At 41.9% G+C, this 106,346-nt stretch overlaps 2 protein-coding genes and 2 pseudogenes across 2 annotated transcripts; 3 read left to right on the forward strand and 1 right to left on the reverse strand.

Moving 5' to 3' along the window:
• Positions 1-11,179: 11,179 nt before the first annotated feature.
• LOC103049621 (putative neutral ceramidase C) lies at positions 11,180-37,260 on the forward strand. Its single transcript, XM_088128962.1, has 20 exons — positions 11,180-11,231; positions 12,940-13,025; positions 13,950-14,102; positions 14,919-15,095; positions 16,707-16,834; positions 19,725-19,802; positions 21,173-21,293; positions 22,203-22,328; positions 24,839-24,925; positions 26,303-26,407; positions 26,502-26,583; positions 28,869-28,981; positions 30,572-30,666; positions 31,158-31,197; positions 32,799-32,894; positions 33,031-33,126; positions 33,385-33,531; positions 35,497-35,556; positions 35,902-35,990; positions 37,064-37,260. Exons 1-20 carry the CDS (start codon positions 11,180-11,182, stop codon positions 37,236-37,238), a joined length of 2,106 nt encoding a protein of 701 aa, XP_087985088.1. The 3' UTR covers positions 37,239-37,260.
• Positions 37,261-38,203: 943 nt separating this feature from the next.
• On the reverse strand, positions 38,204-100,083 carry LOC103050614 (monocarboxylate transporter 12-like). The gene is made up of 5 exons (XM_088128963.1): positions 100,079-100,083; positions 99,344-99,447; positions 98,312-98,455; positions 40,058-40,649; positions 38,204-38,564 (listed from the first exon to the last, which is right to left on the reverse strand). The coding sequence occupies exons 1-5, from the start codon at positions 100,081-100,083 to the stop codon at positions 38,204-38,206; spliced, it is 1,206 nt and encodes a 401-aa protein (XP_087985089.1).
• On the forward strand, positions 44,628-48,193 carry LOC103050367 (interferon-induced protein with tetratricopeptide repeats 5 pseudogene; annotated as a pseudogene).
• On the forward strand, positions 57,904-83,473 carry LOC148214008 (putative neutral ceramidase C; annotated as a pseudogene).
• Positions 100,084-106,346: the final 6,263 nt, after the last annotated feature.

The raw sequence follows: 106,346 nt of genomic DNA on the forward strand, positions 1-106,346 counted from the left end.
ATTATATTCATTAGCTATTTTCTTACAAAATGCAGTGTTAGCTACCCAGAAGTCTAGTTTTAAAGAAAATAAAAAGATGCACATTTAATAGCCAGACAAATTCTTGGTTGAAAGGGATTGTGAATTCCTGGGAAGGGCTGACCCACCTTTAGCCCCTGTTCTGGTAGGGTAAAGGGTGTGGCTGCAGGTTGAATCCTGGCAATAAAACATAATTTGCAAGAGAGAGGCAGAATTAGCTTTGCAGATGCTTTCACAGCTGCTTAGTGTTGAATGACTTAAAATGAATTGCTTGATTGCAAACTCTTTACCTCAGGAATCATGCTTTCATTTCTACCCAAGCAAAATCTTGTGGTTACCAACAGTACGCAATGAGAGGAGCGGTCAAAATCAGCAAGATGAAAGTTGGAATGTCACAGTGCCAGCCCCACTGATTTTGTGTGTGCATTGATGCCCCTGCTGACTCCTGGGACTGTCCCAAGGACAAATATAGCCCCCCCTCTCACACAAAGAGTCGCTTTGTGTGAGATGGGCAGCTATATAGATGTAATATATCAGTAAAGGAATAAAATAAAAATCACAGGATGCTCCTAGTAGAAAAACCAACCAGAGAAGATTAAGCTAAAAGCTGTTAAATTCTTATTTATTAGATTTATATCCCACCTTTCATTCAGCTCAAGGCGATGCACACAGTGCTGCCTTTCTGTCAGCCTTATCAGGTAGACTACATAGAAAACATGACCAAATAAACTAATTCTGCTTTATTGTAAAGTCACATTACGAGATTCTTGCAAGCCTGAAAGTAGAATTCTCCCACCGTCTCTTTTACAGCCTGAGAAACTAGGGAGGGCCCCTTCTGAGCCTTTTGCCCCACTGCCCTCCAGCCGAGGGCTGTGCTATGTCTTATCTGACCATTCCCCAGGAAGCATCTCTTTGTCCCGTCTCCCAAGGTCTTTCCCACATACCATTACACTTTCCCATTTCCTCGCACAACAGCGGCCCTGTAAGAAGGTTGGACCAGTTTCTTGAGTGGAGGGATTTGAGTTTTCTGACTTCCGCTCCTCCTCTGTAATGCTTGTAGTGCAAGTTTGCCATCTTGGTTAATGCTAGACGTTCCTCATTTGGAATGTTGTACTGGGATCTGATGCAATCTGATGGGAGGGTCAGAGTCTTTCACCTAGCTACTTATAACAGCAGGCAGATCAGTCTTTAAAATGAGAAGAAAAGAGGCGGCTCGGTGTGAACACCTGTCTGTGGGAAGATCCAATAAGTGAGTAAACTGCATTCAAATGCTTTTTTTAAAAAAAGAGAACAAAATGGAGGTGTTGCTGAGAAACATCAGCTGCTGGAAGAGAAGAAGGAGAAAGTGGGGCAAGGCCTAAATATTAGGAATTAACATTTTACATATTGATTTTGGAGTGAGCAGAGTGAGTGCTGTGCTGGGAAAGGTGTCAAACTAAAGGGAGAAAACTCAAGCTGATACATAATTTTCTTTTAGGTTTCACAGTAAGATTTGTAAGATGTATTGATTACACCATCCTGTGAGCAAATGAGGTTGTCAGGGTGGCTTTCTTTGAAAGCCCGATAGACTGAAACAAATATTTGATTTAAATCAAGGACCTTACTGTTATTTTAACTGCTATAAAACCAGCCATATGGATCATGTTTATTTACAACTAGATTACTGTTTATATGCTGTTTCAATCTTCCAATCAGGTATTTTATCTGCAACACACACCATCGCAGCTGTTATTTTGACTTTTTTTAACCGTAGTCTGTGGACACCCCTGCAGGTAGCCATGATCTCATCCTGCTGGATGGACTAGAGCAGGCACTCTCAGCAGGACGAAATGAAATGCTTTCATCTGGTAGGCAGAGTGTAAATGTTCCTATTTGCAAAGCAAGCTAATTTGGACTTCAATAGCAAAGTATCTTGTAGAAGGAACGGAATCAGTTTTGAGAGGAACTCTAGGACTAACTGACCTGTGTACATGTATATTTAGATGGTTCAACATAAGCTAAGAGTGGATTCCTACACACACTCAACAAGAAGGTACCTAATGTCAGTGGCTGCAGAGGCTTGGGATGGAGCTCCAGAGACTCGTGGGGAGGTTGTGCACCCACGTTGATGAAAAGCTACTCTTGGCTTTTCCCTGGTTCAGTGGCAGGTGGCCCAATCCCCAAAACGGTGGGATGACAAGAGCCAACTTTGCTGCTACTGGAGCTAAAGTAATTCCAGGACTCTGGGTGTTCCGGCTTGGGGACCATCTGCAATGCCAGCCTGGCATCAAGAATGCCAGTGAGTTGGCGGAAGACTGCGAATGCCAAGGTTCCCTAGAGCTTTCAGCCAGGTGAAAGTACTGAAGCCTCTACTGAGCCGTTGTGAGAACATGGGACTTGTGATCTGGTGGGGGATTCCGCTTCCTCCTGGCCCAAGGTATTAGCATTTGAAAAGAGAAACATATTTGTTTTAAAAAATAAACTCTGCCACCAGAATAGCTTGGCTGCTCCTTTCAAGATCTTACTGTTTAAATACTGTCAGGGATAGCTACCACCAAGGCAATGATCAGAGTGGGCTTAGCCAAGTTCTTAACCAAAGAAACTAATTTGAGAAAACATCTCAGACTGACCCCTCCCTAGTTCACATGAAGATAAAGTGTGTGGAGGGGGGGGAGAGCACATTCACACTTTCAATATTCTGTCACTACAGGTAGTCCTCATTTAGCAACTGCCTCAGATAGCAACCAGTCACAATTACTGTGGTGATGAAAAAGTAACTTTTCAATCAATGCCTGCATTTACAAGAACAGCCTTCAGTGTGGAACCAATTAAGTCTGATCAGTTTCAGGCAGCAGCTGGGAGCTGGCCAGAGGGTTCTAATCCACTAATCAAGGTCCCTGCATGAGCAAGGAGGACTAAGGAATCACCTAGGTCACAGAAGTTTAGGAAAGAAAATGGCAGGATGTGAGCGGCAGAGTTCTCATCTTCCTTTAGCAGATTATATCATAGCTTGGTGTGCAGGATTGCACAGGAGAGGCTGAGATCTTAGGGGTTCCTGTCTGATTTCCAACAGCTGCTAGGCAACCTAGTGTGGTACCTAGAGATGCCAATACATATGAAGATATTTGATTTGGTGTCTGTCAATTTCCCATTCCCAGCTGACTTTTCAAAATGTTAAGATCTCCCCCTCCCCTCCCCTCCCATTCCTCCTCCTCCTCCATCAATAAGCAAATATAGCTAAAGAACCCAAATGGGCCCACCTGTTGGATTTTGTCACTGAACTTCTGTGGCGGGGAGTGGGATGTTGCAGTAATGCCTTGCACCACTCTATATCCTGCTCAGTCTTGGTATCATCAGGTGAATTGCAGTGATCTGGAGAGATGGAGAGCTGACATGGTGATAAGCAGCCTTATAAAGCTATAGAGACTGTCACAGATTTTAACATTCAGTTTATTACTGAGGAGCAGAGTGAGCTGAAAGCTGTACATGAGACTGCTTGCATTCCTGTAGGCAGAGTCCTTGATCCACGGCCCCACCGAAACAGCATTTCAAATAGTCTCCACGTGGTGGTCATACTATTTGTCACTTCACGTTAGTTTTCAACCACACCAGCAAGATGGGACTTGTTTATTCAGAATGTTAATTAACCCAAGCTTTGGTCAACTAATCAGAGGGACATTTTTACTTATATGATCAAGGAACAAATGGATATTTGAATGAAATTGAAAAGGACATCCCAAAGGAGCAACCATTCCGGAGCTAATCTCTCCTTCCACCTATGCACAGTAATTAAAATTTGTACAGGTTGAGGGAGGCAGAACCTGTTGAAATGCAGTGACGTGTAGCCCCACATGGGGGCAAAGAGAGGGAACATCTCTTTTAACATGATTTCATGGGTTGTTTCAACATTATTTCATGCTCATGGAAAACAGAATGAAAAAAAAAATAGCTAAAGATGGGCTTTCTAACCATTGGAAGTTGGTTAAATTTCCTTTCCTTTTTTTAAATAGCATGTTCAAGCAAAATACTGTAGCTAGGCTGGGCTTTCAGAAACGAGGGAAATGTGCTGAAATGGAACTGATTCAACAGCTAAAACCACAATGATTAATCCAATGTAAATTCCTCTGTGGGATGTTGAGCACCATGAATGCCAGCGATGGGACAGTCTGGGAGATAATTGGGTCACCCACAGTCTTTTGCCATTCTCCATGTGGGCAGGGGCTGATGGGAGTTGAAGTCTGGAGTTATCTACTTTGGACTGGCTTGTGTGACAGAGCGTAGAAAAACAGCTGAACATTCCCATCTCCATTTCTTATCAAGACAGACGTAGAGATCTGAATTCTGAATGCATTTTTAGTAACATTTCTACCCCATGTTTTCAGCATTAAAAACAATCCCGGAGTGATATACGTGCAAGAGAAAAAGACAGACCTACAGGACCTTCTACTTTTCTCTAATCACAGCACAAATTCAGATCATCTCTTTTTTCCGCTGTGTCACCATGGCATTGCCATGATTTAAACCAAGTGAGGCAGGTTGAAATCACTCGTAGCTGTTTCTGGTTTGAAAGCTGTGATTTCCCCTTCAGGATGGCAGCTTAAGGCACCATGATAGATCTCGCACTCAGTAAATCAGGGCACCATCCACTTGTCAGCAAGCCAGAATAGAGGCAGGATAAGGATTGGCAGTGGGGACTCTGCATTTTATACCAGTGTAATCTGATTTGAAGATGGGTGGAGAGCACTTTAATTCAGCAGTGAGGAAAGGGTGAGAGAAAAGGCATCTTCATGCCTCTTAAGAAAAATTCTCACTTGTATGACTCTGGGAGACTTACAACATACATCAGTACATCCGTTAAAAAATCACCCCAATGTGAAAACAATATCTGTTGATGTACTCAACTAAAATCTTTTCTCACTGAATGCCTTTCAATGGCTATTCTAACACCGATACCAGATCATCTGCAAAGGCTCTTAGTTTGTATGTCTCTTTTTTACTTTTTACACCCATTACCCCTCTTTTTCCCTTATGTCTCTGTTCAGAACTTCAAAAACCAATAACAAAGTCTAATAATTCACAATGCTGTTTTGCTCAAGGAAGATCTTATCTTTGCAATCACCGATCCTTGGCCTTCAACACAAGAGTTGCTGGCTACAACAGGCAACTGTTTCCATTTGTTGTTCTATTACTTAAGCAGGATGTCAGTTGTGTAACTTAAGCAGGATGTCAGTTGTGTAACCCCTTCATGGATCACTGCCTTGTCGTGGCGAAGGGGCTTGCGTAACTCAGTGAAGCCATGAGCTATACCGTGCAGGGCCACCCAAGACGGACAGGTCATGACAGAGAGTTCTGACAAAATGTGGTCCACTGGAGAAGGAAATGGCAACCCACTCCAGTATCCTTGCCAAGAAAACCCCATGGACAATGTTAAAAGGCTAAAAGATATGACGCCGGAAGATGAGCCCCTCAGGTCGGAAGGTGTCCAATATGCTACTGGGGAAGAGCGGAGGGCAATTCCAAGTAGCTCCAGAAAGAGTGAAGTGGCTGGGCCAAAGCCGAAAGGACGTTCAGCTGTGGATGTATCTGGAAGCGAAAAGAAAGTCCGATGCTGTAAAGAACAATATTGTATAGGTACCTGGAATGTAAGATCTATGAACCAAGGCAAGCTGGATGTGGTCAGACATGAGATGACAAGATTGATCATCGACATCTTGGGAATCAGTGAACTGAAATGGACGGGAATGGGTGAATTTAATTCGGGTGACCATTATATCTACTACTGTGGGCAAGAAACCCTTAGAAGAAATGGAGTTGCACTCATAGTCAATAAGAGAGTGGGAAAGGCAGTAATGGGGTACAACCTCAAAAACGACAGAATGATTTCAGTGCGTATCCAAGGCAAACCATTCAATATCACAGTCATCCAAGTCTATGCCCCAACCACTGATGCTGAAGAAGCTGAAGTTGACCGCTTCTATGAAGACCTACAACACCTTCTAGAACTAGCACCAAAAAAAGATGTCCTTTTCATCATAGGGGATTGGAATGCTAAAGTAGGAAGTCAAGGAGTAATCGGAATAACAGGCAAGTTTGGCCTTGGAGTACAAAATGAAGCAGGGCAAAGGCTAATAGAGTTCTGTCAAGAGAACAAGCTAGTCATAGCAAACACTCTTTTCCAACAACACAAGAGACGACTCTACACATGGACATCACCAGATGGTCAATACCGAAACCAGATTGATTATATACTTTGCAGCCAAAGATGGAGAAGCTCTATACAGACAGCAAAAACAAGACCAGGAGCTGACTGTGGCTCAGATCATGAGCTGCTTACTGCAAAATTTAGGCTTAAATTGAAGAATGTAGGGAAAACCACTAGACCACTCAGGTATGACTTAGATCATATTCCTTGTGAGTACACAGTGAAGGTGATGAATAGATTTAGAGGATTAGATTTGGTAGACAGAGTGCCTGAAGAACTATGGACGGAGGTCCGTAACATTGTACAGGAGGCAGCAACTAAAACCATCCCAAAGAAAAAGAAATGCAAGAAAGCAAAATGGCTGTCTGATGAGGCTTTACAAATAGCTGTGGAAAGAAGGAATGCGAAAAGCAAGGGTGAAAGGGAAAGATATAAGCAGCTGAATGCAGATTTCCAGAGAATAGCCAGGAGAGATAAGAAGGCCTTCTTAAATGAACAATGCAAAGAAATTGAGGAAAACAATAGAATGGGGAAGACTAGAGATCTCTTCAAGAAAATTGGAGATATGAAAGGAACGTTTAGTGCAAAGATGGGCATGATAAAGGACAAAAAAGGCAGGGACCTAACAGAAGCAGAAGAGATTAAGAAGAGGTGGCAAGAATACACAGAAGAACTATACAAGAAAGATCTTAATGTCCCTGATGTCCACGCTGGTGTGATCACTGACCTTGAGCCAGACATCCTAGAGAGTGAAGTCAAGTGGGCCTTAGGAAGCATTGCTAACAACAAAGCTAGTGGAGATGACAGGATTCCAGCTGAGTTATTTAAAATACTAAAAGATGATGGTGTTAAAGTGCTGCACTCAATATGCCAGCAAGTTTGGAAAACGCAACAGTGGCCACGGGATTGGAAAAGGTCAGTTTACGTTCCAATTCCAAAGAAGGGCAACGCCAAAGAATGCTCAAACTATCGCACAATTGCACTCATTTCACATGCTAGCAAGGTTATGCTCAAAATCCTACAAGCTAGGCTTCAGCAATATATGAACCGAGAACTACCGGATGTACAAGCTGGGTTTCGAAGAGGCAGAGGAACTAGAGATCAAATCGCCAACATTCGCTGGATCATGGAGAAAGCACGAGAGTTCCAGAAAAATATCTACTTCTGCTTCATTGACTATGCAAAAGCCTTTGATTGTGTGGATCACAACAAACTGTGGCAAATTCTTAAAGAGATGGGAATACCAGACCACCTTACCTGTCTCCTGAGAAATCTGTATGCGGGCCAAGAAGCAACAGTTAGAACCGGTCACGGAACAACCGATTGGTTCAAAATAGGGAAAGGTGTACGACAAGGCTGTATACTGTCACCCTGCTTATTTAACCTATATGCAGAGTACATCATGAGAAATGCCAGGCTGGAAGAATCACAAGCCGGAATTAAGATTGCAGGGAGAATCATCAACAACCTCAGATATGTGGACGATACCACCCTAATGGCAGAAAGTGAAGAAGAACTAAAGAGCCTCTTGATGAGGGTGAAAGAGGAGAGTGCAAAAGCTGGCTTGAAACTCAACATTAAAAAAACTAAGATCATGGCATCTGGACCCATCAATTCCTGGCAAATAGAAGGGGTAGAAATGGAAGCAGTAACAGACTTCATTTATTTGGGCTCCAAGATCACCGCAGACGGAGACTGCAGCCATGAAATTAAAAGACGCTTGCTCCTTGGGAGGAAAGCTATGGCAAGCCTAGATAGCATATTAAAAAGCAGAGACGTCACCTTGCCGACAAAGATCCGCATAGTCAAAGCTATGGTTTTTCCAGTAGTAATGTATGGCTGTGAGAGCTGGACCATAAAAAAGGCCGAGCGCCGAAGAATTGATGCCTTTGAACTGTGGTGCTGGAGAAGACTCTTAAGAGTTCCCTGGACTGCTAGGAGGTCAAACCAGTCAATCTTAAAGGAAATCAACCCTGATTGCTCATTGGAAGGATCGATAATGAAGCTCAAGCTCAGATATTTTGGCCACCTAATGCGAAGAGAGATCTCTTTGGAGAAGACCCTGATGCTGGGAAAGATTGAAGGCAAAAGGAGAAGAGGACGGCAGAGGATGAGATGGTTAGATAGCATCACTGAAGCAATGAGCATGAAACTGAGCAAACTCAGGGAGGCAGTGAAGGACAGGAAGGCCTGGCGCAATATGGTTCATGGGGTCACGAAGAGTCGGACACGACTTAACGACTAAACAACAACAACAACAACAGTTGTGTAAGAGTATTCTTTTTCATCAGGAAAATAGAGGTCAATTTCTTTCACAAGATTACATATGCAATATGTCCACTGGAAAGCTGAAAAAACATCTTGGGGAAGAAGGTAATGGCAAACCACTTTGATATTGTTGCCAATAAAATTGCATCTATGTGTCCATGAAGTCACCAAGAATCAGGTTTGACTTTAGAAGCTTTTACATTTAACATAACCTTTCCATCCATTCCACACATCCCAACCACCCATGGTTACTTCTCTCCCCTCCCCTACTTTCCTCTCCTCTCCTCTTCTCTCCTCTTACCAACAGAAGTAATTTCAGCACATACAACCCCTAGCTCACAGCCAATGTAGAGAGCTACGCTACATTCAAAGTGCCCAACAATAACTAATGCTCCATTTATTACAAACAAGGTTTAAGTAGGTGATGATTCAATCGCGAGAGTTAGGAAAGGGGAAACCTACTGTACTATTTCCCATCAGACTTATTGTTTTAAATAAAATTAACCTTCCTTCCAATACTGCAAGTTTTATAAAATAATTCCATTGGCACCAATGAATTTTTTAAAAATCCATATTGTCCTAGAGAAGGTGAACGAATTTAAAACCATGGGGTTGGAGCAAAGACAGATTTTCTTCTTTTTGTGTGTGGTGGTTGGCCCCATATTTGCTCCTCCTTGCTTATAATTAAGGTAATAAAATCAGGAATGGGGCAAGATGATGCATAATTTGCACATTATATAGGATTTTGGTATAATATCTTGTCCTTTGACATTGTAAGACTCTGAATGCCCAACTACCAGGTGGACCCACATTTTATTGTTTCCAGAAGATTGCTAGAGCTTCATTGATTGAAAGAAAAATGCCAAGAAATCTTTGGCCAAATTCTAGCATAGTTAACAGAGATTGTGGGTGATATCATTCATGATCTAGAAATGATATGTTCAATGATTATCGACTTTTCCTTCTCATTTGTATGCCACCAGAATCCAAAGACTCCTGGCAGTTTACAACTGTAAATATATCTATATCAATATCAATATATAATTTATCATTTGAATTTCTATGGCTGCCCACTTGAACATGATTTTGTGAAACTAACGAAGGTTAAAAACAATGTAACAATTAAGAGGAACAAAACAAGCATACCAAGGATAGAAAACTATAGCATTTACACAACTCAACCTCAACAGTGGATACACATTGGATCTTATTGGAAGGGCAAACACAAAGGAGACAATCAGTCTTGCAAATGTCCAGGCCAAATGCCATCTAAGCTTTATAGATAACAACCAGCATCTTGAATTGCATCCAGAAGCCTACCTGTAAGCAATGCAGCTTGTGTAGTAGAGGCTTTATATGGATGTACCCATAGTTTCATCACACTCTGGATCAGCTTCTGAGTGACCTTCAAGAGCAGCCCTAGGTAGAACACTTTACAGTAATCCACACATAAAGTGATTAAATCTTGAGTGACTGTAAGTGGGACCTTCTTCACTAGGTAGGGTTGCAACTGATACATCAGCCAAAGCTTAACAAAGCCACTGCCCTAGCCATGGCCTCAGCTGGTCCATCAAGTAGTCAGCATAGGTCCAGGAGGACACCCAGATCACAGACCTGCTTCTTCAGGAGGAGAGATGCCCTATTCAAGTAACGACTGGAAGAGAGAACCAGTGATCTCTGGACAAACAAACAACTCTGTCTTGTTTGTGTTCAACCTTACTTGTTTCATCCTGTCTTGACCCACCTAGTTTCCAGGCACCAACTCCATACCTGAACAAATCTTTCTTTCATATATTTGTTTTGCGATTGCATCCTCAGTCATTCTCTGCATATGATCCAACCACCTCAACATGCTCCTTCCATGCAGGTCACTCACTCTTGTACCTAATCCACATTAATTCAGCACCCATCCATACTTGCTATCTACATGCATTTCCCAAGTAACCCGAGGCATTCAGCAATGAGATCGAAACCAGTGTCGTGGCAGGTTCATTTCCTAAAGAAAGAAAGAGAATAAGACACTGTGTAATAATTCATATCTATATCTGTATCTGAACTTTCAACCTAAATGCTGTAAATTCCAGGATGTTAGGAGTTCAGGGATGAGGTGTTACGTGATCTTGCTTAATATAAATAAGCTATGGAAGACTGTAATGAAGCATGGCTTCAATGTTTTGATATATTTATGTCTGTAAATACATATCTCGTATGTTTTTGTTTCTTTTTCCCAGTTCCCACTCCCTTTTTTTATAATTTTGTGTATTTTTTTCTTTCTTTTTGATATTTAGTTGGTTAAAAAAAGAAAGAACACAAGACAATAGGTAACTTTTCAGGCTCAGTGCATGCTACGTATGTGAAAATAAAATCAAGTCCGGCTCTACTGTTGGATATGTGAGGCAGTTGCCCAAGGATCAGCAGTAGTATTAAGTAGTTGGAGGCAAGAGTTATGGTTCTCTGTTGTCCGTCTTGCAGCCCTAACCTCATTTGTCATCGATGTTGACTTCTGTCTGTGGAACTGTGTGTGGTGCCCTGTCTCCTTCTTCACAAGAACAAAATATCTGAGGTTATCCAAATATGTATAAGACATCTACCTAGGTTTCCCCTACTTCTATTTGACCTATTTCTTCTGCTTTTCTTTTTGTAGTTGTTGTTCCATAGATGAACAAATCCTAATCAGCTGTTGCTCTACATGTTGCTACCGTTGCCTTTGTGATGATAGTGCTAGCAGTGGTTGCATCCCTCTTAGTCCTCCATTTTCTCCCAAGTGAGGGCAGCAATGGTGGTAAGTCCCTGGTCATCTTATATCAATATTGCAATATCAGGGGGATAGTGATGCTCATGAAGTTATTCTCAATTGCACTTGAGGGATTTCTTACAAGGATGGGATTGAAATGATTTTGGTCCATTCATTTTCCCTCACAGGACTTTTCTCAGGGTGTTCATATCCCCATATGCTCATTAAAAAAAGGGTGGGATTACAATGAAGAAAAATACTGGGACAGGAGATTTGGAAGAAAGGGTGGTCCTGGGGGAAAAGTAGAAGAGGATTAAATGGCTGGCACTAATTCTCAAATTGCAGTTCTTTCCTGGCTACTTCTGGTGATGATGGTCACATTGCCAACTGCCATATAAAGGAGACCAATGGAAGAGAATGTCAGTTCTTGATGCTCTCTGAGCTTGGTTGTTTGCTTGCAGGCGTTTCATTACCCGACTAGGGCACTGAGGCATTGAACACTGATGATGTCACCTAGTCATGTAATGAAATGTCTGCAACAAACAGCCAAGCTCGGAGTGCACCAAGGACTCCACAGAAAAAGGAGATATTTAAATGCTGTGGTTGAACATGGAGGGCAGGTTCAGGGTCTTGTAGTCTGTCAATAGGTATGGATACTACAAGGCAAGGGACATGTAATGGGGGAAAAGAGGAGAAAAAGAAGGAGAAACTAAGCTAGATTAAAAAAAGAAGCAAGGCATGGTAGGGTGCCCTGAAACACTGTGCCTGAGGGGCTCAAAACTAATGATATCATGGATTTCACAGCTTTTTCTTCTAAACATGGCACTACTTGTACTTCTCCCTTGACTCCTTGGAGTTCTCCCAAAGGAGAGCAAGAACTGAGACAGTGTCTCGGACAGTTCCTTCCTTGCTGACCTCTCTAGGATCTATTAACTATGGTGAGAGCCAGAAGTCATTATAGTCTTCCATTCCATCACTGATTCTGCTTCTTGTTGAACTTTGTCTCAGAAACAGGAAATAAAATTTGCAGAAAACAACGGTACCCTCTTTTTGGGTACTGTAATGGAAGGCATGTGCAAGGAGGATATTGGAATGGAGGATCAAGGTTATCAGGAGGGAGGGGGAGCATCCCTGAGCAAGCGCTTCCTCAGTCTGCAGCAGGACCGTGAGAAGGTGAAGAGGCTGAGACTGGCCCCACCCTAGAGTCTTATGGGGTATAGCCACCAGTTGCTTTAGCATGCATTTAGTCTGGCAAGATTCTGTCTGTTACATGCAAGCTAATAAAGGAACTATATTGGACTGGACTGCCTCGGGAGGGGCCAGTCTCAGCTTCTTCACCTTCTCATGGTCCTGCTGTGAACTAAAGAAGCGCTTGCTCAGGAATGCTCCCCCTCCCTCCTGATAACCTTGATCCTCCATTCCAGTATCCTCCTCGCACATGTCTTCCATTACAGGTACCAAACCTTGCATGCCTTTACAATCTAAATATTGCCCCTCACAAGGTGGGTCACCACCACTTAAATCTTCCATCATGAGTGAACACACTTCTCATCCTGAAGGTGCTGTGCTCTCAAGGCAGTTTCATTTCATTAGACTCATTTTGGACTCCTCAAACAGCATTCTTTCAACCATGTAAAGCTAGGTTTAAGAACTTAGATATGGTTTTCAGTTCCAGATTCTGCACTACCCTGCTTCTGTGTTGGAAGGAGTGCCCAATTCTTCTATATATGTTTTTCAGGTGTTAATCCTGCATATTCTAAAGAGGGTTACTTAATCGGTGTTGGTCGGGCAGATTGTACTGGTCCTGTAGCTGAAGTACCTTTCGTGAGTATTTGCCTGGACTCGACAGCTCACAGCCTACTTACACCAACCATTTAATGTCCTACCCAAACTCCTGCCTATCCTGTTCAGAGTCCCACCCTTGACCCCTTTCTATCAAGCTCTCATCCAAGCATGGAGCCATGGGCCTCATGCCTTCTGCTCTCTTACAATGGGAGAGGAGGCTTCTCCTTCAGTCCCTGTCTACCCCATGAAACCCTTTCCCCTCCAGTCCTATAATATTCCCACTCTGGTCCTCTGAACTGCCTTCTTTCCAATCCTCTATATCACAGCAAGTTAAAGCTCCCAGCCAGGACCACTTCCTTCTCCTCTGGCTTCTACCTTTTCCTATTCTTCTTCTTCCATTGTTAGCCCTTCAAGCTAGCACAAACATGAAGAATGACAATGAACACTAGCTCCCCTCTTCTGCCGGTAACTCTGCCAAGGTCATTCCCACATACTATTATGTTCATTCCAACTTTCTTCTACAACAACTGTAGATTCCTTCTCAAGATTCTCTTAGGAAAAATATACCGATATGTCAGTAATAATGAAATGCACCACTCTGCCTATTTTGGGGCCCCTACTCTGAAGGAGTGTTACCATCAGGGATCACAAAGTCTTCTGCGTTGCTTCCCCAGTTTTTGGAACAGCATTTCTCCCAAGCTTAAACTGGCAACAACCCTGTGGGGGGTTTAGAAAGCTTGGCTGTTCCAAAAGGCCTTTGGGGGTTTGGAGATGAGTAGATGGCATCATGGGAGAGAGTAAGTATAGTTCCCATATTTATGGAACAATATGTGTACGGAATGTAAGTAATTCTATTCCTATATTTTAATTTTTTTAACTTAGCAAATTAGAGTCAGTCACTGCTGAAGCAGTTTCTAATGTTAAGTAAATGAATAAATAATAAAATCTTGTGTTCCACTGTAGATAAACTATGCCAGTCCAGATCAGACTGGTACAGGCATAATCTCACGACAATATTGCAGAAGTTTCATCCTTGCTGAGCGAAAGAATAACACCAAACGAGTAGTCTTTGCTGTTGCTGAGATAGGAATGATGTCTCAAAGAGTGAGGCTAGAGGTAAGTAGGGAATGACCTGACTGGATATTTTATTTCCTTTTTGCTTTGTATGAGCTGAAGTATACCAACATGCCTTAACCACAGTGATGCTGTGATACTTACTTAAAGATTTAGGACATTGTGTGGCTAACGGTTATATACTTTCAGATGATGTAAGTATCCTTGGGATTTGAGGAATGGAGCTGGATTTCACCAATAGGCACTGTATATAAAATGATTTTTCATCGACCATATAATGTCCAAAATCAAGAAAGAAAATAGAAAGTGGGAAAAGAGCAACAGTAACCCTTAGGAAAAAACCCAAACAGATATACTTGAATGCCACACTAGTAGAAACTTAGGAATTAAAAGATAGATCCTTAATTTTAGTTAACTTCTACATGTAGACCATCAGATATCAATTCATAGAGGGAGCTGGCTTCCGTTTTCTGGCCATGCTTTCTGTGTTATGGATTATTTCATGTATTTAATTCATCACTGCAGATAATCCTCAGGTCAAATCCTGCTCCCAAAACCCAGCATTGTAATTAAGACAGCCTTTCTTCAGCTGGCTTAGAAGGGGTGGACCATAATCCCAACATCCCCAGGCATGGTTTAGAATTTTCCCTACAGAAACCTTGATAAATGCACACAGGTGCATGTCTTTAAAGTGCCTTAGCACACTTTCTCTGGGTATGTGTGTACACTCACACATTTCTAATTCTCATCACTGAATGCCTTCAGAAATACCTTTCTCCTTGTTCTATAGGAAAGATTTTATACAAAAGTAAAATCTAACAACGTAAGAGAATATATTTCTTGCAAACTTTTTTTAAGGTAATGAAACAGTTAAAAGATAAATATGGAGATCTCTACAAACACGACAATGTTATATTGAGTGGAACTCATACTCATTCTACACCTGGAGGGTATTTCCAAGGAACCCTCCTTCTGATAGCAAGTAGAGGACTTATAAAGCCATCACTAACTGCCATTATCAATGGGATCCTAAAGGTAAGACCACATCCAATCTAGCATTTTAACTGCATGTACATATAGTCCTTGACTTATGAACACAATTGGGACCAGAACATCTGTTGTTAAGCGGTGCCGTCATTAAGTGAGTCATGCCTGATTTTATGAACGTTTTTGCTGCAGTTGTTAAGTGAATCACGCAGTTGTTAAGCAAATCCAGATTCCCTCATTGACTTTGCTTGTCGGAAGTTCCCTGGGAAGGTCACAGATGGTGATTATGTGACTCCAGGACACTGCAACCATTGTAAATACATGCCAATTGCCAAATGTTGAAATTTTGATCACGTGACCCTGGGGACACTGCGACAGTTTAAGTGTGAGGACCAGTTTTCTGTGACTTTTTTCAGTGCTGTCATATTCGACATTCATTAAACGAATGGCCGTAAGTGAAGGACCACCTGTAATGGTACCTTTTGAGGCTAAAAGAGATTCTCATTCTCCTGTAGACGTTGCTCCAAGAGAACAGCATCTTCCTCCACAGCCTTGAGACACTGAGAAAGTATCCATTGTAGCAACCTGGAAGATAAATTGGATTCTAATGGGAAAACAATCCAGTTACTAAGATTTCTACAACCTTATCTTATCCAGGAACTCTAGAAGGATCTTGCTTTCTGTGGAAGGAGGGCAGCTAAAACCTTGACCCTGCCCTATCAAGGGCAGGATGCGGTAGGGGGATCCAGAAGGTAGCAACATAGACAAGGTTAAAAATGAAGAGTTAGATGTGCTGTTCCTTTACTGTCTATATAGAGTTCAGGGATTAACCTCTAACTGTCCTTGGGTAATCTCCAAGAAAGCTAAGGAGGATTGCATCTGGTTAGTAGTGGGATGGGAGATCACTGGGAAATTCCAGAAAGGGTGAAAAAACCTCAAAAGGAGAAGGCAATGGTCAACAACATTTGTAGTGTTGTGAGGAAAGCTACATGGAAGTTCCCCTGTTGTCACCAGGAGCTGAGCTCAACTTGAAGGAGTCTTTACCTTTTTCAACAGATGCATTTGTTTCTTTTGATTCATTTAGCACAATTACTACATAGATAAATAAGGTTCCCAATGTGTTCAATTCAGTGAGAGTTTCCCCCCCCCATTAAACACATATAAGATTGTGATGTTAATATTCCATTGCAGGCTGACACCTGATTGTTCTACCTGGTTCTCATCTGAGAGATGTCTAGTGGCATAAATAGGATTTGTTTAGATTTACCTCTGTGGTTGGATGCAGCCTGTCTGTATCATTACTTTGAACTATGATTTTCTTCCTTTCTTGTATTATCAAATGTTCAGTTCATGCTTCCCATTCTATGTTGCAAAACAGGAGTGCCCAGGCAACCATCCTTTGGCTTGGGAGGGCTGCTGGCACGTGTGGCTTCATCCGAGGGTGGGGTTCTCCCCTGCATTTTCACAGCCTCTTCTCTTTGCCCATGAGAAAATCTGCCATAAGAAGATCTGTGAGATTTTCAGGGGCCACAGACTCTTTGTTGTGATGCTTTTTTGTTATGTAACTAGTCTTGTGCTAACCTTTCATTAGCAAAAGAGCCGGACGCAAATCAAAGTGTCTCAATCCCCATCTTTTTATCCCTATTTTCTAATTTTCAGAGTATTGAGATGGCCCATGAAAATATGGTGAAAGGACACATTTTTATCAATACAGGTTTGGCAGAGAACTGCCAGATCAACAGAAGCCCGTTTTCTTACCTTCAGAATCCAGACTCTGAAAGACGAAGGTAAAGGGGGGAAAGTCTGGAGCCATTTTCATTAATTGTAATGGAAGCATTGTGGGTCTTATAATTCAGCTAAGATACAGTATTTACATCCTCACAACCATGGTTTAAGAGTCCCTTGCTCTAAGCCAGTGTTTCTCAACTTTAGCAAATGTGTGCTGTATGGACTTCAGCTCCCAGAATTCCCTCCAGCATATTGAAATCCGCACAGCTTAAACTTGCCAAGGTTGAGAAACATTGCTCTAAGCAATTATTTCTAGGTTTGGTCAAAAAAAAAAAAAAGGAATCCTATAAGTATTTTATAGGATCCATACCTGGAATACTATGACTTATTGTTTTGTTAATTTTTCACCTTATTCATGTTTTGTGTCCTACACTTGCTTTGGACCAACTCCTAATAGTTGCATCTCTTATGACCAATAACATAGGGCTGTGAGACTCATAGTCCAAAGCATCTCAAGGTACAAGTTGTTAGGCAGTCAGGCTGTTGGAAGGGCACTAGCTAGGTGGCCTTTATTTTCAGCACAGAAATTGTAGACACCATTTGATCAGTCAGAGCTGAAAATAGGGAAACATTTAAGGAGAGATGGCACATCAACGCATTGTCTTCTCAGGAAAATCCAGAACTGGATTTAGATCTCCCCCTATTAGAGATATAATGAACATATCTGATTTTTATTTAAGGGGAGGCTTGCTAAAGTTGTATATAAACATAGCTCCAAGACAGAGAGAGAGAGAGAGAGAGAGAGAGAGAGAGAGAGAGAGAGAGAGAGAGAGAGAAAACAATGACTAGTTTATGAGACATGATGGGCATTTTGCAAATCTGATGAGCCCTATCTGTATAAACAATAAGCAATACAGGTAGTCTTCGTTTAACGTCCACTCATTCAGTGGCTCTTCAAAGTTAATGATGGCAATGAAGGAGGGAGACTTATAACAGGTCCTTGTAGTGCAGCTGTTGCAGTGCCCCACAGTCATGTGATCACAATTCAGGCACTCGGCAACTGGCTTGAAATTACAATGTTGCGGCATTCTATCACATGATTGCCATTTGAAACTTTCCCTGCTGGCTTCCAACAAGCAAAATCAACGGGGAAGCCGACAGCAGTTTGCAAATGGTGATCACATGACCACGGGACACCGCAACCACACTGATTTGCCTACAGATGGCAACTGGGACTGCTGGAACTGCCATTGCAAGTCAGTGTGGTCACGTGATGTTCCTTACAACTGGATTGCTTAGCTACGGAGTTCCCCATCCCAATTACTGTCAGTAAGTGAGGTCTACCTGTACTAACCAACTCTATTTTTAGTTAATAGAATGCATCCATTCCTTATATAAAAGTGAACAACAGCAAGATATTAAAACTTTGGCCAGAAGAGCAATGATAATAAATAACCCACCTTATCTGTGAGAACCAGTTGTTCAGCCCTTTGGGACAAGGAACAATGTGCATACACAGAGACTGATATCCTACTGCTAACCAATCTTCAGATGTTAATCTTGTAGAAAAAGAAAACTAAAAACAACTGGGGGAAAATAATTTTTCCCCCATTTGAAAGTTTCATATTTCCTGACTCAGTTTCACATGACTGAATTTTCACACAAATAACAAGGAAGTTCACTCTCATCAGTAATTAATATAGTATTAATGTTATACAGTATATTGAATGTTCCCAGAAGAGCCACTTTAAATGGACATACAACGTGCATGACTGCACACAAGCAGTCAGCTCTGCATTCCTGCATATCACAATTAAAACTTTGGGACTTCCCTATGTATTAACTGCCTGTTATTAGCCTTATCCTCCCTATGCATGGCCAGTGTCAGGATGCAAATATCGAAGGCCTGAAGTTGCGTCATGATTTCCTGATGCCTGTTGCGTCTTTTGCCAACATTGCAGTTTGTGTCAGAGAGCTCTGCCTCTGCTCTATCAATGGAAACAGAAAGGCCATTTGGCAGTCCTTGGGCAACCAACACTAGTTCTAGAGTGGGAGGAGGCAAGTGTTTGAGGGCTGGTGGGCACTTTTGGAATTGGGTTGCTGTTCTTAAAATATGACACAGCTTGTGACCCTCTCCAGAATTATTCAAGTGGTGTTTCACTGAGGTTTCGTGCCGTGAGCAAGCTGAGCTTTCTCTTCTGCCTGCTCAGTTAGGGCTGAGAGAACCTCACAGGTGCAGCAGAAACACCATTTCTAGTCTTTGGGGCTTGTAGACAGAATGAAAACAAAAAATCGTGACAGACAGTACACACGGAGGCATCGGAAAGCCGCCCTGTTCTGGCTTCCCTTCTGGTTGCCTTTAACAAGAACGACACAATGAAGTTGGCTTCGGGTTTTGGTAGGGTTTTAGCACCAGTTTCTCCATAGATCCTTTTCCTCCTTTCATGGTTAGTTTTCCCCAATCGCTTTCCAAAATGCATTCATGCCCAGAAGGAGAGGACAAGATATTTAGAAGGCACTGTCTCTTTTCTCCTTCCACTCCCTTTCGGGCTCTTTCTGGGCCATTCATTTATTTATTCTTTTTAAACCACTTGAAACTTATGCCATTCAGCAGTTTACAGAAAACAAAACATCCATGGTATAATAGTGGTATAATAGATATAAATATCGCTGTAAAGCATTATTAGTTGAAAAACCAGAGCAATATAAAAATGGGATTTGCCACATATCCGACAAGGCCTTTTTACAGCAGAACAATATTCTTGTATAACCTCCATGACATTAGAAGTATATATATGGATGGATGTACAAGAGACCTTTCCAAGGAACTGTGTCCTATGTAGTCTATCTGTTAAATGTTTGCTTCTGACTCCACAATTAAATAGTACAGTTGCTGTGAAAGTTTCTCTTTTCTCCCTCCCTTCCCCACCCCCACCCCCGGTTGTCCAGGTATTCATCAAACACAGACAAAGAAATGTTGGTGCTGAAAATGGTTGCAGATAATGGCCAAGAGATTGGAATGTTTAGGTGAGAACTCCTTTGAAAACAGGAAGGGAGCCCTCCCAGGCAGGCTGTATCCATTGTATTCCCAGCAGGGCAATTACATGATTTCTTTAGTTATAGCCGACATATATAGGAGCTCAAGAAGACTGGTATATTGAGGTAGGTTGGGATGAGGGAGAGAGTGACTGGCCCAAAGTCAACCTGTGAGCTTGAATGGTCAAAGGTAGCCTTGAACCTTGGTCTTCCTGCTTCAAGTCCAACACTTTTCTACTACTTATTTGGTCTGATGTGTTGGTGAAGATGAAGTTAGTGGTGGGTAAACTGGTGGGTGAAGGAAAGAAAGTATGGCAGAGTTGAGAGATGCTGATTTGTGGAGTGAAGAACAAAGGAAGGAAAATAAGACCATACCCAAGGGATTTCCAGATTGGCATCCTCCACCGGTATTGAAACTGCAACTCCAGTTTTATTTGGTTCTTTAAATGATAACTAAGCTGAATCTGATGCTGTAAATGTATTTAACATCATGATTCTAAGATGAATGTGCTGACATTAATGGCTGGAGAAATCATTACATTGTCTTGAGAAGTTTGTGCATTTCCATTATATCTGGTGTGCAGCCATTCTTGGATCATTAGATCTTGCTCATGGCCACTCATATCCTGGTCACCTCCCAGTTGGATTACTATAAAGCACTATAAATGAGGCTGCCTTTGAAGAACATCTGGAAGCTACAGCTGGTGCAAAATGTTGGCGCAGGCAGTGATGGATGTGCCCAAATATATTTGGGTGATCTGTCTGCAGGAGCTCCATTGTTTGCAAGTGGTCTTCTGGGTGAGATCCAGGATGTTAGTGGTGACCTTTAAAGTCCTATATGGCTCTTATCCAGGGTACCTCAGAAACCATATCCTCTGGCATTCATCTATCCATCCAACCAGATCTCAACGATCAATGATCTCCAGGCCCCAACCGTGCAGGATTGTTATCTGAGAGGGCCTCCGAAGCAGGCTTTTTCCATCAGTGCCCATTCTCTGGAACTCCCTCCCAATGAAATTTCTGCCACTTCATCCCTCCTGTCCTTCAGGAAACATATAAAAATGTTCTCTTCTGGCCTGCACAGGAGAAGGAGGCTTTGCAATATGCAGGTGGGGTCTGAAGGATGCATGGCTGATTTATATGACATAGATAGATAGATAGATAGATAGATAGATAGATAGATAGATAGATAGATAGAGTTTGGGGGTGGAGTGTTAAATCATAAATGGTTAGCTGCATAGAATCTCTGGGAATGGGTGGCATACTAGTAACTAACTAATTAACTAACTAACTAACTAAATGCTTTTCCAACAGGTTTCCCTCTTTTAATTTAAATTAATATAATTTTAATTACTTACTAGCTGGTTTGCCATTCACCCCGTCAGTATGAACAAGACCAACCGTTTAGTAAGTAGTGACAACATTGGCTATGCAGCTTATCTCTTTGAACAAGAGAAAAATGAAGGATACCTTCCAGGAAAGGTAAGACAACTCATGGGCATCATTGCATGCAACACAGTAAGCTGTGTCACCCTTCTCCTGAATGCAGCTAGTCCAATGTGGTTGGCAGTGACGGACAGCTGCCCAGAGTTTCAGACAGCAAATCTTCCATTGCTATGTGAAATGGTTGGGATTTGAACCTGGGACCTTTCCCAAGCAATGCATGGAATCGTAACCCCAAACTATCACTCCCAATTAAGATTTTAACAATATTTAAAATTTTGTTAGTACTTTAGCTTTTACCGGTATTATGAACTTCAGCGGTGCTACTCTCCAGAAGCATTGCAACTTCAATTCCTAGAATTCCATGTTCTACTGGCCAAGAAATATGGGGACTGTAGTCCCAATACAGTTGGGAGCCTAAGGTGAGGGGCCTAAATTGGAGAAGGCCGAGCAATGAAATGTGTTCCTTTCTGCAGTTGGCAGGAGAAATGTGGGACAGGAGCCCACTCTCCTGGGGTTCCAGAAAGCCATAAAACCTGGTTCTGTCCCCGGGCCAGAGGTTGATGTGTTTATGGGTGTGGTTTGATTTGTAACTTTGGTTGTTTTGGTCCAGGCTGCCTGTGGGGTTGTATGTTTTAACTGTTTTTATTGTTTTTGTGTCTTTGAAGCCGCCCAGAGTTTATTGGAGTGGGTAGCTATAAGAAGTTTAAATAAATAAATAATAATAACAAAGCAATGCATAGAAATGAAATGAAATAAATACAAGAAAGCAAACTTTCATTTCCACTTCTCATTCCTTTGAATGAGAAATCATCTTTAAATATGAAATATAAACATGTACTTTATTTAAATATAAAATACCCCCAACCCCACAAAACGCCAATGAACCTGCACGATTAATGCTGTGGTATCAATGGGAGTCACTGACGTGATTTTCTTCCTCTTCAGGGTCCGTATGTAGCAGCTTTTGCAGCCTCCAACCTGGGTGATGTGTCTCCAAATACAAAAGGCCCACATTGCATCAACACAGGAGAGCCATGTGAAAACATGGGCAGTTACTGCCCTGTAGGCGGGGTAAGTGTTAGACCTGGATCCAAGGTTTGAGTGTTTTGTGGTTGAAATCACATGGGGTTTTTAAGGACAACAAGTCAAAGCAGGATAGTTGGGAGTCTCTTTCGCACACTTTCTACTGTCCCAGGACTGAACAACGGTCTTGCCTCTCCCACTACCTTCTCAAGGCCAGAGTGACATTGAGCACAGCTAGGTTCTTTAGTTAAATCGAAATGTCAAAATAGGGAAGGATTACATTGTTATATGCCAGCAACAGATGCACGGAAAGGGCAGTATAAGAAAATCCCAGACGAAGATGGCTCTGTCCACTGACATGAATTTTATAGCAACCACATCCCATTTTCTTTTATGCCGTATTCTCTATCAGGCATCCGTACATCATCTCTATCAGGCATCTGTACATATATAATTCCAGGAGCAGTGGGTGTTCTATCTTTGGTGCCTTTTAGCAGATCAAAATGACTTAATTTCTCCAAATGTCTCTACATTCCGCTATATGGTCTGTAGAATACAGACACAACTGACTGTATGGATTAATATTAATGTTATATTGCTGTCAGTTTTAGTAATGTTATTAATTTTCTGATTTATATAGTTTTGGGCTTTGACCATAATACTTTACAGAACTAGTACTATAATGCTAGTTTTTATGTATAGGGTTTGCTTTATAGCTTGACTTTTCAATTGATTAACTAATTTTAATTAATTAATATGGCATTTATTTTTAATTGTTTGTGGGTTTTGTTTTAATTGTGAGCCACCCAGACTCACCCATTGGGGGAGAAGGGCAGCATTCAAATTTAATAAATAAATAAATAAATAAATGTTACTGTTAAACTAGACAGCATTCCATGTGCCGTCACAAACTCATCATTCATCAATCGTTCTCACAGAATGATTGTGATGATGGGCTAATCAACCTTACTTGGCCTTTCTCATCCCATTGTTCTGAGGAGGCTACGTGAGAATGAAACCTTTGCAAGCACATTCTAGCTCCCCATTCCTCTTTGATACCTGCCCTAGTTCTAGCTACAGAATGACATGGCTGACTAGACCATCCATGATCTGTAGGATCATCATTTCAGAGATATTTCTTTACCTAAACAGAGAAACAGAATGACTAACGGCAAAAAGCAGCGGGAGTGTGAGCGACGTGACTGCTACTGGCTTCCCCATTGACTTTTCTTGTGGGAAGCTGGCAGAGAGCGTCAGAAATTTTTCCCTCCCTCCCTCCCTCCCACATATAATATAGGCTTGTGCCATTTGGCTCCCGCTCACAAGCCTCAGGAGAGCCCCAGTGAAGCCTTCTCTTCCTCCTTCTCACCTGACCTGCAGAAAGGCCTGCCACTTTGCTGGGGAGAAGTGAAACAAAGGGAGCTGTGGACCATGAGGAAAACTGCACCCCTGCTCCCCTTTGTGGTGTGATCCCAAGGGCCCCCTCCCTCGAGGGAGGAAGAGTCTCACCCATTGATCACCGACACCTCCCAGCCAGCCGTACCTTGCCAGCAGGCTTCCGAGTTGCTCCCTTCTTCTTCCTCCAATGCCCACAGACGTTAAGAGATTTCAAATTTCTGCCTTGTTTCCAAAGCAGCCAATTGTCGCTCACCTGTCGGGCCTTGCCACCATCCAACTGGGCACAGGGGACAGATGGAGGCAGGAAAGAGGTTGGGGATACGCCCATAGCGATCACATGAGCTCAGCTGATCATGCCAGCGCAGCAGCACAGTAGTGCTGATGCAGCCACAAATTTCCCAAATTTCAATCCCGCAGGATTAATGGGCCCTGGATTTTGGGTGTGTTCTGTAAGTTAGCCCACTTGAGGAACCCTGGTTCAAAAATTGCTGCTGTATGACACACCGTTTCATCTAGGTGAAGGTTACAAACATGAGAGTTTTAGTAGTATATAGATAGGACCTTGGTGGTCAATTCCTTTCTTCTCCTCTTCAGTAGAGAAAGTGCTCTGTAGGACCCAATGGAGCATTCCTGAGAAAAAGCCTCTCCCTCATCTCCTTCAGTCAAGTCAAGTCTGCCATATCACAAGGCTGGTCATTTACATTTCACTATTTTTTTAAAAAATCAACCCAGAGATAGTAGAAATTTTCCTTCAGGCAGTGTCCACCAATTATGACTTCTATCAGATGAAGTTTTCTGGACTGCACTTATTTCATTTACCTGCTGCAAATCCATACCACCATGTTTCTCAAGAACTCACTGAATGCAGGAGTTGATCGACTGTTGCTGCATACAATACTTTGGCATGAATGGTGTTGTGCTGCTCGGTATGGCGTGTTTAATCAAAAACAAAAAAATTAAAAAACCACCCAAGTATTAGAGCTATATAAAATACGCTGCCTGACTAGCAGCAAGTGAAAGGGAAATTGAAATGGGTTTATAATCAGGACTCAGAATAGAGGGAATAAAGATAAAATGGAAGGAAGGGGATGCAGAGATGAAGGCTGGTCAAGCATATGAGACTTTTCCCTTCTACTCTGTTGTTCTGAAACTCAATTTAGGCCAAGATGTGCATTGCTACAGGTCCTGGAGAAGACATGTTTCAGAGCACACAAATAATTGGGAGACAAATCTACTTGAAAGCAAAGGTAGGTCTAGAAATGTAAAATTCTTGGAAAAGATGAATGCTAGAGTTTGTCACTTTTCTTGATAACATGCCACCTTTCATTTCCTTTTAATTAGAATATTTTTTCTGTTTTTTAAAAAAACTTTATTTAAGAACGGTACAGCATATACAGATATGTCAAATACAGTGGTACCTCGGGTCACAAACGCTTCTGTTCATGACCAATTCGGGTCACCTTCCGCAAAATTTTGCTTCCATTCGGGAACTCCGCATCAGGTGACGAACAGGATCCGCGGCCATTTTCCCTGCTGTGACACATGGTCGTGGCTTCCTGTAGGGAGGGGGACTCTCCCTCCAAGCAATAACCACCTCCCCACCCGCCTTCCTGTCCTCCACGCCTCAAGCAAGGTTAGCGTTCTCTCTCTTCACAGTGTACTGTACTGTACTTTGTGTCATATTTTTGTGGTTTAAAAAAAAAATACCTATGGTTCAGAACGGATTAACCATATTTACATTGAACCTTATGGGAAAATTTGATTCAGGTCACGACCAAAATCGATTGGCGACCAAATTCGTAGGAGTCAGAACGGATTAACCGTATTTACATTGAACCTTATGGGAAAATTTGATTCGGGTCACGACCAATTCAGGTCGCGACCAGATTCGCGGAACGAATTAAGTTCGTGACCCGAGGTACCACTGTATATATAATTAGAGATTTAATTGGAATAATTTTTAACGTAAAAATCAGTTGGTATAAGGTGCCTGACAGACACTGAGAAAGTTGTCTACAGGCATCTGCATGAGGTTTAGATCCTTTTCCTATGAGGGCTTGGACCTAAAATTAGCTCAAACAGACTGTACGATTCGGGAAAGATATAAGCTAGTCTTCTGTTACTTGATTGTTCTTTAAATATGTTGAACTACAACTCCCATCACCTCTAACTAACATGCCCATTGGGGATAGGGCATGATATGGCACATATCATAGCTTTTTTTCTAACAGTATCTTATCTGGTTAGAGTTCTCACTTCCTAGCTAGTAGGATACTGTGAGTGTATGAGCTACACTGAGGGAGGAGAAAAGACCTTCCCCTGTGATGATCACTCTTACCCCTCTGTCAGGGTAAGATCATGGCTGGGGCTCTTTGTGCTGTATTTCATGTCTCCCCAACCTGCTAGCCTTGCTGAGCCATTGTTGAACTGCAAATCATAGTAGCTTCCACCCGCATGTCTAATGATGAGGGTCACTGGGAGTTGCAGTTCAGGAGGGCCAGAACCTCCCTATCACATATTCACACACAGACCCACACTTGAAATACACACATACACACACACACACATACAGTACACGTGTATCAGCAGATTAGAGTGATGGTTGGTTCCCATCTGTATTTCAGGAAATATATATGAAGGCCTCCAAAGAGATTGATGGTCCCATCAGTTCAGCTCACCAATGGGTGGACATGAGTAACATCACTGTTCAGCTCAACTCTACTCATACGGTAGTATACCTCCATTGCCACATTCTAGGCAGACAATAACAATGTAGGAGCATTTATAATGCAGACCTTAACTGTTTGCAATGCTTTTCCAAAGGGTAAAACATGTAAAGCAGCCTTGGGATACAGCTTTGCTGCAGGTACCATAGATGGATCAGGAATGTTCAATTTCACCCAAGGCAAGTGGAAAGAAATATCTTCAGATTCTCTTTATTACTGTTACTCTTTCTATTACACAGCATTCCCCAAGCTACTACTCTGCTCTACTCTAGATGTGTTGGGACTGCAGTTTAAAAATAGATTTGTATCCTGCCTTGGCCCTGCAGTACACAGCAGCTGATTCTGACAAATTGGGGATCTTGTCTTCCAATCTTTGAATATTTTTTCTTATTCAAATTCCTGCATCTTGGCCACTTATCCTTGTAATGGTATGTGGGACAGACCTTGGGAGATGGGTGAAGAGATGCTATGTTGGGAATGGTCAGATAGAAGAGGGTATAGCCTGGAGTTGGACAGTGGGTGGAGCAAGAGGCTCAGAAGGGACGCTCCCTACCTTCTAGGGCTCAAAGGAGAGAGCGGGAGATTTGTACTTTCAGACTTGCAAAATTCTTGTACTGTAACTAACCATATAGTAAAGTAGAATTAGCTCATTTGTTTCCTGTCTGGTCTACCTGAGAAGGCTGACCATCCCTGGGACACTTCCTTTTGCACCCCAGCCCCTTTCCTAAACCCTGCTTCTCTTAGTCTGTCAGATTTTAGCTAAGCGATTCCTCAGCATCAATAAGACCTAATCATCCAGTAGCCTTTCCTAGCCTTAACTTCTTTCTTGTCAGGGGAAATAATAAGAGAGTTTCAATCAGGGTTTTCCCTTCCTTTACTTCCCCGCCAAGAAGAGACGTTGACTTCTGAATGAGTCAAAAGATAAGCAAAGGAGAGAGATCCATCCAGCTCTGCCCACCCAACTGTGTCTTTCCAGCTTTATTTGTACCAGCGTCAGAAACAGTTATGGTGTGGTAGGTGAGACACTGATTAGTGTGAAAGCAATCCATCTGATAACACAGGAACATTGTTTACAACTTCTGTTGTAAAATGTAGAAATACTATTAACAGTTGGATATCACTCCTATGGGCTGACTCTCCAGCCAAATGTGGCTCTCCAGGAGAAGCTCAGTTGTGTCTCCAACAACTATGAAGGTTGGGGCGATGCGTAGTAAGACAAGGCCTTTTCAGTAGCATCACCCAATTTACTTCCAGGTAGAACAAGGCTGGCTGCCTTCTTTCCCTGGTTTCAGCAGGCAGTAAAGCATTGCTCAACGGGGTGTCTTTCAAAACTTTATATCACCTCTGTGAAAAGGGCACAATGTAGGAATATCATCAACAAAACAAAACAAAACGAAATGAAATGAAATATATTAGCCCTGAATACAGCTAATATTAAAGATGGCTAGTTCTTATAAAATGGCATGGTAACCCATGTTTTGGCATATCAGCAAAGTTAATGAAGACAAATCATATTCCAGTTATTGGAAGTTATTCCCTTTTACAGTTTTTTCTTCACTGAATTTCAGTTAATTACTTAAGTATTTGATTAATTAATCATTAGGCCAAGCCCCACTGAGCTCGAGGACATCAAGACAGCAAAACCTCCGCAGATTACAATCAGGCATATTTAATGGTAATCTGTGCATAAATACAGAATCTTGGAAATTGTAAGAGGAATTTCCAGTCCTATTCATAAGGAGTTCATTAAGTCATTTTGAATGATCTGTAGCACTTCTTCCTGGATTTCTTGCCAGCTGGGCTAAGTTGCCTTTTATGAGATAAACCCCCAAATATCGTGTCCACTATCTCTTGGTTGTAGGTGTACTCCCTCTTTCATTCCTCTCCCAGGCTCCCACAACCTCTCTCACATCTGCACCTTATAAAATAATAGATGGCTGTAAGTAACAGGCATCCTTAACTTTACCGCTCAGTCCTCACCAGCAATCAGAACAAATGTTTTCCGGTTGTAAACATGTTTAGATGAGTCTCTTGCTTCTTTGTTTAAAGGCAATGGTGCTGAATCTAGAAATCTGTCAAATGCCCTTTGACAATGATAGATTCTATAAATTATACTGCCTTTAAAAAAAGTAAAAGGAACCAGAATGTGTGCCTTTAAGTTAGTCTTGTCTCCTGGCAACTCCTGCAGTTTTCTTGCCAACATTTTCAGAAATGGTTTGCCATCATCTTCTTCCTGGGGTTGAGAGAGAGGGCCTGGCCCAAACACCTCCTATGGCAGGGCCGCGACTCACAGTCTCCCAGCTTCCTGTCCCCCATCTTTGACTACTACACCAAACTGGTACTTCTTGAAAAAATGGCATTTGCTGTAACTACAGTGAGATCTTCTTAAACTTTTCATATTAGTTCAATAATATATTTTAAAATGGTGGGAAACATTCTATCGTCACGTACCTTTTTGTGACAGGCACTGTTGAAGGCCACCCATTCTGGGACGCGTTACGTGATGCATTGCATCGGCCGTCGGATGAATCGGTAGAATGCCAGAAACCTAAGCCTATTCTAATTCCTACAGGAGAGGTATGAGCCACCAGGTCCCACCGGGAGCAGGAAACTCATTGGTTAAACTGGTTATTGCATCAGAGTTCATTGCACTTAGCGGCCGCAAGAAGTTCAGCCCTTACTCAGATGTATTGTTTTGGAAAATATCATAGGAAGGTTAGAAAATTTTCTATAATTTAATAGGCTTCACTGTGATGATATGCCTCATGCCACAAAGGGAACAACTGTTGCCTTTTTTGAGGGGTGCATCGTGGGCTTTAGGGGACTCGGGGTGCAAAGGGAACTAGGGAACTTGGGGCAGGTTCTATGGCTCATTGAACAGGAATTGCTGTGCATGAATATACGTACAAGCAAGCAAGCAAAGAAATAGAAGAAAGAGGCGATGCCATTTCCTTTGATGCGTTTCATACCTTACAGTCTTTTATTATCTTCCTGTGCAGAATCCTCCTCTGAGAAGGTTGCAGAAGAGTGCAAAGCCAAGCATAAATTCTTTTGTCTCACAACACGCGGGTTTTGCATTTTACATTCTACTTAGTAACAGGTGCAAAATATTGGGAAGCGAAACATTATATTAAAGCCAAAAGCATGGTTGCTGAAAATAACGAGAAGACTGGCAAAATACTCCTACTTTCCTGTTCCTGTTCTCTCATTTTTTGGCCAAAGGCTGGCATCATCGGCATTGTTATTGACATCATTATCATCATCTGGGGAATGGAAGCCATGAAAAACAGAGTAGAAGCATCATGACATCATGGAAATAATGGGCAATTTTTTAGTTTATTTTTTGGGTTTTCAGGGATTTCGGGTTCCAGGTTTGTGGTGTTTTGGATGAGCTGAACCTATCAAAGGATTTGTGCATCGTATTTCTGATGTTTTCTACTGGAAAACAGAATGGCATCCATCGTAGGGCTTGGTTTGAGAGTTCCCTGGTCTCAGATTGCCCTCCCCAGTTCTGAGCTAGCATAAGTCTCTTGAATGACATCAGAGACAATGTGGTTTTATTGTTGATATGATTCGACATTTGTTTGTGGAGTCAAAACGCAGGACACAAATGCAAAATAATCAGGGCTTCACTGCAATGTTTATTAGGCAGTACGAATCGGTGGGAGACACTCCCCTGTAGGCAAAATGAATGTCCTGCTATTTCTACAAGAAGGGGAAGGGAAAAGAATGCATATGCATACATATTCATATAATGATGCAGGCATACCTAAATGAGCAATGCTTCTCAAGTTACTCTCCGTCCCTGTTCTTGTATGCTATCTATAAGGAAAGCCACAGTGTCAGAGAGGAAGAAACAAATTGGTTCAGGGTGCCAAATGCCAGGAAGAAGGCTTCCTCCCTTACGTTGCTAGGAGGAGGTTTGGGATAAGGGGTTTACAATCAGCCTAGTTCACACCAGCTTCAAGGATCCTGAGCATTCCTTTATGTTTCAATTGTATTAAGGCGATCCCATTCATCTGAGGCCTCTAAAAACTTGCCTCTTTCACCCAAAGATTCACCCAAAGATATATTTTCCTCATAGTTAATGTATATTGTTGATATTGTTGACATTATTTAATATAATGGCTGTCCTGAGATTCCCTTTTCTTTCTTGAATTACCTAAGCTTACCAAGCCTTACCCATGGAATCCAAAAATAATTGATGTTCAGATGGTTACCATTGGATCTGCAGCTATCGTGGCTCTTCCGGGAGAGTTTACGTATGAATTTATATACTGTATTTATAATATAATATCATTCACGTACATAGTTGGTATTTTATGGTTAACTGAAAAAAAAAGACAATACTCTACTTGTGTTCTATAAAATGAACAAGGGAAAATCAAAGTCAGTGATTGACATTTCAATATTCCTGACCTAATTTAAGTGGATTAAGATGCAGTCCACCACTTTCTTTGGTGAAAGTCCCACCCATTAAATTCAGTGGGTCTTGAGTAACATGTTCAACCCCTATTTAAAAAAATGTGACAAATTAATAATGACTCAACCATTTGGTTAGTTTCCATGGTTTTCTGTGGCATCAGAGCTGATAGGAAACTGTTTTTGTATTCTCTTGCTCAGAAGTATTAATCATTATCCTTCCAGTTTTCTTAAAATGAATTATCTAACAACCTCCTATGAGAATCTGTCAGCAACTCTGTAGAAGGATATGGAAACTGATACTACTTGTGTGTGTGTGTGTGTCTTCCAGGACAATGGCTGGACGAAGAGTCCGCGAAGCTGTGAAAAAAGTAAGTGGGCAGCTTTAGAATAAGAAAGGAAGGAGTGAGTGTTGGTAGAGAAATCTCCTTGCAATGTTTAAAGCCGGGACTCACTCAATTTGACAAAAGAGGCTTTTTCTTTGGAAGAGGTTGAGAAATTCTTACCAGTGGAGTGTGACATTCCTGCACATATTGGTGAGATGGCCAAGGAACATATATGAATGTCTTGTTCTTCATTACATAGTTAGCTCACTAACAAATTGCAGTCGCCATGATTTTTTTTCCGTAGGAGCATTACTGTCACTGCAAAGAAAAAAAAACTTGCTGGAGAATTTCTCCTTCCCATGGAAAAAAAAAGGAGAAATCCTCTATCCAGCTTCTCTAGCCATGTTTACTGAGGAATTTCAAAAGGCTGCTGTGTGCAATTTAATTTTTGTATTATGATAACAATTTGTTCTTAATTTGGTTTATGATCGTTCACCACCCAGAATCACTTGTTGAGATGCATGGCCGTACAAACTAGATTGAATGAATGAATAAATAACTTAATGTGTACTCAACTTCTAGAATGAATGGATGAGCTTAGATGAACTTTCTTTTTTCTGGTTTCTCTATTTCTCCTTGACTTCATAACTGGGTTTGGGGTCCCTGATTCTTTTCAATCCTACTCCCTTACATCTTGGGACCTTTGCTTGGTATCTACGCTGTTTTCATTTAAACAGAAAGCCAAATATTGATGTCTTCCAAGCTCTTTATTAAATACATGGCTGTTTTACTCTCTGGCAGCTTTCTTTGGGGAGCGGGGTACTTTGTAGACGTTAATTTAATAGCATTTTGTAATTATTTTAGGACGGGCTATTACATTTCAATGTGTTTCTGTTTGCAATTCTGGTCAGTGATTGTTATCAAAATATTCTATTCTAGTCTAATGATTTTAGGGCTGCATCTTTGACTTTGTCAGGGACAAAACCTCATTAAATACAGGAGACAGACACACCATAAAACAAGTCACCTCTAAGTTCTAAGTTCTTCTAAGAGCTTTATTGAAAGTTAGTTCAGCAAGAAAGTAAAATGCAGTCAACAACATGCAAGGTACTTACTTAGATACACATTGCAATGCGGACCGACAGGAGCAGGCCGTCACTGGGACAGCCTAACCCGTGTGGGTGAAGACCCCCAAATTGCAATCCTTTTTATCCTTTAAAACCACAAACCACAATCATGACTCTTGGATTGTCATAACGTCCCCAGAGCTAATTTCACCACACTTTCCCGTTCCCTTTGTCCCTGTCACGTCTGTTCCCATCAACAAGTCTGCTTATTTAACAGGTTGCTCTGGTTTTGAAAGTATTATTTCCCATCAGTGCCCCACAGGTCATTTCTAAGCTAGCCCTTGCTTTTATGATTAAATGTAATTAAGCAACATATATCTATATCAAAATAAATTTTAGGCTACTCGCATTTTTCCTCTCACAACTGCATATTTTGCTTTTTTTCTAAATTGCTAGTCATGGTAGAAATCTTGAAGACATGAATAAATGCTCTGTTTGTGCTCTGAATTCAGATTCATTTTTGGGGGGGTTTGTTTCTTTTTTTATTTTTGTTTTAAACACTGTTCTTCTGTTTCATAGGAATTTGAAATTCAAGGGAAAGCAGGAATGGATATTATTCTTTCAGGATTGTGCAACGTTTACACCCATTATATAGCTACTTATGAAGAATATCAGGTAATTAACTGGTAACATTCTTAATACAAAATATGTAGCATGTATGGGTTGTGGCTATGGTCTGTATAAAATTCAGTCTTCTGTTAGGATCTTGAAACTATCATGAATTCATAGATCTTCATGTCTCACTTTGCAGGTTCAACGGTATGAAGGAGCATCCACCATTTTTGGACCACACACGCTTTCTGCTTATATACATTTATTTCAAGGTCTGGCCAAAGCTATTGCTACGGTAAGAACAAATTGCAAACATGCATTGTTAAAAAACTGATATCTGTGACACTTTATATTTGTGGAAATAGAAGTGCAAAATGGAAACGAAAAATAGAAGTGAGGATTCAGAAGAGGATACAGAAATCCTGAACAGGATCTCTCAGCTCTGCATAGTAGAACTTCTTTATTATATAATCCCTCTCCCTTTTTCCTTTGCTCTATTTCTTGGTTAAGGTTAACACACCTTTCCTTCCAAACTGAATTACATTTGTTTCAGGGTACCACTCAGGATTTACCAAGTCTTCCAGAGCCACCCTGCTTAAATATAACACACCTGAATCTTTTGCCCCTTATTTTTGACGCAAAGCCACTTGGTCGGAAGTACGGTGATGTGCTACAAGATGTTCAGCTAACATACAAAGTGGTAGGTATACTTCTTTTTCACAGAATGGTGCAGCACTGAGGGCATTAGATTAGGATTAGGATTAAGAAACCTTAAGTGCCTTTGGAACAGACCTATCTCTCAACCTAGCCTCTTTTTTTATATGAAATTTATACCGCCTTTTCAGATGATAAAAGCAGTCATGGCATTTACAAGAATAAAATAAAGTGCAAAATATAAATATGACAATAAAATGAAAATAAGGATCACATCTTTTCTGCTGTGGCACCCACCCTAAGGAATATTCTGCCTGTAGAAATTAGGATGGCCCCGGTCCTGCTGGCCTTTCATAAGGCCTTAAAGACCAGGTTCTGGGCCTAGCTGCTGTGTTGGGCAACAGTGGGATTGCCAAATACTTTTCAAGAATATTCCACAAAGGATATGTTTCAATAGTAAATCAGCCTATAACCAAGGCATAAATAACTTGTTGCCGAGTCCAACCAGCTCAGGAAGGCACACCACCCATAGTTGTGCAACTGCTATGTGCAAATCTATCCTAGGGGATAGTCAAGATGTAGATTGCTCTTTTGGGGTGAGTTCATCCTCATCTAAAACAAGTCTCCTCTCAGTCCCTAAATTCACTTTTCCTTTTATCAGTAGCACCTCAACTTTGCCTCATTCTTTTCAGCCTATTCTCTCTCTTCCGACCCTTTATTGATATTAGGCACGGTTCAAGAGTACTGACTGCTTCCTTGGACTTAGAAGAGTATGGAGCATAGCACAGCATAGGGGCAAGCATTCTGATGGCCCTCCATTCCAAAACTGTGAAGGGTCCCTCTCCCCAGTGATTTCATGCAGTTCTTAAATAACATAGGAGACAGGACGTCATCGGTCAGCGTTCTAGGCATTGAACAGTAGTCTCCCTGCACCACCTTCTAAACATATCCCAACAAGAAGGATCCAACCCACTGCAAATCAGCATCTCCAACCACATCAGAGGGACCAGAAAGTTATTGTGACTGAGGGTATCAAATGCTGCTGAGATATTCAGGACAATTAGTAGGATTGAACTCCTTCTCCACTGAATATAATTTCCAGTGTAGGTCATTCAAAGACACAACCAAAGCAGTCTCAGTACCATGATCTAGATGAAAGCCCAACTGAAATGGCTCCAGAAAATCAGCTTCATCCAAATGCATCTGGAACTGTGAGGCCATAACTTCCTCAATCACCTAACCAAGACAGGAATATTTGAGAGTAATTGATAATTACAGAAGTAAGGAGGGTTCTCCAATAGAAGTCCTCCTCCTTTAATCGGGTAGGAACCTATCCCTCACTCAAGGATCATTTCTATGCTGCTGATCCCTAATGGTACGTCTCAAGCCCAGGCTGCATAGGTGAAGCTGTCAGTGTATTGACCTAGTGTCTGGAGGCTGCTCAGCCTGGTGGGGAAGAATACTCCATCGTGATGATGGAGTGGCTGTGGCTGTTTGGGCCTCCTAGGTTTGCGATGTTTTTACCTTTGGCCTTGGATAGGGCTGCACTTCTCCATTCAAGACTAATGCGTAATTTGGGGTTCCTCCTGGACTCACTCCTGCTGTTCCAGGAGTACTCCTTAACAGCCTCCAGCGAATAAGTCAATACATTGTACTCTTTCAATTTCATTGACAGTTAAGGAGGGGTGTTTTTCTTCCATGTTGAAGCTCTGAACACTGATGTACATATTTGCAGTGGTACTAGAAAGTTTCTAGCACTAAAGATGTTCCTACTCTTTAAAGAAATGCCTAGTAGAATATGTGCCTGCACACATGTACACACATCGCCTTACCCATTTGTATTTTACGAGTTGAACAGCCACAGCACAACACCCAGGGAAGCTGCTTATTTTGAACACAAGGTAATCTCTGAAGGTCAAGAGCCTTGTGCCATAACAGTATGGATTAGCTTCTGCCATGTATATGACTTAAGGCTCATTTTCTCAAAACTCATTCTGACTCTTTCACCTAGGGGGAGGCTGCTGACGTGCATTTTATAGGTGCAAATCCAAGGAATTCTGCAAAGTATATGGTAAGATAAGAACCAGGAAAGACTATTCAGAAGAATTGAGTCGGACTTTAGATTCCCTACATTTAACTATGTAATTCATGGATGTAATATCTATTATCTGTCTGTCTGTCTGTCTGTCTGTCTGTCTGTCTATCTGTCTCATTTATAATCATAACTGCAAAAAAGGAGAAGGAAGATGGGGAAGAGGAAACAAATGAACAGAAGATACATAACCATGAAAGAGGTTTAAACAATAAAGCATTAGGTGACCCAGAGAGATCCTCTGATCATATCTGACATATATCCGTAATTGATAGTCCCTGGGAAGCTTGTTTCATGTCTCTATCGCTGTATTATTCTTTCCAGACCACTTTTACTTTCCTGACAGTAGAGAAATATGACAACATTTCTAAAAGTTGGCAAGTGCTGCAGGACGATGCCTCATGGGATACCCGGTAAGGAATCCTCTCCAGACTTTATGTATTTCAGCAGATATTCACACTGGGCTACATTTTCCAAACACAGATGCACGCTATCGTCTGACGTTGCTTAGGTCTTTTTGAAAGATTGCAACAGTGCAGGGAGGTCAAAATCAGGACCAGGAACTGCACAGAAAGAGGTGTAAACCTTGCTTTTATTGCGTGGCATCTCTGAGATGTTCCTTCTCTGGTCAAATAATATTGCAGGTAGACAATTGTGGCAGGACTAGTGTTTGGGAAGAATGACTTAAAATTTTCTATGTGCACTTTGAACCAGTATAATCATAGGGTCTGCCAAAAGATATCTATTGATAGACTCTATCGATGTGCTCTAGTGTTAATTGCTAGAGGAGGGAAGAAACAAACTGTGCCCAGACAAACATTGCGTAGGTAAGACCTGATGTTGATTCTTTAAGCTGGAGGCTGTTCCAGTTCATCAGTGAGCTTTGAGGATGATACGGTGAGATGTTGAGTTATGTAAATATTATAATTCAGCCACTTAGGTCATTGACGTCTGACTTAATCTTTCATTTGCACATATTATGACATTAAAGGCCTTGGTCACAATGAAAGATCACTTGCCAGGTTTTCTTTTCTTTTTTCTTTTTACTCTTCCTGAAGGGATTGGCTTTGGAAAGCCAAGGCAGGTAGTGTTCCTCCCTTCCCCACAATGAACGAATTCCTACTGGTGGGCTATAATCCAGCATGTCCTTACCCATAATGCTAGATTATAATGTGGTTTCTTTGCTTTTGTTCTTGACTTTCATCACCACCGTATCACTGTGTTCTAGCAGTGAAGGTGTTCATGAGAACTGGACAGAACCACATCGAAGTCCACCTTCAGCTATAGAACTTTTATGAGAAATCCTCCTTTTCTGTCCCACAGAACTTGCTGAATCTTCTTTCATTCTACGGTCATCTGAATTTGAAAAGGGACGAATTTCTAGAACAATTTCTAGACAATGCCTGTTTCCTCTCCAGTATTCCACTATGGAAAGCGGGGCTGTTCTATAGCCCACTTTCATTCATGAAACTCCTTTTCCCATCAGGTTCATCTGGAGGAAAGGCATGTGGGGCCAAAGTACATCTATCATAGAATGGCGCATCCCAAAGACCACCGAACCAGGAAAGTACAGAATGCGGTATTTTGGACACAGCAAAGAATTCCTTAATTCAGTCCAGGCCTTTAATGGGACATCTTCAACATTTGAAGTTTCTAATTGACAATTTCCTATTGGAAAGCATCAAGTTGCCACTTTCAGCCTGAGGAAAGGATGATTCCATAGCCCCTCTCTTGTCCGTTAAGACTTTGCAAGTTGCTGTAGCAGAATGGAAATTTTACTACCAATGGGGGCTGCCTGCAGTTCCCAGTATGATCCAATTTTGGAAACTGATTTTGTTTGCATACTACTAAGAATTTGTTTCCAATCTTCCTTAGTTTTTCCCCAGAAACCTATCAGAAATGAAAAAGGCTCCCACATTTATGCCTTGTTCTTTCCAAAGTAGTCACGGCATCACCACCATGCTCCCTGATGCCCTCTAAGGCTTTCTTGAAATGTAAAACCTTGCAGAAACATTCTTCATTCCTCCTTTTGGGAGCTCCTGCAATTGAAGATTTGATGTGAATCCTTGTGCTACAATTAACACTTCTCTCAAGTCTCAGAATCTCCTCTGCGTAGAGCAGCTGCAATTTCTGAGATGTAATATATATGAAGGAGGTAGGTTTGTAAAGTGTAAATGGAAGAGAGAGGATCAACAACTGGATTCAGACCAACTGCCAATCCATCTGATTAATTTAAATTCCTAGCTAAAATAAGCAGTACACCGTATCAGAAGAAGCACATTATTTAATTTTTAAAGACCTTCACTTTTCTACTGAGCATATTGCCAAACCAAAAAATCGAAGGTCATGCCTGGTAGGGAAAATGTAAATACTCATCTTGGAGAAACGATCCCATTAGTTTTTGATTTACACAGAAAACCCTCTCTGAAATTGACACACAGAAGGCATTGGAATGCATGTGTTTATATTCAGATGACTGAATATTAATCAACCATTCTTTGAGAGAAATAAGTCATTCCTATACTTAATAAATGCAATCTTATATAAAATAAAAACATGAATGTGGATCTGATTTTTAAAAATGTAATGTTAGCTTTGTGTCCACTCTATCCATCATCAGTGTGCATTAGTTACAACTGGAATAGAGAGACGAACTGGGTGAAGCCATATTCTGCAGGTATAAATAGGCAGGTCTGTATATTATCTGATTCCCTCCTCCATACTGACCTGCAACAGATGGGCTGATCAGGTAAGGGATTGCCTGAAGGAAGTAGACCATGCCAAGGGCGGAGGATAAGGACGCACTCCCCACGACATCTGTTGTCACCACCGGGATTAGAGTGATGTAGGCTCCATCAAAATAGCCAAAGGTGAAAGAGAAAGGCAGCAGGAGGGGAAAGCTTTGGAGAACTGGATGGAAGAGGCAACAGAGACCATCCATTGCCACTGCAAAGAGGTAGCAAACGTAACGGTATTTCTTCAAACCCCTGAGAGGGGATGGTCAAGAAAAGGAAGAAGGAGTTAGTTGTCATAAGATCCTCTTTCTCCCGGGGCGGGGGGGGGGGGGAGGCTCCTTGTTGGTCTTGTGGTTCCACTTCTCATTCTTCTTTCCCATCTTTGGACTTTGAGCCTATACAGATTTTTTCTCCTCCAGCCTGGCTATCACTTCATCCGAATAAAAAGCAACAGCTGCTGTTCAGGTTATATGCTAAAACTAGAGTGTAGTGTCTATTTTCAGAAATTAAACATTATCCACTTGCTTTATCCCTTTCTGGGAATCCAATTCAAGTTGCTTTTGGAACCTTTTTCCAGACTTGTAGCTTGTGGAAATGCTACTATTCTTGTGGAAAAGCTCATGGAAAAATCCCATCCCTTTCCTGCCCTGCCCACTTTCCTCCCTGGTTGCTGCTTGATTTTTCATTTTTCCTTTATGAATTTAATGGGTTTGGATGTAGTGGTTTAGGTATAGCATTCCCAGATCTGGAACCTGCCCAATTTGTGTTGGGTTGGCACTTTTCAGAATTACTACTTTCAGTGCTGACAAGGAATATTACATGAAGTCTCTTCCCCTCTCCTCCCCTGCCCTCCCCTCTCTCCAGAGGACACCAGGCTGGAGAAGCCTGAACCAAAGTGTTTGGTATCCCATCTTTCAGCTCAGAAAGGCTCCAGGAGAAGCCCACAACATGGTTTAAAAGAAGCAAAGTATTCTAGCAATAGCACTTTACAGGTCTGAAAAGGCTAGGCTCATAAAAAACCCAGCACTAACAAGACTCTTGTGCCCATCCTTGGGAGGGTGTTCCGAAGTCAGGGTCCCACAACCAAAAACAGAGAAGCAACCAGGCGGTAATTGCAACATTTAGTGAGGGGGACCAATGTGAATGATGCTCCTTAAAGCGTGGCAGGATAGCTTGGGCAAGGGTGGATGGGTGGGATGTGGGATGAGGCATTAGTTGCTTTTCAAGTTGCCTGAGTGACGGTCATTATGCAGAGACGCTTCATAGATAATTCAGACCCCAAGCCTTCTCTCAGGAGAAGGTGGAAAACATGACATTAGAACGAGAGCAGCTGAGGATGACTCTAGGGATTGTCCACCATGGCTGCATAAATGCAACTGTTCTTTTTATTGAGGGCATTGTAAAGTACCCACAGAGGTTTCCTTAATGGGATTTATTATGAGAAATGAAATATCTATAGAACTCAAAAGCTTTAGGAGTATTTATGATTGGTATCTTAGGTAAACAAATTAACAGAAGATAGGTGGAATGGTAGGTGCTGACTGTGATATATAAATGGGGTCTCATTCTTAGGTGTAGTAGAGGAGGAGGAGAACCTGTTGCCTCCATGCTGGTTCATAGAATAAGACAAAGGCTGCATCACAAGGAAATGTCTTCTGAAAACAGCTACTGGCATGCAAGGAGGGCATCCCAGTGCTTATTGTCTTGCACCCTGTCCTTCTCCCATGCCGGCCTCTGACATTTACCTTCGATCCATGAGCCATCCAAAAGTAAGATTGCCAGCGATGTCGATGACCCCAAGGACAGACATGAGAAAAGCCGCCCGTTGGTGGCTGACTCCGACGCTTAACGCGTAAGGCACTAGGTAAACAAAGAGTGGACTGCAGCCATAAGCCATGAATAAGATGGAGCCTGCAAACATCACAAAGTCTGGCATCAACGCAAAGTTGCACTCCTGTTGCGAGCAGCGGCACACACACTCGTGCGACCATATTTTGATCACAGAGGAGCAGAAGGACCACTGCTCGAAGCCTGGCTTTTGCACTTCCAGCTCAAAGTCTTGCTCAGGGAATTCCAGCGTATTCTTGTGGTCCTCTTTTCCTGCAACTGGCCTCATTAAGGCACCACAGACACAGAGGTTCAAAACAAAACCACCCAGGATGAGCAAGGCGCCGCGCCAGGAAAAGTGCTCAATGAGAAGCTGGACCACGGGAGCGAGGAGGAAGGTCCCAATGCCACAGCCTGACATGGCGATTCCATATGCCAGGGCTTTCCTCTTGTGAAAATAGTTGCCCACCATTGCTATGGCTGGGGAGTATGAAAGGGCAAACCCCAGTCCTGGAAAGAGAACATCACACACGTACACAAACAAGCAGAAGGCAAATTAACAGCAGCAATCAGGAGGGGATGAGCAGTGAAACACTGCATGGATCTGCATGATGGGGAAGAGGGTGGGATACGGCCGGCAACCCACCTTTTGCGGACGCCATAACAATGACCTTAGCTTGAACCTGTGACTTGTACATACAGCAGAATGAAAAGCTCAACCGTGGTTGTGGGTACCCTGATTCATGGCACTTTCATGGGGTTTGTTTGTTTTCCTACATTTCCCTTCCTGTTTTGTATTAACCTGTCTTTTAAAATATCTGTATGACACTGAGTTGAAATGCCAAGACTGGTTTGCACATATTTTTTCCAGCATTACCCTTAAGAACCAGCATGGAGGCAACAGGTTCTCCTCCTCCTCTACTGCACCTAAGGTTAAGAGCCACATTTATATTTCACTCAGCACCTACCATTCCACCTATCTTCTGTTAATTTGTTTCCCTAAGATACCAATCATTAACACTCCTAAAGCTTTTGAGTTCTATAGGTATTTCATTTCTCAAAATAAATCCCATTAAATACCCTATGGGTACTTTATAACGCCATCAGTAAAAAGAACAGTTGGATTTACTGATGACACTTCCAACAAAGGTTGATGTAGAATTGTTGGCCCAACACATCAAACATCCATCATAGCTCTGGGTTTTTGTTCCTTGCACAAACAAGTTCTTGGCAGCATTTCAGTGCAATATTTCTGCAAAATTGTTATTAAACGGCGGGGGTCTAAGCAGTCAGCTCACATCACTATAGCTACAATGCAGGCTTTAATAAGTCAGCAATTTTAGCATAAACATTTCTGTCTCATTTTGAACCAGAACAATGGGATGCTCTTGGTTTGTTTTGAAAAGGAATGACTCAGTTCATTGGGAATGAGACTCTGGGCAACACAATCAGCAAAGGATGCTAATTCTACATGTAGATATAGTCAATGAACCATTGAAAGTTAACCCTGCACATATACCCAGATAAAAAACAGCAAACCTAAATTTTGAATGCCAAAATTAAGATTTCACCACCACTCAAATGTGAGTATGGTTTTCCAGATCTAACTTTACTTCTATTCAATTTTTCGTGATGTTTCTTTGCTGGTTTTGTTCAAAGTGATCTACAAAATGCCTTTTTCTTACTTTCTTTAAATTTTTGCTTGGATGTCAACTCAAATCTCTTTATTTGAGCAATCAACCAGCAAAGCAAAGCTTTGAAGAGTAACATTACAACTGTGCCATTAAAGTAATAGTGTAATACTATAAGCATTGACTAAAGCTTTTGATCACTAGGACAAATGATAAAAACATGATACAGACACAACTAAGTTGTATAAATTTAAGATTTTTTAAAGAAAAGAAGATAATTTTCTTGGATATAACTCTCACTGGATGGCTTTGTACAAACATTCTCTCTTCCTCAATTCCCAAACTAGAACAGGGAAATTATAGCAGCCTAATTCAAATGTCTAAATAAGAAAGGTACTCAGGCTGCAATCCTCAATAAATACGTTCCAGAGTAAATTCTACTGAATGCAGTCTGATTGTCTCCTAGGTTAATGCACAGGAGTGGCACCGTAAGATTACACTCCCATGCATTGTAGGCTGCAGACAATAGCAGAACAGCTCCCACTAATGTGTGCACAAACAATCATATCAGGGCCAGTAATAACAACACCTGTAAGAATGCCCAAGGAAAGGTAAAGATGCTCCAGAGTTGTGGCAAAGGAACTCAGGATAAATCCAGCAGATGCAAGGAGTCCTCCGAGCATGATACCCACTTGACTAGAGACATGATTGCTGATGAAACTCCCCAGAGGAGCTTGGAAGTGAAGGGGAGGTGGGGGGGATTTTCTTAGCCTGGCTCTTGCTATCTCGCCTTTGTATTTTTTGCTTGCGCTAGGAAGAAACTATTATCTTGAAGCGAGAAGGACATGTACACAGAAGACCTTGAGGGGGGGCACAGGAAAAAGGTCTTGAGGGTAACGGGGACACTGGTTCAAACTGCCTTAAGCGGCCTTATTCGTTGCAATCTATTGTCCTTGCAAAGCTATAAAAACTGCCTTTGAAATCTTGTTGGTGTGGAGCTTCCCAGCACTTTTTGGGATTGCTGCCCACCCAGCTGCTTCACTCGGCCGATTAAAGAGCTGTTTTCTTTTTAAGAGCCTCCGCCTGAATTCTGGGTATTGAATTCCTTAAGATTCAGGTCTACAAACCTTACAGAAGGGAAAGAAATGCAGCAAAAAGTGAACATGCCTTTGTACCAGAAAGTATACTTTCATTTAAAGCCACGCCAAAGCGTCAACTATTTTTCTTGTCCCCTTTACATTCTGATGGATTTTTAATTTTAATTTTTATTTTTCTTTGTGTTCCTCCAAAGGAGAAGAGTTTTTGTTTTTTCATGAAATTCTGACGCGGGGAGAATACGATGTTTATGTTTAAGGTAAAATAAATAGAATAAAAAAGAGGAGCATCTTTCAGAAGGGAAGTTTAGTTTCAGGGGATTGGAGGATACTCACTGTACCACTGAGACCAGGCTGGGCCCTGAAGGGGGAGTGCCCCTTTCAGAAATATGCCCAGCTGGGTTCACAGTTTGGCATCAGCCAAGACCCCAGGGCAGGGGAGGAGGGGTAGCGGTTGTCATCAGAGAATCTCTGTTGGCCTTCAGGGGTGCTTCTCCGCAAGTGGCCGATTGTGAGACCCTGTTCCTGAAGTTGGGCTCATGATCATAGTTGGGATTGTTGTTACTGTACCAGCCACTCTGCTGTGTAGATATTTCCCTGTCTGAGCTGTTAGAGGCCATTGCAGGGCTGGCGGTGGAGTTCCCCAGACTTATGGTCTTGGGGGACTTCAATCTGCCATCCCTAGGGCATGCCTGAGAGGCAGTGTGGGAATTCATGGTTACCATGGTAACTATGGACCTGTCCCAGATTACCCATGATCCGACTTGGGACAGTGGTCTCACACCGGCTTGGTTTTCTTGTCAGAGTAGTGGCAATGTGATCTGAAGGAGGAATTACATCTGCCCCCCTTCTCATGGTCAGATCATGTCCTGGTGGCCTTGAGATTCTCCTACGCTACCCCCCGCAGGAAGGCAGGACCCATTTAATCGGTCCACTCCTGGTGACTGATGGACCCAGTTGGGTTTGAACGGGAGCTGGAGGTTATACCCGAGAGTCTGCTGCACAGTCCAGCAGAGGCCTTGGCTACTACCTGGAATAGGTAGTGCACCTGGGCAACCTCTCTTGACCCATCGAACCCGACACTCCCCGTGGTTTACAGAGGAGTTGAGAGTTTTGAAAAGGGTTAAGAGACATCTAGAGTGCTGCTGGAGGAAAACAAGGACCAAACCTGACCAAACACAAGCTACAGCTGCTATTAAGGCCTTCCTTGTGGCAGTAAGAGATGTGAAACATCAGTATTTCTCTGCTCCTATTGCATCCACAGAATGCCATTCAGTGGCCCTGTTTCAGATCACCCGATCCCTTTGGGGAAAGGGGACCTAAGTGCCCCAATTACAGGGACGTGCAGAGGAGTTTTCTAGGCATCTGGAGGATAAAATTGCTTGGATCCAGTTCCAGTTGGATGCCAAGTGTGATGCACCGTACATCTGGGAACAGTTTGATCCTGTTGAACCCAAGGAAGTGGACAGGGTCCTCCGGATGGTCAATGCCACCACCTGTAAAATATAACCATGTCCCTCCTGGCTAGTCAAGCTACTTGGGAGGTGATACGTGGGTGGGTCCAGGCAACGGTGAATTCATCCTTGAGGGAGGGAGTGTTTCCAGCTGCCTTTAAAGAGGAGCTGGTGCACTTTTATCCAGTCTGCCATCTCCCCTTTTTAGGGAAGGTGGTTGAGAAGGTGGTAGCGTTGCAGCTCCAGAGGATCCTGGAGCAAACGGATTATCTGGACGTTTTTCAGTCAGGTTTCAGGCCTGGATACAGGATGGAAATGGCATTGGTCACGCTCATGGATGCTGTCTGGTGGGAGCAGGATGAGGGTAATGCATCCATCCTTGCTCTTCATGACCTCTCAGCGGCTTTCAATGCCATTGGCCATGGTATCCTTTTGGGTCGACTTAGGGAGTTGGGAGTGGATGGCACAGTTTTGTGCTAGTTCTCTTCCTTCCTCCAAGGTCGATCCCAATTGGTGTTGACTGGGAGCGAGAGGTCCATGCCTGAGGCCCTGCCTCTGTGGGGTGCCGTAGGGTTCAGCACTCTCTCCACTCCTTTTTAACATCTACATGAAACCACTGGGCGAGATCATCTGCAACCATGGGATGAGGCATCATCAATATGTAGATGATACCCAGTTATACACCCCCATCCTGGGCGAGGTGAGTGATGCTGTGACTGCCCTTCTGCAGTGTCTGGAGGCTGTGAGGATGTGGATGGGGTGCAACAGTCTTCAGCTGAACCCTGGTAAGACGGAGTGGCTGTGGATTGGAGGCCTCTCTGTATTCGAGGACTGACTATTCCTGGTTCTGGATGGTGTTGCACTGCTCCAGACAGACCCGGTGCGTAATCTGGGGGTCCTCCTGGACTCACGACTCCTGCTCGAGCAGGTGGCAGTTGTGGCCAGGAGGGCCTTTGCCCACCTTTGTGTGGTACACCAGTTATGCCCTTTCCTGGATCAGGAGCCTCTCCGGTCAGACACTCACGCCCTGATCATCTCTTGGCTAGACTATTGCAATGCACTCTACATGGGGCTACCCATGAAGAGTATCCGGAAGCTACAGCTGGTTCAAAATGTGGCTGAGCAGACAATCTTGGGTGCCCCAAGAATGGCACATATAACACCTTTGCTGCGGGAGCAGCATTGGATCCCAATCTGCTTCTGGGTCCAATTCAGAGTGTTGGTTATTACCTTTAAAGCCCTACATAGCATGGGTTCAGGTTACCTGAGGTACCGTCTCACGTCAACCCGTCCCACCCGGTCAGGCAGAGAGGGCATGTTGTGGACCCCGTCAGCAAGAGAATTTCACCTGGCAGGGCCCAGGAGGAGAGCCTTCTCTGCCATTGCCCCCGCCCTCTGGAATATTCTCCCACTAGAGATGCGGCAGGATCCCTACCCTACCGGCTTTCCGGAAAGGATTAAAGACCTGGCTCTGCCAGCTTGCGTGGGGTGACAACAATCTTGCCCAATCCTGGGGGTGGCTGGCACCTTGATGACGCTCCCCAAGTGACTGCCAATTTTAACATCTATCCTTGGATCTATTTATTTTCCATTATATTGTAATTTTAATTGATTTTAACTATTTTGTAAACCGCCCAGAGTCATTTCAATGACACGGACGGTGACAGATTTGATATATAAATATATAAATAAATATTTTCTTCTTTTGTTTTTCTTCTTTTTACTTTGATTCTTTATACCTTATCCTTTTTATTGCATTTAACAATATAAATAAATAAATAAATAAATAAATAAATAAATAAATAAATAAGGAAAATGTGTTATGGTGTCCAACACTTGAATGTTGACATGTTTCAATGATGCCCCATCCACCATCTTCTCAGCTGGCTGGATATTGGGTAGCCTGAATTCATCAGAACTCTCCCCATGTACCTTTCCAACTTTACACATTGTTCAGTTCCTTATTCGTTTAACAGCGGGATCATTGAAGAAACATGGTGGGTTTATTCACCAGGGACTAGAGTGGGTACAGCAATGAGGCAAAGTGGGTATGGACACCCATATGCATGGGCAGGCCTATTTGTCCCCCATTTGTACAGCTGGGAATGAAAAGTTTCTGTTTTCAATTATACAAAATGTATTTGACAAGATATGCCAGAATCCCATCTCTGATTTTCACCACCACACTGGAAGTCTGGAGGGGATTCTGAGGGGATTCACCAGAAAAAGTCCCTGTCTCTAATGCTGGAGATTGCCTGCACTTGCGCTGTTGTGTTACTGCAGTTTGGTTTAGGAGTACATACAACCATTCTGGGAAAATATGTTTGAAAATATACCTTTATAGGTATTATATATATATATGTATATCGTATAAAAATGTATTATGGATATCAAAATACATAATATATTGTATGGACTTACCAATGGGAAATAAGTTCCAAAAACAGATTGATCTCCTCATCTGCCAGTCAAAAGCGTGATTTTCCAAACACTCAACACCAGAGGGCAGAACATTCCTATCTCTTCTCCTGCATCCTGGAAAATACAGGAAAGAAAGAATAGACTATTGTTGCTCTTCTGTGAGCAATATTTCAGGGGGGTTGATGAATCTGAAAGAATTATGAACAGTTTTATTGCTTGTTTCCACCATATATTGGTTCTTTTTCATCCTTTCATTGCCAAAGTCATTTCCTGTTTTCTGGAGCTATGCAACTCCTTCAGAAGAGGTCCTTTGGGATGACAGGGAGCCTGTCTGAAGCACCCCTTTTGGAATTGTTAAAGCAGTCAAGTCTTTTTCCTGGCAACTTGGAAGCACGTCTCCTTATAAGATGGAGCTCCCACATCTGCTGTGAGAAGGGTTGGGCGCTTCTAAAATTTGGAGGAAAGTACTATGAAAAGGCCAAGGAGAGCTTTGAAAAGGCACGGCAAAAAGATCCAGAAAACTCAGAATGTAACTCAGGCTATGCAATCACGGTATACCGCCTGGAAGATTATTATGCAAAAAAATGTTCAGGGAAAGGGTCATCACTGGAACCTCTGAGGATTGCAGTAAAACTGAATCCCAACGATATACTTGTGATTCCCCTTCTTGCACTAAAGCTGCAAGAAACAAAGTGAAGGAAGGAGAAAAAGTACATTGAGGAAGCGCTTAGAAAATATCCTGACGTCCTTACGTGTTAAGGTACGCTGCCAAATTTTACAGGAAGAAAGGTGATGTAGAGGCATCCCTGCAACTTTTGAAGAAAGCATTAAGCTTGACCCCAAACTCTGGATTCTTGCACCATCAGATTGGGATTTGCTATAGAACACAGTACTTTGCATTGAAAAAAGAAGTGTCAAAAGGCAAATTCCAACTCATTGGCGAGATGGTTGAATTGATGAGGCTTTGCATTTTTCACTTTAATAAAGTGGTGGAGCGTAAGACCAGGTTTGCCCATGCTTATATTAACCTTGCCAACATATACGCAGAACACGGACAGCTAAAGAAGGCAGATGAAACCTTTCAGAAAGTGTTTGCCATGAGCAGTCTAACTTCTACAGAGCAGCAACAGCTCCATTTTAATTACGGGTGCTTTCAGGAACATCACAAAAAATCAGAAGCCAACGCTATGAAACAGTACCTGGCAGGACTGAAAATTACAAACAGCTCATTTGAGAAAAAGAACTGTGAACGGAGTTTGAAGCAATTGTTAGATGAGGCAGTTAAGAAAGGTGCAAAAAATGCTGAGATATTTGAAAGCTTGGGATTCTTCTGCCAACGCATTGGATTAAAAGCGAAAGCCATAGAAGCCTATGAAAAAGCCCTGGAAATGGAACCTGCCTATGAAGAATATCTGAGCGCAGTTATGAACTTGAAGCTTTCCTTAGAGAGCTAAATGTTTGCATATATTTGGAAAGTATGTGGTTTTGAAACATTTTTAGCTTTGCATTTCATGCTATGTCAAAACCCAAACACTTTGCATTCACAGTTGCTCTGAGCTAGAGAACTTACATTTCTGCCATGCATTTTCTTTGAAAGTACTTGATAGAAGTATATTAGCTTCTAATAAAGTCTTCTGGGACCTTTCAGTTCCATTAAAGAGACTGAACGCCTCAGAGTCTCTAATGTACGGACATAGTTAGAAAACAACATACCAGGAATAGGGATTTTGAATCTTAGGTGTTTAGACGGCCATTTCTATATTTTAGCACCATTAGCCACCATTAATCCCCTAAACCTCATCCTCTGGTCATAGAACTCATTTACACCTTAGCAAATGAATGAGTCCACTCAAGGATTTAAATTCTAGTTGACCAATGTCTTAAAGGAACCATAAAAACGAAAGTTGGCTAAATGCTTGGATTGATGCATTGATTGATTGATTATGTGCCATCAAGTCGGTGTTGACTCTTAGCAACCTCTTAGGTTTTCTCCATTGAAGGGCATTATTTTAGTACACAATTTTATATTCTATATATATTTTATAGAGATATAGATATGTTTCACATAATGTATAACTATACCTGTAAGAGTGCACTCTATTCTAAAGAGTTAACTTACTTTATAAAGAGCACACCATTCTTCTACCCCATCTCCCTTAAAAGCAATTAACCAGAGGCCTGTAGCCATAAATTAATTCTGTACCAGGCTGGTGTTAGGCCGATGTCCGGAGAGAAAGGTTTGGGATTCCAAAGGATAGATAAGAAGGAAAAAAAGTTAAACTTAGATTCAACTTTCAGGGACTACCTCAACCTCTCCTTAGACCATCCCCAAAACCCCATGTATGGATATAGGGGAATGTATCACCTGCATACATTAATGGATGTCTATAAAACTCTGTTTGCTTTGTGAGGTGTGATTCCTTCAACATTCCTTTCTAATGGGTGTTGATTGGAGTCACCCAGCTGTGTCTTGATCAATATACATCTGTTATCTTAAAGAAGCCTCGTCTCAAGTCTCTTTATTTGGCTTTATTGGAACTTGGGAAATAAAAAGTGCCATACACCATGATGATCTGTCCCTACCCTGTTAGATGGGAGAAGTCAAGTCCTTGTAAAATCTGCTGAGTTTCTAAATGGTTGGCACATACAGCAGCAACTACAACAAGCCAGAGTTATGCCAAAACGATAATATATGTGCAATAGCTTCACTGCACAAATGCCCCAGTTGTGCACTTGTATCAAGATAGCGTTGCATGTTTATGTCATCCCGCACGTGTCAGCATTTGTTTCGACTTGCTCCCCCTGCAGACTCCCAGGGGGTTCTTTAAATAACATTGCCATGGAAACATTTAACGATCTGAGCTGCCTGCGTGGGTTGGTTTTTCTGTTAGAGTTAGCCAGTGAACCTAAGCACACCGTACAAATTAAATGCATCACAATTAAGTGCTTGGATTAAATTAGCTACCATTCGCTTGAGGGAATGCATGGGGAATAGATGTGTCAAGGCACCGCACACCATGGAACTGCTCCGGTTTTCACAATGATGCTGTTTGTCATTGCAAAAAATCTAAAGCAGTTTATAACATTCGTTAAAAATGGTAGCGGGGGAGGGCTAATGGCTGGAGAAGACCAACCTTCAAAGAAGAGTTTTAAAACACTCCTACCCTGTCAGTGTTGGGCCTGGCATACTCCAGGGGGGAGGTCATTTCACAGGGCATAGCAAAGCATGAAGAGAACAGACAATTCAGGTTTTTTCCTGCTCCGTGTTACTAGAACAGGGAATACTCCTAAGGTGACTGTTTGGCACTAAGCTCAGAGCATTAAAAAGTAAGCCCTTTATACCCTGCGTCATTCACGTTCCACATTCAAGGGACAGAATAGATGTCCCTGGCTCTGAATGGCAGAAGACGCAGCCTTAGGCAGGCAGTGCAGATAGAGCGACGTGGACGATGATGGATCAATGCTCTCACTTGGCACGGCATTCCAGCAACTGGTCTTGAATGTATGCAAGGAGGGGGGCCAGAGGCCAAACAGCACAGCCCACCTTTGATGCTACACAGCTGACCTGACCACTGTGTGAAGTTGCTTGGATGTGTAGATCTGAAGGTCCTCTTTGAAGGAAAGAGGTTCTAGTAAGATCTGGGTTCTCAGTGTGCTTTATGTAGCCACAGCCGTGGGATCTCTCCCACAGGATCAGATACCAGCATTGGGATGGTTACCCAAACATGCATAGCACAATGGGTCCATTTCTCTTTGGTGTCACGTATGCTTTCGCCTTACACGTGTTGCACATAGAAAAACACTTAGTTTTCGTGTACTTTTAAAATGCTGACTGGTCACTCCCCAGTCTAGAATACCCTGACCTATGTACTAATGCACTGCTTGGTTTCCTTGTACGTGGCCCGTCTGCCTAGAAGTCATGGAGCCAGTTGTCAGGTTTCTGGGCTTCTTTCTTTCCCACAGGAAAGCTGCAGGGAGGATCCTTGGGGCGTGTACGACGTTACTCTATTTCAAGCATGATAAAGAAGCTTGAAGTCTCTTGTGTGGGATTAGATGAGTGGTTAGGACTTCACTCCATCCCTATGGTTGGATAGGATCAATGACGCAGTGGTTCATTTTTCAACAGAGCTACTAGGCTTTGATGCTTCTTTGCTTAATATTTTGTTTCTTTGTTTCCTTATATTTGAGATGAAGGAAAAAGTCAGCGTTCTCATGAGATTGATGTCCGATTAGGAAAGATCTGCTGGAAACTCTACTGTTGGCTGCTCGTGTAGATGATTTTGAAAAGAGAATTCCACACATTTTAAAGAAGATACAGTACCAGTTTGGTGTAGTAATTAAAGGTGCTGAATTAGAGGCTGGGAACAATGAGTCTTTGCCTTAGGCACGAAGGCAGCTGGGTGACTTTGGGCCAGTCACTCTCTCTCAGCCTAGAAAGAAGATTCTGGCAAGCCACTTGTGAAAATGTTTGCAAGGAAACTGCAGAGACCTGTTCTTGCGGTCACAGGAGTCAGGGCGGTCTTAATGGGCCATGAAAAGAACTGTGGTATCGGTGCTCATGAGTCATAGCCACTGCATCGAATCTCCACACTAGGCAGTGAATAGAAACTCTCCTGGGAGGTTTAGTGGACTTCTCTTCCAAGCTTCGTTGCTGACTTCCTTTGAGACATTTGATCATCCACTGAGGAATGGGTTGCTGGCTTAGTGTGGCTTGAAATGAGCTCCACAAGCCCAGTTTCCTAACAAGTAGATCTAATACCTTCTTGCATTTTTGTATCAAGCATCGGGGGGGCTGGGGTGTTCGTAACCCCAGGAGCATCTGCACCTTTCTCTGGCTGAACAGATTTGCACGCTTAAGCTTTCCTAACTCTCAGTAGTAAGAAGTTCCAGTGGTTTACCCAGAATTCATTTCTTTTGGGCAATTAACTTTGATATCTTTACAGCTTAAGCCTATTGATGAAGATAAATGTAAAAACAGCAGCAAAGCCACTGGGCTGGTATTGGATTGCGATGGCCCTGTTCAAGGTGACGTGAGCACTCCTGGGGAAGGCTGGGGCAGAAGATCACCTATTAGGCTACTGTGACCAATTCACAAGACATCTGGAGGAGTAAATCGCTCATATTCATGCAGAGGTGGATGTTGGCTGGGCAAGTCTATTCGAGATGACAGAGGCAATGTCATGTGAGGTGGTCTGGCCTGCTGGATCTCTTGGTTTCCTTCAGGACCATCGTTCATGCTATCCTGGACTTCCTGTGAGACTGGGAATGGGGGTCACTGTTCTGTTGGCTATCTGAGCAGCAGTTCCAGTCAACGGTAATGGAGGGGAGAGGGTGAGGTACTTGTGGGCTACCTCAGGATTTGACTTTCTCCCCTCTCCTGTTCAACATCTCCATGAAGCCATTGGCATAGGTGCAGATGGAGATATCACTATGCTGATCGTACCTATTTAAACTTCTCCATCTGGGCTGAACAGGGATGCAGCTGAATTTCTGTCCCAGTCCCTGGAGGCTGTATGGGGAGAAAGAGATTCAGTCCCAGCAGGATGGAGTGGCTGGGAATTCAGAAGCCCACAGATTCCAGAAGAGTTCCAGCTTTGATCCTGGATGAGGCTGCATGCCTGTTTCCTGTAAGATGCTGTGCAATGCTTGCTTTCTCAAAACACGCTAAGCTTCAAAGTACCCATCATCAATCAACAGCATCATCATCATCTAAATTGTATCCCACAGAATCATGCAGACTGATGACAATCTGCAACACACAAATTAGTATAAAGCATCCGTGCTAAATAATAGTAACAACAGGAAGAATAATATAAGCACAGGGAGGAAAATTACCCCACAACCGCAAACAGCACTATAATGCAACATGCATTATGCTAATAAAAGAAAAGCAAATTCAGCAGAATCAACAACCTCAATGCGGATTTTAAAAAATCTGGAAATTATATTCATTAGCTATTTTCTTACAAAATGCAGTGTTAGCTACCCAGAAGTCTAGTTTTAAAGAAAATAAAAAAGATGCACATTTAATAGCCAGACAAATTCTTGGTTGAAAGGGATTGTGAATTCCTGGGAAGGGCTGACCCACCTTTAGCCCCTGTTCTGGTAGGGTAAAGGGTGTGGCTGCAGGTTGAATCCTGGCAATAAAACATAATTTGCAAGAGAGAGGCAGAATTAGCTTTGCAGATGCTTTCACAGCTGCTTAGTGTTGAATGACTTAAAATGAATTGCTTGATTGCAAACTCTTTACCTCAGGAATCATGCTTTCATTTCTACCCAAGCAAAATCTTGTGGTTACCAACAGTACGCAATGAGAGGAGCGGTCAAAATCAGCAAGATGAAAGTTGGAATGTCACAGTGCCAGCCCCACTGATTTTGTGTGTGCATTGATGCCCCTGCTGACTCCTGGGACTGTCCCAAGGACAAATATAGCCCCCCCTCTCACACAAAGAGTCGCTTTGTGTGAGATGGGCAGCTATATAGATGTAATATATCAGTAAAGGAATAAAATAAAAATCACAGGATGCTCCTAGTAGAAAAACCAACCAGAGAAGATTAAGCTAAAAGCTGTTAAATTCTTATTTATTAGATTTATATCCCACCTTTCATTCAGCTCAAGGCGATGCACACAGTGCTGCCTTTCTGTCAGCCTTATCAGGTAGACTACATAGAAAACATGACCAAATAAACTAATTCTGCTTTATTGTAAAGTCACATTACGAGATTCTTGCAAGCCTGAAAGTAGAATTCTCCCACCGTCTCTTTTACAGCCTGAGAAACTAGGGAGGGCCCCTTCTGAGCCTTTTGCCCCACTGCCCTCCAGCCGAGGGCTGTGCTATGTCTTATCTGACCATTCCCCAGGAAGCATCTCTTTGTCCCGTCTCCCAAGGTCTTTCCCACATACCATTACACTTTCCCATTTCCTCGCACAACAGCGGCCCTGTAAGAAGGTTGGACCAGTTTCTTGAGTGGAGGGATTTGAGTTTTCTGACTTCCGCTCCTCCTCTGTAATGCTTGTAGTGCAAGTTTGCCATCTTGGTTAATGCTAGACGTTCCTCATTTGGAATGTTGTACTGGGATCTGATGCAATCTGATGGGAGGGTCAGAGTCTTTCACCTAGCTACTTATAACAGCAGGCAGATCAGTCTTTAAAATGAGAAGAAAAGAGGCGGCTCGGTGTGAACACCTGTCTGTGGGAAGATCCAATAAGTGAGTAAACTGCATTCAAATGCTTTTTTTAAAAAAGAGAACAAAATGGGGGTGTTTGCTGAGAAACATCAACTGCTGGAAGAGAAGAAGAAAAAGTTGGGGTAAGGCATCCACCAGCTAAATATTAGGAATTAACATTTTACATACTGATTTTGGAGTGAGCAGAGTGAGTGCTGTGCTCAGAAAGTTGACAAGCTAAAGGGAGAAAACTCAAGTTGATGCATAATTTTCTTTCAGGTTTCACAGTAACGTTTGTTAGATGTTTTGATTGCAACATCCTGCAAGCAAATGAGGTTGTCAGGCTGGCTTTCTTTGAAAGCCAGACAGACTGAAACAAGTATTTGATTTAAATCAAGGACCTTACTGTTATTTAACAATGCTATAAAACCAGCCATATGGATCACGTTTATTGACAACTAGATTATTGTTTATATGCTGTTTCAATCTTCCAATCAGGTATTTTATCTGCAACACACACCATTGCAGCTGTCATTTTGACTTTTTTTAACCGTAGTCTGTGGACACCCCTGCAGGCAGCCATGATCTCATCGTGCTGGATGGACTAGAGCAGGCACTCTCAGCAGGACGAAATGAAATGCTTGCATCTGGTAGGCAGAGTGTAAATGTTCCTATTTGCAAAGCAAGCTAATTTGGACTTCAATAGCAAAGTATCTTGTAGAAGGAACGGAATCAGTTTTGAGAGGAACTCTAGGACTAACTGACCTGTGTACATGTATATTTAGATGGTTCAACATAAGCTAAGAGTGGATTCTTACACACACTCAACAAGGTACCTAATGTCAGTGGCTGCAGAGGCTTGGGATGGGGCTCCAGAGACTCGTGGGGAGGTTGTGCACCCACGTTGATGAACAGCTACTCTTGGCTTTTCCCTGGTTCAGTGGCAGATGGCCCAATCCCCAAAACAGGGTGGGATGACAAGAGCCAACTTTGCTGCTACTGGAGCTAAAGTAATTCCAGGACTCTGGGTGTTCCGGCTTGGGGACCATCTGCAATGCCAGCCTGGCATCAAGAATGCCAGTGAGTTGGCGGAAGACTGCGAATGCCAAGGTTCCCTAGAGCTTTCAGCCAGGTGAAAGTACTGAAGCCTCTACTGAGCCGTTGTGAGAACATGGGACTTGTGATCTGGTGGGGGATTCCGCTTCCTCCTGGCCCAAGGTATTAGCATTTGAAAAGAGAAACATATTTGTTTTAAAAAATAAACTCTGCCACCAGAATAGCTTGGCTGCTCCTTTCAAGATCTTACTGTTTATCCATGCTTCTTGGATGCTATGAGGATATAGATAAGGCTTTGATGGGTGTAGAGGACATAGGGAACAACCTTGAAGGACAGGAGGGATAGCTACCACCAAGGCAACAATCAGGTAAGTGGGCATAACACATTCCAAGAGACTAATCTGAGAAAACATCCAGACGTGCCCCTCCCTAGTTTACATAAAGATGAACTGTGTGGGGGGAGGGGGAGAGCACATTCACCCTTTCAATATTCTGTCACTACAGGTAGTACTCATTTAGTGATTGCCTCGGATAGCAACCATTCACAATTAATATGGTGATGAAAAAGGAACCTTCCAACCAATGCCTTCATTTCCAACAACAGCCTTCAGTGTGAAACTGATTAAGGTCTGGTCAGTTTCAGGCAGCAGCTGGGAGCTGGCCAGAGGGTTCTAATCAAGAATTAAGGTCCCAGAATGAGCCCAGCTTGTTAACTTGCTGTTAGCACTTTTTAGGGACACCCTGAGCTCTGGAGAAAAGCAGTCAGGAAATGATCAGCAGTGGTCTGGTGGAGCCAACTCAAAGAAGCAAAGGGAGGCATCTGGAAGCATAAGCAACAAGAAGATGCCTTTTTGGGTGTTCAATTTATGCAATGAATAGCAACACAAAGCTAGAGAAGAGGGCAGTATCCTGTGGAGATCACACTAATTGAAAGGAGCCAAAAGTTCTCAGGATTTCACAACTTGTATGGAGGCAGCCGGACTACTGAATGGCTAGTAGAGGGATTAAGTAAAACATGAGAGTGTGCCACTCCATTTGGTTACTGATCACACAAACTGCATGACCAAGGAAGACTAAGGAATCACCTAGGTCCCAGAAGTTTGGGAGAAGAAATGCAGTATGTGAGAGGCAGAGTTCTCATCTCAGGATTGCACAGGAGAGGCTGAGATCTTAGGGGATCCGGTCTGATTTCCAACAGCTGCTAGGCAACCTAGTGTGGTACCTAGAGATGCCAATACAAATGAAGATACTTGATTCAGTGTCTGTCATTTTCCCATTCCCAGCTGACTTTTCAAAATTGTAAGATCTCTCCCTCCCCTTCCATTCTTCCTCCTCCTCCTCCTCTCCATCAATAAGCAAATATAGCTAAAGATCCCAAATGGGCCCACCTGTTGGACTTTGTCACTCAATGTCTGGTGCAGAGGGCGGGGGGAATGTTGCAGTAACTTTTCAAAATTTTAAGATCCTTAGCCCAGGATGGCGATGTGTAGCTGAATATCATCAGTGTATTAGTAATTCTTCACCCCAAACTGACAGATGATCTCTCCCAGTGGCCTCATATAGATACTATGCAGCAGGATGAGAGAATCCATTCCTGTGGAACCACCCAAGGGGGTGTTGAACTTTCCTGTCCCACTACAAATGATCGGAACTGCTCTCTAAGGAAGGAACAGAACCACTCTAAAATAGTGCCTCCAACCCCTAACTCTCACGGACAGTTCAGAAGGATGCAGTGGCTGATGCTATCAAAGGCTAACAAGAGGTCAAGTGGGAACAAGAGAGGTTGACCCATCCAGGTCCAAACCAAGTTTCTTCAGCAGAGTGAGGCTTTATCAAATAGTTCTTCATTAGCTCTTAAAAACAAAACAAAACCCTACAGTACTTGTAGATACCTGGATATATTGGAAATTCATCCCACTATTATCTTCAGGGATGAGCAACATGATGCAAAGTGCAAAACAGAATAAGAAATAGTAAGCCAAAGAAATTAAAGGTATGAGATAAGAATATGTAGTTTATGCCAACACATTCACTGTTGCTTGCCTCCATCATATACTGTTTCACATGTTGCCCTTTTCTTTTAACTTCTCAGTTCTCTCTTCCTGAGGATCTCATCAGTTCCATCTAACTATAACTCTCTTGGTCTTCTCCTTCCTCTTGATCTATTCTCTTCTCTTTCATATATCCATTTTGCAATTGGGTCCTCAGCATTCAGCAATGAGGTCAAAACCAGTGTCATGGCAAGTTCATTTCCTAAAGAGAGAAAGAGAATAAGAGACCGTGTAATAATTCATATCTACAGTATATACATATCTGAACTTTGCAACCTAAATGCTGTAAATTCCAGGATGTTAGGAGTTCTTAATAGATCCCAGAGAGGTCAGTAAGGAAGGAACTCATCCTTGAAGTGATACAAGATCTTGCTTAATATAAATCAGCTATGGATGGCCGTGATGAATAATGGCTTCAATGTTTTGATATATGTATGTCTGTAAATACACATCTTGTATGTTTTTGATTTTTTTTCCCCGCACCCACTCCCTCTTTTTAAATAATGTTGCATATTCCTTGTTTTTGATATTCAGTTGGTTTTAAAAAAGAGAGAAAGAACACAAGACAATAGCTAACTTTTCAGGCTCAGTGCATGCTACGTATGTGAAAATAAAATCAAGTCTGGCTCTACTGTTGGATATGTGAGGCAGTTGCCCAAGGATCAGCAGTAGTATTAAGTAGTTGGAGGCAAGAGTTATGGTTCTCTGTTGTCCGTTTGTTATCGATGTTGACTTCTGTCTGTGGAACTGTGTGTGGTGCCCTGTCTCCTTCTTCACAAGAACAAAATATCTGAGGTTATCCAAATATGTATAAGACATCTACCTAGGTTTCCCCTACTTCTATTTGACCTATTTCTTCTGCTTTTCTTTTTGTAGTTGTTGTTCCATAGATGAACAAATCCTAATCAGCTGTTGCTCTATGTGTTGCTGTTGTTGCCTTTGTGATGATAGTGCTAGCAGTGGTTGCATCCCTCTTAGTCCTCCATTTTCTCCCAAGTGAGGGCAGCCATGGTGGTAAGTCCCTGGTCATCTTATATCAATATTGCAATATCAGGGGGATAGTAATGCTCATGAAGTTATTCTCAATTGCACTTGAGGGATTTCTTACAAGGATGGGATTGAAATGATTTTGGTCCATTCATTTTCCCTCACAGGACTTTTCTCAGAGTGTTCATATCCCCATATGCTCACGAAAAAAGGGTGGGATTACAATGAAGGAAAATACTGGGACAGGAGATATGGAAGAAAGGGTGGTCCTGGGGAAAAGTCGAAGAGGATTAAATGGCTGGCATTAATACTCAAATTGCATTTCTTTCCTGGCTGCTTCTGGGGATGATGGTCATATTGCCAACTGCCAGATAAAGGAGAATAATGGAAGAGAATGTCTGTAGCTCAGGGTTGAACTGTGGAGTTCTTGGTGCTCTCTGGGCTTGGTTGTTTGCTTGCAGACATTTCATTACCCGACTAGGGCACTGTCAGGTTCAGCCCAAAGAACTCCATGTTGCGTTTATTAGCTTCACCTCAAAACAGAAATCTCTCCAGACTGAACCTAAGTTCCCAAGCCAGCAAGCCACAACACCGTGAATTCCTTAGGGTGGTGCCAGTCTCATCTTCTTAAACTTCCCATGCTCCTGTTGAGGGCTAAGGAAATGGTTATCTCCCTGAGCATGACCTTCAAAACACCATTCCATCACAGGCACTGAGGCACTGAGCACTGATGAAGTTACCTAGTCAAACAGCCAATTCAGAGTGCACCAAAGATTCCACAGAAAAAGGAGATATTTAAATGCTGTGGTTGAACATGGAGGACTGGTTCAGGGTCTTGTAGTCTGTCAACAGGTATGCATACAGCAAGCCAAGGGACATATAATGGGGAAAAGAGGAGAAAAAGAAGGAGAAACTAAGCTAGATTAAAAAAAGAAGCAAGGCATGGTAGGGTGCCCTGAAACGTTGTGCGTGAAGAGCTCAAAACTAATGATATCATGGCTTTTTCTTCTAAAAATGGCACTGTTTGGACTTCTCCCTTGACTCCTTGGAGTTCTCTGTTCTTCCTGCCCAAAGGAGAGCAAGAACTGGGACAGTGTCTTGGACATTTCCTTCCTTACTGACCTCTCTGGGGTCTATTAAGAATGGTGAGAGACAGACGTCATTATAATCTCCCATTCCATCATTGATTCCGTTGCGAATCAAACTCTGTCTGGGAAACAGGAAATACAATTTTCAGAAAACAAAGGTACCCTCTTTGAGGGTACCAAACCTGACATACTTTTGGAATCTAAATATTGCCCCTCACAAGGTGGTTATTGCAGTCACCACTGCTGAAATCTTCCATCATGAGGGAACAGACTTCTCATCCTGAACGCGCTGTGCTCTCAAGGCAGTTTCATTTCATTGGACTCATTTTGGACTCCTCAAGCAGCATTCTTTCAACCATGTAAAGCTAGGTTTAAGAACTTAGATATGGTTTTCAATTCCAAATTCTGCACTGCCCCGCTTCTGCGTTGGAAGGAGTGCCCAATTCTTCTATATGTGTTTTTCAGGTGTTTATCCTCTATTTTCTAAAGAGGGTTACTTACTTGGTGTTGGTCGGGCAGATTGTACTGGTCCTGTAGCTGAAGTACCTTTCGTGAGTATTTGCCTGGACTCGACAGCTCACAGCCTACTTACACTAACCATTTAATATACTACCCAAACTCCTGCCTATTCTGTTCAGAGTCCCCCCCTTGACCCTGTTCTGTCAAGCTCTCATCCAAGCATGGAGCCATGGGCCTCATGCCTTCTGCTCTCTTACAATGGGACAGGAGGCTTCTTCTTCAGTCCCTGTCTACCCCATGAAACCCTTTCCCCTCCAGTCCTATAATATTCCCACTCTGGTCCTCTGAACTGCCTTCTTTCCAATCCTCTATATCACAGCAAGTTAAAGCTCCCAGCCAGGACCACTTCCTTCTCCTCTGGCTTCTACCTTTTCCTATTCTTCTTCTTCCATTGTTAGTCCTTCAAGGTAGCGCAAACATGGAGAACGACAATGAATACTAGCTCCCCTCTTCTGCTGGTAACTCTGCCAAGGTCATTCCCACATACCATTACCTTCATTCCAACTTTTTTCTACAACTACCGTAGATTCCTTCTCAAGATTCGCTTCGGAAAACTATACCAATAAGTCAATAATAATGAAATGCACTCCTCCGCCTACCTTTGGGCCCCTACTCTGAAGGAGTGTGACCATCAGGGATCACAAGGTCTTCTGCGTTGCTTCCCCAGTTTTTGGAACAGCATTTCTCCCAAGCTTAAACTGGCAACAACCCTGTGGGGGTTTAAGAAAGCTTGGCTGTTCCAAAAGGCCTTTGGGGTTGAGATGAGTAGATCTCCTCTTATAGTAAGATGAGAGCTTATATGAGTTTGCTTGTTGCTCCTTGGTACAGGCTGATGGTATGACGTGAAAGAGTAATTCTTGTTCCCATATTTATCGAACAATATGAGTACAGAATGTAAGTAATTATATCGCTATATTTTCATTTTTTTTAACTTAGCAAATTAGAGTCAGTCACTGCTGAAGCAGTTTCTAATGTTAAGTAAATGAATAAATAATAAAATCTTGTGTTCCACTGTAGATGGGCTATGGCAGTCCAGATCAGACTGGTAAAGGCATAATCTCACGACAATATTGTAGAAGTTTCATCCTTGCTGAGCGAAAGAATAACACCAAACGAGTAGTCTTTGCTGTTGCTGAGATAGGAATGATGTCTCAAAGAGTGAGGCTAGAGGTAAGTAGGGAATGACCTGACTGGATATTTTATTTCCTTTTTGCTTTGTATGAGCTGAAGTATACCAACACGCCTTAACCACAGTGATGCTGTGATACTTACTTAAAGATTTAGGACATTGTGTGGCTAACGGTTATATACTTTGGGATGATGTAAGTATCCTTGGGATTTGAGGAATGGAGCTGGATTTCACCAATAGGCACTGTACATAAAATGGTTTTTCATTGACCATATAATGTCCAAAATCAAGAAAGAAAACAGAAAGTGAGAAAAGAGCAACAGTAACCCTTAGGAAAAAACCCAAACAGATATACTTGAATGCCACACTAGTAGAAACTTAGGAATTAAAAGATAGATCCTTAATTTTATTCCAGTTCTACATGTAGACCATCAGATATCAGTTCATAGAGGGAGCTGGCTTCCGTTTTCTGGCCATGCTTTCTGTGTTATGGATTATTTCATGTATTTAATTCATCACTGCAGATAATCCTCAGGTTAAATCCTGCTCCCGAAACCCAGCATTGTAATTAAGACAGCCTTTCTTCAGCTGGCTTAGAAGGGGTGGATCATAATCCCAACATCCCCAGGCATGGTTTAGAATTTTCCCTACAGAAACCTTGATAAGTGCACACAGGTGCATGTCTTTAAAGTGCCTTAGCACACTTTCTCTGGGTATGTGTTTATACTCACATAGTGCTAATTCTCAACATTGAATGTCTTCAGAAATACCCTTCTCCTTGTTCTATAGGAAAGATTTATATAAAAGTAAAATCTAACAACGTAAGAGAATATATTTCTTGCAAACCTTCTTTAAGGTAATGAAACAGTTAAAAGATAAATATGGAGATCTCTACAAACACGACAATGTTATATTGAGTGGAACTCATACTCATTCTGCACCTGGAGGCTATTTCCAAGAAACCCTCCTTCTGATAGCAAGTAGAGGACTTATAAAGCCATCACTAACTGCCATTATCAATGGGATCCTAAAGGTAAGACCACATCCAATCTAGTATTTTAACTGCATGTAATGATACCTTTTGAGGTTGAAAGAGATTCTCATCCTCCTTTGGACATTGCTCCAAGAAGACAGCTTCTTTCTCCACAGCCTCGAGACACTGGGAAAGTATCCACTGTAGTAACCTGGAAGATAAATTGGATTGTAATGGGAAAACAATCCAGTTACAAAGTTTTCTAAAATCTTATCTCATCCAAGAGCTCTAGAAGGATCTTGCTTTCTGTAGGAGGGGGGCAGCTAAAACCTTGACCCTGCCCTATCAAGGGCAGGATGCGGTAGGGGGATCCAGAAGGTAGCAACATAGACAAGGTTAAAAATGAAGAGTTAGATGTGCTGTTCCTTCATTGTCTATATAAAGTTCAGGGATTAACCTCTAACTGTCCTTGGGTAATCTCCAAGAAAGCTAAGGAGGATTGCATCTGGTTAGTAGTGGGATGGGAGATCACTGGGAAATTCCAGAAAGGGTGAAAAAGCCTCAAAAGGAGAAGGCAATGGTCAACAACATTTGTAGTGTTGTGAGGAAAACTACATGGAAGTTCCCCTGTTGTCACCAGGAGCTGAGCTCAACTTGAAGGAGTCTTTACCTTTTTCAACAGATGCATTTGTTTCTTTTGATTCATTTAGCACAATTACTACATAGATAAATAAGGTTCTGAATGTGTTCAATTCAGTGAGAGTTTTTTTGCATTAAATACATATAAGATTGTGATGTTCATAGTCCATTGCAGGCTGATATCTGATTGTACTACCTGATCCTCATCTGAGTGATATCTAGTGGCATAAATAGGATTTGTTTAGATTTACCTCTGTGATAGGATGCAGCCTGTCTGTATCATTACTTTGAACTATGATTTTCTTCCTTTCTTGTATTATCAACTGTTCAGTCCATGCTTCCCATTCTATGTTGCAAAACAGGAGTGCTCGGGCAGCCATCCTTTGGCTTGGCAGGGCAGGGTGTGGCTTCATCCGAGGTTGGGGTTCTCCCCTGCATTCTCACAGCCTCTTCTCTTTGCCCATGAGAAAATCTGCCAGGAGAGGATCTGTAAGATTTTCAGGGGCACAGGACTCTTTGTTGTGATGATTTTCTGTTAGGTAACTAGTCTTGTGCTAACTCTTCATTAGCAAAAAAGCCAGATACAAATCAAAGTGTCTCAATCTCCATCTTTTTATCCCTATTTTCTAATTTTCAGAGTATTGAGATGGCCCATCAAAATATGGTGAAAGGACACATTTTTATCAATACAGGTTGGGCAGAGAACTGCCAGATCAACAGAAGTCCTTTTTCTTACCTTCAGAATCCAGACTCTGAAAGACGCAGGTAAAGGGGGGAAAGTCTGGAGCCATTTTCATTAATTGTAATGGAAGCATTGTGGGTCTTATAATTCAGCTAAGTATTTATATCCTCACAACCATGGATTAAGATTCACTTGCTCTAAGCCAGCATTTCTCCACTTTAGCAAGTTTAAGCTGTATGGACTTGAGCTCCCGGAATTCCCTCCCGCATGTTGAAATCCACACAGCTTAAAGTCACCAAGGTTAAGAAACATTGCCCTAAGCAGTTATTTGTACATTTGTTTGTTTAGACCTTGCTCAAAAAAAAACAGAATCCTACAGGTGTTTTATAGGAGCCGTACCTGGAATACTATGACTTATTGTTTTGTTCATTTTTCACCCTATTCCTGTTTTATGCCCTATACTTGTTCTGCACCAACTCCTAATAGTTGGATTGGTTGTGGCCAATAACATAGGGCTGTGCGTGTCAGAGTCCAAAGTATCATGCGGCACAACTTGTTAGGCAGGCAGGCTGTCGGAAGGGAACTAGGTGGGCTTTATTTTCAGCGCACAATTTGTAGACGCCATTTGATAGTTGTAGCTGTTGCAGCGGCCCCACAGTCATGTGATCGCAATTCAGGTGCTCAGCAACTGGCTCGCAATTACTATGTCACAGCATCCCACTGTCATGTGGTTGCCATTCGCAACCTTCCCTGCCAGCTTCCAACAAGCAAAATCAACGGGGAAGCCGGCAGGAGTTTGCAAATGGTGATCACGTGACTGCGGGACGCTGAAACCATCTAGGATTTGCTTAAGGATGGCAACTGGGACTGCTGGAACTGCCATTGTAAGTCAGTGTGATCACGTGATGTTGTGCCTTACAACTGGGTTGCTTAGCAACGGAGTTCCCCATCCCAATTACCATCAGTAAGCGAGGACTACCTGTACTAACCAACTCTGCTTTTAGTTAATACAATGCATCCATTCCTTATATAAAAGTGAACAACAGCAAGGTATTAAAACTTTTGGCCAGAAGAGCAATGATAATAAATAACCCAACCTTATCTGTGAGAACCAGTTGTTCAGCCCTTTGGGACAAGGAACAATGTGCATACACAGAGACTGATATCCTACTGCTAACCAATCTTCAGATGTTAATCTTGTAGAAAAAGAAAACTAAAAGCAACTGGGGGAAGATCATTTTTCCCCCATTTGAAAGTTTCATATTTGCTGACTCAGTTTCACATGACCGAATTTTCACACAAATAACAAGGAAGTTCACTCTCATCAGTAATTAATATAGTATTAATGTTATATATTGAATGTTCCCAGAAGAGCCACTTTAAATGGACATACAACATGTGCATGACTGCACACAAGCAGTCAGCTCTGCATTCCTGCATATCACAATTAAAACTTTGGGACTTCCTTGTACATTAACTGCCTGTTATTAGCCTTATCCTCCCTATGCATGGCCAGTATCAGGAGGCAAATATCGAAGGCCTGAAGTTGCGTCATGATTTCCTGATGCCTGTTGCGTCTTTTGCCAACATTGCAGTTTGTGTCAGAGAGCTCTGCCTCTGCTCTATCAATGGAAACAGAAAGGCCATTTGGCAGTCCTTGGGCAACCAACACTAGTTCTAGAGTGGGAGGAGGCAAGTGTTTGAGGGCTGGTGGGCACTTTTGGAATTGGGTTGCTGTTCTTAAAATATGACACAGCTTGTGACCCTCTCCAGAATTATTCAAGTGGTGTTTCACTGAGGTTTCGTGCCGTGAGCAAGCTGAGCTTTCTCTTCTGCCTGCTCAGTTAGGGCTGAGAGAACCTCACAGGTGCAGCAGAAACACCATTTCTAGTCTTTGGGGCTTGTAGACAGAATGAAAACAAAAAATCATGACAGACAGTACACACGGAGGCATCGGAAAGCCGCCCTGTTCTGGCTTCCCTTCTGGTTGCTGTTCCTCCTTTCCTCCTTTCCTCCTTTCATGGTTGGTTTTCCCCAACTGTTGTTCCTCCTTTCCTCCTTTCCTCCTTTCATGGTTGGTTTTCCCCAATTGCTTTCCAAAATGCATTCATGCCCAGAAGGAGAGGACTAGATATTTAGAAGGTGCTATCTCTTTTCTCCTTCTTCCACTCCCTTTCGGGCTCTTTCTGGGCCATTCATTTATTTATTCTTTTTAAACCACCTGAAACGTATGTCATTCAGCAGTTTACAGAAAACAAAACATCCATGGTATAATAGTGGTATAATAGATATAAATATAGCCATAAAGCATTATTAATTGAAAAACCAGAGCAATATAAAAATGGAATTTGGCACATATCCGACAAGGCCTTTTTACAGCAGAACAGTAGTGTTGTATAACCTCCATGACATTCGAAGTGTATATATGGATGAATGTACAAGAGACCTTTCCAAGGAACTGCGTCCTATGTAATCTATCTGTTAAATATTTGCTTCTGACTCCACAATTAAATAGTCCAGTTGCTGTGAAAGTTTCTCTTTTCTCCATCCCTTCCCCGCCCCCTCCCTCCCCCCATGGTTGTCCAGGTATTCATCAAACACAGACAAACAAATGATGGTGCTGAAAATGGTTGCAGATAATGGCCAAGAGATTGGAATGTTTAGGTGAGAATTCCTTTGAAAACAGTAAGGGATCCTTCCCAGGCAGGCTGTATCCATTGTATTTCCAGCAGGGCAATTACATGATTTCTTTAGTTATAGCCGACAAATATAGGAGCTCAAGAAGATTGGTATATTGAGGTAGGTTGGGATGAGGGAGAGAGTGACTGGCCCAAAGTCAACCTGCGAGCTTAATGGTCAAAAGTAGCCTAGAACCTTGGTCTTCCTGCTTCAAGTCCAACACTTTTCTACTACTTCATATTTGGTCTGATGTGTTGGTGAAGATGAAGTTAGTGGTGGGTAAACTGGTGGGTGAAGGAAAGAAAGTATGGCAGAAGAGAGAGATGCTGACTTGTGGGGTGAAGAACAAAGGAAGGAAAATAAGAGCATACCCAAGGAAATTCCAGATTGGCGTCCTCCACAGGTATTGAAACTGCAACTCCGGTTTTATTTGGTTCTTTAAATGGTAACTAAGCTGAATCTGATGCTGTAAGTTTATTTAACATCATGATTTTAAGATGAACTTGCTGACATTAATGGCTGGAGAAATCATTACATTGTCTTGAGAACTTTGTGCATTTCCATTATATCTGGTGTGCCAGTTGCAGCCATTCTTGGATCATTAGATCTTGCTCATGGGCACTCATATCCTAATCACCTCCCAGGTGGATTACTATAAAGCACTATAAATGAGGCTGCCTTTGAAGAACATCTGGAAGCTACAGCTGGTGTAAAATGTTGGCCCAGGCAGTGATGGATGTGCCCAAATATATTTGGGTGATCTGTCTGCTGCAGGAGCTCCATTGTTTGCGAGTGGTCTTCTGGGTGAGATCCAAGATGTTAGTCGTGACCTTTAAAGTCCTATATGGCTCTTATCCAGGGTACCTCAGAAACCATATCCTCTGGCATTCATCTATCCATCCAACCAGATCTCAACGATCAATGATCTCCAGGCCCCAACCGTGCAGGATTGTTATCTGAGAGGGCCTCCGAAGCAGGCTTTTTCCATCAGTGCCCATTCTCTGGAACTCCCTCCCAATGAAATTTCTGCCACTTCATCCCTCCTGTACTTCAGGAAACTTATAAAAATGTTCTCTTCTGGCCTGCACAGGAGAAGGAGGCTTTACCATATGCAGGTGGGGTCTGAAGGATGCATGGCTAATTTATATGGGATAGATAGATACTTTCCCAACAGTTTTCCTCTTTTGATTATTTACTAGCTGGTTTGCCATTCACCCCGTCAGTATGAACAACACCAACCGTTTAGTAAGTAGTGACAACATTGGCTATGCAGCTTATCTCTTTGAACAAGAGAAAAATGAAGGATACCTTCCAGGAAAGGTAAGACAACTCATGGGCATCATTGCATGTAACACAGTAAGCTGTGTCACCCTTCTCCTGAATTCAACTAGTCCAATGTGGTTGGCAGTGACAGACAGGTGCCCAGAGTTTCAGACAGCAAATCTTCCATTGCTATGTGAAATGGTTGGGATTCAAACCTGGGACCTTTCCCACGCAATGCATGGAATCCTAACCCCAAACTATCACTCCCAATTAAGATTTTAACAATATTTAAAATTTTATTAGTACTTTAGCTTTTACCGGTATTATGAACTTCAGCTGTGCTACTCTCCAGAAGCATTGCAACTTCAATTCCTAGAATTCCACTTTCTATTGGCCAAGAAATATGGGGACTGTAGTCCCAATACAGTTGGGAGCCTAAGGTGAGGGGCCTAAATTGGAGAAGGCAGAGCAATGAAATGTGTTCCTTTCTGCAGTTGGCAGGAGAAATGTGGGACAGGAGCCCACTCTCCTAGGGTTCCAGAAAGCCATAAATTCTGGTTCTGTCCCCGGGCCGGAGGTTGATGTGTTTGTGGGTGTGGTTTGATTTGTAACTTTGGTTGTTTTGGTCCAGGCTGCCTGTGGGGTTGTATGTTTTAACTGTTTTTATTGTTTTTGTGTCTTTGAAGCCGCCCAGAATTTATTGGAGTGGGTAGCTATAAGAAGTTTAAATAAATAAATAATAATAACAAAGCATGGCATAGTAATGAAATGAAATAAATACAAGAAAGCAAACTTTCATCTCCATTTCTCATTCCTTTGAATGAGAAATCATCTTTAAATATGAAATATAAACATGTACTTTATTTAAATATAAAATACCCCCAACCCCACAAAACACCAATGAACCTGCACGATTAATGCTGTGGTATCAGTGGGAGTCACTGACGTGATTTTCTTCCCCTTCAGGGTCCGTATGTAGCAGCTTTTGCAGCCTCCAACCTGGGTGATGTGTCTCCAAATACAAAAGGCCCACATTGCATCAACACAGGAGAGCCATGTGAAAACATGGGCAGTTACTGCCCCATAGGTGGGGTAAGTGTTAGACCTGGATCGAAGGAGTGAGTGTTTTGTGGTTGAAATCACACTGGGTTTTAGACGCCTCCCTCTTATATTCCAGAGGCCAACGATACTCAGGATGAAAAGTACAAGAACATTATAAATAAAACTCCAACCAGACTGTCTTTCAAAGAGAGCATCTCGTTCCTTTGATTTCAATTTACGTAGTAGATTACTCTTTGAATTGCTGAGGATGGTCTAGGTGCCCATTAACAAATGTTAAAAATAATCATTCCATTGCTGCCTTTGGTTACAGCATAACCCTCTGATTGTTGGGTAAGAGTACTCATTCATGCCAGGCTTTGAAAGAACATTTGGTTCCTTCTCATTACTCTGCTGTGCCTACTGTAATAGAGAGCCAGTTTTGTTTATTGGTTAAGGCATCAGTCCAGAAACCGGGATACCATGAGTTCTGGTCTCACCTTAGGGACAAAGCCAGCTGGGTGACCTTGCGCCAGTCACTCTCTCTCTGTCAGGCTCAGCCCAAGAACAACGACGAGACAGTCCACTCCAATATGGTTTCTTTATTTTGTTGTTGTTCAGTCGTTAAGTCGTGTCTGACTCTTCATGAACCCATGAACCATATCGCGTCAGGCCTTCCTGTCCTTCACTGCCTCCCTGAATTGGCTCAGTTTCATGCTCATTGCTTTAGTGATGCTATCTAACCATCTCATCCTCTGCCGTCCTCTTCTCCTTTTGCCTTCAATCTTTCCCAGCATCAGGGCCTTTTCCAAAGAGTCCTCTCTTCGCATTAGGTGACCAAAGTATCTGAGCTTGAGCTTCAGTATCAATCCTTCCAATGAGCAATCAGGGTTGATTTTCTTTAAGATTGACTGGTTTGACCTCCTAGCAGTCCAGGGGACTCTTAAGAGTCTTCTCCAGCACCACAGTTCAAAGTCATCAATTATTCCGCGCTCGGCCTTCTTTATGGTCCAGCTCTCACAGCCATACATTACTACTGGAAAAACCATAGCTTGACTATGCGGATCTTTGTCGGCAAGGTGATATCTCTGCTTTTTAATATGCTATCTAGGTTTGCCATAGCTTTGCTCCCAAGGAGCAAGCGTCTTTTAATTTCATGGCTGCAGTCTCCGTCTGCGGTGATCTTGGAGCCCAAATAAATGAAGTGTCTTACTGCTTCCATTTCTACACCTTCTATTTGCCAGGAATTGATGGGTCCGGATGCCATGATCTTAGTTTTTTAATGTTGAGTTTTAAGCCAGCTTTTGCACTCACCCTCATCAAGAGGCTCTTTAGTTCTTCTTCAGTTTCTGCCATTAGGGTGGTATCATCTGCATATCTGAGGTTGTTGATGTTTCTCCCTGCAATCTTAATTCTGGCTTGTGATTCTTCCAGCCTGGCATTTCTCATGATGTACTCTGCATATAAGTTAAATAAGCAGGGTGACAGTATACAGCCTTGTTGTACTCCTTTCCCTATTTTGAACCAATCGGTTGTTCCATGACTGGTTCTAACTGTTGCTTCTTGGCCCGCATACAGATTTCTCAGGAGACAGGTAAGATGGTCTGGTACCCCCATCTCTTTAAGAATTTGCCACAGTTTGTTTTGATCCACATAATCAAAGGCTTTTGCAAAGTCAATGAAACAGAAGTAGATGTTTTTCTGGAACTCTTGTGCTTTCTCCATGATCCAGCAAATGTTGGCAATTTGATCTCTAGTTCCTCTGCCTCTTCAAAACACAGCTTGTACATCTGGTAGTTCTCGGTTCACATACTGCTGAAGCCTAGCTTGTAGGATGTTGAGCATGACCTTGCTAGCATGTGAAATGAGTGCAACTGTGCGATAGTTTGAGCAGTCTTTATTTGTTATATTCCTTTATTAGCTTGCTCCTAATAGACAGAATCTCACCAGACTAAACCTCTGCTAAAGCAACTAGTGGACATACCCCGTGAGACTCCAGGGAGGGGCTGTCCTCATCCTCTTTGCCTTCCCACGTTCCTGCTGTGGACTGAGAAAGAGCTTGCTCTGGAATGTTCCCCCTCCCTCCTGATAACCTTGATCCTCCATTCCACTACCCTCCTTGCTCATGCCATCTATTATACTCTCAGCCCAACCCAAACTAGGAGATTCTGAGTTCTAGTCCCGCCTTAGGCACAAAGCCAGCTGGGTGACCTTGGCCAGTCACTCTCTCTCAGTCCAACCCACCTCACAGGGTTGGTGTTGTGGGGAAAAAGGAGCCAGGTGTAGTAGGTATATTCTGTGACTTGAGTTACGTATAAAAAGGCAGTATAAAAATCAAATAATCATAATAATAGGCCAAATTAGAGCTAAGCTGGACAATTCCAGATATAGGAGACAAGAGGCAGAAATAAGTCTGCCAAGAGGGATTCCTTTGAGGTGGGCCAGATCAAGAAGAAGATATCCTAAAGGGATTCCAGGAGCACATCTTCATTGTAGGTATATTAACAGAATCTCAAAGGCCTGTCAAAACCTTCCCTGCCCCATTTTTAAGGACAAGAAGTCAAGGCAGGATAGTTGGGAATCTCTTTCGCACACTTTCTACTGTCCCAGGACTAAACAACAGTTTTGCCTCTCCCACTACCTTCTCAAGGCCACAGCGACACTCAGCACAGCTAGGTTCTTAAGTTAAATCAAAATATTGAAGTAGGGAAGGGTTACATTGTTAGCACATTTTAAAAATGTGCCAGCAACAGATGTACTGGAAGGGCAGTATAAGAAAAATCCCAAATGAAGATGGCTCTGTCGACTGAGATGAGTTTTATAGCCACCACATCCCATTTTCTTTTATGCCGTATTCTCTATCAGGCATCCATATACTGTATATATAATTCCAGGAATAGTGAGTGTTCTGTCTTCAGTACCTTTTAACAGATCAGAATGCTTAATTTCTCCAAATGTCTCTACATTCCGCAATATGGTCTGTAGAATACAGACACAATTGACTGTATGGAATAATATTAATGTTATATTGCTGTCAGTTTTAGTAATTTTATTAATTTTCTGATTTATATGGTTTTGCGCTTTGACCATAATACTTTACAGAACTGGTACTATAATGCTAGTTTTTATGTATAGGGTTTGCTTTATAGCTTGACTTTTCAATTGATTAACTAATTTTAATTAATTAATATGGCATTTATTTTTAATTGTTTGTGGGTTTTGTTTTAATTGTGAGCCACCCAGACTCACCCATTGGGGGAGAAGGGCAGCATTCAAATTTAATAAATAAATAAATAAATAAATGTTACTGTTAAACTAGACAGCATTCCATGTGCCGTCACAAACTCATCATTCATCAATCGTTCTCACAGAATGATTGTGATGATGAGCTAGTCACCCTTGCTTGGCCTTTCTCATCCTCAGGAGTGGCCCATTGTTCTGAGGAGGCTACGTGAGAATGAAACCTTGGCAAGCACATTCTAGCTCCCCATTCCTCTTTGATACCTGCCCTAGTTCTAGCTACAGAATGACATGGCTGATAGGCCCTTGCTGGTCAATTCATTTCTTCTCCTCTTCATTAGAGAAATTGCTCTATAGGACCTAATGGAACATTCCTGAGAAAAGACCTCTCCCTCATCTCCTTTGGTCAAGTCAAGTCAAGTCCACCATGTCACAAGTCTGTCTATTTAAATTTCACTATTAACAAAAAAAAAAAAAAAAAAAAACAGCCCAGAGTTAATAGAAATTTTCCTTCAGGCAGTGTCCACCAATTATGACTTCTATCAGATGAAGGTTTTCTGGACTGCTCTTATTTCATTTACCTGCTGCAAATCCATACCACCATATTTCCCAAGAACTCACTGAATGCAGGAGTTGATCGACTGTTGCTGCATACAATACTTTGGCATGAATGGTGTTGTGCTGCTCGGTATGGCGTGTTTAATGAAAAACAAAAAAATTAAAAAACCACCCAAGTATTAGAGCTATATAAAATACACTGCCTGATTAGCAGCAAGTGAAAGGGAAATTGAAATGGGTTTATAATCAGGACTCAGAATAGAGGGAATAAAGATAAAATGGAAGGAAGGGGATGCAGAGATGAAGGCTGGTCAAGGACATGTGACTTTCCCCTTCTACTCTGTTGTTCTGAAACCCAATTTAGGCCAAGATGTGCATTGCTACAGGTCCTGGAGAAGACATGTTTGAGAGCACACAAATAATTGGGAGACAAATCTACTTGAAAGCAAAGGTAGGTCTAGAAACGTAAAATTCTTAGAAAAGATGGATGCTAGAGTTTGTCACTTTCCTTGATAACATGCCACCTTTCATTGCCTTTTAATTAGATTTTTTTTTTCTGTTTTTTAAAAAAACTTTATTTAACAACGGTACAGCATATACAGATATGCAAATATATATAGTTAGAGATTTAATTGGAATAATTTTTAACATAAAAATCAGTTGGTGTAAGGTGCCTAACAGACACTGAGAAAGTTGTCTACAGGCATCTGCATGAAGTTTAGATCCTTTTCCTATGAGGGCTTGGACCTAAAATTAGCTCAAACAGACTGTACGATTCAGGAAAGATATAAGCTAGTCTTCTGTTACTTGATTGTTCTTTAAATATGTTGAACTACAACTCCCATCACCTCCAACTAACATGCCCATTGGCGATAGGAGAAAGTTGACACATATCATAGCTTTTTTTCTAACATTATCTTATCTGGTTAGAGTTCTCACTTCCTAGCTAGTAGAATACCGTGAGTATATGAGCTACACTGAGGGAAGAGAAAAGACCTTCCCCTGTGACAAACAGTCTTACCCCTCTGTCAGGGTAAGATCATGGCTGGGGCTCTTTGTGCTGTATTTCATGTCTCCCCAACTTGCTAGCCTTGCTGAGGAACCGATGCCCATTATTGAACTGCAAATCATAGTAGCTTCTACCCGCAAGTCTAATGATGAGGGTCACTGGGAGTTGCAGTTCAGGAGGTCCAGGACCTTCCTACTACATATTCACACACAGACCCACACTTGAAATACACACATACACACACACACACACACAGTACACATGTATCAGCAGATTAGAGTGATGGTTGGTTCCCATTTGTATTTCAGGAAATATATATGAAGGCCTCCAAAGAGATTGATGGTCCCATCAGTTCAGCTCACCAATGGGTGGACATGAGTAACATCACTGTTCAGCTCAACTCTACTCATACGGTAGTGTACCTCCATTGCCATGTTCTAGGCAGACAATAACAATGTAGGACCATTTACAATGCAGACCTTAACTGTTTGCCATGCTTTTCCAAAGGGTAAAACATGTAAAGCAGCCTTGGGATACAGCTTTGCTGCAGGTACCATAGATGGACCAGGGATGTTCAATTTCACCCAAGGCAAGTGGAAAGAAATACCTACAGATTCTCTTTATTACTGTTACTCTTTCTATTACACAGCATTCCCCAAGCTACTACTCAGCTCTACTCTAGATGTGTTGGGACTGCAGTTTAAAAATAGATTTGCATCCTGCCTTGGCCCTGCAGTACACAGCAGCTGATTCTGACAAATTGGGAATCTTGTGTTCCAATATTTGAATATTTTTTCTTATTCAAATTCCATCAATCTCTTTGGGACCATCAATCTCTTTGGAGGCCTTCATATATATTTCCTGAAATACAAATGGGAACCAACCATCACTCTAATCTGCTGATACATGTGTACTGTGTGTGTGTATGTGTGTGTATGTGTGTATTTCAAGTGTGGGTCTGTGTGTGAACATGTGGTAGGGAGGTCCTGGACCTCCTGAACTGCAACTCCCAGTGACCCTCATCATTAGACTTGCGGGTAGAAGCTACTATGATTTGCAGTTCAACAATGGGCATCGGTTCCTCACCAAGGCTAGCAGGTTGGGGAGACATGAAATACAGCACAAAGAGCCCCAGCCATGATCTTACCCTGACAGAGGGGTAAGACTGTTCGTCACAGGGGAAGGTCTTTTCTCTTCCCTCAGTGTAGCTCATATACTTGGATAAGGGCTTGGCCCCTTATCCAAGAGATTGTAAAATGTAGAAATACTATTAACAGTTGGATATCACTCCTATGGGGCTGACTCTCCAGGCAAATGTGCCTGTCCAGGAGAAGCTCAGTTGTGTCTCCAACAACTATGAAGGTTGGGGCGATGCGTAGTAAGACAAGGCCTTTTCAGTAGCATCACCCAATTTACTTCCAGGTAGAACAAGGCTGGCTGCCTTCTTTCCCTGGTTTCAGCAGGCAGTAAAGCATTGCTCAACAGGGTGTCTTTCAAACTTTTATATCACCTCTGTGAAAAGGGCACAATGTAGGAATATCATCAACAAAACAAAACAAAATGAAATGAAATGAAATATATTAGCCCTGAATACAGCTAATATTAAAGATGGCTAGTTCTTATAAAATGGCATGGTAACCCATGTTTTGGCATATCAGCAAAGTTAATGAAGACAAATCATATTCCAGTTATTGGAAGTTATTCCCTTTTACAGTTTTTTCTTCACTGAATTTCAGTTAATTACTTAAGTATTTGATTAATTAATCATTAGGCCAAGCCCCACTGAGCTCGAGGACATCAAGACAGGAAAACCTCCGCAGATTACAATCAGGCATATTTAATGGTAATCTGTGCATAAATACAGAATCTTGGAAATTGTAAGAGGAATTTCCAGTCCTATTCATAAGGAGTTCATTAAGTCATTTTGAATGATCTGTAGCACTTCTTCCTGGATTTCTTGCCAGCTGGGCTAAGTTGCCTTTTATGAGATAAACCCCCAAATATCGTGTCCACTATCTCTTGGTTGTAGGTGTACTCCCTCTTTCATTCCTCTCCCAGGCTCCCACAACCTCTCTCACATCTGCACCTTATAAAATAATAGATGGCTGTAAGTAACAGGCATCCTTAACTTTACCGCTCAGTCCTCACCAGCAATCAGAACAAATGTTTTCCGGTTGTAAACATGTTTAGATGAGTCTCTTGCTTCTTTGTTTAAAGGCAATGGTGCTGAATCTAGAAATCTGTCAAATGCCCTTTGACAATGATAGATTCTATAAATTATACTGCCTTTAAAAAAAGTAAAAGGAACCAGAATGTGTGCCTTTAAGTTAGTCTTGTCTCCTGGCAACTCCTGCAGTTTTCTTGCCAACATTTTCAGAAATGGTTTGCCATCATCTTCTTCCTGGGGTTGAGAGAGAGGGCCTGGCCCAAACACCTCCTATGGCAGGACCGCGACTCACAGTCTCCCAGCTTCCTGTCCCCCATCTTTGACTACTACACCAAACTGGTTCTTCTTGAAAAAATGGCATTTGCTGTAACTACAGTGAGATCTTCTTAAACTTTTCATATTAATTCAATAATATATTTTAAAAGGGTGGGAAACATTCTATCGTCACGTACCTTTTTTTGACAGGCACTGTTGAAGGCCACCCATTCTGGGACGCGTTACGTGATGCATTGCATCGGCCGTCGGATGAATCGGTAGAATGCCAGAAACCTAAGCCTATTCTAATTCCTACAGGAGAGGTATGAGCCACCAGGTCCCACCGGGAGCAGGAAACTCATTGGTTAAACTGGTTATTGCATCAGAGTTCATTGCACTTAGCGGCCGCAAGAAGTTCAGCCCTTACTCAGATGTATTGTTTTGGAAAATATCATAGGAAGGTTAGAAAATTTTCTATAATTTAATAGGCTTCACTGTGATGATATGCCTCATGCCACAAAGGGAACAACTGTTGCCTTTTTTGAGGGGTGCATCGTGGGCTTTAGGGGACTCGGGGTGCAAAGGGAACTAGGGAACTTGGGGCAGGTTCTATGGCTCATTGAACAGGAATTGCTGTGCATGAATATACGTACAAGCAAGCAAGCAAAGAAATAGAAGAAAGAGGCGATGCCATTTCCTTTGATGCATTTCATACCTTACAGTCTTTAATTATCTTCCTGTGCAGAATCCTCCTCTGAGAAGGTTGCAGAAGAGTGGAAAGCCAAGCATAAATTCTTATGCCTCACAACACTTGGGTTTTGCATTTGACATTATATTAAAGCCAAAATCATGGTTTCTGAGAATAACCAGAAGACTGGCAAAATACTCCTACTTTCCTGTTCCTGTTCTCTCATTTTTTGGCCAAAAGCTGGCATCATCGTTGTCGTTATTGACATCATTATCATCATCTGGGGAATGGAAGCCATAAAAAATTTTTTAGTTTATTTTTTGGGTTTTCAGGGATTTAGGGTTCCAGATTTGTGGTGTTTTAGGTGAGCTGAACCTATCAAAGGATTTGTGCATCGTATTTCTGATGTTTTCTACTGGAAAACAGAATGGCATCCATCGTGGGGCTTGGTTTGAGAGTTCCCTGGTCTCAGATTGCCCTCCCCAGTCCTGATCTACCACAAGTCCCTTGAATGACATCAGAGAGACAATGTGGTTTTATTGTTGATATGATTTGACATTCGTTTGTGGAGTCAAAATGCAGGATAGAAATGCAAAATAATCAGGGCTTCACTGCAATGTTTATGTATGTATGTATGTATGTATGTATGTATGTATCGGAGTATGTATGTATGTATCGGAGGGGGATCCCACCAAAGGTTAGTGGGAGACGCTCCCCTGTAGGCAAAATGGATGCCCTGATATTTCTACAAGAAGGGGAAGGGAAAAGAACGCATATGCATACATATTCATATGATGATGCAGGCATACCTAAATGAGCAATGCTTCTCAAGTTAATCTCCATCCCTGTTCTTGTGTGCTATCTATAAGGAAAGCAATAATGTCAGAGAGGAAGAAACAAATTGGTTCAGGGTGCCAAATGCCAGGAAGAAGGCTTCCTCCCTTACGTTGCTATGGGGAGGTTTGGGATAAGGGGTTTACAATCAGCCTAGTTCACACCAGCTTCAAGGATCCTGAGCATTCCTTTATGTTTCAATTGTATTAAGGCGATCCCATTCATCTGAGGCCTCTAAAAACTTGCCTCTTTCACCCAAAGATTCACCCAAAGATATATTTTCCTCATAGTTAATGTATATTGTTGATATTGTTGACATTATTTAATATAATGGCTGTCCTGAGATTCCCTTTTCTTTCTTGAATTACCTAAGCTTACCAAGCCTTACCCATGGAATCCAAAAATAATTGATGTTCAGATGGTTACCATTGGATCTGCAGCTATCATGGCTCTTCCAGGAGAGTTTACGTATGAATTTATATACTGTATTTATAATATAATATCATTCATGTACATAGTTGGTATTTTATGGTTAACTCAAAAAAAAAGACAATACTCTACTTGTGTCCTATAAAATGAACAAGGGAAAATCAAAGTCAGTGATTGACATTTCAATATTCCTGACCTAATTTAAGTGGATTAAGATGCAGTCCACCACTTTCTTTGGTGAAAGTCCCACCCATTAAATTCAGTGGGTCTTGAGTAACATGTTCAAACCCTATTTAAAAAAATGTGACAAATTAATAATGACTCAACCATTTGGTTAGTTTCCATGGTTTTCTGTGGCATCAGAGCTGATAGGAAACTGTTTTTGTATTCTCTTGCTCAGAAGTATTAATCATTATCCTTCCAGTTTTCTTAAAATGAATTATCTAACAACCTCCTATGAGAATCTGTCAGCAACTCTGTAGAAGGATATGGAAACTGATACTACTTGTGTGTGTGTGTGTGTGTGTGTGTCTGTGTCTGTGTCTTCCAGGACAATGGCTGGACGAAGAGTCCGCGAAGCTGTGAAAAAAGTAAGTGGGCAGCTTTAGAATAAGAAAGGAAGGAGTGAGTGTTGGTAGAGAAACTCCTTGCAATGTTTAAAGCCAGGACTCACTCAGTTTGACAAAAGAGGCTTTCTCTTTGGAAGAGGTTGAGAAATTCTTACCAGTGGAGTGTGACATTCCTGCACATATTGGTGAGATGGCCAAGGAACATATATGAATATCTTGTTCTTCATTACATAGTTAGCTCACTAACAAATTGCAGTCGCCATGATTTTTTTTCCGTAGGAGCATTACTGTCACTGCAAAGAAAAAAAAACTTGCTGGAGAATTTCTCCTTCCCATGGAAAAAAAAAGGAGAAATCCTCTATCCAGCTTCTCTAGCCATGTTTACTGAGGAATTTCAAAAGGCTGCTGTGTGCAATTTAATTTTTGTATTATGATAACAATTTGTTCTTAATTTGGTTTATGATCGTTCACCACCCAGAATCACTTGTTGAGATGCATGGCCGTACAAACTAGATTGAATGAATGAATAAATAACTTAATGTGTACTCAACTTCTAGAATGAATGGATGAGCTTAGATGAACTTTCTTTTTTCTGGTTTCTCTATTTCTCCTTGACTTCATAACTGGGTTTGGGGTCCCTGATTCTTTTCAATCCTACTCCCTTACATCTTGGGACCTTTGCTTGGTATCTACGCTGTTTTCATTTAAATGGAAAGCCAAATATGTATTTCTTCCAAGCTCTTTATTAAATACATGGCTGTTTTACTCTCTGGCAGCTTTCTTTGGGGAGCGGGGTACTTTGTAGACATTAATTTAATAGCATTTTGTAATTATTTTAGGATGGGCTATTACATTTCAATGTGTTTCTGTTTGCAATTCTGGTCAGTGATTGTTATCAAAATATTCTATTCTACTCTAATGATTTTAGGGCTGCATCTTTGACTTCATATTCTGGTTTTTTTCTAAATTGCTAGTTGTGGTAGAAATCTTGAAGACGTGAATAAATGCTCTGTTTGTGCTCTGAATTCAGATTCATTTTTTGTTTGTTTCTTTTTTTATTTTTGTTTTAAACACTGTTCTTCTGTTTCATAGGAATTTGAAATTCAAGGGAAAGCAGGAATGGATATTATTCTTTCAGGATTGTGCAACGTTTACACCCATTATATAGCTACTTATGAAGAATATCAGGTAATTAACTGGTAACATTCTTAATACAAAATATGTAGCATGTATGGGTTGTGGCTACGGTCTGTATAAAATTTAGTCTTCTGTTAGGATCTTGAAACTATCATGAATTCATAGATCTTCGTGTCTCACTTTGCAGGTTCAACGGTATGAAGGAGCATCCACCATTTTTGGACCACACACGCTTTCTGCTTATATACATTTATTTCAAGGTCTGGCCAAAGCTATTGCTACGGTAAGAACAAATTGCAAACATGCATTGTTAAAAAACTGATATCTGTGACACTTTATATTTGTGGAAATAGAAGTGCAAAATGGAAACGAAAAATAGAAGTGAGGATTCAGAAGAGGATACAGAAATCCTGAACAAGATCTCTCAGCTCTGCATAGTAGAACTTCTTTATTATATAATCCCTCTCCCTTTTTCCTTTGCTCTATTTCTTGGTTAAGGTTAACACACCTTTCCTTCCAAACTGAATTACATTTGTTTCAGGGTACCACTCAGGATTTACCAAGTCTTCCAGAGCCACCCTGCTTAAATATAACACACCTGAATCTTTTGCCCCTTATTTTTGACGCAAAGCCACTTGGTCGGAAGTACGGCGATGTACTACAAGATGTTCAGCTAACATACAAAGTGGTAGGTATACTTCTTTTTCACAGAATGGTGCAGCACTGAGGGCATTAGATTAGGATTAGGATTAAGAAACCTTAAGTGCCTTTGGAACAGACCTATCTCTCAACCTAGCCTCTTTTTTTATATGAAATTTATACCGCCTTTTCAGATGATAAAAGCAGTCATGGCATTTACAAGAATAAAATAAAGTGCAAAATATAAATATGACAATAAAATGAAAATAAGGATCACATCTTTTCTGCCGTGGCACCCACTCTAAGGAATATTCTGCCTGTAGAAATTAGGATGGCCCCGGTCCTGCTGGCCTTTCATAAGGCCTTAAAGACCAGGTTCTGGGCCTAGCTGCTGTGTTGGGCAACAGTGGGATTGCCAAATACTTTTCAAGAATATTCCACAAAGGATATGTTTCAATAGTAAATCAGCCTATAACCAAGGCGTAAATAACTTGTTGCCGAGTCCAACCAGCTCAGGAAGGCACACCACCCATAGTTATGCAACTGCTATGGGCAAATCTATCCTAGGGGAGAGTCAAGATGTAGATTGCTCTTTTGGGGTGAGTTCATCCTCATCTAAAACAAGTCTCCTCTCAGTCCCTAAATTCACTTTTCCTTTTATCAGTAGCACCTCAACTTTGCCTCATTCTTTTCAGCCTATTCTCTCTCTTCCGACCCTTTATTGATATTAGGCACGGTTCAAGAGTACTGACTGCTTCCTTGGACTTAGAAGAGTATGGAGCATAGCACAGCATAGGGGCAAGCATTCTGATGGCCCTCCATTCCAAAACTGTGAAGGGTCCCTCTCCCCAGTGATTTCATGCAGTTCTTAAATAACATAGGAGACAGGACGTCATCGGTCAGCGTTCTAGGCATTGAACAGTAGTCTCCCTGCATCACCTTCTAAACATATCCCAAGAAGAAGGATCCAACCCAATGCAAATCAGCATCTCCAACCATATCAGAGGGACCAGAAAGTTATTGTGACTGAGGGTATCAAATGCTACTGAGATATTCAGGACAATTAGTAGGATTGAACTCCTCCACTGAATATAATTTCCAGTGTAGGCCATTCACAGACGCAACCAAAGCAGTCTCGGTACCATGGTCTAGATGAAGCCCAACTGAAATGGGTCCAGAAAATCAGCTTCATCCAAATGCATCTGGAACTGTGAGGCCATAACTTCCTCAATCACCTAACCAAGACAGGAATATTTGAGAGTAATTGATAATTACAGAAGTAAGGATGGTTTTCCAGTAGAAGTCCTCCTCCTTTAATCGGGTAGGAACCTATCCCTCACTCAAGGATCATTTCTATGCTGCTGATCCCTAATGGTACGTCTCAAGCCCAGGCTGCATAGGTGAAGCTGTCAGTGTATTGACCTGGTGTCTGGAGGCTGTTCAGCCTGGTGGGGAAGAATACTCAGTCGTGATGATGGAGTCGCTGTGGCTATTTGGACCCCCTAGGTCTGGGATGTTTTTACCTTTGGTCTTGGATAGGGCTGCACTTCTCCATTCAAGACTAATGCGTAATTTGAGGTTCCTCCTGGACTCACAGCTGCTGCTCCAGGAGTACTGGAGCCTCCGACAGCCTCCAACCAATGAGTCAATACATTATGCCCTTTCATTGATAGTTAAGGAGGGTTTGTTTTTCTTCCATTTTGAAGCTCTGAACACTGATGTAGATATTTGCAGTGGTACTAGAAAGTTTCTAGCACTAAAGATGTTCCTACTCTTTAAAGAACTGCCTAGTAGAATATGATCCTGCACACATGTACACACATCGCCTTACCCATTTGTATTTTAAGAGTTGAACAGCCACAGTACAACACCCAGGGAAGCTGCTCATTTTGAACACAAGGTAATCTCTGAAGGTCAAGAGCCTTGTGCTATAACAGTATGGATTAGCTTCTGCCATGTATATGACTTAAGGCTCATTTTCTCAAAACTCATTCCGACTCTTTCACCTAGGGGGAGGCTGCTGAAGTGCATTTTATAGGTGCAAATCCAAGGAATTCTGCAAAGTATATGGTAAGACAAGAACTTGGAAAGATTATTGAGAAGAATTGAGTGGGTCGTTCGATTCCCTGCACTTAACTAAGTAATTCTGAGATGTAATATCTATTTATTGTCTGTCTGTCTGTCTGTCTGTCTGTCTGTCTCTGTCTATCTGTCTGTCTGTCTGTCTGTCTGTCTATCTATCTATCTATCTATCTATCTGTCTGTCTGTCTGTCTGTCTGTCTGTCTGTCTATCTGTCTATCTGTCTATCTGTCTATCTGTCTATCTGTCTCATTTATAATCGTAACTGCAAATAAGGAGAGGGAAGATAGGGAAGAGGAAACAAATGAACAGAAGAAACATAATCGTGAAAGAGGTTTAAACAATAAAGCATTAGGTGACCCAGAGAGATCCTCTGATCATATCCGACACATATCCGTAATTGATAGTCCCTGGGAAGCTTGTTTCATGTCTCTATCGCTGTATTATTCTTTCCAGACCACTTTTACTTTCCTGACAGTAGAGAAATATCACAACGTTTCTAAAAGTTGGCAAGTGCTGCAGGATGATGCCTCATGGGATACCCGGTAAGGAATCCTCTCCAGACTTTATGTATTTCAGCAGATATTCACACTGGGCTACATTTTCCAAACACAGATGCACGCTATCGTCTGACGTTGCTTAGGTCTTTTTGAAAGATTGCAACCGTGCAGGGAGGTCAAAATCAGGACCAGGAGCTGCACGGAAAGAGGTGTAAAGCTTGCTTTTATTGCATGGCATCTCTGAGATGTTCCTTCTCTGGTCAAATAATATTGCAGGTAGAGAATTGTGGCAGGACTAGTGTTTGGGAGGAATGGTTTAAAATTTTCTATGTGCACTTTGAACCAGTACAATCATAGGGTCTGCCAAAAGATATCTATTGATAGACTCTACCGATGTGCTCTAGTGTTGATTTCTAGAGGAGGGAAGAAACAAACTGTGCCCAGACAAACATTGCGTAGGTAAGACCTGATGTTGATTCTTTAAGCTGGAGGCTGTTCCAGTTCATCGGTGAGCTTTGAGGATGATACGGTGAGATGTTGAGTTATGTAAATATTATAATTCAGCCACTTAGGTCATTGACGTCTGACTTAATCTTTCATTTGCACATATTATGACATTAAAGGCCTTGGTCACAATGAAAGATCACTTGCCAGGTTTTCTTTTCTTTTTTCTTTTTACTCTTCCTGAAGGGATTGGCTTTGGAAAGCCAAGGCAGGTAGTGTTCCTCCCTTCCCCACAATGAACGAATTCCTACTGGTGGGCTATAATCCAGCATGTCCTTACCCATAATGCTAGATTATAATGTGGTTTCTTTGCTTTTGTTCTTGACTTTCATCACCACCGTATCACTGTGTTCTAGCAGTGAAGGTGTTCATGAGAACTGGACAGAACCACATCGAAGTCCACCTTCAGCTATAGAACTTTTATGAGAAATCCTCCTTTTCTGTCCCACAGAACTTGCTGAATCTTCTTTCATTCTACGGTCATCTGAATTTGAAAAGGGACGAATTTCTAGAACAATTTCTAGACAATGCCTGTTTCCTCTCCAGTATTCCACTATGGAAAGCGGGGCTGTTCTATAGCCCCTTTCATTCATGAAACTCCTTTTCCCATCAGGTTCATCTGGAGGAAAGGCATGTGGGGCCAAAGTACATCTATAATAGAATGGCGCATCCCAAAGACCACTGAACCAGGAAAATACAGAATGCGGTATTTTGGACACAGCAAAGAATTCCTTAATTCGGTCCAGGCCTTTAATGGGACATCTTCAACATTTGAAGTTTCTAATTGACAATTTCCTATTGGAAAGCATCAAGTTGCCACTTTCAGCTTGAAGAAAGGATGATTTCATAGCCCCTCTCTGACCCATTGAGACTTTGCAGGTTGCTGTAACAGAATGGAAAATTTACTACCGGTGGGGGTTGCGTGCAGCCTGCAGTTCCCAGTACTATCAAATTTTGGAAACTCATTTTGTTTGCATACCACTAAGAATTTGTTTTCTGATCTTCTAAGATCCTCTGATCTTAGTTGTGATGAAACCGATGAAGGAACACAATCAGTTTATGTATAAATTGTTTAGCTGTGTTTGTAAATGGATTCAGGAAACCCTTTGGTTTCTAAAGGAAGGATCAGACAGCAAAATAATCTGTTTTATCAAGCAACAGTGAAAAGTTGAAGTGACAAGAATATCAAAGATTCATAATTCAGAAACCAGAACTGTGTCCATGCAATTGGATATCTTCAGTGAGGCTAATACTGTTGAGGTGATCCTGAACAAAATGCCCTACAGATTGTTACACATTTACCTACACACATAAACGCATTCGGGGCATACCATCCAATACTTAGTCAATCCTCCTTCCCTCCTATCTCTCTTACACATTTAAAACTTGTTTAGAAGAGTTTGGGTAAGCTGCTGGGTAAAACATCCTCAACTGGAGGGAGAGGAAGAGGAGGAGGACAAGCCCTCTGCCATTTTTAAAAAATTTTTAATATATGCAAAGCTGAATTTAGGTTCCTAGTCCTGCCCAGCCTTAGCAATACTGCTGGAGTTCCTGACAGAGTAACTTCCAAATTCTCTTGCAGATCAGATTATATATTCAATACTTGAACTAGAGACTTTGCATAGATTTCCGCCAAGCCAATGGTATTTGGTACAGACGTGAGCAAGAATGGCAAACACTCCCAGGGATAAAGTGGATGTAGGACAAAAATCCACATGCTACAATAAAATTGATAGTTCTTAACGTGCCGCAAGATTCTTAGTTGTTTTTGCTGCAACGAGCAAATATAACTACCTCTTTGAAATGTACAAATAGGACATTTGAAATCACACAGACCACCTTTTTGTTTAAAATGATTCACAGCGACCTCTGAATTACCATGATACTCCAAAGGATTTGGATGAAACCAGTTGGGGCCACTGCTCATTGGGATAGCGTGGGAATAAATCTAGGCAGTGTTGGCAGCCCCACAGTGTGGTTTCTCAATTAAGCCTTAATAGATTACTTGACTGCTCTACCCTTTAAAATGACTTCTCAGCACCTTCTTAATAATCTGGGATCAGCTTCTGGCATCCTTCCTTCTTTGTCACATGCCAAAAGTAATCACAGAGTCACATGACACCATTGGGAAGTCCTCAAGGCAGTTGATTAAAGGTGTGATTGCAGTTCCTACCTCTGTAGAAACAGGATTTCCCAGTGCAGTTAATATAACCATATCTGGAAAGTGTTTATTGCATTGAATAAGCAGTAATGTGTTATTCACCCCTGGGCAGTACAGAGAAAAAGTAGGCTATTGCTTCAGTTTTAGACTCCTAGACCCCTGTTGGGAAGGGTAGGTGTGAATGCATCCAGCATCAAAAATGATGAACGTTCTCTGGTTTCCAATAAAGTTGATCAATGGGGAAAACCTACTGGAAGCTTTTGATCTTGGATAGATTTTTAGAAAAAGCAGGGAAGGTCCAGCTTAAAATATACATCTGTAATGAATGGGTTTCAGACACTTTTCTAAAGTCCATGTCCAGCTTTATGTCTAATCCAGGCAAAACCTTCTTTGCCACTAAAAGGAAGGCAAGCAACACTATAAAACATGGCTCTCCAGAACAGCTCTTTGCAAGCAATGCTGAGACGCGTCTATGGAGCCCATCTAAAAAAGTATCATATTAGAGGGCTTACTGGGCCAACATCATCTGAACCATTTCTGTCTCATCCTGTTTCAATTCCTTGTTTTCTTTCTTGGTGAATACAAGTTATTTCTAAGGATGAGCACAGGCACCTCACACTACTGGGATCCCGCCATGTTTTACACAATCATCATCATCCCCACCTCCATTTGCTACAATTTAATCTGCTGGGAAGGCAAAACATTTCCAGCTGAAAAGACCTCCCTTGGAGAGAGAAAAAACAAGCCCTTTGACTGTAGCAGACTTTGCAAAATCTGATTTAGGCAAACACTTCTGTGCAGACAAAGGGAGACATTTAACATGTGTGTCATCTTGTGCTGCAGCTCACCAGCCAAGAATTCTTCACCTCTCTGATCCAGTTTGCCAGTTACCAAATAAACTATGGTTCCATTTGCCCAACTTCCTTGCTTGGCCTGAGTGTCTCTGCCTCCTGGCCTTGAGGAAGTGGGTCTGATCTTGGCCAGTCTTGTGCAGCACAACAGTGTTGACCTGAGTACCATGGAAAACCCACAATGCAGTGGGAAAATGCAGTGTAGCTGCCGGTTGTATCCACAAGCCAACCTGTAGGTAACACAGAAGATTAGTTCACATATTTGGACCGGTTCGTACAATTTTGCAGATCAGGGTTTATTGACAGTCAGTTGGCTGGGTTTATACAAGATGATATAAGCCATGGTGTAGAAATGACAGTGGCTAGAATGACACAACACTCTTGAAACCTAGCAAAGTGTGTGAAGCCAGCCAGCAGCTCTTGAAGACACAATGTCATTTCCAACAAAACACTATCCTAAGCTATTAAGTGACACATCCATTCAAATTCAAAGGTATCATAAGTTAGAGACACATCCATTCAACTGGCCCTGGCCCTGTTACCCTTTAGGAAGGCACTGAAGATGGATGTCCCCTTGGGTTTGGGGCCAGGATATCTATGAGCGTGTCCTGTGAGGTGTGACATATGGTGGGGCTCCCCAAAATGTATGTTTTCTTGGTGTGACTTTTGTGTCCTTTCATGGGTCTTATTCTGCTTTTATTGCTGTCCACCCATTAAGCCCTTAAATGAATGAATGAATGCATCATCTCCCTGCAGAATCAAAACATTTCACGCCTCCGCTCCACCATGTCCATATTTCTTCACATTCACAAGGGGCAAACTCTCCCTGGAGATCAGGAGGGAACAGACCTTCCACTGCAGAGGCAGAAGATTATCTTAAAGGGGCAGCAGCTCTTCCATTTGAAAAACCAAGACAGCCCAACAGCTGTTTATCCACCTGCCCCATTTTTATCAGTCTCTACTTTTCTAGAAATTGAGCCCAAACTGCTCAGTAGAAGAGGTTCTGCAATGACGTGTATGTGAAAAAAACCACCATCCTCAGCGGTGTCCATGTGTGTTTGTGTGGGCAGAACGGTGGACGCAGCATCGCGATGCAGACCCCAGTCCTGCTGAAATCTGCTTGTCCCAAGGGGCACAGCTTCCATCACAATGTCTTGCTGTCCACCATCTTGCTGGTTTTGACCTCACCCCCACCTCAGCCTCTGCTGACTATTCTCATAGATTTGAAGGGGAAATAGTCTCGTTAGAACTACAAATCCCAGCATCGCTCACCATGCAGGCTGTGCACAACCAGGAGCTTGCTATCCTCCTGAGAACTGGTGATCAGTACCTGAAAGTCTGCCGATTCTCCCCTGGGTCTAATTGCTCTCTTATACAACACAAACAACAGGAATTAAGGCAGTCTGCTGATCACCATTACTTAAGTGTGATGCATAATTCTCATTGTCTTGGCAGAGTTTCAGTGCCTTGGCACAAATGTTTTTCTTAATTTCTGTTTTGAAAAAAGAACACAGGAAGGTATACAGCAGGCTTGGACAGAATATTAAACAGGTTATGAAGGCTATGCAGGAAGACATACAAAACACTTCTATGTAATCAAAAGTGTAGATGGATCTTCTTCCAGACTGATGTGGCTTCAAAATGCTGGGGGGGGGGGGGGGGGCAGTGAAACAAAGCGGGGGTGCACACAGATGGAGACAGCCAGGAGCAGCTTTGAAGCAGCTTTGCAAGCCAGGAAAAGACTTGACAGCTTTAACAATTCCAAAAGGGGTGCTTCAGACAGGCTCCCTGTCGTCCCAGAGGACCTCTTCTGAAGGAGTTGCATCGCTCCAGAAAACAGGAAATGACTTTGGCAATGAAAGGATGAAAAAGAACCAATATATGGTGGAAACAAGCAATAAAACTGTTCACAATTCTTTCAGATTCATCAGCCTCCTTGAAATATTGCTCACAGAAGAGCAACAATAGTATATTTTTTTCTTTCCACTATTTTCCAGGATGCAGGACAAGAGATAGGAATGTTCTGCCCTCTGGTGTTGAGTGTTTGGAAAATCACGCTTTTGACTGGCAGATGAGCAAATCAATCTGTTTTTGGAAGTTATTTGCCCATTTGTAAGGCCATACAATATATTACGTATTTTGATATGCATAATACATTTTATATGCAATATAACATGTATTATGCATATCAAAATACATAATATATTGTATATTTATATTTAGATATATATTTAAAATATCTAAAGATATATTTTCTCAGAATGGTTGCATGTACACCTAAACCAAAGTGCGGTAACACAACAGGGCAAGTGCAGGCAATCTCCAGCATCAGAGACAAGGACTTTTTGTGGCCCTCAGAATCCCCTCCAGACTTCCAGTGTGGTGGTGAAAATCAGAGATGGGATTCTGGCATATCTTGTCAAATACATTTTGCATAATTGAAAACAGAAACTTTTTATTGCCAGCTGTACAAATGGGGGAGAAATAGCTCTGCCCATGCATATGGGTGTCCATACCCACTTTACCATTGCTTTACCCACTATAGTTCCTAGTGCAGTGTTGTCCAAACTTGGCCACTTTAAGATGAGTGGACTTCAACTGCCAGAAGTTGGACTTCAACTTCTGGGAGTTGAAGTCCACTCATCGTAAAGTGGCCAAGTTTGGACAACACTGTCCTAGTGAATAAACCCACCATGTTTCTTCAATGATCCTGCTGTGAAACGAATAAGGAACTGAACAATGTGCAAAGTTGGAAAGGTACATGGGGAGAGTTCTGGTGAATTCAGGCTACCGAATATCCAGCCAACTGAGAAGATGCTGGATGGGGCATCATTGAAACATGTCAACATTCAAGTGTTTCCCACCATAATACACTTTTCTTCCTTCCTTCCTTCCCTGATCCATCCTTCCTTCCTTCCTTCCTTCCTTCCTTCCTTCCTTCCTTCCTTCCTTCCTTCCTTCCTTCCTTCCTTCCTTCCTTCATTTTTCAAATTTAGATACCGCCCATCTCACAAAAAAGTGACTCACAATTTATATATTACTATGGTGAATGTTGAGCTACTTTTAAGGCTCTTGGAACCCTGGATTTGGATTTGGACTACTCGTCTGCACCTGACAAGGGCAGGTGGACATTTTGACAAGATCCCAAAGACCACTGAATCAGGAAAGTACGGAATGTGTTATTTTGGACACAGCAAAGAATTATTTTGTCCAGTCGGGTCTCTAATGGGTCATCTTCAACATTTGAAGTTTCTAATTGACAATTTCCTATTGGAAAGCATCAAGTTGCCACTTTCAGCCTGAAGAAAGGTTGATTCCATAGCCCGTCTCTTGTCCGTTAAGACTTTGCAAGTTTCTGTAGCAGAATGGAAAATTTACTACAGGTGGGGGCTGCCTGCAGTTCCCAGTGCTATCAAATTTTGGAAACTCATTTTGTTTGCATACCACTAAGAATTTGTTTACCAATCTTCCTTAGTTTCCCCCCACAAATCTATCAAACATGAAAGAGGCTCCCAAACATATGCCCTCTTCTTTCCAAAGTAGTCACTGCATCACCACCATGGTCCATTGTGCCCCCTAAGCCTTCCTTGAAATGTAAAACCTTGCAAAAACATTCTTCATTCCTTCTTTTGGGAAACCTGGAATTGAAGATTTGGAGGAGCAAACTACAGTATGATGTGAATCCGTGTGCTACAATTAACACTTCTCTCAAGTTTCAAAATCTCTTCTGGGTAGAGTAGCTGCAATTTCAGAAATGTAATATATATGAAAGAGCTAGAACTAAGACTCCACGTTGGCTGGGACCCATCACAAATAATAGCTCAGCTTGCTTGGAATTATCAACAAGAGAACTAGTAATCAAATCTAATTAACATTTCGGAAACTGGTTTCTGAACCTTTGGAAGGTTGATTTGTGATGAAAGGTTGTGTTCCTTCACTGTGTGATGAAACTGATGAAGGAACACAATCAGTTTCTGTATACATTGTTTAGCTGTGTTTGTAAATGGATTCAAGAAACATTTCTAAAGGAAGACAGCAGAATAATCTGTTTTCTCAAGCAACAGTGAAAAGTTGAAACGACAAGAACATCAAAGATTCATAATTCAGAAAGCAGAAGTCCAGAAACCAAAAACCAAAAACCAGATATCTTCAGTGAGGTTGCTATTGTTGAGGTGATCCTGAACAAAACGCCCTACAGATTGTTTACATGTTACATACACACATAAACACACTTGGGGCATATCATCCAATAGTTAGTCAGTCCCTCCTTCCCTACTACTTGTCTTATACTTTTAAAACTTCTTCAGAAGATTTTGGATAAGCTGCTGGGTAAAACATCCTCAGCTGGAGGAAGCGGAAGAGGAGGAAGACAAGACCTCTGCCATTTTTGTTTTGATTTTTTAATATATGCAAAGCTGAATTTAAGTTCCTAGTCCTGCCCAGCCTTAGCAACAGTGCTGGAGTTCCTGATAGAGTAAATTCCAAATTCTCTTGTGGATCAGATCATATATTCTATAGTTGAACTTGAGACTTTGTATAGATTTCCACCAAGCCAATGGTATTTGGAATACAAGTGAGCAAGAATGGCCCTGGGCCCCACACTCCCAGGGATAAAATAGATGTAGTACAAGAATTCACATGCTATAATAAACTTGATAGCATAATTCTTAGCTGTTTTTTTTGGGGGGGGGGGGGACAAGCAAACACAACTACCTCTCTGAAATGTGCAAATAGGACTTTTGGAGTCACACAGACTGCCTTACAAAACAAGCTACCATAAAACACTATAACTACATGGTTAATTCACAATCAAGTACTCCTGTGTAAATCCACTTTACAACATTGCTGTACCTACTATAGCCCTTGCCCACACTAAACATATTTTTAAATTTATTTTTATTTAACAGTGCTAAATGTTTCACCCTGCCCATCCCAAGATTCTGAAAGATTTACAAGAGCAATAAAATAAAATCAACCAATTACTAAAAACCAGAAATAAAGATACATGTAACACAATGAACAAATTTAGACCCCAAACCAGGCAGCCCAAAAACCGTAATCTCTCAAAGCCCAGCAGAACAGAAATACTTGACCACATTTCTGAAAGTCAGGAAAGTGGCCAATCTGACTGTGAGAGGTGGCTATTCCACAACTGTGGATTCATAGTAGAGAAAGGCTGCCTCCAGGACCCCCCTTGCTTCAATTCACTTGGGGTGGGAACCTGAAACAACCCCTTTCTGAAAGATGAACAAAGTGGCGGGCTTGTTTTTGAAGAAGTAACTAGGAGCTCAAATGGTCAATAAGCCCCAAGCCTTTGCACTGCACTCAGAAACTGACTGATAACACCACCACGAGGCACACCACCACAGGTCCAACATGGCTGGTAGATGGGGGCATTGAAGTAGATAAGCTTTTCCCCTTTAAGAAGACACATTGTTATGTTTGTTGAATGAAGTAATTCATTTGCTGGAGATCAGTAATCTTAGAGGAGAAGTAAAGAGCAATCTGAAGGAGAGAGAAAGAAAAGATCTGGAAGAAATTCTTCCTTGTGGGCAGTAGGTTGTGAGGTGCTGAACAGCATTCCTGTTTCAAGCATTGCTTCTCATTGGCTCATGAGCTGATCAAAAACTCCCATCATATCTCAAAAGGTTGTCGGTGATCTCTTGGTAAAAGGATTAGTGAGTCCAGCATGTCTTCTGATGGGCAATAGCTCAGTGAGTCCCTTGTCCTGAGCATCTCAAACACAGTGATACGTTGTGTCTATGTTCTGTGTGTCACTGTTCTAGATGCAGTCTTCTTCATCTGGGAGAGTTGGACCCATCCTGATTGACTTCCAACAACACAATTGGCTTTGGCTCATAAATCCCAAAGTCCATGAATCACACTCTTTGGCACACTTGTTCTGCATATACATATATTGTCCACTGAAGCAGAACTGACTTCTTTCTACTTATCCAACTGATCTACAGGACTTTCCACCCTGTCCATGTAGTCTGGGGCTGTTGTTGGCTGGCAGTTTGAGATCTAAGTGTGCAGATTGATAATCTATAATATAACTGCCCCAGTCTCTTGGCTGCGATACAAACCCATTTGTTTGGTGTAATCACCTTCCTACACTGGATTCCAACTGATGTGGCAATTTCCAGCCTTGTAATTTTGGCTGTGCACAGGAGCTTAAGCCTGTGGTTTTTATGGACTGCTTTTGTTTTCTCTTCCGGAGCTTTTCTCCATTCCTTAGATTCAGAAGCTGATGTGTCTTCCCATCAGCAGGGCTCTTGCATCTGTTCCCTGTTGGCAATATTCTGGGTTGATCCCCTTTGTTGAATCTCTCTGAATGCCTGCAGCATTCAATTTCCCCTTCTGGCTCTGCCTTGCCATCAAACTCCAGGCACAGATCAAAAGCTCTTTGATGCTGATGCCCTCGACTCATTGCTCATCTGGACATGTGGAACAAGATCTGACACTTCAAGGTTATTCTGTTTCTCCCTCTCATCAAAATAAGCAATGTGGCATATTTGAATAATTAGCATGGAGAGATCTGCAATTCTTGCATATAGCAAATATCCAACCAGCACTCCATCCTCACGTTTGGTTCTCTTCTTTTTGGCCCATGGGCAAAACCTTAGAACCAAACATTCTCATGTACCGTAACCTAGGCTGGACTTTCTTCCATGCCACCGTTGATATGACAGTATTTTGTGTCCATGTCGGCTGCTGCTCCCCAGGATTTAGTTGCCAGCTCTGCCTCCTGCACCTCATGACTTCTACGAAGACAGCAAATTTTCATCATTGCCACAAATTCTGTTCTGGGAAACAGCGCACTGTAGTGTGATGTACATCCCCTTGTTCTTTCAAGTACCCTTGCATTTGATTTGCCATAGATCCACCTCCATTACCTGTGCACAGAATTTAGGACTTTCTGCTAAGTTCGTTGCATGCCAAAGACGCACATACTTTGAATTTCTCTGGGACTTGACTCTTGTCACCAGCCAAGTACTGAAATGTAATCATTTGTAAAAGACAGTGGGTATCTGTTTCTACCTGGTGTAATTACTTGCATAAACACTGTGGCTCTGCACTAGAGGCTGGGATGTTCCTTTCTCTGTTCTCTCTCTTACAAGTTGTCATATTTGCTGCTGACCACTAGAAGGCACCATATGACCGATTTCATCCTTGTATTGGACTTGTCAGGCATAAGTAGCCTCCATTGTTGTTGTTATTTACATTCAATTAGATCTTACGTATGTTCAACAGGACTTGTACTTGAAAGATAGCTCTAAGGCTAAACACACTGCAGTATAGTCATACTGCAATGTGTTTAGCCTTAGAGCTATCTTTGGCCTAGCTGTAAGCAGCTTGTAGGAAGGGAAGTCTATAGATACTATGGAGATACACCTTCCTTTTTTCTCATTGGGGGAGGTCTTGAGCCTTCTAACATGAGGCCCAGGCAAAACTAGCAGCTATAACCTCTCTAGTGTGAGAGTGCAAATGAACAAGGAAAAAAAAAAAGGAGGCCATATTTCTATAGCCTTCCTCTCTCTAGGAATAAAGGCCTGGTTACTTTTCCTTTTATAAGGTTCGCTAGCCTGGATTCTATAATTTCCAATGAGACTCCAGACAGAGGTTTTTCCAAAGCAAATACAGTTTTTATTTCTGGCCAGAAGAAAAGCAGGGTGGACCACTCTCTGTCCAGCTGGCAGAGAAAAGACAGAGAACAGCCACCCATAGAACAGTTTACAACAGCTTTTATTCCTTTTTGTCATCAGGAAGCATCTAGGAGGAGGGACACACACACACACCCGTGTGCCCGCCTTCCAAGGTTGTCAAAACATTAGCTTAAGCAGCATCAAGTTTCTAGCTCTCGTCCACTCCAGGGGTACCCCATATAAGGCTTTGCAATCTAGCTTGCCCCAAATCGTTCAGAGGATGTGGTTAGAAGCAAAAGCAGGTGCAAAAGTTCATGCATGCTCAGGAAATGTGTCCAGGAGCTCGAAAGCGAGACATTAGCTTAACCACATCTTTCCATTTCCTTTTGCACCTTACTTTTATATGCTTAGCACCTTATAACTTTTATAATATTCCAACTTGCAAAAGCATTCCCAGTTTCTTTAACTGACCTTCCTATGTCAGCAGAAGCTCTTATATGTAACTTTTATCTCTACTTGCAAAAAGCAGTTCCTTAATATCAAGACTGATCCTAGCAGTCAATAGGTCAGCAAAAGCAGAATAGGGAGTTAGTCTAACCATTCCTTACACTTTATATGGCAGGGACACATTCACTAAGCTGCACATGGCTCCTTTCTCAGTTCTTTTGTTCTCTAATTTTTGAACATGCTTCTACACACACACTCAAACTCTTTGCACTAAGTTTGTGCTAAGCTTTGATGATAAGGAGCTGGAAACAGAAGATGGCTTAAATTCTCATAGACATGGTACTCACGGGAGATGGCAGAGTAGCAGATGTGGAGTTAGGAAAGAGGGAAGCCTTAAAAAACCCAGGGGTTTGTTGGGAAGAGGAAGCTTGCATATGAAGGTGATGCCTGACAGATGACATGGCTGAAATGGATTTAGACAGCTCTAGTGGTAGTTGAAGACAGACTGATGGTTTACTCCAGCAAAGACATGGCTAGTGATCCTAAAATAGATTGGGCAGTGTTTGTACTGCTAAAAGCTCATTAATACATGACTGATCACAAGTCCATAAAGGTTCAAGGGTGAGACCAGAGAAGATGACATTTCAGAGGGCCTTCAAAACCTGGCTCTTCCCCCAGGTACTCAGCTAGAGTGGTTGGAGCTCCTGCTGGGGGTACAGTATTTGTTTGATGTGTTCACTGGATCCATCTGTTTACTGTTTGATGTAGATTGTTATTTATTATTTTTATATCACCTAGTATCATGAGCTGCCCAGAGTCAGCGTATAGTTGGGACATGCCTAAATTGAACAAACAAGTAAATTAACTGACAAAGAGGAGATGTGTTATGGGGCCAATGACGAACCAATCTAAATGCCACCATGGAGATCTGCCAAAATGTAAATGGAAGAAAGAGGATCACCAGCTGGATTCAGACCAACTGCTAATCCATCTGATTGATCTAAATTCCTAGCTAATATAGGCATGTTATATATACAGTATCAAAAGAAGCACATTATATAATTTTTAAAGACCTTGACTTTTCTACTGAACATACTGCCAAACCAAAAAATTGAAGGTAATGCCTGGTAGGGAAAATGTAAATACTCATCTTGGAGAAACGATCCCATTAGTTTCTGATTTACACAGAAAACCCTCTCTGAAATTGACATATAGAAGGCATTGGAATCCATGTGTTTATATTCAGATGACACAATATTAATCAACCATTCTTTGAGAGAAATAAATTGTTCCTATACTTAATAAATGCAATCTTATATAAAATAAAAACATGAATCTGGATCCAATTTTAAAAAATTTAATGTTAGCTTTGTGTCCACTCTATCCATCATCCGTGTGCATTAGTTACAACTGGAATAGAGAGACAAACTGAGTGAAGCCATATTCTGCAGGTGTATATAGACTGGTCTGTATATGATCTGATTCCCTCCTCCATACTGACCTGCAACAGGTGGGCTGATCAGGTAAGGGATTGCCTGAAGGAAGTAGACCATGCCAAGAGCGGAGGATAAGGACGCAGTCCCCATGACATCTGCTGTCCCCACCGGGATTAGAGTGATGTAGGCTCCATCAAAATAGCCAAAGGTGAAAGAGAAAGGCAGCAGGAGGCTAAAGCTTTGGAGAACTGGAAGGAAGAGGCAACAGAGACCATCCATTGCCACTGCAAAGAGGTAGCAAACGTAACGGTATTTCTTCAAACCCCTGAGAGGGGATGGTCAAGAAAAGGAAGAAGGAGAGAGTTAGTTGTTATAAGATCCTCTTTCTCTGGCGGGGGGGGGGGAGGGGGGAGGCTCCTTGTTGGTCTTGTGGTTCCACTTCTCATTCTTCTTTCCCATCTTTGGACTTTGAGCCTATACAGATTTTTTCTCCTCCAGCCTGGCTCTCATTTCATCCAAATAAAAAGCAACAGCTGCTTTTCAGGTTATATGCTAAAACTAAAGTGCAGTGTCTATTTTTAGAAATTAAACATTATCCACTTGCTTTATCCCTTTCTGGGAATCCAGTTCAAGTTGCTTTCGGAACCTTTTTTCAGACTGGTAGCTTGTGGAAATGCTACTATTCTTGTGGAAAAGCTCATGGAAAAATCCCATCCCTTTCCTGCCCTGCCCACTTTCCTCCCTGGTTGCTGCTTGATTTTTCATTTTTCCTTTATGAATTTAATGGGTTTGGATGTAGTGGTTTAGGTATAGCATTTCCAAATCTGGAACCTGCCCAATTTGTGTTGGGTTGGCACTTTTCAGAATTCCTACTTTCAGTGCTGACCAGGAATATTACATGTAGTGTCCACCCCTCCCCCCCCCCTCCATCCTCTCCTCTCCTCTCTCCAGAGGACACCAGGCTAGGGAAGGCTGAACCAAAGTGTTTGGTATCCCATCTTTCATCTCAAAAAGGCTCCAGGAAAGGCCCACAACATGGTTTAAAAGAAGCAAAGTATTCTAGCAAGAGCAGTTTACAGGTCTGAAAAGGCTAGGCTCATAAAAACCCCAGTACTAACAAGACTCTTGTGCCCATCCTCGGGAGGGTGTTCCGAAGTCAGGGTCCCACAACCCAAAAGAGAGAAGCAACCAGGCTTGTCTCTAATGTCCCGTTCTAGACTTGGACAAGCTGGGCTACTGAGGGGAGAACTGCTCCCAGTTTGCCAACTGCATGAGGAAAAGTGGTTGCAAAGGGTGGGCTTCCTTCTTCCTACTGAGGGCGCCCTGTTCCAACTGCCAGTTGACTTACAGCTACCGTTCAGAAGGGAAACCCACTCGGGTTTCTGTCCCTGGCCAGGGGACCCATTAGCCCGGTGAAGTCACTACTTCCAGAAGCTGCCATCCCTTCTTTGATCAAGGGAACATTTGATTTGTGGAAGAACTGCAGGGAAACAGACTCTCTTGCTCCCCCTTTCAGCCTGCTGTGGGACTGTGTGCTCACATAAAGTCCACACCCATCCGAAGGAAGGTTCAAATCTTCAAAGAAAGATAATAGGATAGGAACAAGAGAAAACAAAAAACAAAAAGGACTTAATTGAAACATTTGGTGAGGGAGTCCATTGCAAATCATGCTCCTTAAAGTGTGGCAGGATAGCTTGGGCAAGGGTGGGTGGGTGACTGGGATGAGGCACTCGGCTGACTTTTAAAATATCTGTATGACAACTAAGTTGAAATAGAAAGACTGGTGTAGTATATATATTTTTTTCCAGCATTACCCTTAAGAACCAGCATGGAGGCAACAGGTTCTCCTCCTCCTCTACTGCACCTAAGGATAAGAGACCCATTTATACATCACAGTCCGCACCTACCATTCCACCTATCTTCTATTAATTTGTTTCCCTAAGATACCAATCATTAACACTCCTAAAGCTTTTGAGTTCTATAGGTATTTCATTTCTCAAAATAAATCCCATTAAGGAAACCTCTATGGGTACTTTATAACGCCATCAGTAAAAAGAACAGTTGGATTTACTGACGACACTTCCAACAAAGGTTGATGTAGAATTGTTGGCCCAACACCTCAAACATCCATCATAGCTCTGGGATTTTGTTCCTTGCACAAACAAGTTCTTGGCAGCATTTCAGTGCAATATTTCTGCAAAATTGTTATTAAATGGCAGGGGTCTAAGCAGTCAGCTCACATCAGTACAGCTACAATGCAGGCTTTAATAAGCAATTTTAGCATAAACATTTCTGTCTCATTTTGAACCAGAACAATGGGATGCTCTTGGTTTGTTTTGAAAAGGAATGACTCAGTTCATTGGGAATGAGACTCTGGGCAACACAGTCAACAAAGGATGCTAATTCTACATGTAAATATAGTCAATGAACCATTGAAAGTTAAGCCTGCACATGTACCCAGATAAAAAACAGCAAACCTAAATTTTATGCCAAAATTAAGATTTCACCACCACTCAAATGTGAGTATGGTTTTCCAGATCTAACTTTACTTCTATTCCATTTTTTATTTAAGTTTCTTTGCTGGTTTTGTTCAATGTGATTTATAAAATGCCTTTTTCCTACTTTCTTTAAATACTTGCTTGGATGTCAAGTCAAATCTCTTTATTTGAGCAATCAACCAGCAAAGCAAAGCTTTGAAGAGTAACATTACAACTGTGCCATTAAAGTAATAGTGTAATACTATAAGCATTGACTAAAGCTTTTGATCACTGGGACAAATGATAAAAACATGATACTGACACAACTAAGTTGTATAAATTTAAGATTTTAAACATGGAAGATAATTTTCTTGGATATAACTCTCACTGAATGGCTTTGTACAAACATTCTCTCTTCCTCAGTTCCCAAACTAGAACAGGGAAATTATAGCAGCCTAATTCAAATGTCTAATTAAGAAAGGTACTCAGGCTGCAATCCTCAATAAATACATTGAAGAGTAAATTCCACTGAACGCAGTCTGATTGTCTCCTAGGTTAATGCACAGGAGTGGCACCGTAAGATTACACTCCCATGCATTGTAGGCTGCAGACAATAGCAGAACAGCTCCCACTAATGTGCGGACAATCATATCAGTGCCAGTAATAACAATACCTGTAAGAATGCCCAAGGAAAGGTAAAGATGCTCCAGAGTTGTGGCAAAGGAACTCAGGATAAATCCAGCAGATGCAAGGAGTCCTCCGAGCATGATACCCACTTGACTAGAGACATGATTGCTGATGAAACTCCCCAGAGGAGCTTGGAAGGGAAAGAAATGCAGCGAGAAGTGAACACGCTTTTGTACCAGAAAGTCTACTTTCATTTAAAGCCATGCCAAAGCATCAACTATTTTAATTGTCCCCTTTACATTCTGATGGATTTTTAAAACAAATTTTGATTTTTCTTTGTGTTCCTGCAAAGGAGAAGAGTTTTTGTTTTTTCATGAAATTCTGATGCGGGGAGAATACGATGTTTATGTTTAAGGTAAAATAAATAGGAAAAAAAAAAAAAGGAGCATCTTTCAGAAAGGATGTTTAGTTTCAGGGGACTGGAGGACACTGGCAAAGCTTTAGTTTCACATGGACAAAGTGACCCGCAGAACCCTACACCAGTAGGGTGTCATGGTTATATGGCTGGACTCTAACTGGGGAGAGCCAGATTTAGGTTCCCCCAGAGCCATGCAGCTCATTGGGTGACTCTGAACCAATCCCTCTTCATTTAATGTAGAAATAAAGAAAAAACAGAGTGGGCAAGGGGTTACAGATTCCCAAACCGGAGTTCCTGGAGGAAAGACAAGTTCTAACTGCAATCAGGAAAGCAAGCAGGTTCTTCTAAGTTCCAGAATAACTCACCTTGTATCAGCCTTCTCCAACCTGGTGTCTTTCAGATGCAATAGGGCTGCAATTCCCCAAATTCCCAGTTAACAATTCTGGGAGTTGAAATCCCAACAAATCTGGAGGGCACTGAGTTAGGAAAGCTGAATTAGACAAGATCAAGGACTGTGTCCATTTGCTTCTAGTTATTTGGGACTAAGCATAAGGCAGATATATGTAGCACAAAACACAGCAGAAACACGTGCAGTGCTCAATGGAGGACTGCATCTTAAAAGTAGCTCATCATTCACCATGGTAATATATAAATACTTACCACATAACATAGTAGCACAGTCTACAATGGAATGGATCCAAGCTGTCCGGGCATAATCTTGTGCAAAGTAAGTCTGGAACTCCACAAAAAAAATTGAAATACATCTGGGAAAGAAAACAACAACAACAAAATCTCATTGGATGCGATCACAAGCCTTTCAGATAAATACCACCACAGTGAAAGATTAAATGGAAGTTGACCGAAGACCTACTAATGCCAGGACTAAGCCAAAATCTCTAAAAAGATGTCCATGTTCAAAGATGTGGAGATGCTCTCTTCAACACGTTAATGTTGCAGTTTACAATGTCTGTAACATCCAGTCTGCATATCAACCATCCTACCAAGATAAGAGCAGCAACAAAGTTCTCCCTAAGTGCAATTATTTTCACCCAGATTGAATAAGAACAGGAGGAAGAACTGCTACCAAGGCAGTGTTCAGATACAAGGGGCCTGAGCCCAGGCCAAGAGAGTAATGTGAGTAAACGTCTCAGACAAGCCCCTCCCTAGTTCATACGAAGATAAAGGGAGGAAGCCTATTCAGACTTCATAAGATTCTGTTACTATAACCTTACAGTAAAAATAGTACTGATCTACATAGCCTTGGTTTCCTAGTCTGGTCTACCTGGAAAGGCTGATAATGTCTGCTCATCTCTTCCAAGGACAGAGAGAATACGGGTATCTTATCAACATGTCCACCTCCCCTTGTCAAGAACAAGGAGGAGAAATGTATCTTACCTCATCCTTGACAGGCCACTCTTACTAACAGGATAAATGTTCAAAGTTGACTTTGGTGGCATGAAGATCGAAATTCTTCCTCTCCTCTCCCTCCTTTAAAGTACTTTGCTAAATGTCCTGCTTCAGGTTTCAGCCATGTACACTCACACACAGTTGCTTATGGAGCTTACCAATTTTACTCCAAGGCTGAAGAGATAACAGGTTTAGATAAAAGTCTTAACAGACAAGAGAGGGGCTATGGAATCATCCTTTCTTCAGGCTGAAAGTGACAACTTGATGCTTTCCAATAGGAAATTGTCAATTAGAAACTTCAAATGTTGAAGATGACCCATTAAAGACCCGACTGGACAAAATAATTCTTTGCTGTGTCCAAAATAACACATTCCGTACTTTCCTGATTCAGTGGTCTTTGGGATCTTGTCAAAATGTCCACCTGCCCTTGTCAGGTGCAGACGAGTAGTCCAAATCCAAATCCAGGGTTCCAAGAGCCTTAAAAGTAGCTCAACATTCACCATAGTAATATATAAATTGTGAGTCACTTTTTTGTGAGATGGGCGGTATCTAAATTTGAAAAATGAATGAATGAATGAAGGAAGGAAGGAAGGAAGGAAGGAAGGAAGGAAGGAAGGAAGGAAGGAAGGAAGGAAGGAAGGAAAATAATTACTATTTAACATAGTAGCACAGTCTACAATGGAATGGAACCAAGCTGTCCGGGCATAATCTTGTGCAAAATAAGTGTGGAACGTCACAAAAAAAATTGAGATACACCTGGTATGAGAAATAAGGAAAAACAACAGAATACAGCTTACAAAGAATGTAATGTAATGTAATGTAATAATATAATAATAATTTAACAAGCAATGAAATACAACTTACAAAGAGTGTAATGCTAACATGATCTCAGAGAGAAAAGAGAGTATCTTATCAACACATCCACCTGCCCTTGCCAAGAACAAGTAGGAGAAATCTATCTCATCTTATCCTCAATGGGCTTCAGTTACCTATGGCCATGGGAAGGGCAAGGAGCATCTTATTTATAGGTAAGGACAGAGAGGGTCATACCACCGTATCCAGATTTTTCATGCCAAGGACCAGAGAAGACAGTTAAACAGGATGAATGTTCGAAGTTGACTTCTGCTGGCATGAAGATCTAAGCTGCTTCTTGTTTCATCCTCTCCTCTCCCTCCTTTAAAGTGCTTTAGTTGAAGTGAACTTTGAGTGAGCCTCTTTTATAGTTCTGTTTTGGTTTTGCTTTGCTAATGTCTTTGTTACTCTTTGAGAAAAAGTGTCCAGTATCTTCAGGCTTAATTCCATCTGGGGCTGAGAATCCTCCTCAGGATGAATCCACTGCCCAGATGATAGATAAATTGCAGCTAATGTGTAACCTTATGGTAATTTATTCTCTGAGATGTTTAATGTTCATAAAGACATTGGCATACTGGATAGAAATACTGCCACTCGGGGGTCGCAACATGACATTGCATCATCTTGTTATGAGATGAAATGAATAGAGTGGAAGCTCAAATGAATGAATTCCGAACAGAGCTGGAGAGTGCGAAGACAATAATCGATCGTTCTTATCAAACCAGGCTGAACGGCAGAATCTATAACTGAAGAGCAAGTAAGGAATTTAGATCTGGGTGATAAAGCTTTGACTAAACTGCAAGGAAAGCTGACCTGCAGAAGCATAAAGATAAGGGATCTCCCTTCAGATATAGAAAGCACAGAAACTTTGCAGGATTTGTTGGAAAAATGCGTGCAAGATTTAGCAACTGGGGAAAGTTGAAATTATCATTGTTTGGTAGAATATCAGTGATAAAAATGAATGTATTACCCAGAATGATGTTTCTATTTCAGACAATACCAATACTGAACAATGATGTACCTTTGACTTTTGACGCTGAAAGTTGCCGGCCAGAAATGGTCGACGCTTCAGCGGTTCGAGTCCAGCCTTCGCGTTAACAGGGTGAGCTCCTGTTTCCTCCCCAGTTTCCTCCCCAGTTCCTGTCAACCCAACAGTTCGAAAACTCACGTGAGGAGATAAATGGGGACTCTCACTCCGGTGGGAGGAAAAATGCTGGCGGCGCCTTGCAAAAAAGGAGTCAGGAGCAGTTGCCGGTAAGCGCAAAAAACCGTGTGCCCCCGAAAAGGGCACAAAGCAATGGAAACCCCGCCTCCTGCGCTCACCAGCTGGGCTCCGCTCTAGGAAGGAGGCTCTGGCAAACCACTTCCGAAACAATTGCCTTGAAATCTGCAAGGACTCGTCCAAGCAGTCACTGCAGAGTCGGTAACGACTGAGCACAGATTAAAAAAAAAAAAAAAAAAGACCTATCAAGGTTTATATGGCAGGATAAAAACCCCAAGAGTAAAATATCAAGTTTTACAAGATGCAAAAGAAAGAGGAGGATTAAGAGGACCTAATCTTAAATTGTATTTTGCTGCTTTTGGTTCGGTATGAGTGAGGGAGTGAATATTAAGAAATGAGAGAATGTTGGAATTGGAAGGTCACAATTGGAAGGTCACAATCTGAGATTTGGATGGCATGGTTTTTTATGATACGATAAAGTGAAAGTGAATGTAGACTTTAAAAATCACTACGTGAGAAATACCTGATTAAGAATATGGAATAAATATAAACCCAGGCTGTGCCCAAAGATATCATTATTGACATCCACCCGATAAGCCTTTGATAGAAGAGAAACATCAGATAGACAAAGTTGGTTAACACGGGAGGATGCTGGCTGGGGACTTCTGGGAGTTGAAGTCCACTCATCTTAAAGTGGCCAAGTTTGGACAACACTGCACTAGGAACTATAGTGAGTAAAGCAATGGTAAAGTGGGTATGGACACCCATATGCATGGGCAGGGCTATTTCTCCCCCATTTGTACAGCTGGCAATAAAAAGTTTGTGTTTTCAATTATGCAAAATGTATTTGACAAGATATGCCAGAATCCCATCTCTGATTTTCACCACCACACTGGAAGTCTGGAGGGGATTCTGAGGGCCACAAAAAGTCCTTGTCTCTGATGCTGGAGATTGCCTGCACTTGCCCTGTTGTGTTACCGCACTTTGGTTTAGGTGTACATGCAACCATTCTGAGAAAATATATCTTTAGATATTTTAAATATATATCTAAATATAAATATACAATATATTATGTATTTTGATATGCATAATACATGTTATATTGCATATAAAAATGTATTATGCATATCAAAATACGTAATATATTGTATGGCCTTACAAATGGGCAAATAACTTCCAAAAACAGATTGATTTGCTCATCTGCCAGTCAAAAGCGTGATTTTCCAAACACTCAACACCAGAGGGCAGAACATTCCTATCTCTTGTCCTGCATCCTGGAAAATACCGGAAAGAAAAAAATATACTATTGTTGCTCTTCTGTGAGCAATATTTCAAGGAGGCTGATGAATCTGAAAGAATTGTGAACAGTTTTATTGCTTGTTTCCACCATATATTGGTTCTTTTTCATCCTTTCATTGCCAAAGTCATTTCCTGTTTTCTGGAGCGATGCAACTCCTTCAGAAGAGGTCCTCTGGGACGACAGGGAGCCTGTCTGAAGCACTCCTTTTGGAACTGTGAAAGCTGTCAAGTCTTTTCCTGGCTTGCAAAGCTGCTTCAAAGCTGCTCCTGGCTGTCTCCATCTGTGTGCACCCCCGCTTTGTTTCACTGCCCCCCCCCCCCCCCAGCATTTTGAAGCCACATCAGTCTGGAAGAAGATCCATCTACACTTTTGATTACATAGAAGAGAAGTGTTTTGTATGTCTTCCTGCATAGCCTTCATAACCTGTTTAATATTCTGTCCAAGCCTGCTGTATACCTTCCTGTGTTCTTTTTTCAAAACAGAAATTAAGAAAAACATTTGTGCCAAGGCACTGAAACTCTACCAAGACAATGAGAATTATGCATCACACTTAAATAATGGGGATCAGCAGTGGCTTAATTCCTGTTGTTTGTGCTGTATAAGAGAGCAATTAGACCCAGGGGAGAATCGGCAGACTTTCAGGTACTGGTCACCAGTTCTCAGGAGGATAGCAAGCTCCTGGTTGTGCACAGCCTGCATGGTGAGCGATGCTGGGATTTGTAGTTCTAACGAGACTATTTCCCCTTCAAATCTATGAGAATAGTCAGCAGAGGCTGTGGCAGGGGTGACGTCAAAACCAGCAAGAAGGTGGACAGCAAGAGATTGTGATGGAAGCTGTGCCCCTTGGGACAAGCAGATTTGAACAGGACTGGGGTCTGCATCACGATGCTGCGTCCACCGTTCTGCCCACACAAACACACATGGACACCGCTGAGGATGGTAGTTTTTTTCACACGTCATTGCAGAGCCTCTTCTACTGAGCAGTTTGGCCTCAATTTCTAGAAAAGTAGAGACTGATAAAAATGGGGCAGGTGGATAAACAGCTGTTGGGCTGTCTTGGTTTTTCAAATGGAAGAGCTGCTGCCCCTTTAAGATAAACTTCTGCCTCTGCAGTGGAAGGTCTGTTCCCTCCTGATCTCCAGGGAGAGTTTGCCCCTTGTGAATGTGAAGAAATATGGACATGGTGGAGTGGAGGCGTGAAATGTTTTGATTCTGCAGGGAGATGATGCATTCATTCATTCATTTAAGGGCTTAATGGGTGGACAGCAATAAAAGCAGAATAAGACCCATGAAAGGACACAAAAGTCACACCAAGAAAACATACATTTTGGGGAGCCCCACCATATGTCACACCTCACAGGACACGCTCATAGACATCCTGGCCCCAAACCCAAGGGGACATCCATCTTCAGTGCCTTCCTAAAGGGTAACAGGGCCAGGGCCAGTTGAATGGATGTGTCTCTAACTTATGATACCTTTGAATTTGAATGGATGTGTCACTTAATAGCTTAGGATAGTGTTTTGTTGGAAATGACATTGTGTCTTCAAGAGCTGCTGGCTGGCTTCACACACTTTGCTAGGTTTCAAGAGTGTTGTGTCATTCTAGCCACTGACATTTCTACACCATGGCTTATATCATCCTGTATAAACCCAGCCAACTGACTGTCAATAAACCCTGATCTGCAAAATTGTACGAACTGGTCCAAATATGTGAACTAATCTTCTGTGTTACCTACAGGTTGGCTTGTGGATACAACCGGCAGCTACACTGAATTTTCCTGCTTTGTGGGTTTTCCATGGTACTCAGTTCAACACTGTTGTGCTGCACAAGACTGGCCAAGATCAGACCCACTTCCTCAGGGCCAGGAGGCAGAGACACTCAGGCCAAGCAAGGAAGTTGGGCAAATGGAACCATAGTTTATTTGGTAACTGGCAAACTGGATCAGAGAGGTGAAGAATTCTTGGCTGGTGAGCTGCAGCACAAGATGACACACATGCTAAATGTCTCCCTTTGCCTGCACAGAAGTGTTTGCCTAAATCAGATTTTGCAAAGTCTGCTACAGTCGAAGGGCTTGTTTTTTCTCTCTCCAAGGGAGGTCTTTTCAGCTGGAAATGTTTTGCCTTCCCAGCAGATTAAATTGTAGCAAATGGAGGTGGGGATGATGATGATTGTGTAAAACATGGTGGGATCCCAGTAGTGTGAGGTGCCTGTGCTCATCCTTAGAAATAACTTGTATTCACCAAGAAAGAAAACAAGGAATTGAAACAGGATGAGACAGAAATGGTTCAGATGATGTTGGCCCAGTAAGCCCTCTAATATGATACTTTTTTAGATGGGCTCCATAGACGCGTCTCAGCATTGCTTGCAAAGAGCTGTTCTGGAGAGCCATGTTTTATAGTGTTGCTTGCCTTCCTTTTAGTGGCAAAGAAGGTTTTGCCTGGATTAGACATAAAGCTGGACATGGACTTTAGAAAAGTGTCTGAAACCCATTCATTACAGATGTATATTTTAAGCTGGACCTTCCCTGCTTTTTCTAAAAATCTATCCAAGATCAAAAGCTTCCAGTAGGTTTTCCCCATTGATCAACTTTATTGGAAACCAGAGAACGTTCATCATTTTTGATGCTGGATGCATTCACACCTACCCTTCCCAACAGGGGTCTAGGAGTCTAAAACTGGAGCAATAGCCTACTTTGTCTTTGTACTGCCCAGGGGTGAATAACACATTACTCCTTATTCAATGCAATAAACACTTTCCAGATATGGTTATATTAACTGCACTGGGAAATCCTGTTTCTACAGAGGTAGGAACTGCAATCACACCTTTAATCAACTGCCTTGAGGACTTCCCAATGGTGTCATGTGACTCTGTGATTACTTTT

The sequence above is a fragment of the Python bivittatus genome, unplaced genomic scaffold, assembly GCF_059951505.1.
Source record: "Python bivittatus isolate LINGU-HERP-01145 unplaced genomic scaffold, Pbiv_v1 ctg000780_np1212, whole genome shotgun sequence".
NCBI lineage: Eukaryota > Metazoa > Chordata > Lepidosauria > Squamata > Pythonidae > Python > Python bivittatus.

Excerpts from the sequence above, each read along its gene's own strand:
- LOC103050614 (XM_088128963.1), bottom strand. Across the intron at positions 98,456-99,343 it reads CTGTGCTACTATGTTATGTG|CTCCTCTGGGGAGTTTCATC; the intron begins GTAAGTATTTAT and ends TTCCCTTCCAAG. Across the intron at positions 38,565-40,057 it reads GGATGGCTCATGGATCGAAG|GGGTTTGAAGAAATACCGTT; the intron begins GTAAATGTCAGA and ends ATCCCCTCTCAG.
- LOC103049621 (XM_088128962.1), top strand. The coding sequence starts at position 11,180 with ATGATAGTGCTAGCAGTGGTTGCATCCCTCTTAGTCCTCCATTTTCTC. Across the intron at positions 11,232-12,939 it reads AGTCCTCCATTTTCTCCCAA|GTGTTAATCCTGCATATTCT; the intron begins GTGAGGGCAGCA and ends TATGTTTTTCAG. Across the intron at positions 22,329-24,838 it reads GTTACTGCCCTGTAGGCGGG|GCCAAGATGTGCATTGCTAC; the intron begins GTAAGTGTTAGA and ends AACTCAATTTAG.